Source organism: Dromaius novaehollandiae, chromosome 23, assembly GCF_036370855.1.
Source record: "Dromaius novaehollandiae isolate bDroNov1 chromosome 23, bDroNov1.hap1, whole genome shotgun sequence".
Lineage (NCBI taxonomy): Eukaryota > Metazoa > Chordata > Aves > Casuariiformes > Dromaiidae > Dromaius > Dromaius novaehollandiae.
This window is the reverse complement of record NC_088120.1, coordinates 6306679-6417270: the sequence shown is the minus strand read 5'-3', so window position 1 is coordinate 6417270 and position 110592 is coordinate 6306679. Positions and strand designations below refer to the sequence as shown.

At 57.3% G+C, this 110592-nt stretch overlaps 1 protein-coding gene across 1 annotated transcript; it reads left to right on the top strand.

The window, feature by feature from the left end:
- The first annotated feature begins 5795 nt into the window (after positions 1-5795).
- PTPRU (protein tyrosine phosphatase receptor type U) lies at positions 5796-88834 on the top strand. Its single transcript, XM_064524942.1, has 30 exons — positions 5796-5988; positions 18156-18284; positions 28826-29097; positions 29267-29348; positions 30009-30124; positions 30354-30528; positions 31695-31988; positions 39083-39391; positions 44941-45050; positions 46447-46648; positions 49590-49692; positions 50540-50813; positions 53212-53248; positions 54492-54630; positions 59509-59666; positions 62124-62314; positions 63347-63419; positions 64303-64379; positions 66360-66396; positions 66595-66692; positions 66778-66894; positions 67574-67728; positions 68942-69077; positions 69582-69731; positions 69842-70015; positions 73417-73557; positions 77323-77448; positions 80612-80769; positions 82059-82194; positions 85238-88834. Exons 1-30 carry the CDS (start codon positions 5916-5918, stop codon positions 85298-85300), a joined length of 4305 nt encoding a protein of 1434 aa, XP_064381012.1. The 5' UTR covers positions 5796-5915; the 3' UTR covers positions 85301-88834.
- Positions 88835-110592: the final 21758 nt, after the last annotated feature.

The following is a 110592-nucleotide window of genomic DNA, read 5'->3' as shown; positions in this document are numbered from 1 at the left end:
CTGGCTAACGACATATATACTGACAATGCACAAAAAAAGCCGCGCAGAAAACGTTAATCAGATGGTTACTTGGAAGAACAGACGCCTGACACCGACGGCAAGGAAAAAAATTCCTGTTAGTAATTTAATTCAGCGTTTTGTATAATTATCCTGGGGGAAACGTCTCAGTTTTTGTTCCGATTAAAACTATATCGGGCTCAAGAGCAAAATTGCCGTGGAGGCGGCGGGGACTCGGTGCCCAGGGGTCCGTTTGCATCCGTGCCGGTGGCTCGTCTCGCGTCGCCGAGGCCAGGCGATAGCCCGGGTGGTGTTTGCCTTGCTCCGGCCGGAGAAACGGCGGTGCCGGCGGGAAGGTTAACGCTGGCCTGAGCCGCGAACGCGGGCAGCGAGGCGCCTCGGTCACCCCCGTCGGCCTTTCGGTCGTTGCGTGGAAGGTGCTGGGAAATGCGTGAGTGCAGCGCCGTGATTGCAGCACCCTGATTGCAGCACCCTGATTGCAGCACCGCGATTGCAGTGCTGTGATTGCAGTGCTGTGATTGCAGCGCCGTGATTGCAGTGCTGTGATTGCAGCGCTGTGATTGCAGCACCCTGATTGCAGCACCGCGATTGCAGTGCTGTGATTGCAGCACCCTGATTGCAGCACCGCAGTCCAGGCGAAGACGCTGGCGCGCACAGCGATGCAAGCAGACGGTTTTGTTAGCATTAAAACCGGGGGCTTTCGGGGGACCCCAAGAGCTCCTAACATTTCTCGCGGCGCGTTGGCGCTTGCAGCCGGCGCCGGGGCCCCCGCGGCGGAGGGGTAACAGCTAATGAGGCGGCAAGCGGAGCCGCCTTCGCACGCCGCTGCAAACAGATGCGCCGGCAAAGCGGGGCTGGCAGACCATTTATGAGTATTTTGTTAATGTTTCTCCTGTAACAAGCACAATTCCCCGTGATTAATGGCTGCCTCATCTCTCGAAATTGCTTTCTTTTATTTATTTATTTAAAAACCCCCGTGCACGGGAAGCCACTTGGCCTTGCAGGGGTTTTGCAGCGGCCGGGGAGAGCAGGCAGGTGCCTCGGCCTTGGCTCCGCTGCTTAAAACCGTCGCGGTTAATCACGAAGCGACGAACGAGCCCGCTGCTTCGCCAGCGAGAGGAAAGGCAGCTCCGGGCACCGCGTAACGCCCGGCGAGCGGGAGGCCGGCAGCGCTCCGGCTGTGCCGCTACCGGCTGGCGCTGCCTGTTGCAACACCCGCCGCAGCAGCGCGGCCTCGACAGGCGTCCGTCCCCCGCCGCCAGCCCTTCGGAGGAGGTTTCCCCCGCTGCAGCTGGTGCTAATCGGCACCGTTCGCGTGGGGCCTGGCTGTGCTGGCGTGCACACGCGTGTGCACATGTATAATGCACACACATGCCTAATGCACACACACGCATAATGCACACACATGCCTAATGCACACACATGCACACACATGCCTAATGCACATACATGCCTAATGCACGTACATGCACACACACGCATAATGCACACGTGTGCACACGCATGCACATGCACACATGCATAAAGCACACACATGTGCACACACGTGCATAATGCACATACATACTGCACACATGCACACACACGCATAATGCACACGTGCACGGGCACATGCACACATGCATAATGCACACATGCACAAACATGCATAAGGCACACACATGCATAATGCACACGCATGCATAATGCACACATGCACATACACATGCACAATGTACACACTCATGCACATGCACACATGCACGCATGCCCACGTGCCCACACATATGCCCACACACATGCATAACGCACACACACACATGCATAAAGCACACGTGTGCACACACATGCACACATGTACAATGCACACGCGCACATGCCCATGTGCCCACACACACATGCATAATGCGCACACATGTGAACGCGCACACATGCACACACACATGCATAATGCACACGCATGCACAATGCACATACATGCATAATGCACACATGCACACACACATGCACAATGTGCACACACACATGCACATGCACACATGCATAATGCACACAGGCACACACCCCCAGGCATAATGCACACACATGCACACACACACACGCACACACACACACGCACACACACACGTAGCCCTGGGTGTCTGGGTGCCTGTTCTCTCCCCGCCTGTATCTGCAGCAACAACCGGCCTCGCAATCGAGAAAATCTCAGGACTTCCACACACCAAATGTTTTATGGTGGAACAACCCCAAAATCATGTTGCAGCAAAGCAACGAGAAAACGCTTTTAAGCCAAGAGATTTCTCCAGCGCTTGGGGCATTAAAAGCCACCAGAAGGAATTCACCAAATCAAGGAGTTTTCTCTCTTTCGCCCTTGCTGTTGCTTTTCCCCCGTCCCTGCTCTGTCCCCTGCCGCGCACATGCGGCTCGCGCAGCACCGGCCGCCGCGGGGGCTTGAGCTGCCTTTTAATTTTTTTCTTTTTAAACTCTTTTTCCTTCTTCCTCTTGCGATTTTGCATGCGATCAGAGACCGAAAGCGCAGAGGCGGATTTACATCCCGGGATCTATACCTATATATCCATATCCGTTTCCTTTTCCCTGCTCAGACTAAATCCGCCTCCTCCCTTCCAAAATAACCCCCCCCCCGAGGCAAACGAGGAGGAGGGACCGTGCGACGGCGCTTTGGGTGTTTTGCAGCGCAGGCGGATGCTGGACCATGTGCAAAGTTATTTCTCTGCGACATCCTAACCCTCACGTCCAGGGAGAAGCAAGAGGGAGAAAGCTGGGGAAGAGGGAAAAAAAGAGACCGGTATAAAGAGAGAGGGGAAAAAAAGGCAGACGGTGAAAATTTAGGGTCTCCAATTGCTTAAATTTGCGGGGGCTGTGCGGCGTCGCCGGCGTTCGTCCCTCGGCTGGAAGTGGCGGTTTTGGGGTCCGGACCGTTTGCAATCGTGGTGCAGCGGTGGGGGGGGAGCAGGGCCCTGAGCCTTCCTCGTCCTCATCCTCATCCTCGGCGGGAGGGAGACACGGACGGGAGGTGCCCGGCAGCAGCATCGCCGGCAGCCGGCAACAGGCAGAGTGCCTGGAGCCAGCTAGCCTGCCTCCCCCTGCCTTCCCTCCATCCTTCCTTCCCTCCATCCCTCCTTCCCTCCTTCCTTCCTTCCCTCCTTCCTTCCCTCCCTCCCTCCTTCCCTCCTTCCTTCCCTCCCTCCTTCCTTCCCTCCTTCCTTCCCTCCCTCCTTCCCTCCATCCTTCCTTCCCTCCCTCCTTCCCTCCCTCCTTCCTTCCCTCCTTCCTTTCCTCCTTCCTTTCCTCCCTCCCTTATTTCCTCCTTCCCTTCCTCCCTCTCTCCCTCTTTCCCTCCCTCCTTTCCTCCCTCCTTCCTTCCCTCCTTCCCTCCTTTCTTTCCTCCCTTCCTCCTTTCCTCCTTCCCTTCCTCCCTCTCTCCCTCTTTCCCTTCCTCTTTCCTTCCCTCCTTCCTTTCTCTTTCTCTTCCTCCCTCCTTTCCTCCTTCTCTTCCTCCCTCTCTCCCTTCCTTCCTCCCTTCTTCCTTCCCTCCTTCTTCCCTTCCTCCCTCCCTTCCTTCCTCCTTTCCTCCTTACTCCCTCCTTCTTTCCCTCTCTCCTTCCCTCCCTCCTTCCCTCCCTCCTCCTGTGGCCATGCCGTGCCATGTCGTGCCAGCTCACGGAGGTGGCAGCGGGGCCAGGCCCTGGGGAGGAAATCGTGGTGGGTCCACGGCGAGTTCGTGGTGGGTCCGTGGTGGGTCTGTGTCAGGTCCATGGTGAGTTTCCCTGGGGGGGAAAAATTAAACACCCCGGCGCTTCATTGACCCGGGTGCAGGTGGTGCTCGCCGGCGGGAGCCACACGCGCCGGAGCCCCAAAACGGGTCCATCCAGACCCGCGTGGCCCCCGGTGGCACGTCCCACCCGCGCGAGGGACCTGCCCGAGCAAAGCTGCCCCCTCGGCGCCGGGGCTAGCCTGGTTCGAGTCCCCACCAGGTCCTGGACGCCAGCAGGGGATTCGTGGTGGGTCCACGGTGAGTTCGTGGTGGGTCCTGTGCTGGGTCTGTGTCAGGTCCATGGCGAGTTCATGGCGGGTCTGTGGCAGGTTTATGGTGGGTCTGTGGTGGGTCTGTGGTGGGTCCGTGATGGGTCTGTGGTGGGTCCCTGGAGAGTCCGTGGTGGACGCATGGCAGGTCCACGGCAGATCCATGGCAGGTCCATGGTGGTCCGTGGTGAGTCCGTGTTGGGTCTACAGCGGGTCCATGGTGGACCATGGCTGGTCCATAGCAGGTTCATGGCAGGTCTACAGCAGGTCCATGGTGGTCCATGGCCAGTCCGTGTTGGGTCTACAGCAGGTCCATGGTGGTCCATGGCAAGTCCGTGTTGCGTCTACGGTGGGTCTGTGGTGGTCCATGGCCAGTCTGTGTTGGGTCTACAGCAGGTCCATGGTGGTCCATGGCCAGTCTGTGTTGGGTCTACAGCAGGTCCGTGGTGGTCCATGGCCTGTCCATGGCAGGTTCATGGCAGGTCTACAGCAGGTCCATGGTGGTCCATGGCAAGGCCATATTGGGTCTACAGCAGGTCCATGGTGGTCCATGGCTGGTCCATGGCAGGTTCATGGCAGGTCTACAGCGGACCCCACGGAGCGGGTCGCTCTTCGTCTAAGCGGCTCAATCCCGTTATCGGGCATTATTTTAACAGGCTTCTGGCGCCGTCGGAAGGGGATTTGGCGGCGGCTCGGCCTCCCCTCGGCCTCGGCATCACCGTGGGCATCACGGATGCAGATTGTGCCAGCTGTGCAAATCCCCCCCCCCCGCTCTGAAGCTTTGGAAAAACATTTTCCTCCGTAATCCGGGCCAGAGAGGATGTCAGCGAACAAGGAGGCTTTCATCGCCCTTGGCAGCGGTGCCGCGCTCCCTCCCTCACGCAGGGCCCCCCCGGCGCCGCTGGGGCCCTGCGACCCCCCCGTGCCCCCCCTTTCCGAGGGATTTTCCTCCTTTTCTGCCCCTTTGTGCTTTTCCCACGCTTGCTCCGGGCGTTTTCTGGGGAGATGCTCCCGGTGTTCCCAACGTCCACGGCAACTGGGGGGCCCCTGCGGCTGGACCCCCCCCCCGCGGCCATGCACTGCCCTGTGGCCAGGGCTCCCCCCCTTGCAAATGGGACCTTCACTTGCGGTCACGCTGCAACCGGGGACCCCCTGCAGCCATGCCCCCCCCCGCAGCTGGAGACCCCCCCCCGCACCTGGAGACCCCCCCTGCAGCCATGCACCCCCCCTGCAGCCATGCAACCCCCCTGCAACTGGAGACCCCCTGCACCAATGCACCCCCCCGCAGCCATGCACCCCCTGCAGCTAGAGACCCCCCTGCAGCCATGCACCCCCCCTGCAGCTGGAGACCCCCCCGCAGCCACGCAGCCCCTTGCAGCGAGGGACCCCCCCCCCCGCCACCGGACAAGCCCCCGCAGCCGTGCACCGCGCTGCAGCACCCTTGGCAGCGGGACCCCCCTGCAACCGGGACCCCCCTGCAACGCGCGAGACCCCCCCGCAGCCGCTCCCCCCCCCCCCCCCCCGCAGCGCAGCCGGCCCGGCAGCCGCCCCGCCCCCGCGGCGCTGCCCCGCGGCGTGTGTGTGTGGGGGGGCTGCGGTGGCGCGCGGCGGCCGGCAGGGGGCGGCACCGGCCTGCCCGAGGCGCCGCGGCGGCGGCGGCGGCGGCGGCGGCGGCGGCGGCGGCGGCGGCGGCGGCGGCGGCGCTGGGCCCGCGCGGCGCTGACGTCAGGCGGAGCCGCTCGCCGCCGCGCGGCCGCCGCTATTTGAGGCGCGGGGCGGGCGCGCGTGCCCCGCTGCGCCGCCGCGCCGGATCCGCGGGCCCGCAGGCGGCGGCGGCGGCCCCGCGCCCCCCGCGCGCCCCCGCGGGCTGCACCATGCGAAGCGCCCGGGCGCTGCTGCTCGCCCTCGCCCTGCGGGTCTGCGCGCTGGACACCGAGACGCCCGCCGGTGAGGGGGGGGGGCCCGCCGCGGGGGGGGGGCGCCGCCGGGGTTTGGGGAGGGGGGGGCGCGGAGCGGGCCGGGACGCCCCTGCGGTGTGCGCTTGCACGGCCGCATCCGTGCGCTGGTGCGGGCACGCGTGGTTATCCGTGCTTGCACGAGGGCGTGCGCTTGCACGCTTGCACACGCGTGTGCGCTTGCACGTGTGTGTGCACTTGCATATGTGTGTTCTTGCCTGGTTGCATGTGTGTGCACTTGCATGTGTGCACTTGCACATGTGTGTTTTGCATGCTTGCACGCGTGTGTGCACTTGCACGTGTGTGTTCTTGCACGCTTGCACACCTCTGTGCCCCTGCGTGTGTGCGCTTGCACGCCCACGCGTGCTGCGGGCCGTGGGGCGAGAGGCGCTCGCAGCCCCTCAGCCCGCTCCTGCCGCCCGTCCCGGCCGCCGCGCAACGTCTGCGGCTGGGATTTATCCCGGAGCCGGCGTCAAGTTTTGCCGCCGGGGCCGGTTTCGGGGCGCTGCCCGGCCCCGGCCGCTCCGTGAGCGGCACCCGAGCCCCCTTCCCCGGTGTGTCGCGGGGGCTCTGCGGGCGCCCGGCTCCGCTGGCTGGAGCGGAGTTTGCTGCGCTTGTGCCCGCACGGACATGCGAACGCGGCGCTCGGCGCTCGCCCGCTTTTGGGGGCTTCTTGCTCTTCCCGGTGCCGTTTCGCAGCCCGGCATCGCCGGGAGGCTCCTCGCTTTCCTAAACCCCCGGAGCGGGGGCTGCTGAGCCCGGGGGGGGCGATGCACCGGGCCGCTCGTCCCCCCACTCCAGGAAATGCAAAAAAAAAAAAAAAGCCGTTTTCCAGCAACGCTCCCGGTTGCAGGGGACAAACTCGGTTTATTTAGCGTCCCGGCGGGTCCCGGAGCCGCGCTGGGGACCGGGGTCTCGGTGCACGGCCACCCCCGGCCTGCGCCGCTCCCCGTCCCGGCCGCCTCCGCTCGCTGCTGCCCGGAGCTGCTCGGGGCTCCGATCCCTCCTGCTTCCTCCTTCCCACCGCGCGACCAGGAAACAAAACTTCATCCCGCCGGAGCGACGGCGCCCGGCCACGGTCCCGCGGGTCTCTGCAAGGCCGCGTTGCGCAGCCCGCCGCCCCGACCGGGGGGCACCTCGCCCTCACGGATGCTGTGATTTTTGGAAGTGCTTTTCCTTTTTCTTTCCTGTCTTTGTTTTTTGGGGGGCTCCTGGGAACCGGCAGCCAGTTTAGGGGGGGGAAAAGCAGGTGGCGGCCGCGGCCTGTCCCCGGGAAGCGTCACCCTCTCCGCTTGCAGCGGCGCAGGCTGGCTGCGGGCTTCATTTTTATTGTTTTACCGAGATATAATTAGTTTTGCTAAAGCCTGATCGATTTTTTATTCCCCCTTTTTTTGCTTTTTCTCCCCATTTCTCGAGCCCGTTGGCTTGGAGAGAAGCTGCTCTGCTGCTCCCCGGGGGCCGTGGGCTCGGCGCAGCTGGGGGCTCTAATTAAGCCTCCCGCAGGGGTTTCGGGCGTTAACGACGATCCGAGCGGCGGCAGCCGGCTGCAAGTGGCAGCGCCAAAAAAAATAGGGTGGAAAGCGGCTTTTAGCAGCGTGAACGGGGTGGGTGAAGCCTCCGTGCCTCAGTTTCCCCCCCGCACGCACGGGGTGCAGCGGGCATCGCCTTGCACTTGGGGAAACTGAGGCAGGGAGCAGCTGATGCAGCGCTCGGGGTCTCGTGCTGCGGGCTGGATGCGTGCAGCTCCGTGCACCGCGGGGCAGGGCGACCGGCGGATTGCCAGCAGCGGCTCGATTATTTTTAATTTTTATTTTATTTCATTTATTTATTTTTTTCCCCCCTGCTGAAGGCTGCCGGGCGGCACCGGCTCTGCTCGCGGGGCACCCGATGCCGCTGTCGCGAATCGCCGCTGCGTCCCTGCAAACTTCGGTGCGCGCCGGGTGTTTCCTAGCGCGTCCCCGCGTGGGGTCTCGCCCCCCTCCGTCCCCCCCCCCCCGCCCCGATGCTGGGGTCAGGCGGGGGGTGACGGGCGCCTCGACCGCGTCCCGGCTTTGTCTCGCTCCGGTGAATGGGAAACGCCGAGCGAGCGCGTTCGCCTTTTGTCCAGCCGCCGCCGCGGTTGGGCCCGGACGCCGGGGCCCCGCGGCTTCCCCACGCTGCGGCAGCGGGGGGCAGAGCCAGGATGCTCGGGGTGGGGTGGTGTGGGGGGACCACGCCACCGGGCTTGGTGCACCCTCACATGCTTTCAGCACGCTCTTGCACCCTTTTCTGCCCGGCCCCGGGTGCTTTACGCTCTTGGGTGCTCGGGAGCAGCAGGATCGGTGCCCAGCGCTCTGCTCCGTGTTTATTTTCCTCCTCCTGGCTGCAGAAGGGCTCCCTCCTGCCAGGGCGGTTGGTTTTTCCCTCCCCTCCGGCCTCGCCAGGCTCATAAAACATGCAAAAACATTGTTTTTTCTTGCCGAATCACTCGGGCGTCATCGGGGGCCTGGGGAAATCCTGCTCGCCGCAGGGCAGGGCGCCCGGTCTCCCTGCCGGGGCTTGCACTTGGGTTCGGGTCACTTTAATCCTTTATCCCGCTCTGCAGCGGCTGCAAGCATTCCCCATCCGTGCGATCCGCGTGAGTCACCTCCTGGCCTGCAGCGAGCGTTTTTCCCCGGTGTTTTCCAAACTATCCAACCTCCGGGCGTTTGGATGGAGCCGAGCCGGCAGCATCCGGGAGCCGCGGTGCATCCAGCCTCCAGCTCTGCCCCCAAACCCTCCGTGATGCCCCTCGCCGGGTCCCCCCGGGGCGGGCAGATCCCCTCCGCGCCCTCGGAGCTGGGATCCCTGAAGCAGCCTCTGGAGAACCTTAACGCAGCCATCTGCCTGCTTAACCCTCGTACATAAGCGCTTTAATAATCCGTTATTAACATGCCCCGTAATTGTCTTATTAAGCGCGTCTGGGAGCCTTTAGTTACTGCTCGGTTAAACGTCGGATTCGCCACCCTCCCCGACAGCAGCTCCGGTCGCCCATCGCGGGTTCCCGCGTTGTCCCCATCTCCACGTTCCTCCACCCAAAGCCAAACCGAGGGGCTGGCGCTTGCTTCGTAGGTCCTGGTGTTTGCTCCTGGCTCTGGCTTCTCTCCCAGCATGATGATGGGGAGCACTGAGCCAAGGCATGATCTTGCCGGGGGTTTGGGGCAGGAGGGAGCGGGAAGGCCACCATGTCTCCTGCGTGTGCCTGGAAGCAGGACCGTGCCTGGAAGCAGGACCGTGCCCGGAAGCAGGACCGTGCCCACCACCCTGGGCCGCTCCATCGCGGTGGTCGGGGTCTCCGGTCTCCCTGCGCTCGCTGGGGTTGGCAGAGCTGTTGCGTCCTGGTGGCCAAGAGCTGCGAGGGGGGAGGCTGGTGAGGGTCTCCTTGCTGCCTGCTGGGACGTCTCTGGAGGAGCTCGTGGTCCTGGGGCCGCGTCCTGCATCCAAAGTTAAACTGCTTTGATTTCCTGGAGGGAAAAACCCCACGTGGATGAAACCTTGCTTGATATTATCGACCTAATCAGGGCTGTGACAGATGCAGGGGCAGCTTGCTCTAGCTGCCGTCTGAGCGTTCCCGGGACGGGGCGAGGAGGCCGGGGGATCTCCTGACCTGATGCGCCTTAACGAGCCGCGGTGGCTCTCGGCGCGGGTTGGAGAGCGCGTGGATGAGCCGCGGCAGCCCCGGGGGCTGCCCAGCCTCGCCTGCCCCTTCGCGCTCGGCGCGTTCGGCCCCGTTAGCCCGGGCAGCTGAGGAGCAAAGCGCCTCGTGATACCAGCGCGTTTCACCCGGTGATGGGACGTCGGCCGGGGCAGGCGTTCGGCTGTGACCCCCCGAGCAGAGCAGGGCGGAGGAATTGGGGACAAACCCTGTTCCTTTCTTGGAAGGGGTTTGAGATGTCCCACGGCGCCGTGGGTGATGCTTGGGAGATGCTCCTCAGGGTGCGGGTCCCCTCCGTGGCCGCTGGCACCCACCTCGCCTGGCCAGCCGTTGCGGTCCCCTCGCGGGGCGGGATGGCTCCGGGCGTCGGGAGGTTTCCAAACTCCTCCATCGAATTGACAGTCTGAGGGACTTCTGGGTTGCTGGGGAGGTGGGAGCCTCCAACGCTTTCCCTTTCAGCTGGGAGAAGAAGCCCAAATGTCCATGGTGAAGGAGTTGGAAGCAAAGTTTTGCAAATGCTGGCCTTGTGCAGCCGGGGAGTAAATCCCACCAGCACCCCCCACCGCGGGGCGGCCCATCGGCAGCGTGCTCAGCCGGCCTCGCTGCAGAGTTTGCCAAGCCTGGGGCCCATCCTGCGTCGTGCAAAGAGCACATGTCCTCTCCGGAGCCAGGCTGCATCACGCGTGGTGACCTGGAGGTGCACGAGCAGAGCCGTGGCCCTGCGTGGGCCCGTGCCGTGAGGGACGCTCAGCACCAGGGATGCTCTTCCCATGCGGCGTCTTGGCTTCTGCTGGGCGTGGAAGGATGTTTGAAGCCCCTTGAGGATGCTCGTGCTCTGTGGGGGGACTTTGGGCTGGCGGAAGGGGCGGCCACCATGGTGCAGAGGAAGCGTCTGGCCCTGCGGAGCAGGGAGGGTGGACCGGGCTCTTGCAAGCCACTTGCCCAGCCAAGGGTTTGCCACCACCTCTAACGTCATCATTGCGTGCCGCACATCAGAGGTGGGGGAACGGCCTTGCAGAGAGCACCAGGGAAGTACCGGGCTTAAAGTGCGGCAAGAGAGATCTAGGTTAGACATTAAGAAGGTTTTTTTAGCTCTTGGAGCTGTTGAGTTTGGATACGGGTCCCCTGGGAGCCAACTTGTGCCCCGTGTTGGAGCTCTGGGGTGGATGGAGGAGGTTTCTCCATGCCCTGTGTGCTCCGTGGTCGCTGCTGGGTGATGCAGCCACCTCCTCCCGAGGGAGAGGACCTAGCGTGGTCATACCCTGCATGAGACTTGAGTAACCTGTTTTTGTTTGACCTGCTCCCATCGTCCCTGGTTGCACGCAGCTCCAGGTTGTCTCCTCGCTCCTCTGCTTCCCAGGGCTTTCAGAGCTCTGCCTCAAAGCCGTCCTGGCCAGCCTGTCTCTCCAAGGAGACAACCCACTGACCACCAGGGTCTTCTGGTGTGCTCCTTCTGCTCTCCCTACCCATCTTCTGCTTGAGCTCATGCTTTGCCTGCGGTGCCTTGCACGTGGGAGCCTCCCCGGTGGCCCGTGGTCCTCCCCGTTGCTGCAGCGTGCAGTGGGGACGCGCGTGCTGGAGCTGGAGCTGCTCTCGGCCACGCGTGAGATGTTGCTCCTGGGGCTCACGTCCGCGCTGCGCGTCCCCCGTTAGCTGGGGCCTCCTGGAAGTGTTGGGAGGCGTTGGAGGACCCGGCCTCGGTGGCTGGCGCGTGGGAGGCTGCAGCAGAGCAGGGTCCCGCCGGACCCGTTTCACGTGGGCGCGGGAGGCTCCCAGCTTATTTTGGGGAGGAAAGGAGGAGACCGGGGCCCGCGGGTGGCTGGCTGGTTTGTCTCTCACTTAAAAAATTTTTGCAGTTTAGTGCGTAATTAGTGCAATCGAAGGGTTTGTGCAGAATTGGTGTGAGCCGAGCGGGGCCCGGTGCCGCGTTGCCTCCGTACGGCGGGTCCCGGGATGCTCTCGCGGGGATGCTCTCGCGGGGGCACGTCGCTCCCTCGGGGCAGAGCGGACAAATCAGCAGGTCCCAGCTGGAAATCTCCGCAGATTCCCTTTTCGGGGCTTCCTGTGTGTTGTGATTTCATCGCTTTTGTGGGTTTTTTGTTAGTCTGAGTTTGCAGAGCAGCAAAAGCAGCAGGATGGCGGAGAACCGGCTCTGGAGACGAGGGCCGTCGCGGCGAGGATGCTCGCGGGGGCTTGCTCACCCTTGGGCCTCTTCCCGGAGGTGGACGGAGGGCTTTTTTGGGAGGTGCCTCCGGTGCAGACAGCCAGTGCCCGATTCCCAGGAACTAGCCCCAAATCGCAGCCTCGGGGGTCTCCCGGCATTGCAGGGAGGGCGATGCCTCGCTCTGCCCGGACGCCGGCGGCTCAGCGCTGTCTTTTCCCACAGCCTCGCTGCTCCGATCCCCCCGGGCTCCCCGCTCCCGGAGGAGAGGCGGCTTCCAGCGCAGCAGCTCTCCTTGCTGATGGGTTTCATCAGCTTAATAGCACGTTTTCCAGCTTATTTCCCAAATCTTGCAGTCGAGCAGAAACCAGAACCGCCTTCCGCGGTGGGAGCGGGCACCGCGGGCCGGGGCTGAGCCGGGAGGCCGAGGGATGGAGGACGCCGGCGCCCGCGTGGATCAGCCCCACACGTGTGGCGGGGGGAGAAAGCTGCGGTGATGCAACAGATGGAGGAGAGAAGGAGGGGAATTAGGTTTCTCTAACGTTTCGGTGCAAAACAACCCTCCCGCCTGGCGGAGCAGCGAGGCTTTTGGCACCGCGAATGAGTCACTTCTCCATCTGGGCTGCGTCTGGGGGTTTTTCTCCTAGCTGGAGCTCGCGGTCTGCTTTTTTCCGGGGTGCCGGGCGCTCTCCCCCGCGGGCTGAGCGCTTCCCCGCGCAGGCTTATGAATGAGAAAACCGAGCTGTTATTTTGCTTTCGGGGCGTTGGTGCAAATCTAGCGACGCCGTGCAATGAGTTGGCAGGGGCTCAGCCCGTTTGCCGGCGCTTGCGCGGTGGCACCTTGGCATTCGCGTTGCGGGCGAATTTGGGGGAAACTCAATTTTTTGACCAATGCCCCAGGCCATTTGCAAAGCGAACCCAGCTTTGCCAGCGATGCTGGGAGCGGCGGCAGGGCGGTATTAAAAGCAATAAATAAGGCTTTGGAGGACGGGCATCCGCGGGCTGTGCGGATTTACGACGTGCCGTCCCCGCGCCCGACGTCTGCACGGGCGCTGCACCCCGGGGACCCCAAAAAATCATCCACCGGGTTAACGAAGCGCTGTTGGAAATAGAGACAGGGCAGAACGTCCCTTGCTCCGTGTGCTTTTTTGCGCTGATTTAATAACAAACGCTTGAGCTTAGCCCCCCCCCCCACCACCTCCCCCGGGCTCCGGCGGCGCGGCGGTGATTGATTTGCTCGCGTCAGCCCCATCGGCACCTTTAAGCCTCCGTGCCAATCTTCCTGCATCGTGTTTTTTTTTCCCTTTTACGCCTCGACTTGTGCAGCCGGGGAGGGAGACGCCGGGATTTTTGCATCGCGGCGAGCCGGGCTCTGTCCTGACCTTCCTCCCGCCTCTTCCTCCCCCCTGCTTTTATTTCGGGCCCTGGGGCTCCTGCATGTCTTTTTGCAGCGTCCTGGTGCCGGACGGGTTGCAATCGGCCTGGGAACGGGGAGGGATTTGCCTCCATGCCGGAGGGGAGCGGAGCGGGGTGCTCGGGGGTGCAAGCGCCGGGCGACTCGGTGCTGCCTGCACCTCGGCCCGGGGGCTGCAAGTGCATTGGGTGCAAGCGATAACTGCAGGACGGAGGTTTCCAAAGACCTGTGTGTTTTTTTTCCTCCTTTTTTTTTTTTTTTCCTTTTCCCTTGGAGCAGAGGAGGCAGCCCTGAGTGTTAATTAAAGAAGGTTAATTATTAAGCACTTGCATTGCAGGTCAGCGGCTTCACAAGCCTGGTGTGCAGCCAGGCCTGGCGGGGTTTCTCCGGGCTGGCACGTTCTGGGGGGTCGCTCCGCTCCGGGACCTCTCCCCGGGCATTTGGTACGAATAAAACCGCCGCAGCCCCTTCCCACGGCGGCAGCGTCTCGGGGCTGGGGGCTGGATGCGCGTGTCCCCCTCGGCGGCAGGACCGGTGGCATCCCGAGGCCTTGCGAGCCCGTTGGAGCTGCATCTCCAAGGCTTGGCGATGCCTGAAACAACTCCAGATGTGCCCGGTGCCAGCTGTGCCGTGGAAACGCTCCCTCCCGACGATGGGAGGTGGAGGGGGCTGGGTCCTGCTGTGGCTGATCCCGGCGGGTCCTGGCTGCGGGAAACCCAACGTCTCACCGGGGTTCAGGAGCTGGGACTTGCAGGTGAAAACCATGGAGACCCTTCGATGGGCAAAGAAGGGGATTTACACTATCTATCATTGCCAATAGACCGATTTGTGTTCCTCCCGGTGTTATACTTTGCAAACACCAGGGTTATCGGGCATAAGTGACTTATTATGCAAATCCTCTCTCTTAGTATCTGGCTCCTCTCTCTCCCTGGAATTGCATTGGCTAAACCCCGTGCGTTACTGGAGCTGCTAATGTTTACACATTAGCAGTGTCACTGGCTAATATACAAGGCTTCAAGTTGCAAATTGATGTTTCTTACAGCCGAGCAGATTATTTTTCTATTAAACACAGTATTTACAATGAGTCGGAGAAGCAAAACAAACTACTGGCAAGAATTTTAATGGAGCTGCTTTCCACAGTCTTCTGATCAGCTTATACTGGGGCCAGGAAATCGGTGATTTTTTTTTTTTTAAGCATTTCTATTTTTGCAAAAGTGGGGGAAAAGAGAAGGGAAGGAAATGCATATCGTCATGTGTTGCCTGTCTAATGTACATAATAACTTGCATGGGGCTGGCACGCTCGTGTCCCGCATCCTCCAAGTGTTTTGGGTTTGGAGCTGGTGAGACCGGTGCCTTCGTGGTGGCTTGTCCCCGGGGCGGACCTTGAGCTTAGGGTGCTTTTAGCACCCTCGTGCTTGAGGCAAATTCACCTCCGAGTGAGCCGATGGCTCCATATCCTCCTCGGGAGCCCGCCTTGCTTTTAGCAAACTCGCCGCGCTGCTCTCGCCGATGCCGGGGAACCGGCTGCCGGTCCCGAATTGCCACTGGCTGCCGGCACTCCTGCATTTATAGCCCCCGCTGTAATAGGAAAATAGAAAAACTCCCTAAAATAGGAGAAAACTTCCTCTCCTCCTCTTTCCGGAGGGCAAACGTAGGCGCTGAGGGAGGGGAGAGGGCAGCCCGGTTTCCTATGCCGGGGGCGGAGGTGGGAACCCCTCCTTTTGCTCCAGTTCCTGCGGGCGATTTTGCATCCCGTGCATCCCGCGCTGGAGCTTTCTTTCCGCTCCCGCGGCACCTTGTGCCCCCTGCAATTTAGGTGCCAACTCATTTTTCTATTTTATTTATTTGCAACCTTGGCGTAGCATCTGCATTGGAGGTGCGATTAACTCGGAAGCGAGCGTTTTGGGGGAGTTTGTGCCCCTTGGAGGCATCCGGGCTCGCTCGGCCGCCTCGAGCCCTGCGGGGACCAGACATTCGCACCTCGCCGCGGTATTTTTATCTCCTCTTGCTGTTAGGATCGCACCTCCTCCAGCATCTCCCGCTTTTATCCCAAGCACATGGATCTCTATTTATTTATTTTTTTTAATCTGGGTCTTGAGCTCTCGGCGTTTTCGGGCCCCCGGCGTGCGTCTGCGCAGGGTTCCCGGCTCCTTCGCACCCTCCTGCCCTTCCTCGCCTCCGTTTCCCCCGCGTGGGCCCGGCGCCTCCCGGCACCTCGCAGCCTTTCGCAGATGGGGCTGACGGGGGCCGGAGCCACGTGGAGGGATATAATTAGTCCTCGAACCGCCCCGGAGGGGTAGGAGCATCCCACTGCCGCACACGGGGCTGGAAAGGCAGCCGGCGTGGCGCCGTCAGGGATTTTGGGATCCGGATGCTGGGATGGGGGGGATGTAGTTTCCCTTTTGGGCAGAGTCACCTTGGCTGTGCCCTCCCGGGCTCTAGCGGCGCTTTCCCACGCTAGCGGGCACGCGGCATGGATGAAACGTGCGGGCTTGACAGCGGCTTGTGCCGGTTGTACTCTTGAGCCTACTGACAACGGGCTGTGCCTAGGGTGGCAGCCCCCAAAGCGGGTAGCGATCCAGCAGGGAGTAAAGATGATGCATCCTTCTCTCTGTCTGATGGGGAAGTGCTCTATAAGTCTTTTTATATATGCACACATATATACATGTACACAAATGACAGAGAACAGTCGGCGAGGTGGAGCGCCGAGCCGCTTTGCTCCTGAGCTATAGATCGGGGCAGCGGAAGGGAGGAAAGGGGGAGAAAAAGCAATAACCATAAACCTGCCCGAGGACGGGAGATGGATCGGCTCGGACAGCTGCGCGTTTGCCAGCGAAATATCTATTCTGCCTAATTGTGTTTTAAGCTTCCGCCGGTCGTTAGCAAAAAAAAAAATCGTTCGGCAGCCGGGGTGTGAAGGCTGCGAGGGGGCAGCGGAGCCGGGGGCGTGCGTGGGGTGGGACATGATGTCTCCCCCCACCAAGGTCCTGAGAGCCATAAATAGTTTGGGAAAACCTGGAAGGAATCTTTTTTTTGTTTGTTTTTTTTGTTTTTTTTTTCCCCCTATTGGGAAATGGGGTTCAGTGAAAAAAAGCTCTTAAGGAAAATACCCTTATTTATTCCTTAGAATATCCTGCTTCAACAAATTTTGGAAGGAAAGTATGTGTGTGTGTGTGTATATATGTGTGTATGTATATATATATAATATACATATATAAAAAGTATATATAAAAAACTTAGAAATCATTTGAGTTAAGAAGCTCCTGACACTTTATTTTTATTTTTTTTCCCCTTCCTGGAGGATTTTGACAGGTCTGTGCTCCCCCCCCAGTTAGGAAGCAAAGCCAAATTTCAGACTCGTTAAAACCCTTTGCGAAACGGGGCGTTTGGCCTGTGCCCGGCTCTCGTGCCGGGCGGGCGATGCTGTACCTGTTCTTCTGAAGTTGGCAGCTCTTTTGCTCCTTATCGCAGGTCCTGCAGTATTAAAAAAAAAAAATATATATATATATATATATATTTATCTCTATTCTGGTGGTACTAGAAAAAAGCTCGAAGCTGTGACTTGAGTCCATCCTGCTGACTAAAAACCTGAGTGTAAAGCAGGGGGAAAAGCCTCAGAGCTGTTCTTACACATGCAAGTGTTGGGAATGGTAATTCCACGTGTGTCTCCCGGTCCCGCGGGCTGTTTCCCAGCCTTTGGGCCCGGTGATGGGGATGCTCCGGGGATGCGGGCGGGACACGGAGGCATTCCCAGCATGGGAATTCCTGCTCTGCTGGGGGGAGGTTTGGGCTGTGCCGGCCCCATTCCCCCCAGATCCCCTGCGGGAAGTGCGGATGTCAACTCCGAGCATCCCTCCGCGTGGCGGGGAGGCCAGCGCAACCCCGAGCGGCCCCTCGGAAGCGTGAACCCATGCAATTTTGGGGCTAAAATGCAAAAAAGGAAAAGAAACGAGCCGCCGGGCCGGGCTCTGCTTGCACGCCGGTCTCTTTGGGGCCATTCGCCTTTGTGCTTTCTGCTTGCTCAGGGTTTTCCTCCCTTGGCGGCTTGGGAAAGTGGGGGGGTGGCATTAATTATAGCCGGAGCGCCGGTAATCCCGGGTTTTAAGGGAACAATAGATCAGTGTTTAACAAGCCGGCGCTTCGCTAACCGGTTCTCCGCGCTCAGCTGGGCGCCGTTCGTCGCTCTGTGGCTCGGGGAGGGGGCGTCCAGCTGGGCATCACGCTGCAAAATAATAATAATGATTAAAAAACCCAAAAAACCCATCATACTTGAAGGTTTAGCGAAGGGATGGTGGGGAAAGGGGATTGCATGCTCCTTCCTCCGCTGGTTTGAGCCTTTTGCCAGGCTCCTGCCCTGTGCTGGGAGCTGGCCGTGCCCCCCAGGGAGGGGGGTGTCACGGGCGCGTTAGCAAGGCGCTCGGCTGAGACCTAGCGCTGTCGTGTTGGGTGCCGCGCGGATGCTAAAGTGCTTGCGGGGCGAAGGACCGCTGCATCCCCTCGGACGGGGCCGTTGCGCCCGCGCGGGTCTCTGCCGAGGCTGCGGTTTGTGGGAGCCGGGCCTGCCCTCTTAGCTACAGTAATTAAAAAAAGAAAAAGGCAAAATAACCCCCTGTCTTGGCCTAAAATCTGCATTTTTCCAGTGAGGCGGCTTATGCCAGCGCCCGCTGGAGCATCCCGCTAGGAGCCGGTCCTGGACCATCCGGCAGCCTGTCTCCGTGCGCGGTTGCTCCCTGCATCCCGGTCCCTCCGCTGCCTCCCTGCCTGTGCTGGGGGCATCCAGGCCTCGTGCAAGCGATGCCACTGGATCCGGCTGGACGTGTGGGGTCCCTCTGCTGCTGCCGGGCTCTGGGCTGGGTGCACGTCGGCTCGGGGGTCCCGCGGGGGCTGACGCCTCGTGTCTCCCCTCTGCAGCGGGCTGCACCTTTGAGGAGGACGGCGACTTGGCCCAGTGCGAGTACAGCCAGGGCGAGGACGATGACTTCGGCTGGGAGCTCATCCGGAGCTACGTGATGCCCCACCTCACCGCGGACCTTCCTCACGGTGAGTCCCGTCTCCCCGGCGGTCCCCAGGCTGCTGCGGTCGTCCCAGAGACCTGGCGCCCGCCGGTTGCTCCGACTCTTTTCCCTTATCAGTTTTGAGGCTGCTTTTTTTCCCCCTTCTCGGTTGGGTTCGTGTTTCAGCCCGTGGAGCTGCTCTGCTCCGATGCTCGGCTGCAGCGTGGCCGGTCCGGGAGAGGTGGGAAAGGGCTGACGTTGGCGGTGATGCTCTGAGCTTTTGGTGTCCTGCTCGCTGCTTTCTTAGACCCCCGACCTGCTTTTGGGGTGCGAAGGTTTGGGGGCTTTTGGGGTGCAAAGGAGGACGTCCACCAAGGCCGGACGCCCGGGATCTCCCCGCTGCGGCGGGATGCGGCAGCTCGCGCGCTTTCCCGCGGGCCCCGGCAGCGCCGCTTGCCAAATTCCCCATCTGTCGTAGAGCGACGCATCTGCAGCGATGGCCCCGGCTTGCCAAACGGGGAGAACCAAAAAAAAAAAAAGCAATTTTTTCCCTTTTCTTTTTTAAAGGGCCGCCTTCAGAACAGTTATTCCCGTCGGAGGATCTGGCACCGGCCACTTGCTCTTTTCTCGCTCGCGTGTCGCTTGTCGTAGTGCCGTCAGCTGGTGCCGGTTTTGCCCGGAGCTCGGTGTTTGGCGGCCTGTGCGTAATTCCCGTCTCCTGGAGCTGTGTGAAAAGGGAAAGGGTGTTTCTGGCTCTTGCGCGCGGGGAGAAAGGCTCGTGGCTGTGAACCAGAGGCATCCCCAGAGCCGTAAGGATGGGAAAATGCAGATTGGCTTTCTGTTTTTTTAAATCATGTTGCTTTTAAGCCTTTTTTCGTAGTTTTCTGGATCCAACCCATCGCTCCGACTGCCGAGGTACGTCCGGGCTGCATGTCCAGCCCTCGGGTCGGGGAGGAGAGTTAGCGCAGGCACCGTCGGCAGCTCCCTCTCCCCCGTGTGGGACCCCAGCAGCTCCGGGTGGGATTCGGCGGTATTGCTCGTTCCCCGGCTCCGGTCCGCATCCCTGTACCGCTCCTCGGCGTGTGTCCGGCTTTGTGGGGTCCCTCGTTCCCGGGGCGCGATGGGGCAGTGCCGTGGGGTCCCTTGTTCCCGGGGCGCGATGGGGCAGTGCCGCCGGGTCCCGCTGTGCCGCCTGGTCCAGACGCTCCGGCTCCTCCTGCCTGGTTTGGAGGTCACATCTGACGCTGAAGAGAGAAAAGCTGGTTTATAGCCTGACAGTAAGAATGATCTTTCTTTTTTTTCTTTTTTTTCATTTTTTTTTTATTAGAGCATTAACCGCTTTATAGAAAGCTCTTTACTGCTCCATCAATCTGCCTCTAGGTGTTTATCTTGCTGCCGTGCTCATGCCGCTGCTTTATTTGGCTTTCCCCTCTGCTAATCTCCTCTTCCTTTATCCTGCCTCTTCCCAAGGCCTTTTCCCTTCCTGGCCAGAGAAGAGCTTTCTCCCGGGCTCGGTGGAGCATGTCCCCGAAGGCGGCAGCCGCAGGCCTTTGGGTGCAGAGAGATTTGCCCTCTCCTAAGGCCAGGGACCGTGCGCGAGCATCGTGCATACAGCCTGCCCCTAAATAAACACCCACCCGGGAGCCGGGCGAAGCGGGTGTAGAGATGCCCAAGATGATGGAGCGGGAGAGAAGCTGCTCCCGTGCCCCTGCGTTCGGAGGTGACCGCTCTCCGTTGTCCCGGGAGGCTGGTGGCGGGAGCAGGTCCATGGGGGCCGGCGGGAGGATGAGCCGTGCCGAGCGCGATGGGGACCACAGAGGGGAGCGGGCTGTGGAGGACACGATGTCCCTCCGCAGCCTTCTCCTGCATGTGCATGGAAGGAAGAAGTCCTCCTGGAGCTCACTGGTGTGGTGGAGCTCTGCTGAGGGTCCCACCACGCCGGGGGATTCGTGTTTCTAGGAGACACCTCGGCTCCGTAGCGTTGCCCGTGGGTTGCCGGTGACCCAGCCACAGCGGGGTGTGCGTGGTGGGAGTTTTAGCTCGAGTTTGGTTCCTGCTCTGCTCCCTTGGGCAACCCAACCTCTCTGGTGGGCGCCGATGATTACGTGCGTCCTGCAGAGCTCATGGGGGTTTTGGGGGGCTGCCTGTGGAAGGCAGCTCATAAGAAAACTGGGAACCTCCAAAACGAGGAGAAACCAGTATCTCCAGATGCAGCTGAGAGGTTCACCCGTGCAGGCCGTCCCCTGCGAAGGTCGTGCTCTGTCCTCGGAGCAAACACGCTGCCCTTGGGAAAAGCTTCCCGCCACTGTGGGCCCGTTCGGCATCTCTGGCCGCGCAGGAGCCTTCGGAGCGGCAATTAAAGGTATTAATCAGCAGCGGTCTGACATGCTGGGGGCTGAGACCAAAGCCAGGAAAAGCCGGGCTCGTTAGAAAATCAAACGGCTCCTTCCTAGTCGATTAATCATGGAAATTGTATTATTGTTTTTATTTTATTTTTCCTTTGGAGGTAAGAACTGCAGCGAGTCTGGGCTGGAGCGCAGTGGGATCAGGGTCTGGGGGCTCCTCCGCCGTCCCCATTTCAGCCCGGCTCGAGTCCCCGGGCTCAGGCAGACGTGACAGCGCGGTGGGGACTTGTCACCAGGCTGAGGGCAGAAGAGCCCCAAGCCGCCCGCCTGGCCTTGCGGGGCCGCTGACAAATCACCGCTCCTCGGCTGATGATTTTCCAAATAATTGCTTTAAAATGAACTAACCTAATTGGAGTCTTTCTCGAGGAGGGGGAGAAGGGAGAGAGGGTTTTCCCAGGGGCAGCGTGTCCCAGGTGGGGGAGCAGAGCCTGCGAGGGGCTGCTGGGACTGGGGACATCTCATGGTGCAGGGTCTTCAAACCCATAATTAGTTGGATTTTCTGCTCAGTTTTAGGCATTTCATTGCAGGTCTTTAATTACAGCCGGAGTTGAAAGCCTGCTGGCCCTGGGGGTTTGCAAGGGATTGAGGGATCAGGCTGGGAGTGGGGAGATGCCACCAGCCAGGCTCCCAGGAGCGTGCAGAAACCCTCTTTGGACACAAAAATGGGGCTGCTCTTTCCCCTCGAGGAAACGTGCTGGATTAGCAAGAGGTCTTAAATGTGTGTATTTACCGGCAGGCAGGCCGGTAAATGCAGGATGAATGGACCTAATTTTCACGTGGTTTCACACCAATGCAGGGAGGGTGGGAAGCCGGCACGCGCAGCTCCTCCAGCCTTATCGCGCCTCTCCGGTCCGCTCCAGCCGCTCGGTAGATGAATAATATTTCACATCACTGTGGCCTCTCCAGGGAGCACTTTACAAAGGTGTCTCGTGGTCTTAGATTAAAATGAGTTTTTATTGGAGATCAGCCAATTTCAAGGAGTGTGGAATTTATTTGAGCAGATGCTGGCTACTGGCCACCCACCTCTACCTCTTCTTCCCTCTTTCTTTTTGTTTTCTTGTCTTGTTTTTGTTCTCTTTTTTTCCCCCTGTCTTGACTTGTCTCCCTCTTTCGCATAAAGAAGATAGATGGGTCTCTGCCACGTTGCAATCTTGCTTTTTCAACTCTTTATTGTTCTTTAAAGGGATGGTTGTGGCAAGCCACGTAATGCAGGAGCGAGGCTGTGCAGCTCTTCTGCTTGCCTTCATGTTCATCCGGGCCATGCTGGCTGGGGTGGAACCACGGTGCTGGGTGAGGTGCTGGAGGACACCTTGGTGCTGGGGTGAAGGTCGGAGGGGATGGTCTAGCTGGCACGGACGGGGCAGGTGGCTCGGCAGGAGTTAAATCAGGCTGATTTATGGAGTGCTTGAGACGAAATACGAGTTGGCGTTACTTAATGGATGTCAAAATGGGAGAGGGTGCTTGGGTGAAGCCCTGCGTGAGCTTGTTGGCTGGGGCGTGGGAGCTGGGTGGAGCAGGTCCATGCTGGTGACGGAGCAGAGCCGGGGGACAACTGCAAGGAAGTGTTTTTGCCATTGCTGTTTGAAATTGCCCAGTTTGTCAGGTGGAAACTTCGTAATGGAGGTGAGCTGGGTTGGGAGAAATGCTGAGAAATCCCTGCTGGGAGCCTGCTTGCTTTCCCCCATCTCGCTCAGCCTCTCGGCAAGCCGTGTTAGAGGGTGTCCTGGGACACCAGGTTGGCCGGAGCACCTACACTCCTCTGCCTTGTGGAGCTGTACTCAAAATGTACAGAAATGGCTTTTTTAGGTTTGCATTGCAAAGCATTAAAAAAAAATTGTTTTCCCTCTGAACTTAATGATGGTAGAAGTCACCCGTGAAACAGTTTCCACTCCTTGCTCACATCTTTCCCATATCTTCTTAACCCACCTTCATGCTCCCTGTGGGGTCACCTCGAGATGCCCAGGCAGCCCTGTGCTGTTCGCCTCTCCCTTCCCCTCTCACCCACCATCAATTCTTGCTGCACATCCATAAAAACCTTGGAAAAATTAACCCTGATCTTGGGAGTTCCCCTGGCCTCCCTGAGCCCATAGCGGTGGGCAGGCGAGTTGGGATGCTGATTGTCCCCAGCCCAGCTGCTGGGATGGGTGAAACCCCTTGGGCTGGCGGGTGACGCTTGCATTCACCCCGTTCTCAGCAGATGGTTGCAGGTTGTAGGTGTTGCCTTGTCCTGGGGATCTGGTGGTAAAATGAGTGGGTTTTTTTTTTTCTTTTCTTTCATGCTTTTTTCATGCAGTGCTCTGTTGGGGGCTCCTTGGCACGGCTCTGGTCTGCAGCACCCCAGGGAAGGCTGGGTCAGGTCCATCCCCTGTAGCCACATTTTGATTGCAAAACCTGTCTGTGGTAGCATCACCCAAGGGCGTCGCTTGTCTAATGGGTGCTGGGGCTCAGCGTGGGTGGTCGGAGCTGGTGGATGGCTCCCGTGACGAGCGTGATGCGGTTAAAAGAAAAACCGGCAAACGAGGCAACGTTGGGCTTGATCCTTCAAAGAGGTTTCCTGGAGGAGGACATTGCCGTGCTCCGACCAGGTCCTGGGCACCTCCTGGCTGCTAAGGCCTCCTGGTGCCTGTTGTCCTCTCCCATGGTGGGCTCCCAAAGCCACATCCATTTTTTTTAACCTGGAAGGTGCCTGGGTTCAGGACTGGACTTTCACAGCCACCTTTGGTGGGATTTAAAGAGAGTTAAAGGCGTCTGCTGCTGTTTAGCCCTGTGCAACCGCATCCTGGAGAGTCTCTGGGGGGAAAGTGCTTTTTCTCATGGTTCCTGGGAATTGCACCGGGAAATAGGGCTTAACTCACCCCTGGGCTGTTTCTCATCCTCCCTTCCCTGTTTTTTGTCTGTCTTTTAAGTAAGTTCAACCCTGGAGAGAGCAGGGAAGCTTTTCTGCAGCAGCAAGGTGCCACCGGGGCACTGCTGGGTGTCTGGGTTTGCTTGCCACCGGCAAGCAGTCAGCTGGTGATGGATGTAGAGGTCCAAAAGCACGTGGTGAATGTGGGGCGCAGGCAAATCCAGCATGAGCACCGCTGGTAACTGCTCCCGTTGCGTTTACCAGCCCACAGCGCGTGAAATGTAGATGCATTAGCTCTTTGGAGGTGAGCGATACCCAGATTTGCTGCATCCCCGTGCAAGGTCGCTCCTGGGAGCGTCGAAGGGGGCTTGCTAAAATGCTCCCACCACCTCGTAGGGGAAGGGGATGCCAGTTCTCGGCCCTTCCGGATCTTTTCCCTTTTGGGTCACTGTTTCAGTCGTCTGCGGGGAGGGCACAGCGTGCTGCCGCCTGACGTGCCAGCACCTTCCCGACCCCTCGGCGCCGCTTGCTCGGCTTGAATTCCAGCCTCCCCGATTGCAGCCGAAGAGCTGGAGAAGCCCAAGGAGATGCTCGCGGAGCAGAAGCACTGGGCCGTGCTGCCGGCTCGCAAAGCGGCTGGACGCACGGCGGAGGTGTGTTCGGAGGCGAGAGCTGCTCCCAGCCCCCGTGGGACGAGCCACGGGCCTGCCCCGGGCGCGATGCGGCATTTCGGGGCCGCGGCGGAGAGCACGGTGCCTTCTCCCCTGCGGCTCCCACCGCCAGACGGGGTCAACCCCGAAGTGAATATTGAGCGAAAGAGATTTTTGTTGCTCTTTTTCTGACTCTTTGGTATTCTCTGGTGGATCCGTAGAGCTGCTCAAATGCAGTCTGGGATAATCCGTCTTGGCATGCTCAAGGTTTCACTCTAAAGCTGGGCAATTTTTGGGAACACTTTGCTTTGCTGCGCTACTCAAGGTCGAGGTTTTCAGAGGTGCCAGGTTATTCTTGGAGACTTAATTTGACTCCATGGAAGGATTGATCCCCCACTAATCAGAAAATTAGGCCAGAGACCTTGCACGGGGACTTTGCTCTGGTAGGCTCAAGGTTTTCTGCATACGCCAGAGTCGATTTTACAGCTCACGCTTCGGATGGGCCTTGCAGTCAACGTCTGCATAGCAAATTGATGCCTTTCTCATAGGAAACGTAGCCAGAAGCTTCTGTTTTCATTTGTTTTACTGAAATGCTATCGAGCTTTTTTCAGAGTTTTTCTGCATTGAGCAGTTGGACTCTGCCCCAAAAGCCCACCGCAAAATTAAATATGCTGCTGATCTCATCTCGGTTGCTCCCGAGCCAAGCAAAGGGGAGAGAGGGTCTGTTGGGCGGATGGCACCGGGAGCGAGCCTGGCTGCTTATTCGCAGCGACGAAGCGGCGTGATGGCACGCTGGGCCGGCGCGTCAATTAAAACCGACCTTAAATTGGATTGAACGCCAGAGGAAGGAATTAACAAACGAAGCACGGTATTGATTGATCTGGCCGTGCTAATGGACTCGCCTTGGCCAGGGAGAACGATGACGCCTGCGCGGGTGGAGGGATGTCTCTCTCCTCTGCTGTGGCGACTTGGGTCGGGGGGATGATTCCTCCATGGACTCTGTAGCTTGGGGCAATCTTTGGACCAAACCAAGCTGAAGTTTGGGCAAAACCTCTGTTTATGCTCCAGACTGGTCTGTTTTGTGAGGCTTGCAGGGTTTTTTTTGTTCAAGGTTAGGAGAACCTCTCCCATGGCTTCTTCTGTCCTTAACCCTTCTGCGTCCTTCTCTGTCCCATCTGCACGGAGGAGCCCGCGGGAGGGGATGCGTTTCGTGGGAACAAGCCCTTTTGCTGTTGCTGGGCTGCTGGGGAGGTGTCCGCTCCCGCGGGCTGACGCCGGCTGTGCTTTGGGCCGGGTCATGCTCTGACTTGCACCACCGTGGTGTTGTGAAGGTCCATGCTTAGCCATGAGGCTGTACCCGCGAGAGGCTGAGGGGGCTGCTTTTGCCTCTGCTCCTCCGATTCTTCAAGGCTGCAGGAGACTTTAGGCTTGGCTCTTGCTTAAAAGCCTAGTGTGTCCAAATCCCATCCTTTGCCTTTGAAATCTCGACCGAGTGTCCCCAGCGGCTGGTTCAGTGGTCACGTTTCATGGTGGGTTCGGAAATGAGTTCCCATCACGATTTTTGGAGCAGATTTTAATGGTCATGTCAACATATGGTCAGGACTTAAGCAGCTGTGCTCATTAGCTGCAACGTTGCATCCAACCCCTGGCTGCCTCGAAACATCCCGCGTGTCCCCTGGGCTCTGCCGTGCCGGTCTGGGAGCTCCCCGGGAAGCAGCGTCCCCGGACACCCGGCTGAGCGGGGCAGGGAGGCAGCCTCCTTCGCCTTGCCGTCTCCTGCTCCGTTTGCAGGAGTCGAGACAAGCTGTAACAACCCGATTTTGGCATCTGGCAGAGCTCTCGCTATGGCTCTGCTCTCGCCCCGGGTGGGGAGGCTGGGTGATCTTCATGGAAGCTGTCACTAGAAGGGCTGAGTGCACAGTGGGATGGATGCTTTCCCGTGGGAAGAGTTCCCAGCAGGGCCTCGGCAGTGGTTGTGGATTAATGGGGACAAATCCGAGGGGTCTGGAGTCGCCTGTCCCGTTCGTGCTGCCCAGGGGCGAGTGCTCCGGGCCACGCCGTGGGAGATGCTGTGAGCCCTCCCGTCGCGTTGGGGCTGCGCGTCATGCCCAAGCGGAGCGCTGGATGGCTTAACGATTTATTGCAGCTCTTATTATGGAGCGCTATTGATTTATCTTGACGTAAGTGCGATCTTCCTCCTGTTCAAAGAAGCAGGGGGCGAATTCCTGTACCAGGCTAACAAATGAGCTCCCGCGGGTGGGAGAGCCCCCGCTTTCCCGTGGCAGCTGCGCTCCTGGGGCGGTCAGCAAGTGGTAGAGACTGCGCATCTCCACTTGGCTTCATCCTCCATCTTATCGCCATTATGGACCCAGAGGATTGTGGTACCCAGGGCTTCGGGAGCATCGCGGCCTTGCCTTGGCTTTGGCAAGAGCCTGGGGGGGAGCGTGTGGGCACCCAGCGAGACTCTCCATCCAGGTGGATGAGTGTCACAGTGTACATGCTGGCTGTCACCCTGTTGTCCCCTGCGACCTGTGTGCTGCTGTCCCACCGCCTCCTTGGGCCTCTGTACGCTGTTGCTGCTTCCAGCTCTCTGCTCTTGGGAGCACCCCATCGTGCTGCCTTTCTCATCAGGGTGCATTAAAAAACAACCAAAAGACCCCTCAGATAACATCGGGTGAACTTCAGACTGGCTTTTGGGCAGCTTTGCCGCCTGCCCTGCGCTGTGGGCTTGTTGCAGGGCGTTTGGCTGAGTCCTTGGCTGGAGACTCGGAGGACGGAGTTAGGTGCTGTCCCGCAGGCAGGGATGGAAAATGGAGACCTGTTTCTGCAGAGCCCTTTGCTTCCCAGGCCGACGAGGGGCATGGTAGAGAAGGGAGCCAGGTGCCGGCTGCTGGGAGAAGCTCTGTTGTGCCGAAGCCTGGTCGGGGCTGGAGCACGTTCCCTGTCTGTACCTGCTGGGATCTGTTGCTTTACAGTGGGAATAAACCACACTTTACACTCTGGACACCGGGCTGCCTCCCAGCATGCTGCTAGCTCACAATCCTCTTTTTTGCAAGCCTAACCCTTGCGCTTTCAATAATTCCCCAGGGCCGCAGCGTGCGTCACTTTGGCCGGAGCTGTGTTATGCCTCTGCGATAACCAGGCCTAATTAGCAGGCTCGAATCCGGCCGGGTGTTTCGCTTCGATGCGCCGTGACCTGCGGATGCTGCCTGGAGCAGGATGCGCTCCGGCCGCCTGCTTGGAGCCGGTTTGCTAGGAGCACCCCGATCCTTTCGCTCTATCTGGCCGCTTTAAGTGGTTAAATGCTCCTGCAGAAGGGTGCTTCCTTAATTGCCTCGTTAGCGAGCGATAACCCAGTGACACCCTGGAGCAGAGCCTGTCCTGCACCCGCAGGCAATGACCTGGCAGTGAAAATGCCTGGCCATTACTAACCTTTCCAAGATTAAAAGTTGGATGTTGGTAAAAATTGGATGTTGGCTCAAAGGATGCCCGTAGACTCCGAGGAAGGGCAGGTCGTTGTGTTGGAGCATGCGTTCCCGTCGCCAGCTGAGCTTGGCCCTTGTCTTTGGCATTCGATAGCGAGCTCCGCGTTGTGGGTGATGGTCCCGGTTGCATTTGACAGCGCTGTGCACTGTAGTGCTTGCTTTTCCCTAGGAAATTTTTTCTTGTTATCTTGCATTAAAAAAAAAAAACAACCAAAAAACCAAAAAAACAACCTATACCCTGAAGCTTAAGGTGAAGTTGAGGCTGAGAGTTAGCAGCAGTAATTTGCGGGGGAAAAAGACATTGCAGGGATGACATAATTACTGCAAAACCGAGCAGCACAAACCTGGTTTCTCAGTTACGGCAACGCTGGGAAGAAAATACTTAAGAGGAAAAATACCGAGCGCGGGAGCCCTTGCCAGCTTGGCTCCGCTGCGACGCCGCACGAATAACCGTAGCGTTGTATTAAGACCGGTTAGCGTTTGCCATCCCCGACAAGCCGGCAGGCCGTATTTGAAAACAGCTTTCCCCTCGGCAAACGTGCTTCTCCCGTGTTTTCCAGCATCTCGGGACCGCTCTCCGTGCCGGGACGGCCATGGGGGCCGGGATGGGAGAGGGGATGCTGCATCCCCATGCTGCGGCATGTCGCCTCTTTGGGGGCCGCTCAGCGGTTTAATTTTAGTCTTAATGTTTTTTTTCCCAGCTTATTTTTTTTGGGGGTGGAGAGGAGGAAGAAGGGCCTCTGTTTATGATCAGGAGACGGGACAGGCAGCGCTGGCTTTCGGAGGACGGCCCTCGGCCGCGCCGCCCGGCCCAAACGACGCCCGTCTCATTAGCGCAGAAATAATTTCCCTGGCAGGGGGGGAATGAGAGAGAGAAGAAATATCTCCGTACTAATTTCCTCTCGGAGGAAATCAACTGTCATCATCTTTTTTTAACCTTAAAAGCCGCCTGGAGTGGGGACGGCAAGCTAAGCTGTCCCCGGCTCGGCGAGCAGGGCCGAAACCCTGTTTTTGGAGATTTTCTTCCCTTTTCCGCCACTTCCCAGTCGTGTCCCTTTCAATGCGCGGCTTGGCTTCGTGGCTCGTGCCGTTATTAAAAGAGAAGGGATGTTAATGACCGCTTTGGTCCGGGCTCGGCGCCGGGACTCCTGGGCCCGCCGCGGCCGGGGGGTTTTCACGCTTCTCCCGCCTCCGGGCCGCAGGGTCCTACCTGATGGTCAACGCCTCGCAGCACGCCGCGGGCCAGCGGGCTCACCTGCTCTTCCAGACGCTGAGCGAGAATGACACCCACTGCCTGCAGTTCAGCTACTTCTTGTACAGCCGCGACGGCCACAGCCCCGGCGCCCTGCGCGCCTACGTCAAGGGGAACGGGGGCCCGCTGGGCCGCGCCGTCTGGAACGCCTCCGGCTCCCACGGCCGCCAGTGGCACCAGGCCGAGCTGGCCGTCAGCATGTTCTGGCCCAACGAGTACCAGGTGAGGACGGGCGCGAGGCCTGTCCGTCTGTCCCCTCGGTGGTGGCCGCTCGGCCCGGCCTTCCCCACCCCTCCCCGGCCGCCATTACGGCCGCTCGGCCCGGCCTTCCCCCCCGCCCCGGCCGCCATTACGGGGAGCTGCGGCCTGACCCGCGCGTTTGGTGCCGCAGGTGCTGTTCGAGGCGGTGGTCTCCAGCGAGCGCAGGGGCTACCTCGGCTTGGACGACATCTTGCTCCTGAATTATCCCTGCTGTGAGTACGGCGGAGGCGGGCGGAGGGTCCCGGCGCTGGTGCCCTGTGGGGCTCCGACATGGCGGGAGCAGCAAAGCAGCCTGAAGCCGGGGGGTAGCGGAGGCTGGTTCCTCCTGGGAGCAGGGCACGGGCAGCCATCGCCCGGCTGAGGGATCTGGCCCTGCTTCTCTGTGTTTTGGGCTCAGACGTGGAGGTGGCACCAGGTTGCCCTGTGGTCGGTGGGGTTGTGAGGCTCCGGTCTCCTTGCGTAACCTCCCGGGCTCCAGTCTGGGAGCTCCTTTTTCTCCCCATCGCCAACAGCTCCAAAATCCCCCTGGAAAAGCCTCTTTGTCCACTCGACGCGAAGCCTCAACGCTGCTTCAGCCCCTGCTTGGTTGATAGATAAGCTTGGACGAGCACAGGCTGAAGGCAGGGGCCGAAAATGCCCTGTGAGAGGGGCAGCCATGGTGGGTTGGGATGGGGCCACCTGAAATCTCCACTGGGAACGGGGAGGTTGTGTCCTGATGGACGGACTGACCACCACGTCCTGCCTGGAGCTCAGGTCCCAGCGGTGGCCTTTCTGGCCGCAGCGGGGTTCGAGGTGAAGCGCCACAATGTGGACGCGGGTCCTTGGCGAGCCTCGGTCGTCTGGTGACTTTGCGTTTTTGCGTCTCCTGGCAGCAAAAGCTCCTCACTTCTCCCGCCTGGGCGACGTGGAGGTGAATGCGGGGCAGAATGCCACCTTCCAGTGCGTGGCTGCTGGGAAGGCCTCCGAGGCGGAGCGGTTCCTCATGCAGGTAAGCGGACGGATGGTGCCCTCCGACCAGGGATGAGACCCCACCACCTCCACCGTTAACCTTCTGCACACCGTCTGCCATTCCTTTAGGCCCCTTCCTATGGGAGAAGATAACGATTCAAGGGGGAATCTTCCTCCTTTAACCAGCCGTCCTTTGGAGCCCTGTTTTATGGCTCTGGAGGTCACGTCGTGCCTCCCTCTAACGTCTTTTCTCTCCCCGCGGCGGGCAGCGGCAGAACGGAGAGGTGGTGCCGGCCGCATCGGTGAAGCACATCAGCCACCGGCGCTTCCTGGCCACGTTCCAGCTGGACGAGGTGTCCAAGAAGGAGCAGGACATGTACCGCTGCGTTACCCAGTCCGTCCGGGGCTCGGGTGTCTCGAACTTCGCCGAGCTCATCGTGAAAGGTGAGCGAGGCGCTGCCGTCCGCGTGTGGATGCTGGGCTGTCCTCCATGGCCCTTGTGAATGGACGGGGAAACTGAGGCCCAGCTGCAGGAAACAACTTGCCACGAAGCTGCAGGGGCAGAGCCCTGGGCTGGGACTAGGGGGTTGTTGCTGTGTTTAATTCTGGTGGTGGCTGATACTTTCAGCAAATCGTTTCCCCTGTATGGGCCTCTGTTTCCTGAAATTTAAAATGTGGATAATTTCCTCCTGGTGCTCTGTAGCTCGAGTCTGGGTCACATCTGGGGCACAAACTTGGTTGCGTGGGCTGTTTCTGCTCTCCTGTTTGCAGAGGAGGAGGAAGGTGTTTTCCTTAAGGCAGGGGATCACACTTATTCACTGTGACCAGTGTGCATGAGTCAGTAAACATGGACAGTTTAACATAAAGCAAGGAAACTACCTTTCCCAGTGGCCTTTTCTTGTTTGTTTTTGATTGTGGTAGCTGGGAGTTAATAATTACGATGAAACTTTGCAGTGCCTTAGTGAGTGCTGTGCAGTGTATCGTATAAAAATAATTAGGTTTGATCAGATGAAAGTGGATTGCTGCCTGGACTATTAACCCTCACTAAAAATGATGTGTGCAGGGGCTTATCTCACAGGCTGAAACTTAAGGACTGGGTTGTGCTCTCAGATCCTTCAGTGCATATCCCTGTCTTGCTTTCAGTTGCGCTTGGTGCATGAGATCAGAGTTTGTCCTCTGCCCTGAGGTGCAAAGTTGGTCGGTGTGTATGAGAAAAGAGACTCTGAACATCTTGGCTGTAGCCAGAGAAAAAGATTGTTTCCAGTGGTGGAAATGCAAATGAAGTCAAGGAGGCTCCTCTGGTTGAGAGACCATATCTGACCTGGTGTTAGTAAGACTTAGACAAGGAAGAGAAAAGCCAGAATATTAGCCGATTCTGGGATTTCAGGCCCTTGCCCTGCAGATGTGCAGCAAAAGATGCTTCTGCCCCAGAGATGATGTAGAACCTGCAGCAGTGGGGTTGGTGCAGGGGGTCATCTAGGGAGATAACCCTGCTTGTGCTGGGTGTCTTGGCTTGGCTTCCAATCATTGAGCCCTGTGGCAGCAGGGGTACTGGTGGAGCCATCTCCGGAGGAGAGTGCTCCATCCACTGTGTCTTCCCTCTCTTCCAGAGCCCCCAACACCCATCGCTCCCCCACAGCTGCTCCGTGCGGGCTCCACCTACCTGATCATCCAGCTCAACACCAACTCCATCATTGGTGATGGCCCCATTGTGCGCAAGGAGATCGAGTACCGCATGACCTCGGGGCCCTGGTCAGAGGTGCACGCGGTCAACATGCAGACCTACAAGCTCTGGCACCTCGATCCTGACACAGAGTACGAGATCAGCGTGTTGCTCACTCGCCCTGGGGAAGGAGGCACGGGCAAGCCGGGGCCACCTCTCATCAGCAGGACCAAGTGTGCAGGTAGGTGCTGTGCTTGCCTCTCTCCGCCCTGCACTGCCAACTGTGCTTAGCATGAGGTTGTGTTGTCCGAGGTCAGCAGAGTCCCTGGTGGCTTGGATGGAGCTCACTTGGCATCTCAAGGGGTGACCACAGGAAATTAGAGTGGGGATGGTTGTGGGAAGGCTGGAAGAGGGCTTATTTCAGACCTCCCACAAGTCCAGGGAATACCAGCTGATGCTTAAAGCTCATGTCCTGTTTTCCTAGTCCGCGCGCTAGATGGGAGAAGGAACTAGAACCTCATGGAAAAATGCATGTTGCCAGAGGGTTGGGTGCCCGGGATTTTGTCGTTATGCTCAGCTCTGCATCTTGTAAGGACCTGGAGCATCTGTCCTCCTGGTGAGGGGCCATAGGATGGGGCTGAGCGAGGAGAAGAACTGTGAGCCTGGCCTTGCTGTTTGGACAGGGCCAGGGATGATGGGCTTCTTCTGAGGTCGCCCTCAGGGACTTCCTCCAGGCTGCTTTTATATTAGGTCTATCTAGCCTGAGGTCTGTCTGGGGATGCTGGTGGCAGAGGGAGACAGCAGAGGGAGGATGTTGCAGTGGGGAAATTGGGATGGAAGAGAGCTGAGCAGCTCTGCCGTGTCATGACCTTCCTTGGTCCTCGCTCTGTTGGGAAGTGGAGATGAAGAGCTCGTGAGTCTGGACCCAGCAAAAGCAGCTTTTGCTTTTAGAAGACCCTGGTGTAAGGCATTACAGGTGTCAAGAGTGTTCAGTGCCTCTTGGGAGGATGTGTTATGGGTGGGAGACTCCTTGCAGGAGTATAAGATGACTTAGCTGGGTCCTGACAGGCCCCTGGGATGGTGGTGTCTTTCCCACCCCACTCAGTGTCCTGTCAGCCACAGGGGACTGAGGGGAGAGAGGAGGTGGCATGATACGTTATAGGGACTCTCCTGGTGGTGGCTAAGACTCAAATGCAGTAGCTCTTAGTCCTGGTCCGCTGTCTTTGTCCGAGTCCATCCTTCTCGTGAAGGTATCCAGCTCCTGCAGACGCCAGCGTTGCGCTGGGCTGGCCGGCGCTTCACCGAGCCATCCTCAGCCAGGAGGAACCCAAGGCAGGGGAAGTCCAGGGACCTTTGGCTGCACGCAATAGCTTGGCTTGAAACATTGCTGCCTCTGACCGCAGCAGATAGACATACGGATCTGCCTCTAATTGCCTTTTTAGCAGCAGCTTCCTGCAGTGTCCACCCTGCTCTGCTGTTCTTCAACTGATGACTTTTTGGGGGGGCTGGCAGGGCTGGAAGACCCCAGTGGAGGAGCATGGAGTCAGTGCCTCTGGAGGCTGGACCAGAATTAGCTAGACCATTGTTAGCAGCAGCCCAGCCTGAAGCCATGCCAGTGAGTGCAGCCTCCAGGCTGGGATTCCTTTACCCCTCTCCGAGCTTGGCAGAGCCGTCTCTTCATTAGCCGTCCCCTCTCTGCCCGACTGCTCTGTCGCCTTGCTCGGCGAAGAGGCATGGAGCTGAGCAGCCCAATTTAGCAGCTGTGCATGATGTCTCAGGAGGGACCTCTAATTAAACCAACGTTGTGATCAGGCTGGCTGGAGGGTAGCAGGGTGCGCTGGCGAGAGCCGAGTCTTGAGCCAACGCAAGCAGCGTGCACGGACCCAGCCTGGAAATGCCAGCTTGAGTCCAGGAGCTCTGACTGACAGTGGATTTTTGCTAAACAGAGTCAACAGTTGCCAGACAAAGTAGCATGACCTTGATGCAGAAACGCACAGCAACATGATGCACGAATTTATCAGCTGCATCTGCTGCTAGCCAGTCCCTGGTGATGGGAGAAGGCCAGGAGGAGGGCAGGAGACGCAGCTGCTAACCCTCCAGGCTGGGCTTGGACCAGAAGTCCCGGGCCTGATCTAGCTCTGGGCATCCCTAAAGCCCAGGCCTGCTGGGAGGGACTGGTGTCCCTGACTTCAGTCCCTCTCTTTTTGGGGTCTGTGTGCTCTTGGAGATTGTGGCTGGTGGGGTGCAGTGGAACCCAGGCTGCTCTGCCCCAGCTGTGCCTCCAGCCTGGAGGGGAGGGCTGGCCTGGGGATACAGCTCCATTTTAACACTGAAAATACTCTCAGAGCTAGGTGAGTGGGGTGGTAGGGGAAACGGCCGCAAGACACCTTGAAATGTCCCCTGGTCCATGGACAAATGATGCTCTGGAGTTGGCATAAAGATGTATTTGAGGGCACTCCCCATGCCCTTGTGGTCCTACAGAGGCAGGGGAGTTGGGTGTGCAGTTAACTAACATCTCGTGGACGTTGTGAGTGTTGGCTCTGTCCCTGGCCCCTGACCGAGGCTGCTTCCAAGGGGTGGAGACATCCTTGGGGGTCAGGGGATGCCCCGAGTCCTGCCATGGCAGAGCGGGGAACGTCTTCCCAAGTGCTGTGTTGGGCTGGGAGGAGCGCTTTGGGTGGTGTTTGCTAATTTGGGGCATCCCCTCTCCCTGCCAAGTCTCCTTGCTGTCGTCCCTGAGTATGGCTGGTGGGAAAGGAGTGAGCTGGGTTTCTTCCTTCTGCACATCTGGAGCTGACTGCTGCCGAAAGCGCCATAGCAGAGCCCGCGGTGTGACTTAGCACAGCTCGTCTGGTGTCCCTGCTGCTGGATGACAGTGGTAATATTTCTTCAGTGACGTGGGTCTGCTGGCGAACCCATTTCTCCCTTTGGGAATTTGCCCTCAGGCTCTTCCCTGTGGTGGCCTTGAGGGGGTGGCCTGGCTTCGAGGACATCCTCTGCTCCGGTTGCCTTGACAATAGGTTGCACAAGGTCTCGAGATGACAGGAGGCATCCCGATGCTGGAGCTTCAGACACACCATGGCAACCGCCTTCCTTGACGTGCCGGGGGTTTAACTGCTTGGTAATTGAACAAAGTCAAAGGGAACAAGGAGATATTAAGGGTGGACATGATTGTTGTGCTCCTCAGCCCTTTGCGGGAGCAGTTTTTATGACAAGGCCCTTAACCGCTGTCAGCCGGGCAGTGATTGCAGCCATAATGACAAGCCAGGATTGCGCTCTTTGGTTTCCCTTCCTACTTCAGCCCTAGGGCCCGTTAGTGATTTTAACTGAGGCCTATAAATTAAGTACACAAAAAACTGGAGGTCCTTGTGCTTTGGAAGCAGTGGAAATGCTTAGCCTTTCTGGGAATGAGCTTATTTTTTGTTTTTAACTAGCAAAGCCTGATTGCTGTTTCTGGAGAGATGAGAGCTTCCTTGCGCTGTCCCTGAGGCCATGAGCGCGGAGAGGAGGCTCTGTCACTGGAGTCGTGGGGCTGCGTCACAACAGCTTGTTCAGAGATGGCTGAGGAAAGGCCAGTGCTCAGCTTCACCCAGAGCTTTGCTCCTGCTGGCCAGAAGCACAGATGATCCTTGGTGGCATTTGGGTCCATCAGTGGGCAATGTCCCTGCAGCCCTCACTTGGCCGTGCCTGGCTCCAGGTGGTTGCTCTGATGTCTGATGGTTTGAGGAGGAGCGAAGATGCCCTTGGAGCAGAACAAGGCACTGGGTTGCCTTCTTCCCATCCCTTCTTCCCGTTCCCATCCTCAGCTCCCTCATCCCATGGGTGCTGCGTGCCTCCTTTGGGCGGTGTGGGCAGCTCCAGTTCCCTCCAAGCATCACGTGTGGCCTCCCTGAGCTAGGGCAAGGGAATGGGCTTGTTGCTACGTTGACGTTGCATCATTTACAGCATAATAACTCATTCATCTTTGCCTCGTGATACATGGTAATTGCTAACTATCTGCACGCCTCGTGATGTTAGTGAGCTGGGACTGAGCCAGGAATCAGACCTGGCCCGTGGGTGCGTCCTTAGACTGGAGCTCCGGCAAGTCTCGTGAGCTGGGCGAGGTAAATCCAGGTCTGGAGGGCTCTGGGCTGGAAGGCAGTAATTCTGTCTGTTTTGCTGGGGAGCCTGAGCAAGTCACCCTTTGCACGGTGTCCACTCGCCCCTGGGGGCATAATCAAGAGTTTTGCAGCTGCTCCAGAGATTCACGTCCAGGTCTTGCTCTGTGTTGGTCCCAAAGGCCATCTTCACTCAATTTGGCTCTCACGGGGTGGCCCAGGAGCCCGAGGAGGCCGGGCCACCTCTGCTGTTCCTCCCTGGGTGACACTGGCTGCAGATATTGGGGCACTTGGTGCGTGAGGAGAGCTGTCAGCACGGGCTCGGGAGCAGGTTGGGAGACATAAATGGTGACCCAGAAGTTGCAGCAAGGTGCTAGCGAGAGCTTTTCTCCCGGAGTAACTTTCAGAGGCATTGCTATAAAGCTGAGATCTTATTACTGCCTTCAAGCCAGTGACAGGCACTGTTTGAAACTGTCGGCACCCCCGTATTTCATTTCATGGAGTTACTCGCGTTCAGCAGCCTGTAGTCCCCGCCTTCTTCCCGTGCGATGTAGTAACGTCTTTCACCCTGTGTCCTGAGCTGGTGCACATCGGTATTGCCGCTGATGAAGCTATTGCTGTTCTTTCACCCGAAATGTGGCTGCGTTTTGGTCCCCAGCCCTGCTTTCTTTGCAAAGTTCCGTCTCCCCTAAGCACCAGCACCTCTCTGCAGCGGTGCTATCACCGGATCAGCCCGCGATGGCAACAGGCTCTCCAGGATCCGGCCCTAGCTGCTCCCTGGAAGGTGCTGCCGATTAGACACGTGTGCGCAGCATCCCGCAGCCGAGGTGGCCCTGGAGCCGGGGGAGATTCCCGATGTTGGCTGTGATTGACGCTGCTTGTAGAGGCGCGTCTGTGTGTAATACAGCTGTATTAGCAACTGTAAGCACAGGCGGCTCGGCGCTGGCTCTAATTGCATGGATACATTCAGCGATATTAATGCCTGCAGACATCCTTGTTAGCTGATCTCTTGCTGAACTGCTCTCCGAATCTGCTTGCACTGGCCCGGGGGTGCCAGGCTGTCTGTTTCCCACTGATCATTTAAATACATGGGAATGAGAAGGAGATGGGAAGCTCGGAGCCTGGCTCTGTACCAGCACTGTGCACGGCACTTCCCCTGGGATGATGCTGGTGGAGGCTGTGCAGGCATGTGGGATACGCGGGTGGAGAGGTTCCACGTGCCCGAGAAGATCCCCTTTGCAGCCCAACACGAAGGACACTGTGGGCATCGGGGCTGGGATTTGTCACCTGGGATGCATCTCATCTAGCTTGAAACCTCTCCATGTGCACTGGGCATCCAGGCTGGACATCCAGGATTTTATCCCGTGGTCCCCAGGGCAAGGAAGATGGTGCCTTGTTCGCCGTCTTGGCGGTTGCTGCCTGGGGCCGGGGCGCTGCCGATGAGTCACAGCCCTCGTGGGTGATCGTGGTGAAAATCTTCTATTAATGACAACGACGGGAGCTGACTCACTGTCTTCACCCCAGAGGGTTTCCAGATGCTCGTCTGCGTGTCTGGCTCCAACATGCCGTATAGACAAGCCTCGTCCCTTCCTCGCCATGTTCCCCCTTCTCCAGGGCCCGTTAAAACCTGGGGCCGGTGGGCGTTAGGCAAGGAGAAAACGCTGGGGCTGGGATGCGCGGGGCTGCGTGGAGGTGCTGAGGACCTGGAGACCTGGGCTGTTCCTGACACTGTCTGTGGCAGGACTTGGCTCTCGTCCTTTTCCCTGGTGAGTGGTGACTCCTGGTGCCGGCCGGGGATGGGAACAGCGTCCCTTGGCCAGCTGAAGCCCAGCGCCTGCAGTTATGCTCGGAAACATCCCTTGCAACCCTGACCTGCGCAAACTCCTCCGCGGTGCGAATCCAATGGGAATCTGGCAGCCGTCTGGGGACTCCTCGAGGATCCGCTCTAAGGATGGGGCAGGCAAGGGCTCCCACATCTGTGTCCACAGCCCCTTTGTTTTAAAATATCTGCCTTTTTCCTAAGGCAGCTGCACGGGATGGTGAAGGGGGGTCAGATACCCCATGCAAGGCCACATCTGGTGGCCGTTGATGTGGATGCTCAGGTCACACGTACGGGCCACTTTTGTGGGGTGCGGCGCATGCTTGAAGCAAAGGGGCTGGCTTGAAATACCCGTTAGGAGTGATGTTTGGGGGAGGCGATTTGGCCGGGGACCTGTTTGGCCCCATAGGGTTGTCGGGGTCCTGGCGAGTGTGTCACCAAGCTACAGCAGAGCGTCGCTTGGGCTGTGGACTGCCGAGCCCCGCTGTGGGGCTCGTCCCGCGAGGGCAGCCTTGGCCTCCTGGGCATCCTTCCCACCGCCGTTAGATAGCTGAAGGACTTTACCGCTGCTCATACAAACCACCTCTGTGCGCGCTGTTGGCAAAGGAGCTCAGCTCCTCATTAAATCAGACTTCTATTGATGCCAATTATGCTAACTAATTAAACTTCTTCCCAACGACTGCACTCTGTCTCTGTCCTTTCGAGAGCCTGGCGTGAGCTCGATGGGAAGGTGAGCGCTCCCATCGCGCAGGACTGCTATGTTAGTGGTCGGAGCCTGCCCGCAGAGCCCCGTCGGGGTGCTGTGCATCGCTCAGCGCTCCCAGGCCCCGCGACCGGCTGCGTGCCGGGAAGGCAGAGCGCTCCTGAAACGGCCACGGTCACCTTACGGGTTGGGTGCAGCGAGTGGTTTGCAAGCAGGTCAAGCCCTCGTGGTGGTTCATGGAGTGGGGCTGGTGTCCGGTTTTGGGTTGGTGGGGGGAAAGGAGCCTATGGGGGCTGCTGGGTCCAGCAGTATTAGTTGTAGTGAGAGCGGGCGATGAACATAGCCTTGTTTTGCAGGTGACAAGTCATCTTGCGCCTGGGACTAGTCCCAGTTTTGAGGTCAGGGTTGCTCTCTGGACATGCCTGTCTTGCTCCCGCACTATAAAGGAGCGTTAGATGACAACACAGGTGACTTAGGTGGGATGAATGTGGCCTCAGCTTAAATAAGGATTGAGCTCTGGGCTCTGTGGTATCAGCTGGCATGAGATGTTGTTCCTTCTTGAGCAGCTATGCTGCTCCTTGTCTCAACTTTGGGTGGGAATGAGATGGGAATGCCAAACTGGGATCCGTGGTGGTCCTCCCCAGCTTTGTCATCCATCTTATCTGGTATTTTTTCTATGTATTGCTCATCTCTCCCCATCTCTCTTTCCTTGGCAGAGCCCATGAGGGCCCCTAAAGGCCTGGCTTTCTCCGAGATCCAGTCCAGGCAGCTGACGCTGCAGTGGGAACCACTGGGCTACAACCTGACCCGGTGTCACACCTACACGGTCTCGCTGTGCTACCGCTACTTCGTGGGCACCAGCCACAACCAGACCTTCCGGGAGTGCACGAAGATGGAGCGCAACGTGAACCGCTACACCATCAAAAACCTGCTGCCCTACAAAAACATCCACGTCAAGCTCATCCTCTCCAACCCCGAGGGCCGCAAGGAGGGCAAAGAGATGGTTTTCCAGACAGACGAGGATGGTGAGTCCATGCAGCTTGTTCTGTGCATGAGCCATGCTGGGAGGCAGCGGGATAACTCCTGCGCCAGCCTCAAAATCTTAAGGCGTAGGCTGGAGCAGGCGTTGCGAGGGCAGGCGGGGTGTTTACCTTGCCATGTTTGCTGTGATGCAGCAACTTTCATCCCGGTGTATGATGGGAAGATCTCCTGTAGCAACTGGTACCATCAGGAGTGGGGAAAGGCTGTTGCAAACCCAGAGTGTTGCAAGGGGGGACGGAGTGAAGGCAGCGATGATGGCAGCAGGGGAGGAGAAGAGCTGGGGATAGCTTGGGAGGACAAGGGGATAGACTGTGCTACGGTGCTTGTGCCTACGGCTGTGCCAGAAGTGATGGACAGGTTTTGGGGGCTGTGTGGGGACGAACAGCTGGAAAGCGTCCATGATGCAAGGACAGCGTACGGAAAGAGGAGTGAGAGAAGGGACAGAGGTAGAGGAGACCCAAGGACAGTCCTCAAAACACCTCGGAGGTGCTCCCTCCACCCCGTCGCTTCACAGGAGGAGCTTGATGGGTCAACGCTGCTTGCGTAGGAGGAACATCCTATGTAACCTCAGAAACGCTGCCCTTACAGCAGAGCTTTTTAGCTATGCCCTGTCTGAAGGGTGCAGGAGCTGGCTGTGCGGGGTCTGGGGTTGCGACTTCCCCGGCCGGAGCTGTGCCGAGCGGTGGTTTTGGCCCGTGTTTGCAAGGGAGCCTCCCTGCCTGCTGCTGGGGCATCAGGTTAGGCTGGGTCGTCCGGCCGCGTCCCCTCGTCCCGGTGCTCCCCTGCTGCCGGCACGGCGAGTCCCAGCACGGGAAGGTCCTCGTTCATCTGGTGCTGCAGAATCAAAGCCTAATAATAACAATTAAAACAATTAACAGGCTTACATTTAGGTAACATCTTTCGTCTGCGGAGCTCAGTCTCTGATTAATTAAGCTTTGTGCTGTTCCTCTAAGCGCGTCGTTAACCAGAGGTCAACGCGCCTCCGATAGCGGCTTTGTTCAGCTTCCCTGACGTTTTTGCCCCAGTTAAGTGTGCGCTCAGGCAGATTGGGGTTGTACAAATAAGCTCTCTGGATGAGTGTGTGTGTTGAGGAGCCGCCTGCCCTGGTTGTTGGCTGGCAATATTGCTCCTAGACTGGGCAATATGGTTTCTCCTCTCTCCTTCCCGGCCGTGCTGCAGGACAGGCGCCACTAGAGTCTCCATCCTTGGAGATCCTCAAAAGCCATCTGGACACGGTCCTGGGCAACGTGCTCTAGGTGACCCTGCTTGAGCAGGGGGTTGGACTAGATGATCTCCAGAGGTCTTGTCCAACCTCAGTCGTCCTGTGATTCCCGCAGCCGGGTCCTAGCACCCATCACAGCTGGGACCTCCAGAAGGGAGGCAGCTCTCTTGCTGGAGGCCGCCGGAGCGGGTGGCGTTGGCCGTGGGCTGCCGTGCGTTTCCCTTCTCCCGCGTGCTGTGCTGGGCAGGGATTTGCCGAGTGCTCCGGGCTCCCGCAGGTGACTTGGAGCTCTGAAGGTCCCGATGACGTGCTGTGAGATACGAGACCACCCGGCATCCTAATGAGGTGGAACTGGCTCGGTGTTTCAGGTGCCGGCAGCAAGAGACGTGCTGGGTCCCCGGGGAGCCCAGGCGAGGTAACTTCCGCTAATGACTCGTTAGGCATCTAATATCCCAGCTCCCTCTTTGCCACCCAATTAGCGTCTCCCCCTCACGTCCCAATGACTCGATGCCTTCAAGCACCACTTGGCTGGGTCCACCGGCTGCACGGCTCCCGCTCTGGCTGGGCCTGATCTTGCCAAGCCCTCCAGGCTGCTGCGAGGTCCGAGGTGGGAAGAGCCGCGGCACGAGCATCCCTCCAGCTTTTGGAGACTCCTCCGTGGCTCACGATGAACCCGACTAAGCAAGAATCGGGGACGGGCCATGTAATTGCAAAGAAATCACCCTGTTGTTTCTGGGCGAAACCTTTTTCTGCGAGCTCACAGCTACCGCTTACACGGTAATTAATCTCCGAGGCGCTTTTTAGCATCCAGAATTAGCAATTAGCGTGGAAGAGCTGGTAATTGCTGGGGGTTTGGCTGCGGGGGCAGTTAGTGGGGGCCTCGCTTCGCGCACGGCGGGACGTTGGTGCATCCTGGGAGATGAAACGGCCAAGGTGACTTTGTTTTCCGTGGAAACGCGAGGTTTATCTCAGGGTTTTCCTTGCGGGAAGCAGCACGGGTTCGATGCAACTTGTCTTGGTGTGGATGTAGAGCCATTCCTGGCGCTTTGTGGCACCCATGTGCCCAAAGTTTGGGAGAAAAAATGGAAAACTCTGTATTTTGACCTGTGCAAAAGGAATGTTTTTGATGCAATAGAAGAATAATCCCCTGCAGGCAGCGAGTGCGTCACCGCTTGCGTTTTCCATGTCGGAAATACGAGCCTGGAGAAGCACAGTGAGCCCGTCAGGCTGCGGCGGCGCGGGAAACTCAACCTGGGGCTTCCATGTCCCACTTTAATCTCTTAACGCTAAAAACCAGCGGATTTTCTCTGTGCATGCCCACGGGACAGTGCTTCCCCTGTCCCCGAGCCTGCCCGACCGCGGTGCCACCGGCTCCACGCTCCCAGCAGTTTATTTTTCAGCTCTAATTGCCCCAGCTGGTTTTACTGCGCGGTTTGTGCTCCAGCTGCCTGCTCATTGTATGTTAATACAGTAGCTGCAGATGTTTGTTTTTGCTCACTGCGGTCGCTCCAGCTGTTTTCCCACTGTATGTTGATTAACTCGGGCTTTCCGCTTCCCCCTTGGATTGAACTCGATACTGTGCACGCTCTCCGTCTCTGGAGGAATCGATAAATCTCTCTGTGTATGGATATATCGTAAACGTTGCGTGCGGGTCTGCCTCGAGTTGCCTATCTGTTTAATTTATCTAAATTAACTAACGATTGCGCGCGATGCTCCGTTCCTCTTGCTGCAGTGACTCGCCCGACACGTTCATTACTGCATGTAAATTTTGGTGCAATTGCAATATTTTTTAACAGCTTTAAAGCCTTTCTCGGTGACGAAGTGCAGCTCTGCTCTGCCAAATACCTTTGTGAAAGTTGTCCTTGCTGAGCCAGCAAGTTGTTTCTTTTCGAAGACTCTTTGAGTCTCCGGTCTTGGGAGTTTTTGATGTTGGATTTGAAGGGTTGAATGCCAAAATCCCCCTTCGGTGCTGTTGCAGGAGCATCTCTCATGTGGTGATACCTCTGGCTTGTCCTCGGCTTTCCCTGGGGGTTAAAATGCCCAAATTTTGGATGTGGCCCGGGAATGCATCGGCCCAGGCAAGGCTGGGGAGCATCTCAAAGCCTCTGCGTCGCCCAGTGATGGTACCTTCGCTCCCAAAGGAAGGGAAGTGGGTTTTTACCTGAGGTTTTGGTTCCGTCCCTTTGCATCGGCCGTTTTTGCAGCGTGGGGCATTTCTTGGGGAGGCGTTGGAAAAGAAATCCGGGTGCAGACCCAGACAGGGCTCAGTGCTTGCATTCCCCTCTGTTCTGGGCTAAAAAACCCGTCCCCAGTGCCTTAACGGGCAAATCCAAGGGGTGGATGGATGGATTTGCTTTCCGAGCCCCCCCAGGAGCTGCATCTCTTGTGCACGTGGACGCGCTGCAGGCAGGGGAGTCCAAGCTCTCCCTTGCAGGCAGAGTGCATGTGATACAAGTTAAATATACATAGATATGCATATGGGCATGCATATATATATATACACACATATATATTTGCATGGCAGAGGGGCGTGCCTGTGTGCAGTCTCGTACTGCTGCCTGCACGCGCCTGTCCCCGAGGGTCCCGCAGTCGGGAGCTGCTTCTTTAACCTATTTGGAGGGGGAGAGGCGCAGCAGAAGCACAAATCCCTGCCTTGTTTCGGCAGGGTGACATCCATGTAAATAACTAGCAGAAGAATAAAACTCCTTTTTTTTCCCCCCTGTTCCTCCCGCGGACGCTTTCTTGGCGTGCCGAAGCACCGCTCCTGCATCCCGGGAAATCACTGCAGCTCACTTGCGCTGCGCGGGGGTTTATGTGACTATCGGTGCCGGTGCCTGAGCTGCCGGTTACCACCGAGAGCTTTTTACCTCTGGAGACTGGTTCAAGCTCAGGATGCAGGTCACCAAGGAGGACCGTGAGCCGGGCAGACGTGCTGCCGCCGCGGGGCTTTGAGGGAGCAGCGAAGGAGAGGAGGCTTTGGGGGAGATGCCGGCGCGCTCGAAGGTGCAGGAGAAATATATGTGCGCGTATGAACCCTGCTGCCCTAAAGGGTTCTATAATTCTCCATGAATTTAATAAGTGTCTCGTGTACACGTGTAGGACATGGCGCTGCTGATTAAATTAGCTTGTAAATCAAGTGGAAATTGCGTGTTTGCGCGGCGGGAGGAGCGCGGGAGGCGATCGCTCTCCCTCGCCGTAACACGAGATCGGAGCGGGAGCGGCGCGAGCCCCCCGTCCGCGTCGGCAGCATCCCTTCAGCCGCGGTGGCACGGCTCTGAGCAGAAACCAGCCCGCGATGATCCGAAAGGAGCCACCCAAAGGGCTATTTCCAAGCAGGCAATTTCAGGAGGGCCTGGCTAAAAGCTGTTAATAATGTCCTCGATCCCTGCTGTTACTCCATCCTCTTGGTCCTCCTATGTAGTATCTTGTTTTTTATCTTTTTTAAGTGGGTTAATTGCTCCTTCTGCCTGAAATGAGAGGGGGCATTTTTCGGGCATTACAGGCTGCAGCAGATGATGCTTGTTGATGGTGATCTTTGCAGATCCCCCTTAACACCTGCCTTGGGGTGGCGAGAGTGGTGTGGGGGGCAATGAGAAAAGAAACCCATGGTAAATAAGTGAATATCGATTGCAGCATCTTCCCACGCCGTTATTGTTTGTCGTTATTATTGCTGTGGCTGTTAATTAGAGGGAACGGCTGGCGCCTGTCGAACCTGCCGGGTTGTTTGCGGATTCGGTGTTACGCCAGGTTTTTGTTGTTTGTGTCAGTGCCCGGCTCTGTCTCCCAGCCCAGATGGGTAAAGGGACCTGTCGCTTTGGGGGTCTCAGCAAACCCCAAGTGCCCGGCGGCCCACGTGTCCGCCCCGGCGCTGAGCAAGCAGAGCCGTCGCTCCGGGGCTTGCTGGTGCCCTCGGTCCCACTTCTGGTGGCCAAGTGCCCCCGTTGGTCCTTGGGGACCATGACCGCGGTGCTCAGCCCTGCCATCCCGTCCCCGCGACCTGCTCCTCCGGCATAAATTCCCCTTTGCGGAGTTCGCGTGAGCCTTTGCCGACCTTCCTCATCTCCCCGTCTCCCTTCTTCCCATTTGGGCAGGGGGCTGCGAGCCCTGGCGAGGCAGGCTGCGGCGCTGGGCAGCCCCGGCACTGCCGGCGTTTTGGTCTCAGCTGGGTGATGATGGCTGGTATTTCAGCCACTGGGCATTACGTATGTTTTTCTGGCTTGTTTTTAACACGTGCGAGACCAGCAAGGGCTTTCGATGGAGCTCAGAGGCTTCTCGTCCTTCCGCTAACTGCTCTCCTTCTCTCTTTCCAAGTCCCCGGAGGCATCGCTTCGGAGTCTCTCACGTTCACCCCCCTGGAGGACATGATATTCCTGAAATGGGAGGAACCGGTGGAGCCCAACGGCCTCATCACGCAGTACGAGGTACGTCCCGAGCCCGGTGCGGTGCTGGTGTCCGCAGGATGGAGCCACCAGTAACGCACCCGTGAGGCTCCCTGCCTGGGTTGGACTGTGTCGCTGTGGATCTTGGCTCCTTGGCCGGGAAAAGCTGCCCGCTGTCATACGGAGAGCTTTGTGCATGCTGCACATGAGAATACCTAGGGTCTGTGTTGGTATATGCTAGTAGTGGTTGTCTGTGGTGGCTCTTGCATATCCAGAGGGGTTTTAAGCTGTTGCCCCAGCCAGCACACTGCTTGGCTTTGGTCGAGTCATTTAGGACAGGCTCTAAGAGGAGCTCAGGCAGGGATATCTGGCTTTCTTGGATGCGGTAGGTGAGGCGGGTCCCACCTCTCCATCCAGAACGTCAGACGCAGCAAGTCATCAGGTGCCCCTGCTTTGGGCTTCAGCATTAGATCCTAGACCTGGTTTCTGAAGGCCCGATCGCCGCCTCCTGCCAGGAGCTTTGCTGGAGCTGAGCACGTCTGAGATGAGACCGGAGTCCCTCTGGGAAGCTGGGCCTGCAGAAAGCCCCCAAAGCCATGCCCAAAAACGTGCTCGTGCACCTCTCGCCGCATGTTTCCCCTTCCCGGGAATGGCGCTGCTCTGCTCCGGCCACCGCCGTCCCCAGCATCGGCCTCCCCGGGTGTTGAACGCCCCGTGCCGGTCCAGCACCGCGGAGGCGGCCGGTGGCCGGGTGTTGAGGAGAGACCTGCTCTGCGCATCCTCGCAGAGCGCCGTGCCCGGGCTGCCGTGTCTCGGACCCGGGCGCGCGTGCGCGGCGGGAGCACGTCTCTCCGAGCGCAGCCAGGCAAGGCTCGCCCTTATCTCTGCCCGCTTTTCCCTTCTCGTGCTCTGGCCTCTTCAGCATCAACAAAATTATTAGAGCACAGAAAGAGACAAATGAAAAGCTGATCCCTATCTCCGCTCCCGGCGCTGCTGCCCGGATGGCATCTTCGGGGAATGGTGATGGAGGCTCGGCTTTCATTCAAGAACCGCTGCTTTCAATCGCCGAGATTAAGGGCAGCTGTAGTGTTATTGCTACCCCCGAGCCCTTCATTTGGAGCACGGATCCAGCCTGCTTTTTATCTGCTTTGCAGTAGGGGCTGTCTCTCCTTGCGAGTCCTTCTTTCAGTGTCACTGTAATTATCTGGCAGTGGCTTTTCAGATGAGCCTCTGCTTTTGATTTATCCTAAAAGGCACAACAGCACGGGCATGTACCCCCAGCCTTCGCGACTGCTCCTGGACCGCTCCGCTCCTATGAATTAATTCCTTTCCCTGCCCGTTAATTAATTCCTGTTCTGCATCTGATCTGTGGTCTCGGGCGTCGTCCCTCTCCTCCGCCCGTACGGCCGCCGCGTGACGCTCTCCCCTGTCCTTCTAGATTAGCTACCAGAGCATCGAGTCCTCCGACCCGGCCGTCAACGTGCCTGGCCCGCGGCGCACCGTCTCCAAGCTGCGCAACGAGACCTACCACGTCTTCTCCAACCTGCACCCCGGCACCACCTACCTCTTCTCGGTGCGGGCCCGCACGGGCAAGGGCTTCGGCCAGACGGCGCTCACCGAGATCACCACCAACATATCCGGTAGGTCCAAAGGGCTCCGTTTCCTCCTGGGAGGGGAAAAGAAGCAGGGGAGGAGGCTGCTTTTTTCTTGTTCCTTGCTGCTCTGAGGAACAGCCCTATGGTGTCTGCTCGGCATCAGCCCTGCAGATTTGGGAGCTGTAGGTGCCTCGCTGCAGACGCTCTCTGAGCCCATGGCCAGAGCTGGGCTCGTGTCTGCTCACCTTGCACGTCGGGAGCAACCCAACGAGCACCGTTAACCTCCTAGTCCTTGGGAGCGGGAGCTTAGTGCTGGGGCTTTGGTAGTGCAGGAGATTTCTGCTCCGGACGGGTACGGCATGGCAGTGCCAGACCCGTCGTAGCAGACCCATGGGCGCTGTGGACTATCTGCCACCTTTCCGGGATGCCCCCAGGCAGCCCTGCCAAACCCATCCCCTGCCTGGGCTGCGTTTCAATCTGTGACTTGTTGCAAAGTCAAAGACCTCTTTGTAGCCTTTTTGGCCTTGGCCTCTCCTCCAAAGCAGTCCTAGTCTCCCGCATGCCTTCCCCCCTCCTCCTCCTCCCATCGCTGCCGGAGAGAGACGCCAGCACCGAGGCTGCTCCGCAGCGATCGAGCCGGGTGGCAATCCAGGATGCAGAGCCTGTCATCACGCAGTCGGATCCTTCCCTCCCCTCGCACCCCGTGTGCCCACACACTTCCTTACACCTTCCCCGAAACGGATGCTCCGTGCCCCGGAGGCCCCCTCCGCGGGGGCAGGACGTGAACGGCAGCAGCCTGTGCTGCGTTGCCGGCTCTGCCGGGGAGCCGGGGTGCGCGGCAGCCCCCGAGCCACCCTGTTTGCATCGCGGCGAGCCTGGGCACGAGCTGGTGCCATGCATTTCCTAGCTCGCTGGAGCGGCCCGGATACGATCCATCAGCGGGTGGGAGGCAAGACTGAACGCTGTTGGCCTTGCAGCTTCCCCAAAATGGCCTTGGAGAAATGATACTGTTTGCATGAGTGAGAAAAGGTGTCTGAGGTGGGATAGATGAGACACAGTCCTTTCCAGCACAGATTTGGTGCACGGTGCCACATCGTCCCTGCTCTCTCCTGGAGCACCGAAGAGCTTTCTTGGTCTGAGGGCACCTGGGGGTGGGTGAGGTGGAGGGGTTGGTACCCTCCCGTTGAGGTGGTGCTTACATGGCAGATTGAAGAGGTGCTGGATGAGGAAACGTGCAGCAGTGCTGTGCCGTTCCCGTCTGCCTGCCTCCGTCACCTGCCAGCTCCGCTCCCTTGGCCGAGTCTGCAGGTCAGACCCTGCTCTGAGTCCTCCTTGCATGATCCCTCGGCTTCTGGGAGAAAAGTGCCTTAAGTCTCTGCGACCTTTATCTGTTTGGAAAGTGAAGCTGGACTGGAACAAGACATCCCTGTCCCAGGAAGGGCTGTGCCACATGGCCTTGGCCAGGGACCTCCCCTGCATTTTAAATTCACCCCTTTAATCCGAAGGGACCTGAGTGGGGAATCCGGCCAGCCCGGGGGCACATGGTGAGGTGGGGAGTCAGAGCTGGATCTGCTGAGGGTATAGGGAAGCCCAAGACCTTTGTGCCAAGTGGAAAATATAGTTGCAGGGTCCAAGGTCCTGGAAGAAAAACCCCAGCATCACTATGGGATGGGAAGGGCTGAACTGGCACAGACTCCCCCGGCTGCTTGCACCGCGTCTCCAAAATGCACTTTGGAAGCGCAGATCTGCCTGCTGCTCTGTCACCCTGACGTTGCGACAGCTCCTGCACGTGCAGTAAAAGACTGGGTTTGCCGTGGTGTGCTGCAGACCAAGAGGTGGTTCTGGCACCGTGCTGGGGACCGGCAGCCTTGCCGCTCGGGTTGGTGTCCCCGCTTGGCCTTTCCAGCCCTCCTGTGCTGCGCTCTCAGGGTTTGCACGCAGCCATCGAAGGGCTGGTTTTTAGTGGACACCTTCTGAGCAGGTTTCCAGGGCTGGAGCTGCTCCAGTTTTGTTGTTGGAGATGAAGGATGAACCTGTTGGAGGAGGAACCTCCATCTTTGGGATGGTCCCAGCACAGGACAGCGGTATCGCCGGGGGCATGACAGCAGTGCAACAGTCTGAGACTGAAATGTGCAAATGAGGGATTAATTGGGCTTCATTAACAAGCCGCACAGTGCTTTGGGCTGTTTGCTGATGTCCACGGTGTAGCTATTAGCAGCACCGAATGGGCTGAGATGTTTCCTGGTGGGGGCACAGAAGCTGCCGAGCGGCACCAGCCGGGCCCCAGCGACTGCTAATTAATCAGGGGCTGCAGGAGCTGCGAGCGCAGGCGGGAGGGCAGGGCCCTGCGCCGGCGTGGGGCACGTTGCCCGTGGCAGTCGGAGGATGCTCTGGGCCTGTGGGTTTCTCGAGGCCGGAGCATTTGGGTCCTGCTTAGGACAGATCTCACGCTCCTCCTCGCCCGTCTGCCACCGCCTGTCTGCACAGTCTGACATTTGTTCAAGACCTGGGGGATTTTCTTTCTTTGCAGCAATCTGTGCCTGCTTCGGGGGTTGCTTCCTTCGCTGTCCTCATTTTCCAGCTTTCCCCCCCCGCAGAGAACGCACAAAAGCGTTACAGTATTGGAGGTCCGAGTGCTTTCATAAGTGCCCCTCCAGCTGGATGCAGAACAGCCACGGGACAAAACATGCCGGATAGCCCAGGGCTTGGGAGAGGATTGCAGGGAGCAAGGAGGATTCGGGACTGAGGCTTGATCGTTGGGTGCAGCACCAGTAAAAGCACTGGAATCCATCCCCGGTGCAAGACAAGGGTCTGAAGAGCGCAGGCACCAGAGCCTGTGGTCCACCTCAGTTTGGCCACGGCCAGCAGCTCTTGTGCCTCGGTTTCCCCCCTTGCAGGCAGCTCTGAGTTAGGAGGGTGCCGGGGCTGCCGAGCCCGTCCCTGGCCCCCTGCTCACTGCTGCCGCTGTCTCCTGCTCCCTCCGCAGCTCCCACCTTCGACTACGGGGACATGCCGTCGCCGCTGGGCGAGTCGGAGAGCACCATCACGGTGCTGCTGAGGCCGGCGCAGGGCCGGGGGGCTCCCATCAGGTAGGCACCGAGGACGGGCTCGCCGGGAAGACCCTCGGCGGCCGGGGGGAGGCAAATAGCTCATCCCCCTGCCTATGAGCCCTTGGTGGCCCTGGGCTGTGTGTCCCTCTCTGGGAGAACCCGTTATGGGCTCTGAGTCCTCCACGACGTCCGCTGTTGCTGGAGTGCTCCCCGGGCTGGAGGCGAGGGGATGCGGGAAGCAGTAACTTCTCCCCGAGACGGCTCCTCTGATCACAGCCTGGCAAAACCCTCCCTGCAGAGGCGGATTTAGAGGCGCTTGGCAGCACGGACTGGAAGGAAAACCTCCGCTGAGGTTTCCCTCGGGCTGCTTTAGCAAGGGCTGCGAGCGTGTTTGCACTGAGGACCCAAAGCTGGTCCCTCCCGGGGTGCGGGGTGGATGTTACGGCCCAGCCCAGCTAGGTCGTCTCCGTGAGACGGCCCGACCCCGTCTCCCGCATCCCTTTCCTGGCACCGAGGGGGAACCAGGCCTGGCAGACCTGACGTCACCTCTGGGCTCTCAGGGAGGTGCCCGGTGACGGTTTTGGGTAGTTTCCTGGGGTGGGATGGGGATCTTTAGTGCATGGTGTGTGGCCTGGAGATGGTGAGGACCCCCAGGCAGGCCAGATACCTCCAGGAACTGTAGCAGGAGCTTTTATTTCTGCCTCCTTTGCTTGCCTGTTCCCCCATCAGCAAAGGGATGTTGCATCTGGCCACCTCGTCCTGTCCCAGCGCAGGGGTGGTGGGGCTGGATATGGGGAGGGAGAGGAGGAACGGACCGGCTCGAGCAGGGAGGAAGGGCAGGATGGTCCCTTTTGGTAGAGCTAACGTGCATCTCCCCCCTGCCCAGCACCTACCAGGTCATCGTGGAAGAAGAGAGGCCCAAGAAGATCAAGCGGGAGCTGGGCGGCCAGGAGTGCTTCCCGGTGCCGCTGACGTTCGATGACGCCGTGTCCCGGGGCTCCGTGCACTACTTCGGGGCCGAGCTGCCTGCCAGCAGCCTCACCGAGGCCAAACCCTTCACCGTGGGGGACAACCAGACCTACAGCGGCTACTGGAACCCGCCGCTGGAGCCCAAGAAGGCGTATCTCATCTACTTCCAGGCCATGAGCAACCTGAAAGGGGTGAGTCGCTGGGCAGCTCGCTCCGGCCCGGTGGGAGCAGTGAGACCCTGGTCCATCCCTCGGGGTGTCGGGAAGTGGGAGTTACTCCAGGTGAGGCTTTTGAAGGGTATCTAGCTCTGCCTGTGTACCCGGTGATGAGTTTGCAGGGCCCAAGTCGGGATATTGTGCTTTCCAGCTCCTTTGAGAAGTTTTTCTGCCCACGGAAATGCCGAATATCCCGGCTGGTTTCCGACAGGCAGCCTGCGACCCTGTGAGAGTTTTGCCCTCAGCTGCGGTGGGGCCAGCACCAAGACCCCAAGCCGATCTCCTGCGGCAGGACAGAGCGGAGGGTTGTGTAGGAGGCACACCTTGCCTTTGCCGTGTGGTGGGATGCCAGGGAAACGTGAGAAGACAGGATTTGCTCTAGACTGTCGTGTCGGCTGCTCGTCCTCGGACCCCTCCTCTGGCCAGCACCCCACCGGCCCGATGGCAGCATCTCAGTCGTGCTTTGGTCGCAGGGCGCCTGGGACTGGGTGCTGCTCCGCCAGTGATGGAGGAGGACAGCCGGGTCGCGCTGTGCAGCGGCTGCATCCTCCTCCCCGGGTCCTGGCCGGCCTCCCTGGAGACGCGACGACGTTGCTGGCGGAGGGGTCCCTTGGCTGGGGCAGCTCCAATCTCAGCAGCCCACTCTTGGGCATCGTCATGCTGTGATACCGGGAAAACCCAAACTAGCTCCCTGCCAACGCTGTTGGTAGCCGGGAGACAGGGGTTCCCCGGGGCTAATCCCAGGATGGAAGAGGACGGCTTGGGCAGGGAGAGCCCTGTGCACGTTAGCGCACGCGGTGCCACCGCAGCTGCGGAGCTGGTGGCTGGCGGCAGCTGCCGAGGGCTCCCAGGAGGCTGCCGAGCTGCTGCGTTGCTTTTCTTTCCCCCTGCTGCAGCCACGTCTCCATGGCCGGTTGCTGCAAGTTGATCTTGGAGATGTGCCAGCCGCGCTTTGGCAGCCCAGACTTCTCGGCGAAGCCGATCCGATCTGCCTAACTGGAGGTTCTGCTTCCCATCTGGGCTTGTTTCCTCTGGGAAGCCAGCGGGAGTGATAGGAGACCCTTGTCGTCTTCATGTGCTCCAGTGGCTCCCGTCCTACCCGCAGGGGCGATGAGCAGGACCAGGCAGGATCGTGCTGGCATCCCTGGTGCCGCGTGCCGGCTTGGAGCAGGCTCGCCGCTGGCGTGGTGCACGCAACGTGGCTGTCCCGTCCGAGCGCTGGGGAAGGCGCTGTCTCTCGAGTCCGTCTGCCCCCATCCCGGGATTGCTCACACCTTGCCGGCTTGCAATTAGAGCCAAGACAGGCAGAAGCGTCTCGGCTCCGGCTTGCTTGGGCCCCGCCGGATGAGACCTGACGCTGTTTTATGGCCGTCCTGGTGGGAGGCGATGGGTTTGCCCTGACTGCTGTGAGGCCGCACGAGAAAGCCTGCATCCCAGCGCGGGTTTCCCTGGGCTTTGGACCATCTCATGGGAGCACCTTTGGGAAGCGAGTGGGTCCGCTCCGGCGGGCAGCCCTCGGGCGCCTGGCGCTGGCAGATGTTGGCTGCTGGAGGCCGGCATAGCAAAGCACCCACGCTCATCCTCTCCGGCATGGGCCTCCGGAGGGGCTGGGGAAGTTTGGGGAGGAATGCCATGAATGCCATGATCGGCGGCCTCGAAGGACATCGGGGTCTAGGAGGAGAGGGCAGCGTTTCTGGTCTGTAACCCCAGCGCCAAGCGCGGTGTCCCAGCTGGCTGGCGCAGAGGGAAAGGCAAGCCGCAGGGCAGGGCTCGCTCAAAGCAGCACGAGGAGTCCTGCGGAAACGGCTTTTTGCAACAGAAATGGGATGCGTGGAAGTTGGAATATTTTAGCTGAACCTTTCCCTAAAAATGGAAGTGCTAAGACTAATCCAGTTGGGCGGCTGAGCTGAAGCCCTCACGGGACCCTCGGCAGCACGTGCAAAGCACTGGGGATGGGTTTTGAAAACGTTGACTACAAAAAAACCCTCCAACTGTTCCCAGCAGAGCTACGAATGATGAATTGGGAGTGTTTTAGCCACAGTCAGTGACACGTTGGTGCAACGAGGCATGGCTGGGTCCTCCGGGGTCCCTCCAGGTGCTCGGTGAGGGCCTTTCCTTTACACGCTGCCAAGCTTTGCTGTCCCCTCTGTGCCACGGGGACGCTGGGGGACAGAGAATTTAATTGCATGTCTTGGCCCCCCAGGAGCTGTTTTGGCTGAGCAACAGGTTGGGTTATCGCAGCTCACATGGAAACTCCCTCGATTTGGTGGTAGCAAGCGTCAGCAAAGCAGATTTGTGCCCAGCCAGTGTTGCGCCCGGGGCTCGCTGGACCACGTTGCTGAGCGCTGACCTTCCCCGTCTCTTTTCCCCGCAGGAAACCCGCCTGAACTGCATCCGGATCGCCCGCAAAGGTAAGCGTCCCCCGGGCACGGGGCTGCTGGAGGCCGGGATGGTTTAGTAGAGCTCGGTCCCGGGCTGGGATGGTGTTGTTGAGTTTCTTTGGCTTCTAGTTACGTTTTTGTGGTGACTTTCGGAGGCCAGGCACAAAGGCAGGCGTTGGTTGTGTCGGATGTCAGATTTGGAGATGGACAGACTTGCATTTGGCATTGCAAAAGGCGGGATGAAGCGATGGTTTTCACCACTGTTTTGTCACCTCTGGAACTGAGACATTAAGGGATTTGACCAAGGTCACAGTGTGGCACTGCAGACGCTGGGGTAGAGTCTCCGGCTTTCTGGTCTGGTGCCCGACTGCAGCGCAGAGCAGATCCCCGTAACGTCTCCTTTGGACCAAAACACGCTCAAAGAGCTGCATGCATCTCACGAGAGAGATACCAGGGGATGAAGGCGCGGGCGATTTTGAGCTCTTCAACCTTGACAGCAGCCTTGTAAATCAGCCGTTGAAACAACCAATCTTGGCTCCTCTGAGCCCTGGATGTGCCTGGCCTTTCCGCCGTGCTGGGGGGCATCAGGAGGGCGATGGTGCTGCTCGTGGGGCTGTGCCGGGAACGGAGCCTGACCGGGGATGGGGAGAAGGGAAATCGTCAGCTTCTCCTCCTGCTCCGGGATTTTCTTGGTCTTTCAGGGGGGTTGAACTTCAGGGCTTTGTGTATTTAATAAAATTCCTTGTGCTTGTCTAATGTATTTAGCTCCCCGTTGTATTCAGGGAAGGGGAAAAAAAAACCAGTAATAAAGTGACTTAAAGTCCTGGCTCAATGGGAAATGGAAAACCGGTATAAACGCTTGTCTGAATAGCGCAGAATATTAAAAAGGGACAAAAGGAGATTTATAACCTGCTGATAGCCTATATCGGAGGTGGACACGGAGCTGTCGGGTTGAAAGAAGGGTAGAGCCATGGTGACGTTCGCCTGGGAGGAAGAGGAGGCAGATGCTGAGCGCAGCCTCTCCCTGGCGGGCGCTGGCTATCCGGCAAGTCCACTGCGCTTAGTCCTTCGGGCAGTGGTGGATTTGCCTCTGGACCTTAAGCGGCTTCGTTGACCGTGGGATTAGATTGGTTCGTTTGCCAGGGCATTAAACGGCACCTAAAGGAGACGCCGCGCATTCAGGGAGCCGGAGAGGGATGCGCCAAATCCCAGCGGAAAGAAAGTAGGTCGGAGCCGAGCGCTGACCCTCCTGCCCCTCTTTTTCTCCTGGCAGCCGCCTGCAAAGAGAGCAAGCGTCCGCTGGAGGTGTCGCAGCACTCGGAGGAGATGGGACTGATCCTGGGCATCTGCGCCGGAGGCCTCGTCGTCTTAATTATCCTCCTGGGAGCCATCATCGTCGTCATTCGGAAAGGGTGAGGAAAGGGCTGTCGTGCGTCCGGAGGCAGCCGGTTTGCAGCCTCTCTGGCGGAAAGGGCGATGCCGAGAGCTCGGGGCGTCGCACGGGTCAAAGACGCGTCGAGCAGACGCAGCACGTTCCCCGGTCAGCCCGAGGGATGTAAGCGCTCGGGACGGGAGCTGGCGGCGCTGAGCGCCCCTCGGCTGGGCCTCTGGCCTTGCGGTCGCCCCTTTGCTCGGTCCTTTGCGACCAGCTGGAGGGGGACAAAGCCTGGCTGAGAACTAGCAAACTCGTTCCAGCGGGGGCGAGTGGGAGGGCGAAGGGCGGCTCCTGGGAGGTACCGCTGCAAGACGGGGTGGCCAAATCGCGCCCGTCCAGGCAGGCCACTCGGGACGAGCGGCGATGGGTGCTGCCCCTCTTCGCCATGGGGCACGCCGGCGGGGCTCTTGAGGGCACCGGGCTCTTGGTGGGGGGACATTGCAAGGTGAGACACAGCAGGGATACCTGCCTGCGCCTGGCGGCATCATCTGTCCATGAGCCGCGCTTGCCCGGCTCCCGCCCAAACCGCGGCAGGTCCTGGAGGCTGCGGGAAAGCCCTGGGCATCTCCCTCCCGGGCTGGCCGGCTCCATTCCCAGCGGTGGCTTTGCACCTTCTCCAAGGTGTCCCCATCCCGCTGCGAGGTGCCTCTGGTGGATTTGGGGAGGAGGAAGGAGCGGAGCCGGATAAGGCGCAGGCGGCTTTTTGTGCACATCCGTGAGCTGGATCTGGGATCGCTGAGCAGTGAGGTGGGAGCCAAGGAGCAAAGCGCGGGGGCCGCGCTGCCCAGCTTGCCGGTGGGGACACGCGAGGGTGGCGAGCGTGGGCTCGTCCCTGCCGCGTGCAGGTCTGACCTGCTCCTCGACAGTCCCCAGGGCCACGGGCTGCTGCTCCATCCTCAGGGCCTGCAATCGTGGAGGTTTGTTCCACCACGGACCTCCCCTGCGTTTTTCAGCCTTCTGCCTGAAATGACCTTCTCCTCTTCCTCCTCCTTGGCTTTCCGCTGCTCCATCCGTCTCCTCCCCATCCTTTGTGGCTGGGCAGGTGCCCCCTTTCCCTCTCATCCCAGCTAAGCCGTATTAGTCCGAGCTGCTTGAAAAATCTCCTTGCCTCTCCTTCCTCCTCGCCCTCCCGACTCCGTTGCCTTTCTCGAGCCGCCTTTGCTCCCCGCGCGTCTTCCCGGCGCGATGGGGAGGCGCCGAGCAGCGCTGCCGCAGCGGTTGCCCAAAAGCTGGGTGAAGAGGAGCTCTCGCCTTCGAGAGGGACGTGAGCCATCGCGTGCACGCCGTGCTGCTGTGCACGGGCACCCGCGCTCACGTGCATCTGCGTTTATCTGTCTGAAGGAAAAACAGAGTAAGGAGAAGCATTGCGGAAAGCTTTATGTGGATGCCGGTCCTGTAACGTGTCTCAGTGCGCTCTGCGGCGTGCTTGCGGGCTTGCTGGCACCTCGCTCTTGCTGTTTCGCCCCTGCCTGCAACCTCCTGCCCGTCTCCAGCTGGATCTCGCCGTCCATCCGTTATTACGGAGCGGCAGCATCGTGTCTGCGAGAGCCGTTGGGAGGATTTCCCTCTCCTGGAGGAGGCTCCTGAGCCAAATCGGGATGTACGGTGCTTTGCGGCAGAAACTGCTTTGTGATCCTGTATTGATTAAAACGCTTCTGGCCGTGAAGAGCTCCTTGAAGAGCGAGACGGGGCTGGGAGAGGGCCCCGGGGTAGCGTTGTACGCCGGCTCTCCGTCCACAGCCAAGCAGCGCCGGGGGGCCCTCGAGGGATGCAGCCTCGTGCCCCTCTGCTGCCCCGGCTGGAAAAGTCGACCGCTGCGGAGGTATCGGATGCGGCCCCGCCAAGGGCCTCCGCTCTTTCCCGAATGGGGACCGCTGTCCCTGCGGGGTCCGAGCATCCCCTGTGGCTGAGGGGCAGCTCCCAGCACCTCTGAGCATCACTGCAAGGAGTTTCCAGCCGGCCGGGTTGGATCCTGCTCCCTGTTACAGCGGGGATGGACTCGTGGCTCTTACCAGGGGAAAAATCCTGGAGAAGTGCGTGCTGCTGAAATACCGGGAAAGCCCCTGGCTCTCGGCCGCCTTTGGTCCCCCGCAGGCGGGGAGGAGGGTGCCCGCGGGGCCGGGCGCCTTTCCCAGCCCTCCCAGCTCGGTCCAGACTTGTTTCCCCGTGCAAAAACTGAGCCGGCAGCAAAACATGAGCACGGACTTGCTGCAGGCCCCCGGCTTGTGTGGCTCTAAAGGAGAGGCTACAAGTCCTGCCCGTGCCGGAGGGGAGTTTTCCCAGGGCGGCTGCAGGGCTGGATGCTCCGAAAATCCCAGCGCGCTTCCCGAAGGAAAGCTTTGACTTTGGGGGGGAAGCGCGGATGGGATGCAAACAGCGTTATCCACGTGGGCCCGTTTGCCGAGTGCTTTTATGCAGGAAGTGAAGGGGGCTGAGAGTCCCGGCGAGGGCTTTCCGGGACACTCGGTGCCGGCGGCGAGCGGCTGCTGCTCGGCTGCAGCGCTGCGAAAGGCGTCTGCACTGCACGGGGCCCCGGCAGCGCTGAGCCGGGGGCCTCGTTCAGAGCAGGCCTGGCGTGACGGGGACACGAGGGCAGCAATTAAACGCCTTCCCCTTGCAGGGCTCGGGAGCCATTTAAGGAAAGTAAGCGAAGAGCCCGAGGGGGGAGAAAAACAGTGGGGCAGAACCGCAGCTTGTGTAAATCTGCAAATCCCCGCTGGCTTCATGGCTTTGCTCGCTCAAAAGGAGTCGCGTTGAGCTGCGAGTCGCCCGGCCCTGCAGCAGGAGCTTGCTTGGCTTCAGCATCCCCAGATGAACCTGCCCGAGGCCAGGTCCAGGCCACGGATCAGCTCCGGCGCTGAGCACCCCCGGTTCAGGGCTGTGGGGGAGCTGGGACTAGCTCACAAATCTCCTACGGGGCGTTTTGCTGTTGGAAAAACGCTGATGCGCTGGAATCGAAATGTTCCCCTGGAAGATGCTGTAATAAATGGTGACAGCCAGGCTGGGTGTGGGGACGCAGCGGGGATGCGGAGGTGGCAGCCGGGTGACCGGCTCCCCGCGAGATGCTCGGGTCGCCTTGGGTATCTGCTAAGTCGCTATAAATTTTGGGTGTGTTTGCTGTTCAGGCTTTCAGATTGCAAAATCCATCTGGCCCCGGCTCTTGGTGATGCTCTGCCGCCTGTTGTCACCCTCACCCAGGTTGGTGACCGTCCTGCACAGGAGGGCGTGAGCTGGCAGAGCTGGATGCGCACGGGGATACCCAGGCTCCAGGGATACCAGACTCCCCTGCATTTCCCTACGAGAGCTCAGGGCTCTCTATCGATAACCCATAAAAATTAGGGGGCACGTGCGACCTGCTGCCTGCTCCCCGCGGGCTTGCTGGGGCTGGAGGAAGAGCTGGCGCTTGGCTTTCGCACCGCGCTGCCTTTCCCACCCAGTGCCCTGCTTTCCCCCTGCTCCTCTCCGCCTCTCCCCTGCCTTCCCACACCGTCGCCCAGCCGTTCCCGGCTTTCGGCAGCCGAGAAGCCCCGTAACCCTTCGTTACTGCGAAGAAAAGCTGCTTATGCAATTTCTGCTGTTCTTTGTTTGCACGCTTGCCAGGAGGAACTACTATTCTTATTCCTATTACCCGTAAGTAGTTGTCATTCTCCTTCTCTTTTTCTCCCTTGCTCCCCCTCCTTGCTCTGCGCTTTCTGCTCCAACAAGTCTTTTTCTCTGTCGAGTGCGTTTTAAGGGCCTCTTTGGCTCGGGAAAATAATGCTTCTGAACTAGTTAGAGCCCGAAGGCACCGTGAGCGAGAGGGGTCAGGTTTCCCGAAGAGCCCCGCTCCCGCCGAGGCAGCCGCGAGTTCAGGATTGGGTGTCCCATCCCCAGCAGATGCGCGAGGACCGTCAGCCAACGTGGGCTGGAGGCCGCAGCTCGAGCTTCCCTGCCTGGTTTCCTGGGAGCCCGACGCCGGTTCTCGGGAACGCTCGCTGTGGTTTCTTCCCCAGTGACTTGAGCTTTGGGCGCGAGGCTCTTCTGGCCCCGAGTGGGGACTCGGCTCCCTTCGCAATCCAGCCCTGACATCCCGCCTGGAGCTCCCAGCCTTTCCCCAGCTCCTTAGATGCTTAAAAGAGAGCGGCACTGGGAAAAAGCCTCTGTTGATGGTGCTGAGCACTTGCAAATCTGGGCCCGGTGGGTCCAATCCATCCCTGGAGGCCCGGTGCAGCCCCGGGGGCTGGATTGGACCTGCCCTGCGTGGTTTGAGCTCTGCCTTTTGCGTTTTGGACCGTCAGTGTTGCGGCTGGATGCTGTGCCTGCAGCGAAGGGGTCCTTGCTGCGGCGAAGCCGGAAGGCGTAACGCCCGGAGCAGGATCAGGCCTGGGATTTGAGGGGTCCCGTCATGCTGGAAGCACCGGGAGCAAGCAGGGCGCTGGGGCAGGGCTCGGGCGGTCCTGTGCCAGCCGGTAAATCCACCACTCGCTCGAGGAGCGCTGCCGGGCGTGCAAGCAGGGCTCTCGGGAGCTGTCCCGTCATTTTGGGGTGAATCCAGCAAATCCCTCTTCGGCAGCCTGATCCCGTCGGCTCGTGCCGGCGGAGGGGAGCCCGCGCGGGATTGCGGCGGGCTGGGACGCGGATGAGCCGCAGGGAGAGGCTTGAGGCTTTGCTGACAAGCTGCTGGCCGCTCCAGCCCGGATTTGCAGCGGGGTGAGCACCCACTAGCTAATTTAGTGCCTGAGTCTCAGAGCAGGGAAGCCCTCAGCAGACATCAAACCCGGTCCCCGACATGAGCTGAGCTGCTAATTGGTCTGGGGGGATGTAAAAGCGCCGTCGGTTCAGCCGCGCTCACGCGCGTTCGTTCGTCCCCCTGCAGAAAACCCGTCAACATGACCAAGGCGACGATTAACTACCGCCACGAGAAGACGCACATGATGAGTGCCATCGACAGGAGCTTCACGGACCAGAGCACGCTGCAGGAGGACGAGAGGCTCGGGCTCTCCTTCATGGACGCGCACAACTACAGCAACAGGGGTAAGCACCGGGATGTGGGGCGTCCCCCCCCACCTGTCCCTGGCTGCTCCCATCCAGCCCGGGCACGGTTTCGCTTTAATTAATTAAGAGGTTGCTCCATGCATCGTGTCGCTGCAAGGCTTTCCTTGCACGCTGCAACCCGGGTGTGCGCTGCTGGGATTTGTGTCGTTCCCGGCTTGTGGATCCAACCCCTGTTCCCCACCCCAGCATCCCAGAAACTGCCAAAATATTGCCTTTTCCAAGGTTCAGCCACAGATCCTTTTCCTCTTTTTCCGCTTGCAGCATGTGACATTGCAGGCTTTTCCATGCTCTAGGTGTGCAGGTATATAAAAACATACACATGAAGGGCATCAATCTAACCTGTGTCTCTAGTAACATTTATTATAATCCATGCTTTGCTGAAGGAAAAATACTTCTGGGTGGCTGGAGCCGGATAAACTGTCCGTGCACCTCGGCCTCTCTCGCAGCAGAGAGCTGAGCAAAGGCCAAGGCTGTTTGCAGCGTTCAAACTCAGACGCCGACTCAAGCGCCGGCTGCTGCCTCCTAAAATTTGGGAACGCCCCCGCTCCAGCAATTTAGCTCGTGTCGCAGTCGAAAGCTTTATAACAGCTCTCGGGCAATGTGTGCAGCTAGGCGCTGCGGTCCGACGGGCTCCCTGTTGTCCTGAGCAGCCCCGGCACTTGAAGGGTTAAAGAGCCCCAGCGTTCGTATTAGAGGGAGACTGATAATTTAACACCCACTGGAGGATGCCTCTCTGTGCTGATTTAGTTGTAAAATAACTCGTTCGATGCCCCAGTTTCAACCATATGCTAATAACATCTGTTACAGTAACTTCAAGATGCTGCTTACACACGTCTCTGCCGTACCGGCTGCTGGATTAATGCGATTCCCAGCGTTGCCTCGCGTGTAATAGAAACCCGGAGGGCAAACTTGTCCGCCTTTTTTATATACGTCTGTATAGGTGTATTATTTTTTAGTTACCGTCCTATCATGGCTTCTCGAAGTGCTCTTCGCCGGGCTGGTTTGTATGGAGATTTTCTCCTCCGCGTCGCAGCGGGCGGCCTGGACCTGCGGCCCCCTTTGTGGGGGGCGAAGCCGCTTGTCCTGGCCGCTGCCCCGGGTGGGAGCCCGGCTGCCGGCTCCTGCCGCGCTGCCATCCTTAACCCGCTGCGGGATGCTTCCCTACCGTGCCTCAGTTTCCTTAAATGTAACCAAAGTCAATAACCCCCTCGCTGAAACTGGGATGAGAAGATGCTCCCTGGGTGGCTGTAAAGATTTCTGCCTGCAAGGAATTACTGTCACATTGCAAACGCTTGCAATTAATTTTTTATTACTCTCAGCATCCAGCGTACCTCTGAGTCGTATCACGCAGCGGCGAGGCTGTCCCCCTTCCCTCCCTTGCTGTCTTGTCGGTTTAGTGACACGTTTGTGGTCACCGAGGTTGAAGGGTCGGGTACCTGGGGGCAGCAATGCCCGTGGGAGGATCTGCATCCGTGCGGATACCTGCCCCGCTGCGCACACTGATGCTGTGCGGGAGCCTCGAGATGCAGGCGTGAGGCGAGGGGCTGCTCCGTGCCATCGGAGCCCAACAGGGAGGCTTTGCAAACGAGCCGGTGGTTTTAGAAGTGTCGTTAGGGCAACAGCACCCAGAACTCGCTCTTAGAGTGAAGCTGCTTGTCGGCAGCGTGCAGACGGCCGGAGACTGGCGCTGAGGGAGAGCAGCATCAGCAGGATCTCTTGGCAGCCGCAGAAAGCATCAGGTTCTGTGCAAACCCAGATTTAAGGATGCCGTGTGTTGGCCAGGCAGCAGCCGTGTGCGACCCTGCCATGATAAACGCAGGTGAGGTCCTACTCTAGCTCCAACTCTGCTGTTGATTATATTGCAGAGATATAAGCCAGGTAAATTCTGCATGAATTACCCCATTAAACAGCAGCAAAGTCCATTTGCGTCAGTGCTAGAAATAAGTCACTGCTATCTAGTGGTAAGGAAAATTAACCATTAGGGCTGGATTCATCAGCGACGCAATCTCTGAAGTCAAGGCTTGAAGCGAAAGGTATTTGTGTGCCTGCCTCTTATTGGGCTGGATGTGAGTTAAGTGCTTAAATCGATGGGAAATAAGCTTGTAACCCACTTTAAGATCTTTCCCACAGTCTTTCTAAGAGGTCTGCTGTGATTGAGGTAGGAGATGGGCAGAAAAGATTGGTATTATCCTACCAGGCTGTAATGGGCCTTTCTAGGTTTACGTTGCAGGAATAGCTGCAGAGGCGATGCCCCAGGCCGTGCAGAGCACGCTGGGTCTGGCTTGCTCGCAAACCTGCTGGGTCAGCACCAGCTTCTGCCCTGGGACGTTTCCGAGTCCCCTTTCGAGCCTCCTCCGCGTGCGTGCGGAGCCGAGCAGGGATGCGGTACAGCCCTTCGCTCTCCCGACGGCCGCGTCTCTCCCGTCCCTTCTGCAGGCGACCAGCGGAGCAGCGTGGTCAACGAGTCCAGCAGCCTGCTCGGAGGCTCTCCCCGCCGCCAGTGCGGCCGCAAAGGGTCCCCGTACCACACCGGGCAGCTGCATCCCGCTGTGCGCGTGGCTGATCTCCTCCAGCACATCAACCAGATGAAGACGGCAGAGGGCTACGGCTTCAAGCAGGAGTACGAGGTGAGAGCGTCGGACGCTGGCGTCTCGGGTAGGGGGTAGAAGGTAGGAGGGACAAGTCCCCCGTGACTTGGCAAGGCGGCACGTGCGTGTCGGGGATGCTCCAGCCCTCCCCTACCTGCAGCAAATCATCCAGGCTTTCCCGCAGCAGCTGGAGATGATTCTCCCTTTCTCAGGTCCTGCTGGGCATCTGCACAACAATGTCAGATCCCTGCCAAGTCCTCCCTCTCTCCAGCGTGCTTGTCCTGTGATAAAAGGACTCTCTGCTGCAATCTGGCAGCGTTCAAGACCGGGGAAACCCCAGGGAGGGGGTGCAGGAGAGGGTGATCCCGTCGCTTCCAAGGGGAGAGAAGTCACCTCCGGGAGTTACTGGGTGCATCCTGCCCATCCCGCCCTGGCGGGCTGTAACAGAGCGAGGTGTTTTGCAGGGCTCTGCTGCAACGCACCCAGCAGGGTTGATTTCCTGATTCCTTGGTGTCCCACAGGTCTGGCGATTGAAATTTCCCAGTGAAATTACTGTTTAATGCTTAGTTGTTTCAAGTGCAGGAGCTTTTTTTTCCCCCTTTTATGTATTGGACAAACCAGGGCTGGCTATAATCATTAGTGCTCCTTGAAAAGCTGCTGTATGTTCTCGGAACTAGTCATTTGAAAGCACTCAGATATTATGGGAGGGGAGAAAACATGTAATTTCCTTCCACTTTCCTCCTCTTATGCCAATCTATGGATGTTACTGTTATTACACACAAACCTGTGCTGGAGGGAGAAGGGGCTCGGGAGGTAAAAAAGGAACCTGGAAAAAACAAGCAGCATATAATTTGCTGGAAAATGGGGCATTTCGTGGATGCAACAGAAGCATGTAGCTGCCAGACGGTGCTCCGGAGCCACGGCTGGGGCTCTGGGGCAGCAGGACCCAGCTGTGAGGTGGAGGGGGGAACCGCTGGGGCAGCTGCTTTCCAGGAAGGTGGCGGGGAACAGGGCTACGGAGACTCCCAGAGCCCTGTCCCTCGGGCCACGACAGGCTTCTTGTCTTTTCAGAGCTTCTTTGAAGGCTGGGATGCTTCGAAGAAGAAAGACAAGACTAAAGGGAGACAGGATCACGTGTCAACATGTGAGTGCCTTCAGCAAAGGCTTAGAAGCTCCTGAAAACCTGAAAAACCTTCTAAAGGGCTGGAGTTTTTTTGGCAGCTGCCAGATCTATGGCAAGAATTAACTGTGATTGGGTTTGGTTGGTCAAGGGCAGCAGAGACCTCCTTGTTCAGCACAGGGTGTGCAGGCCTGAGAGCTCCCATTGGGCATCGGCCACCAAAACAAGTGCGAGGGCTGGAGTGCAGCCAAGACCTGCTCCTGGAGCTGGATAAGTCTCGGAGACAGCACATCTTGGGGTGGTTTAAAAAGTGGCAATAAAATCGCCGTTATACTTTGGGCAGTGCTGAAAGACCCTAGATAACCTGGACTTTGTTTCGCTATCTGTACTTAAGAGAAAGTGCAGCCCAGCCCCACAGAACTTCTGGTGTGAAAGTCCAGGCAGTGGCGGATGACGCAAAGGGGAGAAGTTATGAGTTTTAAGGACCCTCCAAACCTCTCCAGGGTGGCAGACAGTCAACTTCCTACATTCAAACCAGGGAGCAGGCAACCTGCTTTGGATGCAGGCAACCAGGGACCTTGCTGTCATGGCCAGAGCGTCCGTTCGTCTCCCAGGCTGATGCTCCCTGGGCCAGCCAGGGCCAGCGCATGGCCAACCCCATGGACCTCTTGTCTCTGCTCTCCGTCCCACCACTGTGAGCCCCTGTGGGCTGGAGGTCCTGCTGCAAATCCCACAGATTTGAATTACCAGCTTGGCTTAAAAACCATGGCAGGGGAGCAAGGGGCTCTGGAGCTGTTTTTGGTGACAGGCTGGTGCAGAGATTGGAGACCAAACTTGGGGTGTGATGCACCATCGCCACGTGCATCCCTCCATGCCCTAACGGCACCTCCTGGGGCTTGCTTTGCAGATGACCGCCACCGAGTCAAGCTCCACCCGCTGCTGGGAGATCCCAACTCGGATTATATCAATGCCAACTACATTGACGTAAGTCGGGATGGTGCCTGCTGGGGGGCACTCAGACCCACGGGGTGCTACTGAGGCCACAGGCGCCGGCATGAGGTCCGGGTTGAGAAGAGCAATTCCCAAGGGAAGGGGGCCTATCCCCGAAAGATCGGCAGCATGAGGGTAGCTGAGACAGCCCAGGACAGGCTGGATGGGGACTGAACCGCGCGTCCCCAGCAGACTCCTCGCCCGCTGCCTTGAAGAGCCCGAGTGGCTTATGTCCGTCAGCAATTTCTGCTTATTCCGTGTCACTGTCCCCTGGAGCTCCTCCGTCTCCTTCCTTCTCTCCCGTGCTCCTCTCTGTTGCCCTCCTTTCTCATTCAGGTTGTTGTCCCCTCTTTTCCATGGTCTTTTCCTGTTCCCATGGCCCGAGGGGTCTCTGTCCATTCTGGGCTCCCCGATCCCGGCGGTGTGGGCGAGTCTGGGGGGGCTCAGGCTGGGGTCCCCCGCAGCGGACGGCTCTGAGCGGTGTGCTGGGGACCGCGGCGGTGGCCTCGCTCCCAGGGGACACTAAGAGCGAGGGAGGTCGGCATTGAGCACGGCGAGGAAGAGGAGGCTCCCTCCAATCTTCATCAAGAAGCAGCAAATCCCACTCTTCCCTTCTGCCTGGAAAATCACCTGGCAGAGGGGACCCATTGCCACCGCGGCGGGTTGTCCCCGTCCCCGCGCCTCCTTTCTGCCCCATGGCCTGCTGCGGCCGGTGACGGTGCTCTAACCTGTCTCTTGAACTGTGCTTCACTAATGTCTCTGTCTCTGGTCTTTTTCTTTCGAACCGGTGTCCGATTGGGATCGTTAAGATCCGGATTAACCGCGAAGTAAGTAGCCGGTTCGCCTCTGCTCTCCTCCCTCTCTGCTCCCGTTCTCCTCCCAGGCACCGGGCCTTCACACCAGGCACCAAGGTGTAAAATAGCATCTGGATAAGATTTATGGAGAAGGTGGATACAGCCCAGGGAAGGGGGAATTTTTGCTCTCCACGGCACAGCTTTTGCAAAGCGTGGAGTCCCTGGGGTGATGGGGAACAGGGCTCTTTCTTGGGTCAGCTTCGGTCGCTTGGAAAAAGAGTCGAATTTAACCAGAGCAAATCCCTTCGACCCGCGTAGAAGGACTCCCAGGGCATAGAGGAGCCTCCGTCACCTCCACGTGCAGGAGATGGTCGAGGCCAAGGCTGCTAGCTGGTGCGCGAGCAGCACAGAGGGGCACCCGCGGTCCCTTCGGCTCGGCATCGCCGCCGTTTCTGTGGAGCGGCGGGACTGGCTTTGCGCGCCTGGCGAGCGATCTCGCGCTGTCGAAAGGGCTCTGCGTTTTCGCATGCTTAATTTCCTTACCGATCTCCTGAACCAGCCCGGTCAAAGCAAGCTCGGGACCGTTCCTTCCCTGCGGGGGGAAAAAGCCCTGCGCGTGAAAACGAACGCCGTTTCTCAGTGCTCTGCGGCCGCTTCCAGCTCAGATGTTATTAATAGGGCTCTCGCGATGGCATTGCCCGGCGGCGGGAGCCAGCGGCGTTGTGTTGCTGGGGATTTTCCTGAGGGAAAGGGGATGAGGGTCGCGAGTTACACCAGCCTTCGGTGGGACATGACTCCTCCTAAGACGGGGAGCACCAGGTACCTAATGATGGTTCCCTGCAGTTTGGAGGATTCGGCCCTCTGGCCATGCCTAGCTCCGCTGTTCCTAGAGGTTTTGCCATCTTTGTGCTGGTTTTGGAGTTTGGGCTGGGTGGGGACTGGTTTGAGCAGGGATCAGCTGGAAATTGGGTCCGAACTTGCTCCATCCCGGGGAATGATGAGCTCCAGCCGGTGGAGCTCGTGCTGGTGGCCAGAGCCTGGCCGCAGACCGCGATGGACGTGTACGGTTGCCGCCGGTTGGGTCACCGGGAAGCATTTCCCGTGGCAAACCGCCGTGGGGGCTGGATCCTGAGGCCACGGCGTCCTTCCCTGGGGACTGACGTCTGCCTTTGCCTTGCAGGGTTACCACAGGTCCAACCATTTCATAGCCACCCAAGGTGAGTCACCTCCTTCCCCCTGTGAGCACCGGGGAGGCAGAAGGGGAACCGCAGCGGCATTTCGGACGAAAGCTCTTTGGGGCAGGGGTTGCTTGTTCCCCCGAGGAGCCGGGCGGCGGGGAAGCTCGGCTCTTGGCTTGCCGCTGCTTGGCTTTGCCCCATGTCCATCCCCGGTCTCCTTCCCTCCCTGCCCTGCAGGTCCCAAGCAGGAGATGGTGTACGATTTCTGGCGCATGGTGTGGCAGGAGCACTGCTCCAGCATCGTGATGATAACCAAGCTGGTGGAGGTGGGACGGGTAAGGCCCCGTTCGGTCCCTCTCCCTCCCGGCTCTGCGAGAAACCCCCTCCTGACAGCCCGGCCCGTCTGCTTGCTTGCTGCAGGTGAAATGCTCCAAATATTGGCCGGACGACTCCGAGATGTACGGGGACATCAAGATCACCCTGGTGAAGTCGGAGGCGCTGGCGGAGTACGCCGTGCGGACGTTCACCCTGGAAAGGGTAAGCCACCGGCTCTCCACGTCCGAGAAGTGTTATTACCAGGGTCCTATTTATCTACCCCAGCTTTCCCCCACCATGGAGGTGAGACCTCTGAGGTTTCCTTTGCATCTTCCACTGTGGGCAAATGCCCCGAGGCCTCGTCGCTGCCCTGGGGTCTGGGCCTCCCTGTCCCTGCACCTGGGTGCCAGCCCCGCTTTTGCTTTTTGGGGTCAGTAGCGAGCATTTAAGTCCTGGGTAAGCGCCAGGTAATTGCAAGGGGATGAATGATGGTTTTTCTCCTCCAGTCTGGAGCGGAGGTTATGTGGCAGTTACTTTCCAGCTTGGCACCTAGGGACAGAGCCAGCGTAATTTACCCCTTAATCTACAGGAACGTGAAATTACTGTCTAGTTATGAGCAAAGATCCCCGTGGAACAAATCCAGTCCTCCTCGAGGCAGGCGCTGGCACCTCGGTGCCGGGCGGTCCTGCACTCGGTTTTAACCTGCTTGCAGCCAGTGAGAAGAGAGCTCCTCCGTGATTCTCTGCAAACGGCTCGCCGTGGCTCGGCTGGGTGCAAACGGGGCAAAATCGGGGACCTGCCCAGGACCTCAGGTGTCTTGGTGGCCCCAGGTGAAGCAAGTAAAGCTTAGGTAGCTCCTCGCCCCCCCGGGCCCTCACGCTGCCTGGCGCTTCCCTTGCAGAGGGGCTACTCGGCGCGGCACGAGGTGAAGCAGTTCCACTTCACGTCGTGGCCCGAGCACGGCGTGCCCTACCACGCCACGGGGCTGCTGGCCTTCATCCGGCGCGTGAAGGTGTCCACGCCGCCCGACGCCGGCCCCATCGTCATTCACTGCAGGTGAGAGCGGTGCGCGGGGAGGAAGAGGAGGGTTGGCCAAGGCAACGAGCTCCTCTTTGTGCTGCCGTCCCTGGTCTGCTTTGAAAGCCGAGCTGGGCTTTGGGTTATATCCAGTCCCTTCGGGGCAATTTGCCGCGTCTTGTCTGTATTTCAGATAGGTCCTCGGCATTTGGCTTGATGTATAAAAGCTCTGAATGATGCTGGAATATTTAATGCGGAGGTAGGAGATAGCTAAATTGGCAGGGAAGGAGCCCTTGGGTCATGGCGTGGGGTTGCACGTCCCCGGAGGAGCGATTTGGTGTCCCCTGAGCAGGCGTCGAGGCTCCCCGCATGACAGGTTAATGGCTCTACTTCTGCTGGGCAAACAAGGAGGAGCTGATGAACAAGAGGGATTTTCTATTTGATCTCTCCCTGTCAATTGCCTCATCAGTATTCATTCACCGGCAGCAGCGAGCGTGATTAGTTCCCGTAGTCTGTAATCACTGATAATCACGGTGAGTGATTCATCAGCCCCAGAAATTAGTATTTCACTGTAAAAGAGGCTGCAGAAAAGGAGCGGGGGGAGCCGCTCTGCTCCCCGGCGTGGCCAGGGAGCTGGCAAGGCTCAGCAGCGGCGGGTTTTCGGCTGGCAGAGCAAACGTGCCGGGATTCGGGATATCGCCGCTGTGTTCGCCCCGCCGGCTGGGATTGCGTGGCTCCGAGCGCCCCGCTTAGCTCGGCCCCGCTGCCCTCCTCGGTCCCCCACGTTTGGGCATTTCCCTCCCGCGAGCCCTGGGCCGCAGCGGCGTCGCTCGGTCCTGCAGGGCCGTCGGTGCTCGGACGGTTTCTCTTCCGAAAGCTTGCTTTTTATTGCAAAAAGCAGGGCTTTTGGCTGCCTTCCAACAAAAATGAACCTTTGCCACCGGCGCCCAGCCTCGTGCGTGCAGCCCGAGCGCTTGCACAGCCCCTGCGGAGCCCCCGCAGCGGTGTTTCTGTGCGGACGGCGAGGAGGGTGGTTTAAGGGAAAAGCAGGCTCCAGGCTGAGGTTATGGAGGTGCGTGAAGTCCTGGCCAACGTGCGAGCACGTGCGTCCGGGCACGTCGCCTCCGTAGCTCCGGCCCTTCCCCGCGTGGACCTCTTGCTAGGTGTCGGTGTCTCCGAAAGCGGTGTCTCCGCTTTCCCGCGGGTGCCGTATGGGTTTGGGAACGTGTTTGCTCTCTTCTCCCCCGCCAAGCGCCGGCACGGGCAGAACGGGCTGCTACATCGTCCTGGACGTCATGTTGGACATGGCCGAGTGCGAGGGCGTCGTGGACATCTACAACTGCGTGAAGACCCTCTGCTCGCGGAGAATCAACATGATCCAGACAGAGGTGAGCGGGGAAGCGGCCCAGGAGCAGGCTGGGGCGGCGAGTGCATTAGTGGCTGAAATGCAAGAGGGAGAGGAATAAGGGCTGGATGTCCTAGATGGCTTCAGCCCTTGGGGTTTCGTGTCCCGTCCGGGGTGGTTATGGGGTGTGGGAACATCTGGGGCAGCATTGCTGCTGATGCTGGCAGATGGTGGAGGGCTTGCTCTCGCTCCACCGTCCCCCTGCCAGCATTTAAAGCCCTTGCAGCCTGGCGTATCGATCGGCATCGCCACCGCTGACGTCCCCACGGAAACCCAGGACCCCATTCGGCTGCTTTCGCTTCTCGGGGCGTTGCAGGGCAGCTCACCGGGGGCAGTAGGTGCTGCTGCGGTAGAGCTCCCAAGGGTGTTTTGCTGGCCTTGCCCAGAAGAGGAGCTTTCCTGGGGACCACTCGGACCGCATGGGAGGTGGAAAACCCTTCTCTCCACATTTCGCCGGCTCAACCTCTTCCCTTTCCTCCTGCAAAAGGAGCAGTACGTCTTCATTCACGATGCCATCTTGGAAGCCTGCCTGTGCGGGGAGACGAGCATCCCGGCCAGCGAGTTCAAACCCACCTACAAGGAGATGGTGAGGATAGAGCCGCAGAGCAACTCCTCGCAGCTGCGGGAGGAGTTCCAGGTGAGCGGCACCCCGATGAGCCGGGCTGCGAGCCGGGGGAACGCGACCCCGCTCCCGGTGGGAAGGGGAGGGTGCTGGAGGCCGCTAAGCGGAGCCGCGTGTCCCCGCAGACCCTCAACTCGGTGACTCCCCACCTGGACGTGGAGGAGTGCAGCATCGCCCTGCTGCCCCGCAACCGGGAGAAGAACCGCAGCATGGACGTCCTGCCGCCGGACCGATGCCTTCCCTTCCTCATCTCCGTGGACGGAGACAGCAACAACTACATCAACGCGGCCTTAACTGACGTAAGCGTGCGCGGGGGCAAAGGGCTGGGGCTCCTGCCTGAGCTCTCGCAGCACCAGAAAGCCTCTCGGGCTCCCTTTGCCACCGGAGCCAGCTCCCCGGATGGCGCGTAAGGGAGGTTGGATGGGGAGAGCCCGAGCATCATCGTCGGTGCAAACGCCGAATGTCTTGGTGCTCCGACGGGCGGATTGGGTGCTTGGAGATCACCTGGGTGCAATCTTCCATGCGTTGGGTTGCAGGAGCACACGGGCTGCGTTCGGTGGAGTTGTGTCTTAGGCTGCTGGGTGGCTTTTCAAGGCCAAACGTGGGCTCGGTTTGAATTCCCAGCCTCGTTTCACGCAAGCGCGCAAAGATGCGGGCACATGTCGTCCCGAACTCGCGTGCGAGGGGTGATCTGTCAACGGCGGTGAAGGACGAGGCAGGGGAAGGACCGACTTAGCTGGGTCCTTCACCCCTGCTTTTGTGTAGTGACATCTTGCTCGCCTTGAAAGCGCATTTCATCTGATCTCACAAGACGCGCACAAAGGAAGGTCAGGGCCTCTTCTTCATTTATTTCGTAGGGAAACCGGAGCATGGAAAAGTGAGAGGAAACTCTCAGGAGAGGATTGGTAGCACAGAGCTTCCCAAGATGCTGCCCGGCACCCTGCAGCCCGGGCTGTTGCGTCTTGCCCCTTCTCTAGGTGCACAGAAGCAGCCGTGCTCCCGTGCACGTGTCCCTCTGCTCCGATCAGAAAGGACACCCGTAATGCAAGCGCCCTTTCGAACCTGCCGGTGATTGCAAACCGGAGCGGAGAGGCCACAGCCGCTGGGAGCTCCGAGCGTGCTGCTGCTGGCACAAAGCCACGGTCGTTTATCACTGAAACTGGTTTGGTCTCCCGAACGGAGCCGGGGTGCTCTGAGAGCCCGTGCGCGGGCGGCGCTGAGCCCAGGAGCAGCGCGTGCTCCGAGCAGCCTCCCACGCCCTTTGCCTCCCTCCCTCTGATGGCATCTGGGCACCCACATGTGCTGGCTGCGTTTTTCACCCCGTGGGCAATTCATCGCGTTGCTGCTTCGTGCAGCTCTCGTCTGCCTGTTGGCTGCTTCCACTCGCAGCAAAAGCGGTTCGTAAAGTGGAGGCGGCTGGTGAGAGCGGCTCTGGGGCAGCAGCCAGCTGTTTGAAGCGAGCTCAGGGCTTTGGCTTGCATGGCATGTGAGCTTTGTTTTCAGCTTGCGCTGGGTTTGCATATCTATTTTATTTTTATACATCACTGAGCCTCCTTTCCTTAATCTCCACTGCGGGGACAGCCCAGGTCAGAGAAGAGAATTTGCTTTACAGACAGAAAAAGCCCTTTGGATGAAATTCTCGCTGAAGGGATAAACCCATTTTCCTCTCTGATAAAACGTCTCATTTCCTTTAAGTGCCAAAGCGGCTTGCTCAGTCAGTCCGTCCGTCTGTCACACTCAATTGGTCTCTCCTGCCCGTCACCACCGTGCTTGGAGCACTGCGATGCCGCGGGTGACGGAGGCGGGCGGGCAGAGCCGGCACCCGCTCTATCGCCGGTTGCACCTTCTGCCGGCGTTTTCGCTCTCACGGGCCCTGGGACTTTTACCCATCCCGTTCTGCACTCTGAGCTGCACGCTCTGGAGTGTATTTTCCATCCGAGACTGGGGCGAGGGAGCGCTCTGCTGGGTCTCTGCGGGGAAGAAGACCCTCTCTGCAGGTGGAAGACCTCTAGGAGGTCTCTGCTCTGTTCATGCTTCTGAGCAACTCAAGCGCGTCATGGTAAAAGTCTGATTAATGCAGCGTTGAGTCCAGCTGTGGGGCTCCCGGTGCCTTGACTGCCCCGTGTCAATATGACCAGCATGACCAAGGGGGGTGAATATCAGCATTGCTGTTCCCGTTCTGCAGGGGAGGTTGTGCTCGGAGCGAGGCCGAGATCTGCCAGGGGTTCAGTGCGTCCTGGCTGGAATGGCGTTGGCACCCAACCTGGTTTCTCTGGGTCCCTTTCGCATTTGCCCAGGAGGAACGGGACCTTCCAGGGCGCAGGTTTTCTGATCTGGTGCAGGTGGGTGCTACGATGAGCGAGAAGCTCCGAACCTCCGGTGCCGGCCAACGCTGCAATGGGTCAAGCTCAGCCTGGGGGTATCAGGGAAGGGCTCGTACAGCCGCTGGGGCTGACGCACCACGAAGCAAAGGATGGAGCCAAGTAGGTCGCTCCCTTGCGCTGCTTTCAAAGCCACTTTGCCTTCCAAGGAGGTGCTCGCCAGCCCCGGCGTTGGGTGTATCGGGGCAGGATGAAGCGGCAGCGCGCAGGAGGGGCTTTGAAGCGTTCCTCCTTCCCGTGCACCTCTCAGTGCTCCCTGTCGGGGAGAAGAAAGCTGCCGTGCACAGGAACGCCTTACGGAGATGCTCCCTTGCCGTAAATACGCCTGGCAAAAGAGCAGCGACATAAGGCAGATGCTGCTGGTGACGGAGAGGTACCCTGCAAGCGCTTGGCGCTTTTGAAGCACTAGCAAGAATCATTTCTTTCTTTCTTTCTTTTTTTTTGCTGCCTATAGAGAGTTTTCATTCCAGTTTCCTTTCCTCCCCCAAAAGAAGGGAAAAAGAAGCTGTTTGTGTGTCGCGGAGCCGAGGCGGTGCCGGCGCCGTTCGAGTCGCTCATCTCTTTGCTTCCCTCGGTCCCCAGAGATGCTCGAGCGTCGCGGCGGCGCCGTTAACGCGGGGGTGCGTTCGTTCGGGGCCCCGTCAGCTGGCACGTGGCTCCCGGGGCCAGGCCGCCCTCCGGCGTCCACGGCTTGTGCTTGTTCGTGGATCAAAAGTGTGATTTTTGGGTTTTTTTGTGCACAGCTAGGTGTGCAAAACGCTCTTCCTCGGGAGATCTGGGAGCCGAAAGCGTGCGCTTTCCTCCCCTCGCTGGGAGGGCCAAGCATGGAGACAATTTAGACAGGTTTTTATAGCGTCGGAAGCGCCAGGATGAGCCTTGGAGAAGGTTAAGCGCTTCTGAGGTCTCAGAGCAGGTTTGCTCTTAGTGTTGGCGGAGTTAGTGGTAATTAGAGCAGGGAAAGGCGGTCGGAGTTGGGCCCTTCTCCGTGCTGGCTGCTGCTTGCAAAGCCCTGTGGGAGGCAGCCGGAGGGGCAAAACTTGTCCCCTCTGCCAGGACTTGCTGTGCCCGGTCCTCCTTCCTTCTTCTCTTCTTCCCTGAAGATGATTTGGGAGGGGATTGGGCTGGGATGCAGGCCCCGGGCGATGCGGCGACCTCCACAAGGTTGTCCCTCAAGGGCGTTGGTCTAGATGATCTCCAGAGGTCCCGTCCAACCTCAACTGTTCTGTGAGTCTGTGACGCTCGTGGCTGGGGGTCACCCGCCCACCCAGGGGGCTTGGGGGGCTCCCCTTGTCCTGACTGTGCTCCTTCCCCCTCTGCAGAGCTACACCAAGAGCGCTGCCTTCATCGTCACCCTGCACCCGCTGCAGAACACCACCACCGACTTCTGGCGGCTGGTGTACGACTACGGCTGCACCTCCATCGTCATGCTCAACCAGCTCAACCAGTCCAACTCCGCCTGGGTGAGTGCACGCCACGGCCTGGCCGCCCGCCCGAGCCGGGCTGTCCTGCTCCGTGGACGTCCCCACGGCTTTTGGTAGCATCGGCACAACCAGAGCCCCTGGCTGCAGCTCCGTCTCCTCCGGGAAAGGAGATGGGACCAGCTACGGGAGCCAGGTTTTAGCCTCCGTAAGCACAGAGTTGGCTGGCTGGAGTCCAAGCTGCAGCCACCAACTGGCCTGACTTCTGTCATGACTATCGTGACGTTGCCTTGATACTACTGTACTGTAATTTTTGTGCACGCGTGGGTTAAGTCGGTGTATGCCCCAGGGAGATCTAGGGCTAACAAGACACGGGAAAGTTTGGAGGTAAAGAACTGATTTTATCCTCCTCTTGCAGTGGGGAAACTGAGGCACGGGGCCCTACCCAGGTTCTTCAGACAGGTTTTGATAAAGCTCGGCGTGAAAAGGAGTTCCCCTGGTTCCCGTTTCAGAGATGCACCTCCAGGACCACAGTTCTTTAGCGAGATGCGTCCTTCCTCCTCGCTCCCTGCCGTGGACGGTTGTACAGTCTCGCTGGGTCCTGTCACCCGGCTTCAGTGCTCTTCCCCAGGGGAGGTTGCGCTTTGGTGCCGGTTCGGCAAGCTTTGATTTTTCCAAGAGCACTGGTGGCTTGTGAACGCCGCTTGATAAGTCAGCATGAGGCAAAGTGGGTTTTATGGTGTGATGGGACGGGCAGATCTGCTGAGCTGGAGGGGAGATGTTACCTGTCGCTTGTCCTCCAGAGAGAGGGGACAAAAATGCACCTCACAAGGTCCCCTGGGAGCTAGAGCCATGTTTCAGCCTTGTCCATCTCTGCTCTCCCAGCGTACCATTCCCCAGAGGGATTCCTGCAGTGCTCCTGCCGCCACCGGCGCGGGTTTAAGAGTCCGTTACAGCTCCATGATGTTAATTCAATGAGGAAACGTATTGGATTTTTACATAAAATTAGCATTATAGACTCTTGATGGATGTCTGGAGAAGACTTCATTAGCTGCATTACTTTATGAGCTGAGATCAGATACTCAATGCGAATGTCCCAAAACGGCAGTTGCACTGTGTGCAGGGAGGATGCGGATGGATGGAGCAACGGCCCCACGTGAAGCTACTTCCCTCTTTTACATTGAACCAAGGGGAGGGTGGAGGGGGTTTCCTATAGATATATGTGCTAGGCAAGACGTAGCTCTGGGTTCGCGTGTAGCACGTCCGTACGGGTTGAGCTAAAGTTACATGCTCAAAAGGACCTTTGCACGGGGTGATGTTCAGCAGACCCTGAGCGTGGAGCAACGTCCTGGGGGGTCTTTTGCCCCGTGGAGGTTTTGCCACCACCGGAGCGGCTGAATGGCCAGGGAGATGGGGAGATGGGGCGATGCTCCTGCCTGGTCTGCGCAGCCCCTGGCCGCAGACAGGCAAACCTGGCCTCGAAGACCTTCCCAGCTGGTTTCCTAGCTCAGAGCAATCTGCCACTCTTCGAGCAGGTTAATATTTAACCGAGCAAACTGCGGGTGCACACACTGAACCGAGCAGCTGTGCATGACCAGAGGGGTTAGAGGGGCCTTTTCCAGCACCAGCATCTGGGAAAATTAGAGCAGTATATTGGGAGACCTTGGACTGTGGCTGAGGTTTTGTTGGAGAAGATCAGGAGAAAGAAGGGTTCGTCTTGCCGTTGCTGTCTGTTATTTGCAGTAATACGTGGCTCTTGTATAGTGCTTTTCTTCCCAGGGCCTTGAAATGCATTACAAAGATGGGTGAGTATCGCTATCTGCATTTTACAGATGGGGAAACTGAGGCACAGAGTGGGGGGAAGTGACTTTGGCAAAGCCACGCAGCAGGTCAGTGGCAGCGCCCAGGACAGAGCTCCGGTTCCCGGGTCCGGTCCCTCGACGCAGGCGGCCGCCCCTGGTCCCCCCGCGGTGGGGAAGGCGCTGGGCACATTGCCGGATCGAGCGTCGGGCTGCCCGGGACGGCTGCCCCTTCCCCTGCGGGCGGTAGGAATGGCTTCGCTCCCTTGGGGACGGACCTGCCTGACTTCCCTCCTCATGCAAAGAGGTTTTAAAGCATGGAGGGTTTGGTCTACAGATGTGGCTATGGAGGAGAATAGGATGCAATTTTTGGAGCTGCTGGTTCAGGCTCAGCTGGAGCAGGGGAGTTGATGCCCATTAATGCAGCCTGCACCCAAATTCACGTTTACCCTTGTGTGTACACAGAGGTAGATGCCAGGGATGCGGTGCCCCTTCCAAAATCCAGCCCTGCAGCAGTGCCACCGTGTCACCCTCTCCGCTGTGACTCTACAGCACTTAACGCCTGCAGTAGCAGACGTGAACCCGGCTGCATCCTGTGCAGCAAAGGAGGGAGCAGAAACAATTGTTTTTAATTGTCTCTACCTGCTGTTTCATTCCCTAGTTCAGAAAGGCTCTGCAGCACTGCAGGAGCTTCCCGGCTCCCTGCATCCTATTTGGATGCTCCCCCAGGGAGCCCTTCTCTCCGGCTCCCCGTGGCTGGCGTGGGAGGGCAGCACTTTGCGCTCTGCCTCGCGGCGCGGGCGCCTCTGCACCCCATCGGCTCGGTCTGCAGTGAGGTCCCGGAGCGAGCTGTCCCCCGGCACCGTCCGACCCTGCCATACTTCATTATCCAGCCCTGCTTCTCTGCGGACATCTATTCTTCAGGGATGTCTGTGTAACAATATTTAGCTGGGTTTTAAATGTTTACCAGTTTAAGACCAACAGCTAATAAATCAGCCTTTACGGCAGGCGGCTTTGAAAGGTGACTTAGAGGGTATATCCCTCACTTGAACTACGTCTTGCCGAAGGAAGTTTTAATATCCAAATTATAGCTCGGAGTCTAGAAGGCTTAGAGATCTTGGAGATTTATAGCTCCTATTAATAACCAATTATTTCTCAAACACATTTGCCATGCAGTTAGGCCTAAGCCGTTAGATGGCCCAAAATGCTAAATGTTCTGTTAAAGTGCAATGACAAACATCATATATTTTGTATTGACGCTGGTTTCCCAGCAGTCATGGTGTGAAAACAATTGCATCCCCGACCCTTGGATTGAGCAATCCATCAATGCTCTGCCGGACGTGTGCGGGAAGAGCGCAGCGCGAGGGATTTGCTTTCCCGGAGCATCCGCACCTTTCTGGGGCTGCTGCTTTCAAGTTGGGATTGGTCCCTCTTAGAGGGAGGTCGAAGGGGTGATCTTAGCGCTGAGCTGCTCTTGCGAAGCTCTTTCCAAAGTTAGGAAGCAGAATGACCTGAGAGGCTTCCTTGGCGGCAGCCGAGTCCTGCCCTGTCATGCTGCAGGATCAGACCCGTCCTGGTCTGGGATAAGGCAGGGACCAGGACAGGCAAACCCAGCGCTGGAAGCACCGGTGGGCACAGCTACGCCCAAGCAGTTGTGTTCTTGCAGTCAGGAGATGGCTGCATGGATGCAGCAGAGGGTGGACCTGAGCTTTCAGCTCTGAGCCTCCAACGAGCAGAGGCCATCTCCATCCAGCAATGTGTCGTGACTCTTGTGTGAGTGATGGGAGTGTGGCTCTGGCACCCTGCATCGGGTACCCCCTCCTTGGCCTGGCCTTGGGGTCACCCTTGGTGCCAGAAGCCCATCTGGGTGTCCTGCCTGGTGCCCGTGCCCCTGGTCCCGTGTCCGTGCCAGCCCACTCTGTCCCGCTCGGTGTTGCCTGCGGTGCCTGGTGCCCGCTCCCCGCGTGCTGGTGCGCTTCACGGCGAGCTGTGCCTCTTCTCTCCGCAGCCCTGTTTGCAGTACTGGCCTGAACCCGGACTCCAGCAATATGGCCCGATGGAAGTAGAGTATGTTTCGGGAGCAGCTGATGAGGACCTCGTGTCTCGTCTCTTCCGAGTCCAGAACATCACACGGGTGAGTGAGGGTCTTCTGGCCAGCTCCACACTGGTGCGGTGGGCTCATGGGGGTTGTGTGTGTGTGTGTGTGTGTGTGTGTCTCCAAGTGCTCTCCTACCTCCAGGTGGTCTCCCAGGCCAGAGGTGGGAGTCTCCCAAGCTGCGGTGTTTGAGACAGCTCGTGTGGAGGGACTGGGTTGTTTTTGTTAGCTGTTGCTTTGGAGAAGCGCCAGAGCCTTGACAAAGGTTTTGTTCGTGTGAGCAAAGACTTCCTTCAGAGGGAAGAAGGATGATGCATCTGGGGAAGCAATGCAGTCCTGGAGATAAGCGTTGCACAGCTGGGAGATGGATCATATAAACTAACTGAATGGTGATATAGATGCTGGCACCTTCTTCAGCCTAACCCAGCTTCTTCCAGAGGATGCAACCCCCGCTCTCCTTCCAGCAGAGAGGAGCTTGTCACGATCCACTTGGCTTATTCCAACTTTTCTTGAGTTCACATCCGCTTGCAAAGAGCTCAGATAACTCCCTAGGAATACCTTTCTCCTTCTGGCCGGAGGTCGGTCCATACCCTGCCATAGCTATACCTCCTGGATGGAGACTCCCCAGAATGGCTCTGTGGCGTCCATGCAACTGGCAGAGTGGTTTTTCCTGCCGGCCAAGAAGATTTGCACAGATTTTCATTTCCTTCTCGTCGCAGCACTCGCTGCACTCCTGGCTTTCATGCTTGAGCAGTTCTGCTTGCCCGTAAATGGAGAGAAATGTAGCTAAGTTGGGAAAGGACAGTGATCGTGATGAACAGCACGTGTGAGTGCAGAGTCGTACACAAGGGAAGAGATGGAGAAGAAAGAGCTGATTTACCAACAAATGCCAGCCGTGAAGAGGTGATGTCCCTGCGGTCTGTAAATCTCCCGAGGGTTGCTGAGAAGCTGAGGCCAATACGCTCTCGGAGGTCATTGGGCAGATGAGAATTAGGGAGCTGAGAAGGGAACAAATGGCTTGATTGACAGTCCGGAGGGAAGAGTGCTTCGGAGTGGGGAACTGGGGTCAAGTAAGCTAAATCCTGGCTGATTATCTGGAATCTAATGCAAAGAGGGTTTTGATTAGCGCTCCCGCGGGAGCAGCTGGCCTTGCCTGGGTGTCAGCAAGAAATCCCTCACCAAATGTGCTTTGCTCTCCACGTACTGAGGGCAGATTGAAGAATATACCCATTGCTAAATTAAAATGCAGCGTGAATGAAATCTCTGGATCTAGGAAGACACTTCCCCAGGGAGCAGACTGTTGGAGGAGTGCTGGCGAAATGCAGGAAGCCCAGTTCCTGCCAAGGCATCCCGGCTGGCCGTGGCTGGAGGTGGGAGTCAGGCTAGGCCTTGGATTCGGGGTGGTGTCGCAAGTCCTCCTAAGAGCCGACCAAAGCCTTCATCTGAGCTTCAAAATGCGTCCTGAAGCTTTTCTTCCTGGGCTGTCAGAGTTTTCTCCTGTTTTTCCTCCGCTCATTTGTTTCATCCTTCCCCCTCGGCTTTTCTGGCTTCCAGCTGGAAACCGAAGTGTCGAGGCGCTGGGACAGCAGCCCATCCCAGCCAGATTGCTGACCTAAATTGGAGCTCCTGAGAAGCTGACAGAGCTTCAGAAAAGCCTCTGTGGTTTTGGTGTGCTCCTCAGCGGCCTTGTGCCAGCAGTCCCTCTATCGCTAGCGTTTAGCTAAGGCTTGAAGCGAGCCCAGGCCCGATTTAGCCCCTTTGATGTGCCAGAACCAAGCTTACCAGCCGGGCCCATTAAATCAGCCACATCTTGATTCCTTCGCTTGCCGCCCTATATAATTAGATCGGTGCTGAAACAGCCCCCAACCCTCCCGCTTGCTCCTGCACAGAAACCGCAGGGGCTGGTTTTAATGGGTACTGAGTGCTCCCAAAAATATCCGTCTTGCAGCAGCTGCCCGTCTTGCAGGTACCTCCCGGAAGAGCTGCCGGCAGGTCGTGCTCGGTGGGGCTGCCCTGGGGCAAAGGGCTGGCGAGGGGGTGCTAAACGCCGTGAAAATTGGCTTCGGCTCCTCTCCAGAACTCGCAAGCAGCCCTGGGTGACCTGAACGGCAAGGACTGTCGGTGCGGGAAGGACTTACTTTCTCTTATCTCCTATTCTGCTATCGGTAGCTGGAAAGTTTTATCATGTGTTAGACACAGCTTAAAAACCCAACCGTCCTCTCCGCACAAATGCCATGGTCCTGGAGGCTCCCTTCAATCCCTTTTAATGCCGAGCGAGTGAGCAGGTGTCAGGGTGGTTGTGTGGGTCCCACCAGTTGTTGAGGTTCGGTGCTTGCCCTGCACCCACCGGGCATAAGGAAACGGGTGTATGGAGCCATCCAGAACTGGGAATCGCCCATCTGCATTTGATCCCCCCTTTCCCCTCTCATGTGTGCTCCCCACAGCACATCACACGTGTGCCGCTCGAGCCGCTGTTTGCAACTCGAGAGCATGACCAGCTATTTTGTCCGATCAAAAAGCCTGGAGTATTTCTGAGTAAGAGCCGAGCTCTGCATCTGGCTGAAGCTTGGCCTCGTTTCGCTTTGTGGATGTAATCCTTCTCCTTTCGGAGCCTGCTAACCAGATTAGATTTCAAAACTAACTAGATTACCAGGGTATTAAAGCACGCTTCCACTGCTCTCTGCCTCTGCGGATGGGAGGTTCTCATGAGCCTCCAGGTTTGCAGCAAACACGGTAAAAAACATCTCCTGAGATCTTCTGCGTGCAAGACAAGGGCATATTTGAGAAGTTTTGGAGATGCTCAGCAGTCCGGTAACAGGTTGCCTCTGCTGCTTGTGGGATGGCTGCCCTTGGCGTGGCTGGGAGCATGGTGTGCTCAGCTGCTGCCACCAGCCGGGGTGGACGTGGCCGGCCACTCGCTGCGGGGCTGGTCCCATCTGCTCAGCCAAGAGGTCTGAGGCTGACTTGGAGTCACCCTTAGCAGCAAATACAGATGTACCTGAAGACTGCACAAGGTTGGGAAGCTTGCTGGGGTCTTACCATAAGCTTGGCTTTGTCTGTGTGAGTGCTCCTGTTGTCCCCTCTTCCTCTAGCGTTAACGTGTGGCAAAGCCCTCCTGTCCCCCATTAAACCTCCCGTGGAGGCAAATGAAGGCAGCCCATAGGTTCAAGCTCATGAAGTTTGTTTTTTCTCTTTCTCCTAGTTGCAGGAAGGGCACCTGATGGTCCGGCAATTCCAGTACCTACGGTGGTCGGCTTATCGAGACACTCCGGATTCCAAGAAGTCCTTCCTGCACCTCCTGGCCCACGTGGAGAGGTGGCAGAAGGAGAGTGGCGACGGGAGGACAGTTGTGCACTGCTTGTGAGTGACTCCCATCAGCTTGCATGGCTGTAGTCCTGCCAGGACAACCTCTGAAAAGCCCTCACTGGGACAATTTCATGCCCAGATGAAAATTGAACCACTTTGAACCACCTAGTTTGGGAGAGTTTAAGCACCAAAGCTCATCTCACTTAAAGGGGTGCTCAGCAGAAGTGATACTCACTCATGGTGAGCAGCATCCCCTCCTTCCACCATGGCTCCCTGCCTTTGCAACAAGCCTCAGCAGAGATCCCAGATGTGTCACCAAGTCCCACGCATGCAACGGGTGACAGTGTTATGACAAAGGGGTGGACAGGAGCTCTGCAACCAGCCTCTTGCTTCTAGTTGAGACTGCAGCTCTCTGCCTCCCCCTCATCCCCGCTGGCTTGCACGCCTGCCTGGATGTGCTCACACAAACACACATGCCCGCTCTCCTCGCATGGGACCTAGCACGTTCTCAAATTGGGAGAGACAGCAGGCGAGCCTTTAATCAAAAATTAATTACAGCCTCGTCCATCTTCATTAGCCGAAGGATAATTTGAGAACGTGCTTTATAAAATACTGGCGTCACGTTTTCTCTTCCTCTCCCCAGTCCTCTTTGGCTGCTTGGGGAGCAAATGTGGGCATGTCAGATGATTTCACTCCAACATGGGTGGAGATATCCCAGGAGCCTCTGTGCTGGGTAAAATATGGGACGTGGCCATTTCTTCGGTTCCTGCAGCCAGCGCTCTCCAACGGGCTGTGAGCTCTGCAAACAGCGCAGAGACACCCTGCAGATGGGGAGAGTCCCAGAGGACAAAGTGACCTCCAAAAGGCTGCACGAGGAACCAGTCCATGGCAAGGCTGGGCACTGAACCCAGTGTCCTGAGACCCACCCCAGATGGTCCAAAAGGTCTTGCTCAGTTGTTCCTTTTGCGAAGCTCTGCTGTGAGCGAGTATAGAAAGTGCCGGGCAGGTTGCAGATTGGAGGGCAGGATCTGGTGCAGCTCCTGCTGCCACGCGGGACCTGGTTCAGGCCCCCAGTTTGGTGCTTAGGGGGTAGAACCCCTTCCTCGTCGCGCTGGGAGGCTGTAGCACAATCTGGGGACACCCCATTGCTGCCCATGAGCTCAGTCTCTCCATGCCTTCCCTCCCCATAATGGGACAGTGGATAAGAGCTCTGCTCGACTTAGCCAGGGTGTGAGGACCAGTGTTGGGTAGGTATAAACGAGAGATGGACACTGCCAGACGCATTAAAATCCAAACACTTTCTGATTCCTCTTTCCTCTCTCACGTTGCGTTTCTCCCACCAGGAATGGGGGTGGCCGGAGCGGCACCTTCTGTGCCTCCACCATGATCCTGGAGATGATCAAGTGTCACAACATGGTAGATGTTTTCTATGCTGCAAAGACCCTCCGCAACTACAAGCCAAATATGGTAGAGACCTTGGTAAGCATTGGACACTGCTGGCATCCATGCTGGTCGCCTGTCCCTGTGCCGGTCCCTCCTGGCTCTTCCCTCCCTGGAAAAAGCACTGGGGGATGCTTGCCCCCACTAATGGCTCCTGAATCCTGACTCATGTTTTTAGGCCCATAGCCTCTCTCCATACCCTGCCAAGCAGGTCTCGGCGAGCAGGCAGTGCTGTGCTGGCCTGTGTGGACAGGGAGATGAGTCAAGTCTTGAGAACAGCCTTGGGGCTGCCTTTATCTTGCAGCGCTGACGTGCCCTTGCTGTCGGTGCTGGACTTGTCGAAAATCCTGCCCTGCAATAGTAAGGCAGGTTCTCGTTAATTCATGGGACGTAATTCCAGCTCTTCTGAGGGCTTCTGGTGTGGCCGTGCAGGCAGGAACGGCTCTGCACATCGCTTGCCTGCTTGCGGCTCGGCTTGACGTCTTCCCACGGGTGAGATGCCATATCAGAGCCCACCCGGGGCAGCGTCCCTGGGTGCCTGGTGATGGCTTCCCAACACGATCCTTGGTTGAAGGGAGAAGGGGAACAGGAGCAGGGTTTGTCACTGGAGACATCAGGAGAGTGACAGATACCCAAAAACTGTGCTCGGGGCTGTGCAGCAATTATATCCAGGATGTCACAGCACAGGGAACGTAGAAAAGAGCCGTGGACATGATTCAGGGGCCAGAGAATATGTCCCAGAGTTGAATTTATGCAGCTGGATGTGGGGGCTGGCTCTGTGCTGCCGGAAGGTAGCTGACGGCTGGAAGGTGAGGTCAGACAAATTCCCATTGGCGTTACAAAAAGGAATCACATTTTGAGCAAAATTAATTGGCGGACGAGTCGATAGAGCCATGTTTCACCATGGCGAGGCTGGGGACAGCAGTGGGGTCAGGCAGGAGGGGGAAAGGCCCGAGCCGTGTTGCAGGCTCTCACTGTCGGGATGGAGGAGGGGGAAGGCGTGTTGTCCATCCTGGCATTTTCAGTGCTTTTTTGGAGGAGTCCAGGTGGCTTATGGTGTTTTGAAAGCAAGACAGCCAGAAATGTTTACCCTGTTTGGATTATCAAATCCCTACGTTGAAAAATGAAATGGTTTTGAGGGGGATGTGATTTGCATTAGGAATTAAAGTGGAGGGAGAAAGTGAGGGAGGGGGACAGAGGACTAGAGGGAGGGATGCAGATAATCAAAAGAAGAAGTGACAAGCTTGAAGTCACCAGGCCCATTGGGCTAAATTGCAAAGGTATTAAAAAAACGACATTTCAGATCAGCACACAATCGTCCTCCAGCCTGGAATGAACTTGAAATGTCTATTCCGGGAATCCCAATCTAATGGAGCTACGGGGGAGGCCAGATCCTCACCTGGTGTAAAGAGCTGTAGCCCAGCAGATATCAGCTAGAGCATCGCTATTTCACGCTGGCCGCTGATCCAGCCCATGCACCTTCCCGTGCTGGTTGCCCGTGGGGTTTATTTTTATATTATAATAAATGGAAACAATCCCTTTTCTTAATCCGGAAGCATTATGTGCTTTTAATATAAGCTGTCACAACCTCCTCGCTTCGAAGTCCTTTTCCCTGGGTGCCCGCTCGTCCCTGGGGTCCCTGAAGAGCCACCCACCCTCCTGGGTGAATCCTGCTGGGATGCTCCTACAATCCGCTGGAGCTTCCCGCGGTGCCGGCTGGAGCGGGGCGTTTTCCAGGCGAGCCCCGTGCCGCTGCAAGGATCGCGGGAGAGGACATCTGCCCTCCCTTGATGCCCCACACGGGCTCTGGGCGGCAGCAGCATCCTCACCGCCGTCGGCGCCCGGACTGCTCCCACCGGCGTTTGCGACGTCCCGCTTGGTTCCCGCGGGGCAGGACCTGGGTTGGGGTCCTGCTGCCATCAGCGTGGCTGAACCCGTTCGTGGTGGCAGAGGACACGGCTTGGAAGTGATGGGCACCGGGTGCAATGGGAGAAAAGGCAGCTGATCCTGTCCAAAACCTCTTTTTTTCCCTTTTTTCCCCCCTCTGGCTGGTTTGCTTGTTAGATGCTTGAAGGGAGGGCCACGATTTCCAAGGGTGGGTGGAGACGGCAGGTTAGAGAAGAGCTCAGCAGTCACAGGAGGTGCAGAGGTGGGGAAAACCTTGACCCATGCAGCAAGACACTCATTGTTCAGCATTGCTTTTTCCTGCAGAACATTTGGCTTTTTAGCAAACCGAAATGAAAAATGGGGACTTTGAGAAAGGAAAGCTCCTGAGACTTTTCCTCCCCTCTTCTCCGCCTGCAAAGTGAACACCCAAAAGCAGCAGTATCGCGCTGCCAGGAAGGGAAAACGAAAATGACATTTTCTTTCCGCAGCAGCAATATTTGTAATGAAAATGGTTCCTGGCAGCTCTGGGCAGGGTGTTTCCACAGGCAGCAATTCCCCGGTAATCCGGCCCCTGGACTGTGCATTCAGCGAGGTCAATGAACTCGCGTGGGCGCAAAACCAGTTTGCAACCTCGGTCGAACTCGAAAGTAAAACTGCCACCGATTTCAGGGCCAGGATTTTGCTTTGGAAACCCCCGGTCTTTCCCTGACCCCAAAATCCCCTCCCACATCCAGCTTTTGGGGCAGGAGCTTCCCTGGGGGGACAGGAAAGGACGAAAGCCCTTAGTGAGGGTCGAACATTTCCCGTGGCCCTTTGCAGGACAGTTTCCATCCCTTGCTTTGAAATGACTTTGTTCCCAGTGCCACGTCGAACCGTAGCAAGTGGAAAGCTGAGATTGGAGCAAAAACTTGGGATTCCAGGGGACGTGGGGCTTTTTCCCTCTGTGTAGTGGGGAATTTCCAAACTGAAATATTGAAATTGAGTTTTCCAAATATGAAAATTGCAAAACAAACAAAAAACCCGGAAAACCATGCCTTTTCCCTGCTGCCCGTTACCGATGAGCTGTGTGGTCCCGCAGAGCTCCACTCAGAAGCGTTTTCTTAGGACCATTGAAACTTTTTTTGCCTTGACAACGGGCAGCTTTGCGAAACGCTTTGCTTGGGCTCTCACCACCCTCTTTTCTCTTTCTGCCCAGGAACAGTATCACTTCTGCTACGACATAGCACTGGAATACCTGGAGTCGCTGGAGACCAGATAGCACCTTGCCAGGAGAGCGAAGGCAAGTGTTTGTTTAGGGTTTTGTGCCAAACATGCATTTTGCACGCGGACGTCGAGTTCGTGCTGAAAGCGAGGAGGGGGAAAAACAGCAAAGGACGGAACGAGAAACTAAAATCAAATGAGAAATGAAAGGCAGGACATGGGGACGTGCCGGCCATTCCCGACCTTCATCCTCTGCTCTCCATCTTCCTTTCCCTCCTCTCACCCTGAGCACACGTCGGACGCGGGTTGGATGCCAGGACTCATCCGTCACCGCAGCGGTGTCACTTTGCCAGCCGGGACTTGGGTCACGGCCGTGGATTCGGTGCACGGGAGAAGCCGGCCGAGGCACGCTTGGACATCTCTGAAGCTGAAGAGGAGGCCGAGGAAGAGACAGAAGGATCCCAAGCCCGTTTCCCAGCAAGGGTGTGATGGATATTGGGAGATGAGACGTTGTTTTTTAATAGTATGTGGAGTTGAAGCTGCTCTTCAGAGGAGCCCAGAAGGATGCTGGCAGGTTTTGCCTTTGTGGGGCTGAGCTCTGAACCGGAGTAAAGACCCTAAAAGGAGCTTTCTGAATTTTGCCTTGATCTAATCTTGAGTTTGATCTTCACCCTTTAATTTCTGCGAGTTGCCCCCTCTTTGGGTATCCAGCCCCGGAGAGAGGGAGGCCGTGGGATGCGAGCTTGGGATGCAATGCTGCTTTTCCTGATGCTCCGAATCCTCTCCCAAGCCTCCACGGGCCGGGGACCCCGGAGGCACCGACCTGCGGGTCCATTTGTATTGCTTCCCTTGGGCATCGCTGCACATGAGACACCTCGAGGGTGCAGAAAGCAAAGCCTCCAAAGCCCAGCGGCGCGGTGGGAGATTTGGGTCCTTCCCTTAGGTCTCCTGGGGGCCGTTGGGCTGCCGCTTTGCTTTCGCCGTGGGTTGCAAGGCCCCTTTTGGCAGAGCGTGGTGGGGACGGGCTGACGGGGTCAGGGCTGGTGGCCGTGGGTTGCAGGTGGGTCTCCAAAGGTAGGTCCCAAGCTGGAACGTCACCCCGCCAAAATCTATCAGGTGGGCCTGGCCTCCTAAGTTAAAATTGGAATTATTTCCTTGAAAGTCCCAGGAGAAAACCTGCTGTCAGAGGTGTCAGGATTATTCCCGTGATTAGCAGGGCGCTGGGATGAATCCAGCCTCTTTAGATGAACCCCATCCTTGGCTGGAGGAGGTCATCAGCCTTGATGGAAGGGCTGGAGCCCATATGGATATCGGTGGGGCAACCTGGGGCTAATCCTGGGAGCCGGCGCCGGGCTAAGCTGAGGGACACCATGGAGGTGACCGAAGTGGTGGCTGGCGAGGAAGGGTGGAGGGACGAGCTGTTCCAAAACACACTTTTTCCATCTGATACCGTAGTAATGATGGATTTTGGGGGGGAGAAAGCCTGGTTGCACTCGGGCTCTTGGAGTGAGCTGCGGTCGGCGTTTGCTCCCTCTGCCAACGGCCGCAGCCGGAGAGACGCAGTGTCCGCCTTGGAAATCGGGGCACCGGCAGGACGTCGCGGCTGTCTCGTGGACCCGGCAGCACCCGTTGCGGGTCTTTTCCCAGCGGTGGAGAGCAGCCACCCAACCTTGCTCTGGACATTGCGTGTGATGGCCCCATCGGTCAGCTCGCTCCTTGGGCTCACGCCGCTCCCGGCCGCCGGCGGGCAAATCCTTGGTCCCGGGATGCTCTCACCGGCTCTGCAAGGACTTGGGATGGGCACGGGCTCGGAGTGAAGCTCCCCGCGGAGCACCAGTGCCCGGCTCCGGCAGCTCGGCGACGCTTTGGGACGCTTCATCCATCTGCCCGGACCCCGATACCTCCTTTTGCAAAGCGGAGGTGATGCGAGGGCAGGTTTCCAGCCCCGAGTGCCGGGACATGGAGGAGCCCTTTCCCTGGGCAGGTGCGTTCGGATCCGTGCTGCGATTCGAATAGGCTGGATAACCCTTCGGAGGACGTCGTTTGGCTGGTCAAATCCTGCACAAGGCCAGAGCAAATTCCCAACCACCTGCCATCAGGGAGCAGCTCCCCGAGATAAATCTCTTCCCTCTCTGCATTTCGGGGGATTTACTCATATGCAGCCACTCGATACCGCGCTGGGAATAAGCTCCACTTTCCCGTTGTCCGCAGCCGGTTCCTCCCCACCGCGGCGGCAGGGACGGATCCTGGGCAGGCGTTGAGGACCCCGCTCCGGAGCCGGCGTCTCCGTGCACGGAGGAATCAGCCGGGGCCGGTGGGTTGGGCCAAGGGTTAGTGCCGGGGCGGCCGCGAGCAGCATCCGACCTTGTGCCTTGACTTAAGGAGCCTGGGAAAAACCGCAGCAATCTCCGCGGGCGGCGACGGGGCCGTTGATGGATTTCGGTAGCGTCGATTGATTTTTTTTGCCCAGACCTCTGGCTTTCCCGTGTCCTCGCTGAATAATTCACGCCGGCCTACCAATAACTTATTCCAAGGGCTATAAAACACGTTTCCGTCGGCTTCCTCTCCCGCCCCGGCGCGTGCTCCCGCCGCGGTCGTCTCCCGGCCCCGCCGGCGCCTGCAGAGCTCCCCGGTCCCCGCAGCCCTCGCGCTGCGAGAGCGGCTTTGAATAAATCATCACCCTTTGCCCAAATCCCCCCTTTTTGGAGGCCGGGCTGGGCGCGGAGGTGGGAGCGCTGCGGCCGGCACGCCGGGTCCCGCGGGAGCAGCCGCGTGGGAAGCTCCGGCAGAGGGTCCGGTGCCTCCCTGCTCCAGAATTTGGATTTTTTTTCTTTTTTTGGCTTGAAAATCAACTTGGGAGGGAGAGGAGGCATCCTGCAGGTAAAACGCTGCCAGAAAAAAAAAAAAAAATTAAAAAAAAAAGAAAATTTGAAACCCCATTTAATCCCCATGAGAAAACAGAAGACTGGAGGAGTTGTATATATGTTTTAAAAGTGAGATTTCTTTTCTTTTTTTCTTTTTTTTTTGATATCTCCTTGCTGGATGTCTCTGGGTTTTTCGAGCATCCCTTCAGAAGGGCAGGCTTTAAAATCAAAGTGATATCGAGACCAACCGATCTTCAGCTGCTCGTGTGACATGAAGCAAGGACATCCTGTACATAGAAAAAATATATATAGAAATATATATATAAAAATATAAATACCGTTCTTAAGATGGATAATGTTTATTGGTATTACAGATTGGAGTGGTGCTTTTCTTTTTTTTCCTTTTTAATAAAAGCAAAAACCAATGAAAAAAAAAAAGAATACCCTCAAACCCAAGGAAAAAAACGCCAAATGGGAATGATTTTTGTCTACATGGAAAAGAAAAGGCTGCCAGCATCAAAGGGACTGGTGCCGCTGGGCGTTTGCTGGGGCGAGGGGGGGGCCCACGCGGGACCGAGGGAGGGCTGGCGGAGGGGTGACGCGGCTGCTGCCGATTGTACCACGCACATCCCGCTGTTGTTAACTGTTTTTCTTTTTTTTAAATTACGATTATTTTTTTGCTTTCTTTTAAGAAAATCGGTTGCATAAATAAATGTTCCCCAATTCGTGATGGTCTCCGGATTTCTTTCGCTGGCTTTCGGCTGGGCCGCCCTGCAGAGCCCCCACCTCCCTTCTTCCCAGACCTTCCTCCTCCTCCTCCTCCCTGTTGCTCTGCCCAGTGGGAAGCTGTGATTTAAGGAGCCGCGATGCAGATGCCGGTCAGACCACGTTTTGGCCATATCTTGTTTTTTCCAAGTTTTTGGGTGCACGGGGGAGCACATTTGCAGGACAAAAGTCCACAAGTGCAAAACCTCCCTGGCAGCGGAGGGGGCGGCAGGGAAAAGAAATACAAAGGAAGGAGAAACTCAGTGCATTTCCCAGCTGGAAAATGAAAACGTAGGGTAAGGAAGGGCCGCGGGAAAGGAATGCTCCGGCATTGTCTTCAGTGATTTATTTATTATAGAGCAGCCTTCAGTTTAATGTGTTGTGATATTAAACACTTCCAGTAACACTCGAGTCTTAATTTAATGGAGACCAAGGGAAAGAAAAAAAAATCTAATTGACTTGTCAGGACTGTTTTTCATCTTTAATTAAGGTTCGTGAAGGATGTGGTAATTACGTTTTACCAATAAATAATAAAAAGGGGGATAATGCAAATTAAAGCCAAGAGTTGCACTTAGGAAGGGCTCCGAGCAGCCGTGTTGCCTCCGGGCTGAGGTCTCTGCCCTGGCGGGGGGTGTCCGGGTGCTGCTACCCGGGGCTGGGCTCAGCCCGGCTGCTCGTGGTCCTCGGTGGCCTTGATGGCAGGAGGTCCTGGAGCGAGTGGCAGCGTCCCGGGAGCAGCCGGGGAGGCGGGAGGCTGCAGGCAGGCTCGGGAAAGCTGAGCAGAGCTGGGCTCGTGCTGCCCTACCGGCCTCGGCGACCCGCCGGGGCCCCGGGCCAGTGCGGGAGGTGGCCGCAGGCCACAGGAGATGGACCTGCGCCCGGCGGAGCCCGACCGGGGAGTCCCCAGGCTGCAAGAGGGACACTGCGGGTGCCGGCAGCGGGGACGCAGCACAGTTTCCCCTGTTGCAAAGCCTCCGCTGAGTTTGCTCGTTTGCCCTTGGTGCTAATTAACGCCGGCTGCTGCATGTCCAGCCCCGCCGGCTGCCAAAGGCTCGCGAGTTCGTTAGTGGCATTAGCGGGCGCTGACGGGCTTTTGGGGTTGCCCGCCTGGAGCCTCTTGGGATTTCCTCGGGACCTGGGCAGCCGTCCGCCGTGTCCCCGGGCGGCTCCCATCGTCCCCGCGGTGTCCCTGCTCTTGCCGGGCTGTGTTTCAGCCGCAGCTCGCTGTCGCCAGCCGCTTGTGATGGAAAACCTTCTCCCCTTGGTTTTCCAAAAGCCCCGATTTGATCTGCGGTCCCAGAACGAGGAGATAAACAGCCGCTGCTTGCCGGCGACCTTCCTCCACCAAAAACGACGCATTTCCCCCTTTCCCTTATGCCCCTTTTAGGGAAAAAGGGAGCTTTTCCTCCTGCGGGGCGAGGGGTGGTGGCCTGTCCCTGGAGACATCCCTGCCATCCCTGCTGTTCATCCATCAGCCTGTCCCGGCCAGGGACATGTTGGAGGGATGAGGATGGAGAGCATCACCCTTCGCCTCCGTGGAGCTGCAAGCGCCGCCGGCACGGCCGCCCGCGTCTCCTCTGCCGCTCTCCGCCGGGCACGGATGGATTAGAGCCACTTAAAAGGAGCACTTTGCATTTCAATAACTAATCCAGCCGCGCCGTCAAATTCCCAACTTTTGGCCCCTGGGAATTATTTGCCAACTCAACTCCTTCCTCGTGCTGTTATCTGCTGCAAACAGGCCCCGGTAGGGCTGGTAATGATTTCCCCAAGCCAATGTCACGGTATTGTCGGAGGTGACCTGGATATTCTTGTTCCAGTCACGGGCTCGGTCCCTAATCCTGGCTGACAGAAAGCGCTGGAGGTGCCGGGGGAGCCTGGCCCCCCCGTCGGCCGGCGGGGCGGGAGGCGGGGAGCCCTGTCCCTGTGCGACGGCCGCCCTCCTGCCCAGCCGCAGGACGGACGTTTCCAGCCGACTTTCCGCTTCGTCCTCTGCGACCCTGCCGCGACCGTCCTGCCACGGGCAAACGTCCCCTGGATCCCCCGCGCCGTATGCGGATACGGCCCCGTCTCCCCGGGCGCCTGCGCTCGCGTGCGAGGACCCGGCCGAAGTGCCCGTGTGGCCGAGGATGCTGCGGCTGGAGGTGAGGTGGTGGTGGGCTCCGCGGGGTGAGAACGAGCCCTGTCCCCCCGCTGCTTCCCCCTCGCCGGGGCGGCAGGAACGGGGCGTCCGGGGAGGCCGTGCCAGTCCAAGGCCGCGGGGAAAAGGAGCTTAAGATCCTGCCTGGGAGACTTTGGTTTCTGAGGGCCTGTCTAAAGGCAGAGCCACCGGGGAGGCTGCGAGCCAAGCACGTTTGAAGGACAAGGGAGCGTTGTTAGGATGGGACCCGGGTCTCCTCCATCCATCTCAACGTGCTCTGCGAAGGCGAGCCGTCAAGGGACTCGAGCAAGGGCATCGAAGGAGCTGGGAGCACATCTACGCAGCCAGGCTCTGTCCGTGGCCAAGGTATCGGCCGAGCATCTCCGTTCCCCTCCCTGCTCCTGCTGCAGGTTACGGGACGCACGGATCCGGGCTCCGGAGGAGGAGGAGGAGGGTGACCAGTTTGCCTGGATGCTCTCCCCATCTGGTGTTTTTGTTAGTAGTGGGGCTCCCTTTAACCCTGCACGGCAGCAAGCTGGGATTTTCCACTGGAAAAGTGTTTCGTTGAAAACCCTGTGCTCACCTCCGGGGCCTCTTGCGCGCAGGTGAAAGCAGCCAGTGCTTAAAACGCAGACAAAAATCAGGAGCGTTCTGTGGTTGATTTTTCATAGCATGAACTGCTGATGATAATCCTGCAAATCTTCCTCCCCTTGAGGTTTCCAGAAACTTTTGAACTGCTCTAAATTAGAGCCATTCCCATAAAACCCAAAACCCTCAATGAGAAAATGTTAGTTACTACCAACACTGCTTGGTTCGCTTGCTGAGGGCGTCTTCCCACGGCCGGCCAGCGTGATGGAGGAGACCTTGCAGGTCCTCGGTGTTGGCTCCATAGCTGGATAATCCCAAAATGGGATTAGCTCGTTTCCCGTTGCCGGCACGGCTCCGTGTGGACTCACCCATCGCCTTTCCCGCATCCTGCGCTGGAAGGGGTAAGAGGAGTCGGGGTGTCTGTATGGACAGACAAGCGTTGTGTCGAGCTCTCCAGCAGTTGTGCCCATGGGGAGAGCGCAGACAGTGCGTTTCACCGGAGACTTCCCATCTCTCGACTGTGGAAAATGCAGCAGGGTAATTTATTTAAGTAGCCTTAATGGTACTGTAATCTATATGCTGATAGTGTCACCTCTAAATGTTTCATCAAAAGGCTCAACGGGAAGAATTTGTATTTCGAAATAAATATTTCCTCACGGTGTGCAAAATATCTAATCATGTATTTATCCTTAAGTACTTCCAAAAGTCAACATAATTATTCTAGTCCCATTAAGTTTAATTTGCAGTAAATTATGCATTTAGCTTTAAGTTGAGGTTGCTGGTTAGAGTCAAGATAAAGCTCTTGCTATTTATAAAGCCGTATTTCAGTGCAGATATAAAATACAAATGGTTGGACAAGGAAATCCTGCTCCAAAAGTTTGGGGAGAATTTCAAAGAGGGAGGCTAGCGAAAGCTGCCGAGCGGAGTAACTGCCTAATCGCAGATGTTGAAGCACACGCACATACTGCAGTCAAATCGTATCAGCTCCCAAACTGCTTACGAGGGGTTTGGGCTGCAATAAGACTTTTCCTCCAGCTAGAAAAATCTGGTGTTTTTCTAACAACGCGCTTTTGAAAAACAAATTAATCATGTAGCTTTCCTCTTAGCATCTGAGGGTTGTAGGACAGGGATGATGTTTCCACTGGAAGAAGCGGAGCAGCTTTTTCTGTGATTTATCTGTGGTCTCTGATGTCCCTGCAGATTCACGGCAGAGTGTAACTGAGCCCTTCCCTCCCCGAGCAGGCTGAAGCCCATTGAGTCAACAGGGAGCTCCTAGGACCATCGATGGACGTTCAACCTTCTCTCCCACCTTAACGGTGGTCGAAGTCGTGTCCACCCACTGCGTTGCCAGACCCTCGGCACTTTGAGGTCAGCGGCAAAGTGACATTTTTTCGTGAGGTCCTGGGAGGTGAGAAAGGGTGTGGGTGGACTTCCAGCCCCAGGAAGGCTGCGCTCGTGGTGCTGCTGTGTGGGTCATCTCCTTGCTTTGAGCCGCAGGGCGGTCCCGCGGGAGCGAGAGCGGAGGGCATTGGGGGTGGCTGCCGCGTTTTGCCCGCGGTTCTTCGCGGGCTTTGAGCACACGGCAAGGAGACCGTTGCTGCCCGTTGGAAAGGGCTCAGCTGGTTCGTAAAGCTGCCAGATTTGTGAAGAGGAGGCACTCAGCTGGGTCTGAGCTGCCGGCCCCTCTGAGGGCAGCCAAAAATGAATGCACCCAAAACGACCAGGTGCTTTGGGAAATGAGGGCCTGAAGCATCTCTGCAGGGATGCGCAAGGATGCTGGAGGCAAGGTCACCTAGCTCAGCAACGCAGTAAAACGAGCTCAGGGATTTAGGAAACCATGGTTTAATGAAAGGCTGGAGATTGCTGCTGAAAAATCAGTTCAGCCCCAAGGAATCGCGCCCATGGGAATCAGACGCGCAGGTGATTCGGGGGATCTGGGGCTTGGGTGGTTTTGCCTGCAGCGGTGCAATTTCAGCTCTGACGGAGCTGCGGAAGGCAGCGTGGGCTCCCCAGCGCCGGCGGGCCGTGTCCTGTGCTCGTCAGACCCCGCCGTCCCCTGCTTTACCCCCACCGCGGGGGAGCAGCGAGCTTTTCTGCACGAGCCCGGCGGCACAGCAACAACCTCGGGTAAATCGGCACGTGGGCATCAGTCGAGCTTTCCCGGTTTGTAACTGGACCGTGCTTGGAGAAGGGAAGGCAGAGCGGCAACTCGGGATGCTGAATGCGGTCTGAAGAAGGACCGCTCAACTGGGCATCTTTGGGATTTCTTTTTTTTTAATGAAATCAAAACTCTTTAGAAATGTCTGGCTGGAAACTAGGCCTCGTAGCCCAGGGCTTTCGCCAGAATTAGCTTTAAGAAGTGACCAGATCGCAGAGGCTGGAGCAGCTGCGACGTGCTGGCGCAGGCAAAGGCATGAAGCCTGGGAGCACCGGCTGTCACCGAGCTCAGCGACCTGCTGGGCTCTTGGGAAGGACAGGAAAGTCTTGTCACAGGTATATCCCTATCTGTACCTATCTGTACCATCGTCTATCCATCCGTCAGTCCCTCCTTCCCTCTCTGCCTCCATCTTTTTTTGTACGTTTGCATTTGTCTGTACGCCCGGTCAAAGCTGTGCAGAAGAAGGAATCAGAGCTGGCCCTGAACACCACCATCCAGTGCAAATGGGATTTGAGGTAAGTCTGGAAATGCAGCTTCATATGCAAACGAAGTTTGCTTAGGTGAGAATTAGCAAGCGAACGGAGAGGAGCGTTTGTGTCCTCGGAGCAGGCAGCGTCTCGCAATGAGCTGTCCTCCTCTCTGATTGCTTTTCCCCAGCCTTGCGAGAAGGTGTTTTCAAACTAATGTGGCACATTTGGACTTGACATGAGTCTGCCAATCTCAGCACTGATCCGCCGCCTTCCAGCCTAATTTGGCCTGCGGAGCCTGCTTCTGATTTCAGTCACACTGCCGTACATCAGGAATGAGGCTCCGGCACGTCACGGCGGTGCGAAACCAATGCAAGGGAAATCAATGTCAGCTCCGGCGAGATTTTCTTTGTAGGACGAGCACTCCAGCAAGTGCCTTTGCACCTGAATAGCACCAGCTATGAAAATTATTCTGTCGGATTCGCGCCTTACAGCATGACTCACGCAACGTGCCTGGGATACCCAGCTCTGATCTCCGTCCCTGGAGCCGGGCTGGCTCACCGGGCAGCAGCAGGTACCGCTGAGAGCAGCGGTGCTGCTGGGGATGCAAGCGGGCAGGCGACTGCCAGATCCCATGGGATCTATTCCTGGTTTGCTCCACTGCCCCGTGCGGGACAGACACCGGTGTCTTACAGCCCTGCTGCCAAACCGGCGCCTACAGCTGTGGCCAGAGATACACACGGAGCCCGTGTGCTCCAGGTGACCTTCCGACCGCACCACGCTGTTGCCCAGAATGAAAGTGCCAAGGTAGGTGCTCGCTATGGAACCGTTTCCCCCTCTTTTGCTTCCTCTTCCCAAGAGCTTTTGGAGGCCGTAAAGAGAAAGAAGAGGTGTTTGCAAGGTTAAGAGACTCAGTGTCTAAACTTACCATAAAGGTTTGCAGTAATTTACAGCTGGAGGCAGCCGGCACTCTTCATGGGGGGAAGGGAAATGCAATTTAAAAGAACAGAAATAAATAAGAAGCCGCAGCAGCTAACACTCTCTGATTTAATCCCCAGCCCACGAGGAAGATTTATTTTGTTATCTGACAGTTTCATCACTCCAGGAATCCCATAGGTCAACCCATATCTGCTGTTATTATCTCTGGGCTGTTTCCACCAAGATGCACAGGGAAGATTTGTTAAAGGAGTGAACCAAAGAGGGGTGCTGATAAGAGAGTAATAGATGGGACCTCCCGAGACCTTTGGCATGGAGATAACCTAAACGATACCTTCCCCCAGTGACCTATTCTGTCTTCTCCGTGCCGTGGATGGGCATGAAACCCCGTGGGGTACGAGGAAGGCACGAACACAAATGTCTGCCTGGAGAAAGGGAGGAAGAAGAGCTGGTGCTGAGGACAAGGGAACTGTGGAGGGTGCCGAGCGGTGGAGAGGTGCCAGACCTCTGCCATGGGAAGGTGGTGCAGGTGTTCGGCACCCATCCTTTATTTCTACCTGCGTCCCAGACTCCTCCAAGGGAAGTGTCCTGCTACACCATTTTCTTTTACTGTGCTGTTACGATAAGGAATTTGGAAACACTGAACACTTTCTGGGATAGGAAGGGCCAAATCCCTTAGAGAATGGGGACTCTGCCCTCTGCTATAGGGCAGCCCTATAGTACGGAGAGTGTCCGTGGCTCCTTAATATCTCTGCGTGGTGGAGAGAGCAGGTGAGCAGGAGGGCACACGTTGCACCCTCACATGAAAGGAGGCACCCAGGAAAGGGGAATTATGTCACAAGAGGAGGATGAGTACAAAATACTGTGTGGAGGGACACTATGAGACTGGCACTGGGCATCCAAAGCAACCAGAAATCCTCCTGCAAGTCTGTTAGACCAGGGCAGAGCTGGTCAGGCACTCAGTGCAGAGAGGGAAGCTGATGAGGAAGCTGAAGGACCGAACATGAAGGCCATTAATCTTCGTTAGCGAAGACTGGCAGTGCTCAGGTGTTTCACAGGTGATAGCAATGAAGGAGGCAGGACCCCTGTGATGAGGGAAGCTTTTAGGTTGGTCGAGCCTGCTGACCTTCATCTCAAGGTACTTAAAGAACTGACTGATAGCTTCTGGAGGACAGATGGGATATCTGCAGAGGGACAGTGTTGTGCCTATCATGAGACTGGGAGCAGGAGGACTGTGCTCCACAGTGCAGATGTGCCAAGGACTTCCCTTCCTGAGGACATTGCTGCTTGCTGATGCTCCTGTCTCATTTCAGCACCCAAATGGCAGGTCTGTGAATGGTGGTGCTGGATATTCAAGTTGCTTTTCTTGGAGGCTGCTGCTTTTGGGGTCATTGCTTGGAGGGTCCCCTGTGTTTGGAAAAGCCCTGGGTGTTACTGGTGGGATGCTGGTGTGGAGCACAGCACTCCTGGGCCATGTGGGTGCTGTCTAGACAGATTTGCTGCTTGTAATATGGTGCTAATATGCATTTTTATGATACATCCTCTTTCCTGAGTGCAGGCATGTGCCAGGGGACCACAAAGAGAGGCAGAAAGTGTTTTCAGAGTTGTGATCTAAGGGACTGTTGCCCTCAGTTCCTTAACTTGTTAGACTGGTGTCAGTCTACCAGAGGGATCTGAATTTCTGCCCCTGGAGTGGTGTTGTTATGCTCTTCAGTCACCGCCTGTCTCTTGCTCCTCTTTGGCTCCTCAACTCTTCCAAGGTCTTAGCAGGAACCTGACAAGGACTTGCATTTCTTTCTTTCAAAACCAGCAGGAAAAACTTGTGCAGCTGCTTGGCTGAGTGGACTGGTTAGAAGAGAGGTAAAATAGAGGCTTCATCATGTTTGTGTCTCTTGCACAGTGAGATTCAAACTCTTCCTCCTGCCCTTGGGGCCTGGAGCCAGCGGATGCCTGGGTAAAGGAAAGTGTTACTTCAGATGCTTCTTGATTTAGGTGCCAAGAAATGGTGGGGAGGGAAATGTGCCTTTAAACACCTGATGAGATGCAGATTAGAAGTCTTCCGAGGAGGCACCTGCAACAGGCTTGCCTCCCCTCCGCTCTCCCTTTTGTCCTGCTTGGCCGATGGTGCCTCGTTTGCAGACGCCGCGTCCCCTCCCAGGGACCCCGGCTGTGCCCCTCCGTGCACGGCTGGGCAGGAGCCATCAAAGAGCTCGTGAGCGGCACTTGTCTTCCCGTTTGGCTCTGCTCTGCAGGTTAACCATTTCTTGGTGCTTCCTCTTCTCTTCCGCTGCTGTCTAATAACTTCCCAGTGCAGCCTGTGCCTTTTGCTGTTGGAACTGCCTGGCAATGGCCCCAAAAAGCCACAGGAGCTCTCCTACGCAACTGGGCACGTAGCCACGGAGACATATGCGGAGGGAAACACAGCTCGTACCAACAAACAGGCAGAACACAGATGCGTAAACAGACACAAATAAACAGGCGTGCACACCCCCAGTTATGCCAGAGTAAATACACACAGGCAGATGCGGTAGCAAACCTGTACAGAGATGCACAGACACAGAAATGCCCAGGCATGCGCAGGCTTTCTCCTTCCAAACAGCTACAGCAAGGGCATGCACAAAGGCATGCACAAATGCCTTCAAGTACACGTGCACACACAGCCCTACAGATAGGAAATTTGGCAGAGGTCTCCCTTGTTCCAAGTTTCTCTGGCAACACATTTTGTTTTGGCCAAAGTCCAGAAGCTGAGATGCTTTTCAAGCCTCTCCTTGCCCCATTTCACAGGCTCTTCCCCTCTCTTGTGAGGTGCTGGTTAATGACAGCATATGAGTGGACAGGAGACTACTGAGCAGGGAGAGGGGGCCAGATGTGCATGTGGAAGCCTAATTAGCAATGTTGTGCTAATTGACAGGAGGAAGAGGAGGTTGGGGACTGAATTTCTCTGTGGGCAAATGTTAATCCTCTCTTGTTCCAAGGTTCCTCCAGCACTGACCAAACAACTATCAACAGCCCGGCTGCCCTCTGCAAGCTGTGCCAGGAGGTGGAGGGGTTTGGCTCAGCTACAGGAGCAATGATTTTGCACAGAGGAACCTGCTGAGATCTCTGCCCTGGGATGGTATCTGTGCATGGGAGCACAGCAGCTCTGGGCACTGCCGTGCTGCTGGGGAACTTGACTCTGTTAGAGCTGTGAGCAGTGAGGCAGGAAAGCTGAGACTCCAAAATGTGGCTTTGTTTTATAGGGGAAAAACAACTGAAATGCAGGAAACTCTGCTTTGAACATAAGAGGATGTTTCTTAACTGTGAGGGTTGTTGAACACCAGAACAGACTGCCCAGATTGGTTGTGGAGTCTCCAGCCCTGGAGATGTTCAAAAGATGACTAGACACAGTCCTGGGCAACCTACTCTAGCTGGCCCTGCCTGAGCAGGGGGGTCGGACTGGATGATCTCCAGAGGCCCCTTCCAACCCCAACTTCTCTGTGATTCTGTGAACATTGCAGGAGTGTTGAACCCAGGTGTTTTCCAGTGCCATTTTCCTGGCATTCCCCCCAGATTTTGTGAAGCTGGGAATGCATTTTCAATGCAGCAATGATGAGCAATTTCCAGCTGTGGTGCTGCTTCTTTGCATTGCCCCATATCCAGCCCCGCTGTGTACAGGCCTTCTGGTTAAGTCTCTCCTTTTTTCGGCGGGGATGAGCCACAGGCTGAGCTGAGCCTAGCGCAGAAGCCCTGTCCCAGCTGCTCGGTGCTGTTGTGGTTGAAGGCAGATTGCATGTGAGATGCCCTGTGCTGCCGTGCAAGCCCAGCGCAGGCAGGATCAGAGCACGGGCTGTGGCCTTGCAAGGAGGGGAGCAGCAATGGGGGGCAAGCGGGCTGGCAAGGAAATCCTTCACCCCGCAGAGCTGAGGGTCTGCAGCGCCGAGGACCTGCCGCTCGCCCTCATCGTGGGTTTTGTGGATGTTTGTTTTGATCCGGAGCCAGTGCTGCCAGATACACCCGTTACAGCTGTGCTTGGTGTTAGGTAGCCGCTTTATCAGCAAGCGTCTCTGTGCAGATGCCATGTGACACAGCGTGCAGCCAAGCTGCCGGATTGCAGCGACCAAAAGGGCACCAGCCTCCCAAACTGAACAGGGCCGACTCTCCCCTCCCTCTGTGCACCAGGCCCCTGCTCCACAAATTGCCAAGAGCCCCTGTGATCAGCAATCTTCTGGCACATGCCGAGGCTCATGAGCTTGCTCAGCCTGTCCCTTAGGCTGTGCCAGGACACCTGGACCTGGAGGCCAGGATGACCAGTGATGTGGTCCCTGAGAGCCCATCTGTCATGCAAGGAGACGAGCCCGGCTCCTTCAGGTCCTGCCTCGCAGCCCTTGGCTTGCAACACGGGTGTCAAGAGCATCTTGGCCTTGGCTAAGAGGACAAGTGGAAGCAGTAGTGAAAAACCATTCCTGCCCCTTCCTTAAACTCTCTTTAACTCTCGCTCCTTGGTCCAACAAATGCTGTGTCCCAAGGGATGGAGGGTGTTTAGGATACCTGGGTGAGTGCTGCTGGTGGGGCAGGGTTTGCCAGCCCCTGCCTGGCGTTCAGCCTGCAGGCACGTGCTTGACCATGCTGCCATGTGTTCATGGGCAGCGTGCTGCAAACCGACCCAGCCAAGCTGGCCTTAGCCCGGCTAGCTTGGGGCACCTAGCTGGAGTGGAGCAAGCCTCCGGGCAAGTGAATAGCCTGGGGCTGGCTTTTGCTGCAAGCTGTGCTGTTCCCAAACTGCTGTGCTTCACCAGTTACTCATCCCCCAGCTGCTTAATTTAACCCTAACTCAAGTGCTTGCCTGTGCCCTCTTGCAATGAGTTCTGCTATAGCTGCTCAGGGTAAGGCAGGTATGGATATACTGTCTGCTGTGTAGAGGCTGTGACAATTCAAGAGCAGCGAGCGATGTTAGGTGGTCAGGAACAGGGCAGAACTGAATTACAGTTCTTTATCAGCTAGTTTTACCATCTGCTAATCCCAAGTGATGGGGGTGGCCAGCTGTGGAGCCTGAACAAGGTCTAGGCACTGGGAGATGTTAGCAGAGATGCCCTGCTGGGAAGGAAAGTGCTTGTCTGATCTGGGCAATGAAACAAAAATTAAGGCAGTGCTCCACGAGAAGGAGGACTTGAGTGCTTGCACATAGGGCAGCAGGAGGGCTGGTTTTCTTTGTGGCTGGTGACTTTGGCTGACTTGCTCCATCTCTATTTTCCCTCTGATGTTTGCTCCTTGCCTCTGCTGATTCTTTGGTACAGGGTGTCTTGCTGCCTGTAAACAGCACTTAATGCTAGGAGTCCTGGGGCACTCGTGAGTGCAACGAAAGGAAAAGAAAAGGCCAAATTGTTTCAAATCAGTGTTCACGCAAAGTGCTCCTGCTAGCCCGTTTTGTGGCACGGTGCTCCCTGGGGCCCCTCTGCTTGGCTGCTTTCTGCACAGCAAGAGCCACACAGCGTGTCCCGGCTTGATGCTCTCGGGCTGGATGTGGCCTTGTGCCAAGGGGAGCAGGGAGGTGGCCTCTTTCCAGGGAATGGCAGCCCACCGGCATGTCCTGTCTCCATGCCATTAGCCGGCCTCCTCCTCCCTGCTGTGCAGTTTGGGTCCCCTGCAGTTCAGGTGCACTGAGATCCTCTTGCCTTATGGTGGGTACGTAACCTGGTGCCCCACCAGCCCTCTCAGGTGTTTCTCAAGATCAGAGGGAGGGGAAAGAGACAAGAGCTGTTTTGGGGCTGCTTCTTAGCTGGTGTAGAGCAGAGCAATTTTCAAAGCAGTCAAATTTCTGCTTGGAATTGCTGAAACAATGGGAGTTCCCTGGGATTTGCTGGAACAAGTCCTCCTGGACCTGATGGCCAGGTCAGTGATTCAGCAAGGCATCAGAGGACTACAATGCCATGGTAGGAGCATTGCACTGGGCAGAATCGGACAGATAAAGCAGGACAAGGCCTCTCCCATCTCGGGCTTTCTGTTGGCATCCAGCACTTGGGTTCTCCAGCGCTTGCTCCTCTCTCTGAGCAGGAGGAGACAGCCTGTGCCTGGCTCTGTGGTGAGGGAAGGGTAAAGCTCAGACCTGGCTGTGCACGCTACTCCACTCAGAGGCCTCTTTGCAATGTCAGCCATGAGCTGGGTGGTGGGTTTGGGCAGGAAAAGCCATTTGCAGTGTGGGGCTTTGAAATCTGGCACGCTCCCCAGCGCCACATCCAAACACCTGCGGTACCTCTTGGCGAGCGGACGTCTCGGGCGATGTAACGCGTGGCGAAGCAGCAGGCCAGCCCACCGCGACGCAGAAGAGGCACCTGGGCACTCGCCCAGAACTCGGGCTCACTGCCGAGTTTTTAATTAGAGTCCAAGGAAATTAACTTCTTTATTTTAAAAAATGTGCTCAGGGTGTTGGCTGTTCCCATTCCAAAGCTGTCTGCTGACGCCGAGGAACAGCTTGGTGGGGCTGGACTCATGAGTCCTGCCTTAATTCCTGCCTGCTATTGCTGTCTCTGATGATGGCTGAAGAGCAAGTCAAGAGGAGAGGATGAGGGCAAGGTAAGCATGAGATGTCCTCCTTAGCGAGGGACTTGCTGAGTCACCTGGGGCCCAGTTACGTCTGCCCATCCCAGCGCAGACCTGTCTGCTTCTGCATCCGTCCTCAGAGAGGCTTTCTCTCTCTGCAGAGACCACTGCTTTCTATCACCTGTCTCAAACACATCATGGTGATGCATCTAACATGTCCATCACCTGCCCTAATTTCTCTCCCTGTTATTCTTGCCAGACTCTACTTAAGGTCAATGAGTTTTCTATTCTTTTGACACAGGTTGGGACCTTTGTCAGACAATCGTGTAAACTGATTCTCTGCTTTATTGGCAATGTCTTGTCTTTGATGCACTCCCCATGGTCATTGCCATCGCAAGAACTGTCCTGTCACGCAGGCCTTTAGGTGACAGCAGGGTCCACCCACCCCACCACTGCCCAGCTCATTCCTGCTGGGTCCTGGCCATCTAAACCTTTCTACGAAGGCCATCTCCGGGCAGCGGTGTTAATACATGGGAGTCATCTTGTCTGACTTCAGATGTCTGCTCTGCTGGTGTCTGCAGCTGAGCTAGTTGCCTGCTGCTGTATCTGTCTCAGTCTGAGATGCATTGCACCTTAAATGCCTGTTTCTCCGCATGCGTTATGCCATCTTAGCTGGCTGGCTCAGATTTAAGCATGGGTTGACACCTGTACAGCTGCAGATGAGCCCGCTCCTGCTGCCTGGGACTCTCAAAGCTCTTCTAAAACTGTCCTGTGCCCTTTACAGAAGCTGCTGCCTCTAGAAGTCCAGACTCCCAGGTTTCCTCAGCCCTTCCACACCAGTCCTTCCATCTGCACCAGTACCACTGGCCCCGCAGACAGCAGCAGCAGGTGAGCAGGGCAGAAACCAGGCTGGAGCGGTAGCTGCGTGTGACGTGTGGCTCTTTGGGCCCTGGCACGGGAGCGTGGTGGTGCAGAGCAGAGGCCAGAAGGGCTTAATGAGGGTTTGAAAGCAACATCTTGTCAACTTTGGAGTGAAGAAGCAACAGTTTGATCTGAGCATGTTTGCTTGGCAGGGGCTGCCCGGGCCCCTGCTGCTCCTTTTACTTGTGCTAATTAGACAGATTTCCATCCTGCCGATCGCAGGGCACGTCTTCTGGAGGCAGCGCATGAGTAAATCATGCCCGGGTTAGCTTGAGTCAGTGCTGGGGATGGAGAGGATCAGCACATCCCTCCTGCCAGTCCCCGCTGTTGGCTGGGGCTCGATAAATATTTCCTTTCCCCCGCTGTCTCTCCCCTTCACCCCTCCTCCCAGACCAGATCTTGCAATAACCAAAACATCTGCAAAAACAACTCTTCTCCCTCTCCCCAGCCAAAGAAATTTGTTTTCTTTCTTGGCACAAGATGTCTGTTTGGGGCAGCGAAGGAAATCTGGGCTGACCTGCATGTGCCACTCATACGCCAAAGTTATTGCAGCTGCGTTCCCCGCCGTCTCCTTGTGCAAGCTGTGCACCGGAGATCAAATCGCTCGAATCGCCAGGGTAATCTATCTCCTTTGTTTAATGTTTGCTGGGAGACAGGTCCCTGTTAATCTATTGCAATGTCATTAAAAGGGAAAATGTTTGCTCCGTAGGGCCTCAAATTGCCTTTTTAAACTACAGTAAAAATGTAATTACCGGCTCACTTAGGAATTTAACCCCTTCTTTCATGGTTACATGCCTGGATTTGTTTCCACAGAAGGGGCAGCAGAACTGTAGAGTTGGGCCTGATGCAGAAGGTGGATGGGGATACCCTGTGCTTGGCTGCCAGGCAGGTCATTTCACATCCCTGTGACTCAGAATAAGCTACTGCTGTGATGGAGCAGTTGTGTCTCACAAAATTGCTTGGGAAATGTGGGTGAAAATGTTGGAATTTAAGGGAACAATCATCTCCTCCAATGCTTAGAGATGTCGTGGCTTCCTGAACTTGGATTCAACCCCATCCTGAGATGCTCAGGCTGGAAATAGCCTCACGGTGTGTCCCTGCCGTGTGGAGAGGACCATCCTGCCAGCTGACAGGGGTTGCAGCGGCAGCCGTGGTGCTAGGACCCTCGAGCACGGCCTCCGCCTTAGTGGCACGACTGCCGCTCTGCCCCATCTGCTCTCCCAGGGCCGATGTCTCACTGTCGGGCCAGCTCAGAAAGTCCCACCGTGCTCTCACTGAACAGGCAGATGGGATTTGGAGACAGTCTCCATCCAAGCAGCTCTTATACCTCGTGGGTGCCGGCAGCCCCAGCCATATGGGGCCTCCCCGTAGCAATATGGATGCGCAGAGATGGGCCGGAGGACGTGTTAGTTTTTGTGCTGCCTGGGCAGCTCCAGGGCACCGGCACTGCTGCCCTTGTGCCTCCATTTGTCACGACGATGCAGCGTGTGCAACAGCCGGGCCGACTCTCCGGGATATTTGCTCCCACGGATGCTCTGGAAATGGAGGCAGCATAAGGACGTCGCCTCGATGTTCTCTGTTTCCGCCTCAACTAATGCACCTAAAGGCAGATTGCTCTGCCACGGTCCTGCCTAGTTAGGCTGCGAACTCCGAGCGAGGGCCCCATCCTCCTGCATGCCCAGGAGCGGAGGGAACGGGATCTCCACCGGGTTCTGCTGAGGAAACGGCGCTTCGGTGCTGGGCGGGCTCAGCTTGCAATGACCATGCTGCTGCCAGGGGAGAAGAAACACCCTCAGCTGGTAAAAGCTAATTATTTTTATCAGAGAGGAAACCCCCCCCCCCCAACCCTTTATTCATTCTGCAGGGGTGTGTGTGCACGCACCTGTGTGCCTTAAATTGTAGCAGTAGCACCGTCGAGTGGAACTTAATTATCTTAACGGGAAGCCGGGATGGCTTGGTGTGCCTCACAAAGAAGCATTTCACGCCGTGCGCTGAATGTAGCCGAGGTGAACGGCTTTCCATTAAAACCAGCATGGCCACAGCCGCCAGCGTGGGGAGCGGCGTGTCTGACAAGGGCAATAGGCGCCTGGCTTCAATAACAGCTCTGCAGCTGCCAGAAAGCCTCCTGCTACTGCTGCTTTTAAAAGAGGAGTTTAATGGCCCGTGACAATCGTGTTTCTCCCCTTTAAGGTAGTGGGAAGAGGCTCTCGTTTAAAGGCAGGCTCGTGCGCTCCATTAAAAGCCCTCGATGGACAGGAGCTCCTTGAAGGTCCTGGTGACCAGGCACGGGGAGGAGCGGGCTTGGCCAGTGCTCGCTCATGGCTGAAACGTCAGCTATTCTGAGGGGTCTGCTGGATGCCAAGGGTGTGCACGGTGAAGCACATAAGCCTCGGCTTAATTTTCAGTTTGTCATTAATTTTCCTGAAGGATCCTCCCAAGGGGGAGAGAGAATTGGGCCCCCGGACCCAGACCCTCAGCAGTGTGTAGGTACCTCCCTCCCCACTCTAGTGCCTGTGATTTTGGGGTAGTTGGGCACCTTGGAGGAGCTCGGTGTGAGCAGGTGGCCGCAGATGGCAAGCAGACCTCCAACTCCAGCTGAGGAGTTGGCAAATCCCCAGTCTGAGCGAGGATGACCTGGATTTGCCAACTCTGGGCATCTCTGTTCTGGCTGAAGGAAACTTTTGTCCCTCAAGCTATGACCCCACTACTCTGCTGTCAGAAGCAGGTGAGAAACAGATTTCACAACCATCAGCTCCTGCAAAGAGCTCTTGCCATAAAGTGGTTGTTTTGCATCTTAACTGAATAGCTTGAATATCTGTCATTTTAGTAAAAGCAGTTGGATTGCAAGTGATATTTTTTTTCCTGCGTTGCACACAACCAAAAAGGGGTAAGAATAGAGCCGACTGCCTAGGGAATCAGGATACCTCCAAAATGTAGAGCTTGAGGCCAGGTTTCGCATTCTGGACCGAGGATTTTGGTTTCCTGTTTCAATCAGTCTAGAAAAAGCCTCTAGCCCAACCCAGCCGACCCAACAAGCCGATCACTGCCAAGTGCGATTAGCAGGGGCTAGCAGATCCCGTGTGCCAGCTGGCTAATGGGATGTGCTCATTCCCCCCACTGCCTCCTGTCTTCATGGTGGCAGTTTTATTGCCTGGGCGAAGAGACCACAATTTCCCAAGGCCACTGAGCTCTCAGTATCTTTGCATTATTTTTACATTCCAATTTGCATGAAAAATTTAAAAGCCTATTATGCAAATGAGTTTTTTTTTTTAGTTTTACTCTGCTGGTTTTGTCTTTGAGTCTCTCTTGCTGCTTTTTTTGGTTTGCCTTTTCTTTTCAGTGCAATTAAGAATTGTCCATGTGGCAACGACTTGGGCCCATCTGAACACAAGCTGAGATGTTTGCAGTCCTGTCCTGCCCTAGGTTCAGTTAACAGGCCATGGGATCCAGTTTTGCCTGTAAATTTGACCACTTCCTAATGCACTGTTGAAGAAAGGGACAGCACAGCCAGAAGGAGAAAACCTCAAAGGACCAGTAAATGTTGCTGAGAAGGGAGATGGGTTCTTGGCCCTAAAGACATTGCTTTCCCCTACTTTGGTCCAGGTCACTCCTCCATAGGATGCCTCCAGGTTTTGAAGCTGCTTAGCAGTGAACTTGGTCTAGCTCTGACTCTGCGTGCAAGAGTCTGGTTCTACTCCTAGTTTAGTGCTAGAAGTAAGCGTTCCTGAATGACATCTGTACAGGCGGCTTAATCCACCCTAAAGACCCCAAAATGCCTTGGGACATATCTCCTCTGGTTTGATTTAAACTGGAGTTATTGAGCTAGAGATGTGGCCTTCCTGGAACAGACCGACATCCAAGACTGGAGTCCTGGCACCACTGTCAGCTGTGAGGACACAACCAGGCCCAAAGTTGCTAGTAAGAGCCATGACTACTACTTTATGCTGTGTTAACGTGAAAGTCATTCCCAGAAGCCAAATGTGTATAAGCAAAACACTTCAGCAGTCACGTGGACTGGCTCCATCCACAAAGAGCTGTGAAGTACGGATGTAAGTGTAGTGTATTGGTCTTGAAGACAACAAGTATGGGTCCCTCCCATGTAGGCGTAACCTCTGTTCATGGATCTAGTTTCAGCATCTTGGTTTGCTCTCATTCTTGCCAACTGATAGTAGTTCTAGCTCCACCTATTGTTACACAGCCAGATGTAGTTGAAATTTTTATAAAACTAAGCAGATATTTATGAAACTTCTCACATTTCTAACTATGAACACTGCACAAACATGTAGATGTTGGACTTTCTAGATCTCCTGGAGAGGATGAGCTCTACTGGAGAGTGAATGCTGAGCTTTCAGGAAAGCTTTTGCTCTTTGGGTTGAACTTTTATTTAAATCATCTTTTGATTCTACCGGTTGTTTGTTCTCCTCCTAGATCCTGCTAACTAAGGGCTCACCTTTCACTTCTGGTTAGGAACGCTGCATGCAACAGTCTCCTGCAGCTGACCTGAGATAACGCTGCTGCTCTGGATCTGCAACAGCAGCCTTGCACCCCACCAGCCGATGCGGGTGGCTGTAAGTAGAGTCACGGGGATGTCACCTGAGTGGCCCAGCTGGGTAGTTTTGGGTCAGCCCTGCTGGGGAGCAAGGGCTTGCATGCGGACACCCGCTTCCTCTGGCTAATGCCACTGCATTTCATGCTGTTTGTTGGCTCAGCCGTTGCTGTCAGAAGTTGAGTGGTTGCATCCTGCTGCATTTGGGGGATAGTGCTGTTAGTCAAGCGTTGAGTCCTCCCCAGTTTATGACCGAAACAGAGATTGGGGAGGAGACATTTGGACTGTCCTATATCCTGCACCAGGCTGGGGACAGCCGTGGGAGTAGAGCGGGGTCTGTCACTCCTGAGCACCATCCTGCACAGACGCCTTGGGGACCCTCAGTCTGCCCTTGGCCTGATCTTTCCTGCTCTCTCTGGCAGTTTTCTATACAACTGTCTCTTGGTTTTTCTCATTTCCTTTCATACCTAGACATAATGGGATGAAATTAAACTGCTTCAAGTTTCAGCTGTCAGGAGGCAAAAAAAAAAAAAAAAAAAAAAAAATTAATGGTAGAGTCTGTTAGACCATGGAATAATCTTCCAGGAGAAACAGTGGGAACCTTATTACTTCAGTCATTTATATCAGGGTTGGTCAGAAACACTAAGAAAAAGAAATACTGGGGAAAAAAGCTGTAAATATGAGAGCATCTGAGGGTAAAGGAGCCCTTCCACTGGGGGATGAGTGACCTTAACTCACTTCTTGTATCTCCTGAGGGGTGAGGGCTCATGCTCTGCAAGGCAAGGAGGGCAAGGCTGGCAAGGGGAAGGGTAAGCTGCCGTTCTTGGCTCTGCTGCCATGGGAAACGCACTTTGAACAAGGCTCTCTTCTGTAGCAAGCAGGTGGGAATTTTTTTAGATGCTTGGGTACTGCAGTGTGCAAAGGAAAACCAAACTGCTTAGGTCTGTCAGCTTTCCTGCAAGTTAATCCTTGGTAGGATTCAGCTGTTATTTTTATTGAAAATCAACAGTTGGAAGTTGAGGCTTGTTTTTAGTTGCTGACATTTATTGCTGATATAATGTATGGTCACTCTCAGGCTCTCTTTCTCCCTTTTCAGCCTTGAAAACAGCTTTTGCTTTGCTGTACTTCAGCTCCCAAAGGAGCCCGTCCTTTGGTGGACAGCAGCATTAGATTTAGCAGGGACGAGAGGAGCTTCAGCCTGACGTGAGGAGCATCTAAAAATCTTCATCAAAATTATGCATTTTCCTTGGGTTGTTTTTTCCTGGGTGACTGTAGCCATGATGTGAATAGCAAGATCAGCAGAAGGCATAGCTGCTCTGAGGGGGAAGACCGAGGGCTGTGTCAGCCTGAGGCATCAGGCTGGTCTGATCCCAAGAGCCAAGCTATATCTGCTCCAATGATCCAAGCATTGCTGCCTTTGGTCTCCTTTCTTGGCAGCTTGCCTTCCATTTTAAGGTATGTGGTGGTAGCTGGATGAATATCTTTTGCCCAGCTCGCGCTGCTGGCTCGCTGCAGTGATTGGGCTTTGCATTTGCAAGAAGGAAACTCTTGCAGTGTCCTTCAGTGGCACGCAGGCACGCTCCCATGTTGTGGTGCCTCAAGGCAGAAATCCTGGAGCTGGCTCCACAGGAGGTGCCAGAAGCAAAGCGGGCAGGCTGGTGAGATGCTCTGCAGAGCCTAGTTAGCTACATCTCCTCAGGACACTGCTCTCTGCAGCGCAGGCCTGTTCAGAAAGACCTAGACTGATAGCTGTGCACATGTGGACACAGTGAAAGAGCAGCCACCATGCACTTCTTTGCCAGGTGTTATTCTTCTACTGTATTTTTCACTTCTTCACGGAAGTTTTGTGGCTCTGAGCCCACTGCTTGCAAGAGTGAAATGGCTTCCCTCAAGCAGACACTGCTTTGGACAGGCTGGGTCCCAGCCATGCTGGGTCCATTTCTGGGCTGGGTGCTTGAGCCTGTGTAATATTTTAAGGGGACACTCCTCATAATTGGGGTAAATAACCAATTTTATTACTGAACAGCACATGGCCATAGGGTCATATTAGACAAACACCTCCCTTATTCTGGGCAGCTTTGCTGATGGCAGCTGAGAGTCCTGATTTACCCCACTGCCTGTGAGATGGAGGTGGGCAACCACATCTTAGTTCCCGGCAAGGTGCAGCATACTGTACTCAAGGATTTTCATATAGAAAGGGCCAGAAGCAGGCCACCTGCAGATTCATGTCTTTTCTCGGAGAAACATTTTGTATTTAAAGGAGGTAGCTGTGTATCTTGCTTGTCTCTGCTCTGAGACAGGCAGCAGCAACAAAGTGGGTGCTGTGCAGAGAGGAGGTTTGCTTTTCACGGAGGCTGGTTAAATAGTTTGCACAGGCAGGAGGGATGCTCCGGGGGACAGAGGTGTTTGTGACCTTTTTGGAAAGGAGAAGTCCACTCCTCGGAGCTGTGGACATACAGTGAGGAATGGGAAGAGCATACACACACTTTTTTTTTTTTTTTTTTTTTTAACTAAGGCTCCTGGGCTCTGGTACCCAGAGGCTCTCTGCATCTCCCTGACACAGTCTGTGCTGGCCAGTGTCACTAATCAGCCCTCCCCTGAATCGTGGCTTGGAGGACAAGGTGTGGAGGGACTAGTGATGGGTGCTTAGATGGGACAGCTATGGGGGGCAGAAAAGGGCTGGTGTCTCCACACACTAAAAAGCATCCTCAGGGCTGCCCTGAACTGAGCAAGGCTGCAGAGCAGGCCGGCAGATTTTGCTGCGGTTTAAGCCCCCTTTCGCACTAATAATCCTATTACTTCCCCAGATTTAGTATTTTGCATTTGGCTGTTTATCAGGATTTAATGGCTATTGACTCCTTAGTATTTAAACACCAGCACATGCTGCCATTTCAGCAGTTTGCTCTCCAGAGCAGGGATGTCCTGGGACTTGCTGTTGCTTCGATTCCAGGACCATAAAACACCAGGGCGACACCTGAGCAGCCGGACGCAGGGAACGGCTGCTGGACGTTCGGGTTTATCGGAGCTGCTGGTCTCACTCGTCTCTCCTGCACCTCCGTTTCCTTCTGTGCAGACTTCCGTGATGTCGCTCCCTGTTTACACCCACGTGCTTGAGCTCAGGCTCAGACCTACCTGCCTGACCGTGCTGACGTGCATCCAGCACCGATCCTGAGTGAAGAGCTGCTTCAACCCGCAGGCACGTGCGCTGGTGGGAGACCCCCCTGCCAGCCTGCACCAGGCCAGTGCGGAGGGAGGAGGCCGGGTAACACCGGTATTCAGCAAAAGCGGTGCGAAGTCCACTTACAGGAAGGGCGATTGGTGTTAATAGAACCTGAAATCAATAGAAGCACCAACAGATCCATTTTAACAAGCCGCCCAGAGAAGCTGAATGCAAGATCCAGGGATTAACACAGCAGGTAAGTGCATTCTTCAGAGAGGTGACAGCTGAACTT

Coding starts and splice junctions, on each gene's coding strand:
- PTPRU (XM_064524942.1), top strand. CDS start 5,916: ATGCGAAGCGCCCGGGCGCTGCTGCTCGCCCTCGCCCTGCGGGTCTGC. Junction 5,989..18,155: donor GGACACCGAGACGCCCGCCG/GTGAGGGGGGGG, acceptor TCCCCTCTGCAG/CGGGCTGCACCTTTGAGGAG. Junction 49,693..50,539: donor GGCCGGGGGGCTCCCATCAG/GTAGGCACCGAG, acceptor CCCCCTGCCCAG/CACCTACCAGGTCATCGTGG.